Genomic DNA, 144,179 nt, shown 5'->3' on the forward strand with positions numbered 1-144,179 from the left:
ATCTTGTGTTCTTTGGTGTGACTGTCTATTTTCTTTATTCATGCTCATTGTTTTATGGTACTGATATGCAAGAATATTTCAAAAGATCAAATAAGGAAGATTTGGTAAATTGCTAGATAATACTGATTCACCCCCCCTCTCAGTATTATTTCCAACAAATTCTATGTGTTATATATGTAAATAAGGTGTCCATCTAATGCTATTAGAAAAAATACTCCTTATGAAATGTGGTATTGCCACATTCCTTCGATAAAGCATCTCAGGGTCTTTGGTTCCACCTATTACGCCTTCATATCAAAGGAACAAGGAAACAAACTTGGTGCAAGGAGTCGTAAGTGTATTTTCTTCGCCTATTCAAATACCTCCAAAGCATACTCTTCAGAAGTGAACAATTAAAGATACCTTTTACTATGTTGTCTCACATATTTATAATCATTTTGTACTTAGAGTTACATAAGCCTGAAATAGGCGTGAGATTACCCAAAGAATTTAGGATCACTTTAGTTAGGGATTAGATTGTTTTTCATTATATCATTAAAGCTTCAACAACGCGTAGTAGATATTTTTTTGGGTAGTTATAGAACCCTGAGTTGAATCGATTGGCCCATTCATCCTAATATTCACTCTTATTTCTTTCATCCACTCGGTCTTGGATAGACTAGACTATGGGGTGATCTATTAAGGCACTCCCTGATGTGAAGTCACCGGTTCAATTTCAAGCCTAGAATAGGGTGTTATATTAGACATGATGAAGATGTAGTCATGCCAAGCTTACAAAAAAAAAGAAAAAATTCACTCTTCTTTCTAAAAACCATCCAACATTGATTTTAACTTCTCCTGAGTTACCTCATCTTTAGGGTTCTCATTATTTTTAACATTAGTTAATCATGGAAAGAGATGGACAACATTTAGAGTCTCCAATAAGCTTGTTCTGAGATGTTATTGAAATCGGGGCTTGAAATTATTTATTGTTTTTGGAATTTACTAACCCTTGAGCCTTCACTTTTCCTCGCAGCATTGAATATTTCTTTGACATTCTTCAAGTTCTTAGCATAGTGTTGGAAAAGAATTTAAATTTTTTATTGATCTCCATTAGCACAACAATAGCCACACACTTCAACCTCCACCATATTTCCTCTTATTCAAAAAATCATATTTTTCTTGTCCTTCTTATTTTCAAATTTATCTTTACCTGTTATGTCAGAACTTACGTTTTATTATTATCACATTGAGATTTTAATTTATTCCTCTCACAATTCCAATTCCACTTTTGCGCTTTGAGACTTTTGCTTAGCTCATTATGACACCATATTTTGAATTGTATCAATATTTTTTGCATAATGGAACAATAACATACTCTAGATATGTTCCAAAATTAGTCTCTTTCAGATCCTCCATTTTTATACTTATCTATTTTGAACAACACATTTGGAAGGTTCACCTTCACTCAATTGCTCCCAAGTTATAAAATCCACAAGCTGATAATATGAAATAATTTTGAATTGGTCCTCCAACTTTCTTACCACGTCAAATATTTTACTAGAAACTCCATCATATCATTTAGTATTTGAACCTCCAATCTTAGATGCACCACTCAAACACCCATACAAATAATGACAACTACTTTCTATTAAACCTTTACCAAAACACTATACATGTAGTACAAATTGTATATTATTGCAATGCAAGCATGGAGAAGGGCCATGAGGGCCAAATTGAAGTGGAAGGAAGCACTCCGAAAGGTTTTGGTGATTATCTTTTTGTGGGTGGATTGGCTTAAGGTCGGATGGTAAATTCAACTTCCATTGTAATGTGGAACGCGTTGTATTTATTGAAATAGAAGGAGATATTCGGGTGGAAGAGATTTAAAATTATTATTATAACATTCTTGATGCTAATAATATCATTGGTACACTTCTCCTTCTTGCTCAGGATTCCATGAAATCTTTATTCTATTAAAATTAGTCAACATATTTCATGAAAGAGATTTCTTGATTTCATTTCTCACATGTTTATTTTAACTCTTAAACATAGTTTCTAGCCAATAATGTCTATCATAATTGTTTATCACTTCTAGATCATTTTATTATTTCTTTGAATTTGTTTCACCTTTATTATATTATGTGAAAATTATGAAATTCACTTTTAAATATTTTTGTGGCTTCAGTTCAATATAATTTAATTTTTCAGCTTCTCTCTCATATGGGTGAGGGTTAATCTAGTTAGTTTTTATTGAAGTAGAAGGAGATATTTCACTCAAGAAGATTGGAAATGTTATTATAGCATTATTGGTAACAATATCCTCAAAATACCTACCCTTCTTGCTTAGGTTTCCATAAAATCTTTATTCTAATAAAATTGGTCCACTTAATTCATACATTCAATTTCTTGTTTTCAGTTATGGATTGCTTGGTTTGAATCTAAGCATAGTTTTAGGCCAATACTGCCAATCATAAATATTTATCAATTCCACATAATTTTATCATTGTTTTGAATTCTTTTGAGATATACTATATTGTGGGTGGGAAGATTATGAAGGTCTCACATAAATATTGATGTGACTTTGAATTCTGTAATAATTTTATTTTTGATATTGTCTCTCATTTTGGTGAGGACTACTTAAGAATCCATAGAGTTCAGTGAGAGATTTCCGATGATGCATACGTCACTCAAATGTGAGTCTCTATGATCAACTTATTGTAGTTTAAAGTTGGACAATGCAGGGAAAAAGTGGGGCCCACATTGTGCCACATGGCATCCAAGTCAGTAGGTGAGACCCATGGATTATATGGCATTCAACTAATGGCCTATCAATAATTTACAATTGGTTCTCATTCATTGGTTCCATATCCCTGCAAAAAGACAAAAAAATATATAATATTAAAATTCTCATCTGAGACAAAATCCATGTAAAACAAAAGAAAATATATTACCAAAAAAATAATAGCAAAAAACAAAACCATATAAAATTCAAATATGGTTGTTTTCTATGATTTGAAACCATATATTAAATTTTATTTGAACCAAAAAAGGACAAACAAATATTTATAAACAAAAAGGGTTGGTTGTATAGTTATAAATCATATCATATGGTTATATGGTGAGTAATATATATGAGTATAAACTAATGTAACGGTGGATTAATAGAAATGCCACGATTATTGTTGAGCCTAGGTATTGCAACAAAAATGTTACAACTCCCAAAGCTACCAACTTTACTTATCAACTCGAGGTTTGTACAAACTTGGAGGTGATAGTGCTATATGAACAAGTAAAAGTGAAGGTCCTGCCTGTTGTCATTGCTCATCTGGAAAGAGACCCTAGGGGTTCCAAGCCAGACTTCTATATGGTCAGAAGAAGCTTAATTCTTTTATGGAAGAAGAGAAAATATAATCTAAGAGAGAGCTACTCTACTGCAGTAATGAATAAAACAACATGTAATGATAACTTACACCATAACCTAATTAACTAATTAAACAACTATGCTAAGCAGAATTGCTAAAGAAATCACTAATCTAATGTTGCTATCTTAGTTGCAAAAGTAAAGAGCATCAAACTATACTAAGGTGCAAGCAAAGAAATTAGACTAAATCTGTTTTCAAGCGAAAGAGTAGTTGGAGATCGAAATTGGTGAAAGGAGGACGTAAGGACGCAGTAGTGCATATGGATCGTTGGATCAATCAATGGATAGCAGATGAATGAAGAAGATCTTATCGTGGGGGCTTAGGTGAATAGCTGAATGAATAGGGTAACGAAGCAGATGAATGATGGAGATCTTATAGCGAGAAATTAAGTGAATGGATGGACGAATAAGGTAGTGAAGAAGATGAACAGCGGAAATCTTATCGCAAGCGGTTTAGTGAATAGATGAACAAATAGGGTAACAAAGCAGGTGAACGGCAGAGATCTTATCGTGAGGATTTAAGTGAATGGATGGACGAACAGGGTAATGAAGCAGATGAACGGCAGATATCATATCATGGGAAAAAAATGTGCGGAAATGATGGAGTGGGTTTTGAAGGCAGTAAGAGGTTTCTCACATGCCCTCAAGGTTGTAAGCTGTATTTCTGAATTTCACGCAATTAGCCTAACTGAGCGACACATAGCATGAGAAAGTCACTTTTCTCGCATGCTCTCAGGTGGATAACAGTCGTACAAGAATCCACACGATATTGTGAGATAACCATTGAATCAGGCTAGACAGATCAACGGTGGAGATCAGCCAAGCTAGCTGGCGATCAGGTGACGTGATAGCCGTTGGATCACGTGAGGCAGATTGACATATGGGATTTAAGGTGCATAAAGTGTTGAGGTGACACAATAGTCATCGGATCAGGTGAGGCAGATCGACGGTGGGGATTTAAAGTGCATAAAGTAGGTGGAAGACTTCACGTGAGGTGGCAGTTGGATAAACTAATGAATCGGACAGTGATTGGGTAGGTTTGTTGTGGATCGGACAGTGAGGAAGCAATGCATGAAGAACATGATGAAGGAGGTTTCAAATGAAAACGACAGAAAAACCAGTGAGGGTGAACAAGTAACTGCATCAAACAACAAACTCCATAGCTCATGCAAGAACCAGAAACCTATGTTTTTGGGGTTGCTGAAGGGTCTCTTCCTCAAGTCATGGTCCTAGAGGGAGGAGGTGAGGTCGAGACACCTACGGATAACCTTGTGTGATCTTTACCTCCTAGCTAACCTGTGAATTGAAAGAAGGCACAAATGGAAGTAAACTAAAGCACAACCGATCTACTATACACTACTATAAGTGGAATGTAGCTACTTAAGAAAATGAACAAAAAACTAGGAAGCTACTTAATAAAATGAATAGAACCAGAAATCTATGCTATACTACTGTAATGAAAATGTGGCTACTTAAGAAAATGAACAATGAAAACCAGGAATATATGCTAGCATACATGTACAGTAAAGAGGAGTTTTGGTTGCTCGGGTTGTGCCCTAACCCAAGAGCTTCAACCCTCTGAGTTAACTCAATGTTGGCTCAAAATAGAACTCATATTTATTATAAAAACCATGGATTACATAACAAATTTTCACAAGTCTTGCAGCATTGAAATAAAGCAGAGTTTTACAATAAGAATCTAAATCCTACTGAGGTCCTAAGCCTCTCTACTTATACATTTGAAGTGTCCAATGAATTCCTTCAAACTCGAGAGGCTTGGCTCCCCACTCAAGATAAAATTGTTTATGTCCCTTTCACTTGCTCGGTTGTCTTCTAGTCTTTAAAGTGATGGTTGTTTGCATTGTTGATGATGGAGGAATATTCGAATGGACGGGTAGTAAATCAGGAGGATTTACCTCCTATAATTACTCTCCCTTTTCCCATTCAAGTTTTTACCAAGGTCTTTGCCACGATTCTTTGCTTTTACCTTTTATTCTTGCATTTTTCCTTGCTTTCATTGTTTATTCTTGCATTACATACACATTAGACCACAAAGAAAAATGTCCAACTCTAACTCATATCATAAGCAACATATAATCAAAAGTGAAATAAGTTGTGAGAATAGTTGGTTTGACTAAGCTAGGAGGTGAATTAAGGCCAATTAAGGCCCATATAATCACCCAATGATGAGGCTCATCATCACCCCTACTGAAAGTGTTGCTCATCCTCTGAGAAACCTAGTCAATGTCCATGTCCTTCATGGCTCTGGTAGCCTCTCTGACATCCCATGCTTCTGTTGTGGTCTCTTCTTCTTGTTTATAGAAACTTGCTTTCCTTTTTACTTCTTCCCACTACCTCTTTTCCTCTTCTTCTTTTCTCCATTCTAGCATCCCTAGGAGTAGTGGTGGACTAAGTTTAAGGCCTATCCAAATGACCTTCAACCTTTGCATTGATTGCTTATACATAGGTTTCTTGTTGAGTGCCTGTCTCAACCTTTGAGGGGAGTGATATTCTCTGTCTCAAGTTGTGTGGCAGTGTGTTCCATCTCCTTTAGCAGGCATGTATATTATCATCTCTTAGTACCCTAAACATATCCTCAAAATGTGAAATTGCTTGCTCTTGGGAAGTAAGATATCTAGGTGCCAACTGAGGATCATTTGAAATTAGATTATTGGTGTTGATTAGGGCCAGGGGATTTGATTATTCAACTTTGATGAAAGGAGGTTCATTTTTCTCTCTGGCCAATATTATTTTCATCTCCGCAACCCTTGACTTCTCATGGTTCATCGATGATGCCAAATCCATTAATTGTAGATCTCCTAGCTCTATATTATGATCCCGAATATTCATGTATGTGAGGGCCATGTCGTGCAAGTAAAACTCAGCCATTTTGGCCTTAACCTCTAGTGCACCTTGATCATAAAGATCAATAAACTTCCTGCAGTCCTAAAATGGCATGGTGCCCCTTTGTGCTAGTGTTTTAATCTGATATTTCAGCCATTGTTCTCTAGGGTAAAGAGCATAGGATTTAGTTGGCATCCTACACTAGATGGCCTCCAAGGAGAGGCTAGCCATACATGCTAGTTGGTTTTCCTTTTCCTGCAGCTATCCTCTCAGGGGCCTCTGGAGACACCCTAGGTGACTCCTCCTTGTGTTCTCCCCTTCTATTTCAATGCCTTCTTCCTCTCTTACAGAAGGACTAACATCATAGATGAGGGTTTTGATGACAACCTCTGCTGGTAAGTCTTTGAAGACTGACCATTTTATAGGGATCTTGAGGTTTTGGAGGGCATCCTTAATGAGGATTCTGATAAAACCATGGTGAGCCAATTTTTGGGAATTCCCTTCCTCTACTTTATTGCTGGAGTCTATGAGTGATTACATCAAGAAATTGGGTATGCTGATTCTTTGGTGAACTAGTGTTTCTACCCCAAATATTAGTTCTTAAAGCATCCTAAAATGGTAGCCATAAATAACACTATATACCCTCATATTAGATATATTTGATGAGTTGGTACCCTACCTCACTCCATGTTTATGGTAGACTATCCCTCCTTACTCCATTTTTATCCTTTGTCGGTTCTTCACCTTCTAAAAATAATTTCCTTTTTGCCACCTGACTCTCTGCTTTGTCTTCTTTTCTCCATGCAATTCCTAGGGGAAGTGTGGTGATCCTTCTGATGAACTATGGGGTGAGATCTATAGTGAGCCCTCTAACTATAACAATGGCATGGATTCTGCTGTGTGGAGTGATCGAATGAGCAAATCCTTGAGAAAAGAGAGTTTCCAGTGTATGTAATCCACTATCTTTTTAGAGGACTTCTAGTTCATTTGCTTGTAAATGGGGATGGATTTTTAGATGCTACCTCTTTAGAATGGTGGTAGTGGACAATTCTCTTAATATTCCCTCTTGAACCCCTCTCTGCCTATCATGTAGACTACCTCTATGTATCTTGTAGACTGCTCCTATAGACTGTTCTTGTAGGAATTCTCTTGCAGAATGATGCATCCTTGCTTCCAATGGGTGGCCAGAGTTATGAGAGCTAATTAAGTGAGGGAGTTTCAAGGAGGTGGAATGTATGAATGCATGCAAATGGTCTTTTGTTTCTCTTTATACCACCTCATCATTCCCACCCCTTGTAATCAGCTCCCACAGTTGTTAAATCCATAGTTAACCACTTCTTATTCTACTCCTCCTCTGTTGTTTGAGTTGACTTCAGCCATGTGTGAGAGGACAACCTGCTTTGTATGTGATGACCGAATGAAGGTGGCTAAGTTAACTGACCACCTTTTCACTTACAAACCAACTACCTCGTAGCCTTTACAAATTTTGATCAAATGATGCATATGAGTGAGAGAGTGGGATACTTACCTGGGGTCTCGATGCCATGTTGTAGTTTGTCGAGGATCAAAGGTGTTACGTTGTTCATTTGTTGCATGGTCATTCTTCTTCTTCCTCTGCTGATTGCTGGTGATTTATTGGCTTTTGCAAGTGTCTGTGATTGAAGATCTGATTTTGTTGCTAATATGGAGCTCCTATATCATCTTATTGAAGACTTTGTAGCTGATGATTGATATTTTATGGGATAGGGTGATGGTAATGGTTGAGGTGATTGGTTAGATTATGTCTAATATGAATTTTTGGGACCTAACCAATCTACCATTAAGGGGATCCTGTAGAAAACACAATATTTACCTAAATTGAAGTAATGAAGGAATTGATGGAGGGGTGCATGGTAAGGAGTGAAGAAGATGAACATATGTGAGGTAGAGTTCCCTTTGGATCTTCTCTTTGCTCCCTGATTGTCTTTCTCACCCACCAACATATAATAATTATGTCTTTTTTCTTTTTGTGTTTTATTATTATATATTATTTTTTGAAAAACACCTAGGCTACCTCAGAGAGGTTTTCACCCTAGATATCTGCCCTGGGCTCCTCAAGAAAGGTTTTCACCCAGGGATATTATTACTATTTTTCATTTTTTCTCATCCTTGGGCTACCTCACGATGTTTTCAACCCAAATATGGGACTCAAGTGCCTCATGGAGGTTTTCACCTGAATTCTTATTCTTTTTTTCTCTTTTTCAGTGCCCTAATGAGGGAGGAGCTGGAACTTGCTCCACCATCATCACTGTCTTATTGATATTGTCAATGAACTCTTGTTTTGATAAAGGCCTCTTGTACATTTTCAATCGATTTCCATTAAAAAGCAATGGAATGGCTTCTTCATCTATAGTTCTGATTTGCATTGAACCATTACCATGGCATCTTTCCACCACATAAGGTTTGAGCCATCTTGTCCTTAGCTTGCCCCTGAAGTCTTTATACCTAGAATCATATAACAATGCCCAGTCTCCCTCTTGAAATTGCTTCTCCTTAATATGTTTGTCATGCCGGATCTTCCTCTGAAGCTGAACTATCTCTATATGTAGGAGGGCCTACATTATGAATTCATCCAAGCCATCCAATGAAACAATCTTTCTTTCTATGCATGACTGAGATCCAAATCTAGTTGGGCTGTCATCCTCAATGTGTTATATTCAAACTCAATGGACAACAAAGCCTTTTTCCCATAGACCAGCTCATAGGGTGTAAATCCAGTGGTGGTCTTCCATGTTGTATTATAGGTCTGGGTGGCCTCAACTAGTCTCTCTACCCAATCCTTCTTGCTACTACTCACTACCTTGGTTAAGAAGTTCTCCAGTGCCCCGTTGGTCACCTCCACTTGCCCATTAGTTTGTGGATGATAAGGAGTGGAGGTCCCATGCTTGATTTTGTGATGGTTGAGCAGTTATTCAATCATGTTGGCGGTAAAATGGCTTCCTTGGTCTATGACAAGCTCTCTAAGGTACCAAAATTTGTAGAATATATTCTCCCTTAGGAACTCAGCCACCTTCTCTTCTATTGCTTCCTTAATCGCCTTGGTTTTAGTCCACTTAGTCAAATAATCAGTGCACACAATAATGTACTACTTTTGCTCTGAAGGAGGATTGATAGGCCCAATGAAGTCCATGCCCAACTTGTCAAATGGCTTGAAAGTCACTTGAGGTTGTAGGGGAATTTCATCTCTTGGAGTAAGCTTTCCCATCCTTTGGCATGAATCACATTGACTAATGTACCTTTTCACATCCTCATGAAGAGTAGGCCAATAATAACCTACTTTTAACACTTTGAATGATGTCCTCTTTACTGTAAAGTGACCTCCACAAGGCCCATCATGACAGGTCAGAAGGATGTCAAAAACTTCCTCTTCCCTTACACACCTTCTCAAGGTTTGATCTGGGCCATGTTTGAACAGATTTCCCCCAATCCAGGTGAAGGGGGCGCTTTTCCTGATTATCTTACTCTTTTCTTTAGAGGAAAAGTTTGGTGGGAGCTATGCTGATACCAAATAGTTTGCTATATCATCCAACCATGGGGAGAGAACTACAATAGCAAACAAATGCTCATCTTGTAACTGGTCACCCACCATTCCTTCTTCACCTGCAAGCAGATTCATCCTATATAGAAAGTTTGCGACAACATTTTCCTTACTAGGCTTATCAACAATAGTTAGATCAAAATGTTATAATAAAATCAACCATCTTATAATTCTAGCATTCACATCTCATTTGTTCATTAAATATTTGATTGCATCATGATCAATATGCACAAATGTTTGATAACCTGTAATGTAATGCCTAAATTTGTTTAATGAATGCACAATAGCCAGGAGTTCCTTTTCAGTGATGGTATAATTTAGCTCAGCCTTTGACAGGTTCTTACTGGTAAAATAGATGGCATAGGGCAATTTCTCCTCTTCCTGACCTAAGGCTGCTCCTATAGCTTTGTGTGAGGCATCAACATGAATATGAAAAGGGAGGGGCCAGTTTGGGCCTCAAAGAATTCGTGCAGTGGTTAACTTAGCCTTTAGAATGTCTAAGCCCTCTTGACAACTCTTTGACCATATAAACTCAGAATCTTTGGCCAACAACCCAAACAAAGGAGAGGCCAACTTGCTGAAGTCCTTTATGAACCTTCGGTAGTATCCAACTAGCCCTAAGAAACTCCTGAAATATCTCTACTTTTGTGGAGGTGGGACCCTTTGGATGGTTGCTATTTTGTTTGGGTCCACCTGCAGTCCCTATTGAGATATTGAATGACCTAGCATGGTCCCTTCAGTCATTAAGAATTCACATTTTTCTGGACATAGAGATAGGTTCATTTCAATGCATTTATGCAATACATTTCCTAGGTTAGTCAGGGCTTCTTGAAAATCACAGCCATAAGGTGTAAAGTCATCCATATAGATTCCACTACATCATGTACTAATTCAGTAAAATACTCAAGACTTCTCTCTGGAAGGTGGCAAGAGCTTTGCATAAGCCAAAAGGAAGGACCCTGTAGGAAAAAGTACCCCAAGGACAGGTGAATGTGGTATTATCTTGGTCTTCTGGGAATATATGGATTTGGTTGTACCCACTGAATCCATCTAGGAATGAAAAAAAATTCTTCCATGCTAAGCCATCTAGCACTTGGTCAATGAAGGGTAGGGGAAAATGATCCTTCTTTGTGGCTTTGTTCAACTCCCTATAATCGTCACAAATCCTCCACTAACCATCTTTTTGGGGGACTAACACTAAATGAGAGACGCACTCAGTGTCTGAGATTGGATAGATGAATCCTGCATCTAGCCGTTTTTGCAGCTCTTCTTTGACTATGTCTCTAAGCGCTGGATTCATCCTCCTTTGTGGTTGCTTGACTGGCTTGCAACCTTCTTTGATGTATATGTGGTGAGTACGCACTGAGGGGTGTACTCGCTTCATTTCCTTATAACTCCAAGCGAAGGCTTCTAGGTTTTCTCTCAACATGTTGCATAGCTTTTCCTCTTCTAAAGCAGAAAGATATGGATTAATTTCCAAAGTTTTCTCTGGGCCAAATTCTATGGTTTTGACAAAAACTGGGTTGGAATTTGCCAAGCATAAGTCAATTGGATGATCTTTCTCGGTTTCCCTTACTTCTTCTTCTAATGGTAGTGAACTAGGAGTTGGAATTTGGAGCAAGTGTTCAATTAAGTCATCCTCATCTTGTTGTCCTTATCCTATGGTTGCTTCCAAAGCATGAAGTTGGGTAGAATAAACCTCATCTTCTTCCTCCTCCTCCAACCATAAAGATAAATCATGCTCTAGGGTAGGTTGAGCAGGAGGGTATAGGACTAACTGTTTGGACATATGCCCGTTCTTGATGGTCATATTCCTAGCTCTGCAGCTAATGTAAGCATCAGTTATGGACAACCATGGCCTCCCAAGGATGAGAGGGTAACCAGTAAGCTTACCCTTAGGCTATAGAACTAATAAATCTGTAGGGTATTGCGAGGAATCAATGGAGACCATCACATCCTCCACAATTCCCTCAGGGGTGACTATGGAATGGTCTACAAGTTGCAGAACTCTTGTGGTCTTCCTCAATGACCCTTGGAGGTTGAGCTTGAACATGATGTCCTTGGTCATCACATTAATGGTAGCCCCAAGATCAATCATAGTGTGTGGGACAATGGTGTCATTGATGTGTACATCTACTATAGGGATTCCATGGTCTAAATATTTTGGACATATTACTTGCCCCAACATTAAGTCAGACAACTGCCCAATGAAATTAATGGTAGGGGCATCTCTTTTTCTTCTTCCTGGATGCTTGAAGCACTTCTCCTTAATCAACTTATTGTAAATAGGAACATCTTTGATTGCCTAGAGAAGGGGAATCTTTACACATAGGTTTTTCAATTCTCCCAGAAGTTCAGTTTCTTCTGGGGTAGGCTGGAGTGGCTTGTTCATACAATATTCCCTGACATCCCTCAATGGGGAGTCTCTAGCCTCTATATAGGCCTCATACATACAATACCATGGGTCATTACCATGGTTCCCTCAATACCATCTATCTAATACCATGGGCCCATTACATTATTACTAACTACTTGTGGTCCCTTACATGATACGGGTTAACCACCTTATTTATTACTATGGACCATCCCATTATTACATTATTCCCTTGGGTACCTCCCTTTGTACCCCATATTATCCCCCCTAGGTATACTACATTCCACCCCCCTTAACATGTTTCGTCCCTGAAACATGGGAAGAACACAAATAATAAGATCTAAATATAGAAATGCTTCTCTTTATTGATCAAACCCTTAAGGTAGGGCAACACCATACATTCAATCCTTAAGGAAGGAGAACACTCCACAAGCCATGTGCCTGTTCATACAATATTCCTTGACATCCCTCAATGGGGAGTCTCTAGCCTCTATATAGGCCTCATACATACAATACCATGGGTCATTACCATGGTTCCCTCAATACTATTTATCTAATACCATGGGCACATTACATTATTACTAACTACTTGTGGTCCCTTACATGATACGGGTTAACCACCTTATTTATTACTATGGTCCATCCCATTATTACATTATTCCCTTGGGTACCTCCCTTTGTACCCCATATTATTTCCCCTAGGTATACTACATTCCACCCCCCTTAACATGTTTCATCCCCAAAACATGGGAAGAACACAAATAATAAGATCTACTCAAAAGAGTAGTCCACTGGTACCATGCACGTGCATCTAGCCATCCAAGAGAAAGTTGAACCCTCGATATCGTTGGTGCCTCACTCACTTGAGATGGAAGTTGACCTTGGTAGCTCTTTTGTGTTGATGTGTAGTAGGTGGATCTTTGCCCCTCTCTATCTGTCATGCAGGGGTTGTTGTCCTTGTGGCTAATTTTTTTCCATCTTGTTGGTTTTTTTTTGCGGGGTGATGTGGGTGGTGATATGCTGAAGTGTTAACCAACGATGTATCCTTTTTTAATTCACCACCTAATGGAGCCTGATTGGTATTTGGTACATGTTGTGGTGTTTGCTTTTGTTTCTTATCTTCCAATATTACTTCAGCCACTGAGTCCTCCTCTAATGTATCAGTACCTGTAACCTTTCCTGCTTCAACCTCTGTTTTTGTTTGATTATCAACCATCAAAGGCTCATCATCTGATGTGTAAGTGTCATTAGAGCTTTGTGCTTTTGCCTCCAGAGTCTCTACTTGGGTCTTAATGGAAATATCCTGCAATGTAATTTTCTTCTTTTTATACCAGAGCTTCAGGAATTTCTTCTGCACATTAATAGTGACAGTACCCATAGATTCCATCCAAGTATATCCCAAAACAACATCCATGTTATCCATATCTGAAGTATAAAAGTCACAATGCAACACATACTTATCCATAGAAAGCTTCAAAGATTTATAAACTTGAACATCCTCATTATCAGCCTATATGTTTTCAATGTATTTTGCTGGAACTTGCAATTTTTTTGCCAAATTAACATTGATAAAATTATGCTTGCAACTAGGATTTATAGACACAATGATCTTCTCCTTCTAAATAAATCCATGAACCTACAATAAGGAAATACTAGCAGAAAATAACCCTTTAGGTTTCTTGGTTTCCTTCTTTCCTGTACCAATAAAATCTTTGCTAGGTTGTGTGCCTATCCATTTGAGAGTAGTAAGAGGTCCCAAAAAATTAGATTTAGGGTTAAAGCAGTAACAAATGGATTTTGTGAGCATCTTCCAAGTAATTGTCCTTGGATAGCATTTAGAATGCCCCTACCACCATTGCCATGTTTCTTGGTTCAACTAAAGGTTTCCCAAACTTCTTTTAGTTCCATCATCTATGATGCATTCTAGAGAGAAATATTCTTCCATTAGTTCTACCCATATTTCTAGATTAGAGCCATCAAATTTGTATATCTTCTTCAAATTCTGATCGAGACCCACCATCACAAAAAAATTTGGTGAAAATTTGAGATTGTCACAATTGAGTCAATATTGCTCAGAATCCCTATTATGACTAGTTTTTGGAAATGGAACAACCATTCTGTATCTTCCCATGTGATAGAAATCCCAATCTAGACACCGGAATTTCAAATCCACGCTGCAACTATCCTACCGTCACAAAAAATTTCTGAAAAAAAGAGCTGATTTTAAATCAGCTATATCTCCCTCATCTGGACTTCGATTCGACTGATTGGGTATTTTTTCACAAAAAAACCAGATCTACAATTAGATTATGTAGATTTTTCACCAGAACATATATATTTGCGCCGCAAACTCACTGCCCCAAAAAATGCCAGCAACAACACTAATTTTTAAATTAGCGAGATCTTCTTCATCTGGACTCTGATTCGACTGAATTTTTTTTTTTTTTAAATGGAGTATTTTTTCATCAACAACCTAGATCTACAATTATATTTTGCAGATTTTGCCCCAAATCATACAAATCTGATCTGCAAATTCACCACCCCAAAAAATGTATGCAACAACACTGATTTTTAGATTAGTGATATCTCCTTCATCTGGACTCCGATTTGGCCGATTTATTTTTGAACTTGGGTATTTTTTCACAAAGAATGCATATATGCAATTATATTTTGCAGATTGTGCCCCAAAACATATAGATTTGATCTACAAACTCGCCACCCCAGAAAGTTCTTGCAAAAAATAAAAAAAAATTCTACACTTTTCCCCAAGAAAGTACTCTAATACCACTTGTTATAGCTCTGATACCACCTGTTATAGATCTGATATGAAAATATAAGATTATAGAAATAACCCAAGAATAATAAGATCTAAATATAGAAATGCTTCTCTTTACTGATCGAACCCTTAAGATAGGGCAACACCATACATTCACTCCTTAAGGAAGGAGAACGCTCCACAAGCCATATGCCTGTTCATACAATATTCCTTTACATCCCTCAATGGGGAGTCTCTAGCCTCTATATAGGCCTCATACATACAATACCATGGGTCATTACCATGGTTCCCTTAATACCATCTACCTAATACCATGGGCCCATTACATTATTACATTATTCCCTTGGGTACCTCCCTTTGTACCCCATATTATCCCCCATAGGTATACTATAGTGGTTGGGTTAATATCTCAGGAAAGGGTGGATTTACTTTAAGGTTACTTTCCTCTCTTTCTTCCTCAACCTCCCTATGTGGAGAGGGAGGTTGGTTGTCTAGGAGAATTATCTCATACCTTAGGGTGATCTCCTAGATATCTACTGCATAAGCTGGGTATAATGTTTCTCCACTGTATACTTGTTGAGCCTGCCTATTGTTTGGGTTCGGATTTGGCTAGGCAGGCATCTGGGGTTGCTTGGGTGGAGAAGAGTGCAGGAGTTGTGGTTGGGTAGGTGGTGGGGGCAATAGGGCTATAACATTGTTGAATTGGGGCCTCCACCCCTAGAGTGGGGCATTCCACTGATGTTGTGGCTGAACATAAGGTTGAAATGACTAATCGGCTGGCTAGGAATGATACTGAGATGCATAGGACAAAGGAGACAGTGTAGATTAGGAAGGATGAGCAGGGGTCCCCAAGAAGGTGTAGTTGTGGTTTGTTTTGGGTTGTAATATACATGGAATGAGCCTTGCATACCCTGCTGGTATGGTCTAGGCCCAGGAGGTCTCCTTTGGTTGATGTAGCAAAGCTACTCAGTGACCTTTTCATCTCCCTGATATACAACTTTGAGTCTAGGTAAAGAAGGGCACTTGTTTGTGGAGTGGTTTTCTTCACAGACTGAGAAAATCTTAGTATAGTTCAATGGAAATTCATTCCTAGGATGCCTCCTGGTGCATGTAGGACAAAAGATGGCCAAGGCTCTCTTTGCTTCCTCTTGCTTCCAACTAAAAGGCAAGGGTTTGCAGCATATCACTTTTGAAATATTCCAGCGTATTTCCAATTTCACCCTTGATGGATAAGTTGGAGGATGATGGACTGGCCATAGGTTGACTACCCCTACCCTTTTTCCTGGATACCCTAGAATTGTTTCTAAAGACAATCTTGATATCCTCATAGGGTAATTGGTAGACATCTCCTCTTGCTAACATGTGTAAGGTATCCATAAGATATTCCCTTACTCCTCTAAGCAGGACTAACTTTAGTGACTCAGTGTCAAGTGTGGACCTAGCCCTTTTGTAACTGAGCTGGAATATTCCTTCATAATCTTCTACGGATTCATCCTATCCTATGGTCATCCTGAAAATCTCTTCTTTAGTATCCTTTGACCTACATTAGTCCCTATATTTTTTGTTAAAAACCTGTTGCATCTGAGCCCAAGTTCTAATGCTTTCTCCAGGTAAACCCATGAACTAGCGCAATGTTGCATCCTTGAGGGTAGATGGAAATAGTTTTAAATTTTCCTCATCATCTGTATAGTAATAGGTTCGACATATAATAGAAAACTCAAATAGGAAAGTTTTAGGGTCCTCTGTGGTCAGGCCATGGAAATGAGGTAGAGCAGAGGGGCTTATATTGTTCATCTTAGTGTCCCCATTGGTTTCCCTGATGGGGAAGGCACCCTAAATTCTCTCTCTATTCTATTTGTCATTTTGGTTTTCAGCCATTGTTTTAGTAGGAATGGGTTCTTCCTCTTCTTCTTCCCCTGTAGGTTCTTCAAATATGTAATGTTTCTCACCTAAAGGTTCTTCCAAATCATAGTCACCGAAGAAGAGAGAAGGTTCACTATTGGATATAGTGGGGGTATTTGGCAAGAATTTTCCCTAATTGTCCCTATTCTTATGAGGCATGAAAGGAAATGTTTTGGGTTGATTTTTGGAATATCTTTTTTAGTAGGAAAGTACTTTGAAAAAATGAAATTACTGATTGAATGAAAACCACTAATAAAGAAACTACTTGCTGAATTGAAAGGAAAGCAGATAATGACATATGAAAGAAAGGAAGCTACTAGATTACTTTTGCAGAAACAAACTAATGGAAGAAAATTGAGGATAAGAAGTAGAAGAAAAGAAAGTTGGAGACTAGAAATAGAAGAAAGCAGTAATCACATTCTAATTAGACACCTCCTCGACAACGGCGTGAAAAAGTGTTGAGCCTAGGTATTGCAACAAGAATGTTGCAACTCCCAAGGCTACCAGCTTTACTTATCAACCTGGGGTTTGTACAAACTTGGAGGTGACAGTGCTATATGCACAAGTAAAAGTGAAGGTCCTGCCTGTTGTCACTACTCATCTGGTAAAAGACCCCAGGGGTTCCAAGCCAGACTTCTATAGGGTTAGAAGAAGCTTAATTCTTTGATGGAAGAAGAGAAAATATATTCTAAGAGAGAGATACTCTACTACAGTAATGAAGAAAACAACATGTAATGCTAACTCGCACCATAACCTAATTAACCAATTAAACAACTATGTTAAGCAGAATTGCTAAATCTGATATGAAAATGAGATCTTAAACAATTATTAAGGTATTACAGACTCATGTGCATGGATATGCCTATGTTACTTTATGCAATGGATCGATAATATTGCGAAATACATAGACAATGAAGTAGTAAAAGATCATAATAGACAAACACATATAAACACAACAAGTTCAATAAGGAGTTCACCCAATACTCCTGGACTACATCTCCTGGTCCAGCCTTCAGTGGTGACCTCTCTATTATGTCTTCAGAATAGAGTTTTACAAAAGTATGAGCTCAACTTGGGTCTCAACACACAACAGATACAACAACAAGAGTTTTGCTTGAATCTCTCAAGCCTCTCTGAGTACACAGACTCTCTCTATCACTCTCTGTCTCTGTCTTTGCTCTGTCTCAGCACTGCCTGCCTCTTTCTTCTTTTTTCTATGGCTTTAAAGCCAATCGGTGCTGCCTGTTCATTTCCTCTTCTTGGCTTTCTGTCTCCCGGCCTTTGTCTGCTCAAATCCCTCTTCTAGCATTAAATAATCATTGCATAATGCCTTTAGGGGAGGTGGCCACCTAATCTGAAATGGATGAGGGCATCAGGCCTTTGAAATCCCTGAAACAACCATTCTTTGTTTACACAGAGAAATGTGTTCAAACACAGGAAAAACCACCAAAACACTGTTCATCCGGAATTCAAATATTCGTAAATGCACCCTATTCTCCCATCGGGTCCCCCTATAAGTTGCTATCACATGTCGCAATGCCCTTCTCTGTGGCTTCCCTTTGTATTTTGAAAATACGTTAAAACACTAAATATCCTGTAAAAATGGCTTTGGGCGGATTTGAAATATTATATATTTTCATTCCCAAACCCTTTCGGGTCCAGTTTTCATCGCATCGGTGCTTCCCTTTGTATTTCATTTAATAAACGAAATGCGCAAAAATACATTAAAAATGCCATTTGATGGATCTCAAATCATCTGAAATAGCGTTTATATTTCCATCAGGTCGTGCTATCGCATCACACATATATATATGTATATGCCCGCTCCTCTATGTAGCTCCGATTGCAATATCGCGATGCGATTGATCGCACTTGCATATCGCGATAACCTTGGGACGTTGTAAGCACTCCTTCGTATTTGCTGACTGCGATTCAGCGATGCAACATGGGTTTTCGTTCTATGCACTTGATCAACGGTCCTCATTAACTCCATTGATCGCCATCGCAAGTTCCATATGGTCTCTGCCAATAACCTCTGATAGCCTTTCCTGATTGCAATTTACCGATCGAATCTGGGCCATTGATCAGCCAGATCCGACGGCTCCTATGCATCACTCCTTTAATTGCCGATAAGCCTGTTTTCATTGTTTTCTTGTGTTTTTCACCTCCCGATAGTGTTTTCCGATGTTTCTAAGGGTTCTTCCCATGCGATTGTTTTGATCTTTTAAATGATTTTTGAAGACTTAGAGCATATTTGGATGCATTTTGGATCATGCCTTCCCATGTAAAAAGGCTTTTGGACCACTCAAAGTTGGTTTTTAAGCATCAACCAAGTGAGGATACAACTTCCTCACTTGTCCAATCTCTATCCATTTTGCGCTGCTTGGTTTTGAACCTTTGAGTCCATTTCTAAGGTACTCAACATCCCCTCTGCACGTAGTTCTCACCTTCCTATCCAGAACTGTATCTTCCTGCAGCTCATTGAGATATTCAAGCAACATATCATCAATAGAAGGCAATTGACTTTTCTCTTCGGGATCTTCAATTAATGAAGGTTCAAACAGTCTTAAATTTTCTACATTTACCACTGAATAGATGTGCATGTAAGCTGGAAAATCAAGGCGGAAAGTGTTCTCACCAATTTTCTCAAGTATCTTGAAAGGCCCATACCTTATTGGCTTCAACTTTTTTCCTTCACCTTGCATTCTATCTTTGCTGATATACAACCAGACTTGATCACCAACTTGGAAGCTATGCTCCATCCGATGCTTATCATGCCTTGCCTTGTACTTGGCTTGGCTCTTTCCCAGCTGTTCCTGCACTGCCTGGGGAATTTCTTGGATCTGTTCAATGAACTTGGTTGCTTTGTCCACATCACTATGTCCATCAACTACTATGTCTTTTTCAAAGACAAAATCCAAAGGAGACCTTGGTATAAAACCAAAGCAAGTCTCAAAAGGAGATCTATGTGTAGAAGAATGCTTAGCACGATTGTAAGCATGTTGCACATAACATAAATGCTCATCCCAAAGCTTGGGATGCTTGCTGCAATAACCCCTGAGCAACTAGATCACTATCCTATTGACCACCTCTGTTTGGCCATTTGTTTGTGGATGAAAGGTTGTGCTCTTCTTTAGTCTGGTGTCCATCAATTCCCACAGACTTGACCAAAACTTCCCAACAAATCGGGAGTCTCGATTAGATACTATGGAAGTGGGTAACCCAAAATGCACCTAGACATGCTGAAAGAACAACTTCGTTGTTTGTTCAACTGTAATCTGCTTGTTACAAGGTATTAAAATACACATTTTGCTGAACCTATCCACAATAACATATAAATAGTCATGACCTTTTCTAGATTTTTGCAATCCCCCAACCAAGTCCATGGAAACACTTTCCCAAGGACGGGAAGGAACTGGAAGTGGAGTGTACAAGCCTAGTTTTCTATTGTTGGGCTTGCTTTTAGCACACATGGTACACCCTTTAATATATCTAGAAACTGTTTCATGCATTTTTGGCCAATAGCAGAATCTTTGCAGCTGTGCAACTATTTTACTTACACCAAAATGACCTGATATCAGAGAAGTATGTGCTTCCCGGATTATGTTAACTCTTTCAGTTTGTGGAATGCATAGCTTTCCCAAATGATACAAGAGTTGGTCCTTAACATAATAATCCAATTCTTCTACTTTTTTTCCATGACATAAAGTTGCATATATATCTTTAAAATCTATATCTTGAGCATACTGTTTAATGTAGATTTCATGCATTATTGTGTTATGCTCAAGTATAGTAGATGCATTTATGATCGTTCTAGACAACATATCTGCAACTTTATTGCATATGCCTTTCTTATATCTGATGACTAGATGAAACTGTTGTAGGAAACCCATCCACCTATAGTGTCTTGATTGTTGCAATTTAGTTTGTGAGTGAAAATACTGAAGTGGCTGAAGATCAATATGGATGATTGTTTCTTTTCCCATTAAGTAATGTTTCCACCTTTTTACACTTTGGACCAATGCATACAATTCTTTATCATATGTGGAATAATTAAATACTATAGAATTAAATGTCCCAGAATGGTAGCATATGGGTTTACCATGTTGAATCAACACTGCTCCCATCGCATAGTCATTGGCATCTATTTCAATCTCAAATTGCCTTTGAAGATCTGGCAATGCTAGTACTAGTGCTATACTATTTTTTTCTTTCAAGGTGTCGAAGGCTTTTTGTTGTTTGCCTCCCCACCGAAACACCTTGTTCAATCCTATTAAAGCATGTAAGGGAGATGCAATTAAGGAAAAGTTAGCAATAAAATTTCTCCAATATTGTGCTGCTCCTAGGAAGCTTCTAACTTCTGTAGTAGATTTGGGTTTAGGCCAATTTACAATGACTTCAACCTTAGAGGGATCTATCTTCAATTCACCACCCCCTACAACATGACCCAAATAATTTAAAGATGTTTTGCCAAATTCACATTTTGATAACTTAACATAGAGATTCTTTTTTTTTCAAAACATCTAAAGTCTGCTTTACATGCTTCAAATGTTCTTCCCATGTTTTACTGAAAACAAGAATTTCATCTAAATATACAATTACAAAATCATCAATAAAAGGTCAGAGTACATCATTCATAACTCTCATGAAAGTGGCAGGAGCATTAGTTAAGCCAAAAGGCATAACTAGCCATTCATACAGCCCTTGCTTTGTTTTGAAAGCAGTCTTCCATGCATCTTGCTCTGCTACTCTGACCTGATGGTAACCACTATGCAAGTCCAACTTGGAAAAGTAAACAACTTCTTTCAGCTGATCCAATAGATCATCAATGCAAGGAAGGGGATAACGATTCTTGATCGTTATTTTATTCAGTGCTCTATAATCAATGCACATCCTCCACGAACCATCTTTCTTTCTCACCAACACGATTGGAGATCCACATGGTGATGTGCTTGGTCTTATGAACCCTTTCTCGAGTAGCTCCTGTACCTGCTTTTTGATCTCTACATTCTCTAAAGCGGATAACCCATACATTCCGATGTTAGGTAATGGAGCATCTTGCTACAAATGAATATCATGTACAATTTCCCTTTTGGGTAGCAGACCTTTAGGTCCTTGAAATAGGATATCATATTCTAAAACAAATTTTTCTAAATCAGCTTTCTGTTTAGCATCACAACCTTCAAATACATTGGTTTTATCAAGTTTATTTTCCTTTACAACCATCAGTAAAAATTACTTGCAAGAATTTACAATTCTTTTCATCTTCCCTAAGTTTATGAGAGTATAATTATTCTTGAGTTTATGAGCTCTTACAATATATTCTATTCCATCTTTAATGAGTTGATACTTATTTTCAGCTCTATAGAAAATGGCTTTTCTGTCATACAAGTAAGGACTTTCTAAAACAATACCACATATATCCAAGGGAATTACATCTAACTCAACCTCATCTACAAATGCTGACCCAATAGCAAACCTAAGTTTACATTGTCTAGTCACTTGTGGCTTTGCTTTATCACATACCCAACCTAATGGATATGGCTTCTTGTGAGGTGTGGTTAGTAATCCCAGCTTCTTTACAATTGCTTCAAAAATTAAGTTTACTTATGAGCCACTATCAAATAAAGTATCAATATTTTGATGCTTGGAAATAACTCTAATATGAAAAAGCTCATGTCTTTTCCTCTCATTTTCTTCATTATCAATAGTTTGTGTAGAATTACTAGTAGATGCTTTAGAATTTTTACCTTTTATACCTGTAGATGTGATTGTTGTTTCATCACCTGAGTCTGACCCCAAATATTTCTGTATAGCAGCAACAATCTTCTTCTTCTTGCCATCGAAATTCTTGGGTTTCAGCTCTGGATGCAAATACCAACAATGTTCATCATCATGTCCATCCTTCTTGCAGTGAGTGCATGAAGGTTTGGCTTTTTGTACAGCATTTGCCTTCCTCTCTTTCCATTTTTGCTTCCTCTTTTCCTTGTTCTTGCTTGTAGTGGGTTTTGATAATCCCCCAATCTCTAGGTTCACATTCTTGCCTCTAGCCTCTAGATGTGTAGCCTAAACAGATACCTCATCTATGCTAGTAGGGTTAAACATGAGAATGGTGTGCCTCAAATAACTATGCAAACCACCTATATACTTCAGCAAAGTTTCAGGTGAGTCTACATAAATGCCTAGAATTAAAGCTCTTTTTCTAAATTCCTGGGTATAGCTTTGTACACTTTGCCCCTTTAATTGGCAAAGAGTTTTCCAATTCATCATACCTTGCTACATATAAGCTAGTGGATAGAATTGTTTTTTAATGGCAAAAAAAAATTCACTCCAGGCAGAAAGAATTTTACCATGCTTCTTCAAATTAGATTGTGTCCTGCCTTCCCACCATCCCAAGGCAGTTCCTCCAAGGTGTAGGTTGGCCAGCTGAATTTTACTCCTGTCTGAATCAATGTTCTGCACCCAACAATACACATCAATCTATCTAATCCAATTATCTAGCTTTTCTACATTTAATTCTCCATCATATATTGGCAAATCAAATTTTACATCTAATTTAATCAAAGATGTTTTCTTATTTTTATTTTCAAGGCTATTAGGAGGTGTTGATGTAGAAGGATTTTCTCCTTTCCGTTTTCCTTCTAGGGCATCTAAAGAAGGTTCTTCAGCGCCTTTGTCTTGTTTAGAGGTTGAAGTACTTTCATCTCAACCTTTCTTGAATTCTCGATACATCTCTTCTACCATGGCTCTCATGGTCATGAAAATGTCCATGAACTGAGATTCTGATTCTAAGGGAATCTCTTCTATCATTTTCCTCCTAGGATAGACACTTCCAATTTGTGGGTTAGCCCCAACCAGTTATCCTTCTCCTAACTTGAGCTTTGACCTAGTTAGCATTCAACAATTCAACACAAGCTTGTCTAACGTTAGAAAACCTAAAGCTCTGATACCACTTGATCTGAAAATGAGATCTTAAATAACTATTAAGGTATTACAGACTCGTGCATGGATATGCCTAAGTTACTTTATGCAATGGATCGATAAGATTTTGAAATACATAGACAATGAAGCAGTAAAAGATCATAATAGACAAACGCATATAAACACAACAAGTTTAATAAGGAGTTCACCCAATACTCCTGGGCTACATCTCTTGGTCCAACCATCAGTGGTGACCTCTCTATTATGTCTTTAGAATAGAGTTTTACAAAAGTATGAGCTCAACTTGAGTCTCAACACACAACAGATACAACAACAAGAGTTTTTCTTGAATCTATCAAGCTTCTCTGAGTACACAGACTCTCTCTATCAGTCTTTGTCTCTATCTTTGCTCTGTCTCAGCACTACCTACCTCTATCTTCTATTTTCTATGGCTTTAAAGCCAATCGGTGTTGCCTGTTCATTTCCTCTTCTCGACTTTCTGTCTCCCGGTCTTTGTCTACTCAAATCCCACTTCTAGCTTAAATAATCATTACATAACGCCTTTAGGGGAGGTGTCCATATAATCTGAAGCGGATGAGGCCATCGAGCCTTTGAAATCCCTGAAATGGCCACTCTCTACTTACACAAAGAAATGCATTCAAACACAGGAAAAACCGCCAAAACATTGTTCATCTGGACTTCAAATATTCGTAAATGCACCCTATTCTCCCATCAGGTCTGCCTATAAGTTGCTATCACATGTCGCAATGCCCTTCTCCGTGGCTTCCCTTTGTATTTTGAAAATACGTTAAAACACTAAAAATCCCGTAAAAATGGCTTTGGGTGGATTTGAAATATTATATATTTTCATTCCCGAACCCTTTTGGGTCCGATTTTCATCGCATTAGTGCTTCCCTTTGTATTTCGTTTAATAAATGAAATACGCAAAAATACATTAAAAATGCCATTTGACGGATCTCAAATCTTATGAAATAGCGTTTATATTTCCATCGGGTCCAGCTGTCGCATCGCGCACACACACACATATATATATATATATATATATATATATATATATATATATATATATATATATATATATATATATATATATATATATATATATATATATATATATATATATATATATATATATATATATATATATATATATATATATATATCTGTATGCATGTATGTATGTATGTATGTATATGCTTTCTCCTCTGTGTAGATGTGATTGCGATATCACGATGTGATTGATCGTAATCGTATATCATGATAACCCCTGGCCGTTGTAAGAGCTCCTTTGTATTTTCCAACTGCAATTCTGTGATGCAACATGGGTAGTCGATCTGTGCGCTTGATCAACAGTCCTCGTTGACTCTGACGATCGCCATCGCAAGTTCCATATCGTCTCTGTCGATAACCTCTAATAGCCTTTGCCGAATGCGATTTTCCGATCGGATATGGGTCGTTGATTGGCCAAATTCGATGACTCTTGTGCATCACTCCTTTGACCACCGATAAGCTTGTTTTCATTGTTTTCTTGTGCTTTTCACCTCTTGATAGTGTTTTCCGATGTTTCTAAGGGTTCTTCCCATGCAATTTTTTTAATCATTTGAATGATTTTTGAAGACTTAGAGGGTATTTGGATCCATTTTGGATCAAAATCAATCACTAACCTAATGCTGCTATATAAGTTGCAGAAGTAAAGAGCATCACGCTATACTAAGGTGCAAGCAAAGAAACTAGACTAGATCTGTTTTCAAGTGGAAGAGCAATTGGAGATAAAAATTGGTGAAAGGAGGACGTAAGGATGTAGTAGTGCATAGGGACCGTTCGTTCGATCAATGAAAAAAAGATGGACAACAGAGAACTTATCATGGGGGATTAAGTGAATAGGTGAATGAACAGGGTAATGAAGCAGATTAACGAAGGAGATCTTATCATGAGGAATTAAATGAATGGATGGTCGAACAAGGTAATGAAGCAGATGAATGACGAAGATCTTATCGCAAGCGGTTTAGTGAATAGATGAATGAACAGGGTAACGAAGTAGATGAATGGCGAAGATATTATTGCGAGGATTTAAGTGAATGGATGGACGACTAGGGTAACGAAGTATATGAATGGCAGAGATCGTATCGCGGGAAGAAAACATGTGGAAATGATGGAGCAGGTTTCGAAGGTGGTAAGCAGTTTCTCATGCACCCTCAAGGTTGTAAGATGTATTTTTGAATTTCATGTGACTATCCTAACTGAGTGACACATAGCATGAGAAAACCACTTTTCGCACATGCTCTAGGGTGGATAATGGTCATGCAAGAATCCATGCGAGATTGTGCAATAGTCGTTAGATCAAGCTAGACAGATCAACGGTGGAGATCGGCCAAGCTAGTTGGCAATCGAGTGATGTGATAGCCGTTAGATCAGGTGAGGAAGATCGATGGTGGGATTTAACACACATAAAGTGTTGAGGTGACGTGATAGCTGTCAGATTAGGTAAGGTAGATCAACAGTGGGGATTTAAAGTGCATAAAGTAGGTGGAAGAATTCACGCAAGGTGGCAGTTGGATAAGCTAATGAATTGAACAGTGATTGGGCAGGTTTGTCGTGGATCACACAGTGAAGAAATGATGCATGAAGATTGTATTGAAGGAGGTTTCAAATGAAAATGAAAAAAAAACCAGTGAGTGTGATGAAGTAACTACATCAACCAACAAACTCCACAGCTCATGCTAGAACAAGAAACCTGTGTTTTTGGGGTTGCTGAAGGGTCTCTTCCTCAAGTCATGGTGCCAGAGGGAGGAGGTGAGGCTGAGACACTTGCGGACAACCTTGTGGTGATGTTTTCCTCCTAGCTAACCCGTGAACTGAAAGAAGGCACAAGTGGAAGTAAAATAAACCACAATTGATCTACTTTACAATACTGTAAGCAAAATGCAGCTACTTAAGCAAATGAATAGAACCAGAAATCTATGTTATAATGTTGTAATGAAAATGCAACTACTTAAGCAAATGAACAATGAAAACCAAAAATTTATGCTAGCATACATGTATAGTAAAGAGGAGCTTTGGCTGCTCGGGTTGGGCCCTAACCCAATAGCTTCAGCCCTCTGAGTTAACTCAGTGCCGGCTCAAAACAAAACTCATCTTTATTATAAAAACCATGGATTACATAACAAACTCTCACAAGTCTTGCAACATAGAAATAAAGTAGCCTCTCTACTTATACATCTCAAGTCTCCAACTACTTCCTTCAAACTTGGGAGGCTTGGCTCCCCACTTAAGATAAACTGGTTTTTGTCCCTTTCACTTGCTGAATTGTCTTCTAGTCTTCAAAGTGATGGTTGTTTGCACTCCGAGCTGATGGAGGACTATTCAAATGGAGGGGTAGTAAATGGGGAGGGTTTGCCTCCTATAATTACTCTCCCTTGTCCCATTCAATTTTTTACCAATGTCTTTGCCACAGTTCCTTGCTTTTACCTTTTATTCCTGCATTTTTCCTTGCCTTCATCCTTTATTCCTACATTACATGCACATTAGACCACAAAGAAAAATATCCAACTCTAACTCATCTCATAAGCAAGATATAATCAAAAGTATGCAATAAGTTGTGAGAATAGTTGGTTTGACTAAGCTAAGAGGTGAATTAAGGACAATTAAGGCCCATATAATTACCCAATGATGAGGCTCATTAGTTATATTCTAGGTTGATCGACAACACTGTTACCAACAATATATTAAAACAAGTGTGATTTGTGATTTCTTAACAAAAATAAATAAGAACGTGGAGTGGTTTTGAACCTAGTCACCACCGACTCTAATTCCAAATATAACATATTCCAACCAATCATTCAATGGGAAAAACATTTATAATATTTGTCAACGGTAATACATTTTAGCCATGCTCATTGGACTATAAACGAACAAAGGCCAAACAAATTAATGAGTGCATCCGCAGAGGTGAGGAGCCTTGACCTGCTAGAAACATGACCATGGAGGTACCCTTCTGACATGAATTTCAAGAGAAATTCTTAGGGAATATTTGCAAGAAAATTTTTGATGCTTAAGAAATTTTTAGATTTTTTTGGGGCCAAATTTTGACAGTGACAAAATCATGCCAACTTTATACTCAAACGAACCAGAATTTTGCTAGGAATCTGATGGCGTGATCATTTTTTGGATTTGAGTAGCAGATATTCATTAAACATGCAAAGATGAATCTTTGTGGAATTATGAGGAATATAAAAGATTCTCTAAGGGTTGAATTTTGACATTTTCAGAACCAGACCAACTTTTACTCAAATTACTCAGTTTTTTGTAAGAAGCGCAGTGGTGAAGTTAGATTTATCACATGAGCAGCAAAATTCCTGTCCACCAGTGAGAAATAATCTTTGGAGAATCTTTGAGATTCTTGAGGACCCAAATTTTGATGGTGATAGAAATGCATTAAGTTTATAGTCATTTGACACGATTTCACATCACAAATTCAACAGTGTAGTCCATTTTTCAATAGAGATGTGCATTTCCAGGCCATCCCTAGAACTGGAGGTATATGATGTAGTGATGCCATGCCTTTCTTTTGATTTGATGAGATGATGTTTTTGATGTTGAGATCCTTGTTTACCATTCTATTAGAGGATAATTGTATGCCACTTCATGTGAGAATTAGATATCTTATCATACTAAAGGAGGACCCATATGAGCGAGAGTTCCTATAGGAGAATGTCTCGTGGAGAGACATGCAACTCTCGTTGCGGGATTTTATCCATGTAATAACAAATAATACAACACATAGTCATCATCATCTTGCAACATTTAATGAAGCAAACTCCCCACTCTTGACATCAGGCCAGAGACATAACCCACACTGGGTGAAATTCATTATCAACTTATGTGTATTCTTTGTTTTGATGGTTTTCATTATGTTTCCTCTTCTTTAAAGTATGTACATGTGGTTTTTCATACTCTTTCACATGCAATTCTGATAACATCACAGAAGTAATAGATCTTGGTTAATTTCGGTAGTGGAGAGAATCTAGATCAAGTTTATTATCAGAACGATCTTCTTGTTGATGTGAATTGTGAGTGTGGATGAAATCTAGAGATTGACTGTCAAACAAGAAGGAAAATGGAGAACAACAAATATCTCTACGAGCCCTTCTACAAGATGACCATGGTAGATTTAATGTATGTAGATTATGAGGAGAAAATGCAAAGAGAGGAACAGGAGAAAGAAAGAGCAGAGGATGATGCTCCATCTACCCCTTTTGAGTGAACATTCTTCTTCTTCATCATATTCTCATCATTTAAATGAGGATATCAATTAGAGCCTTCAAGCAGAGAATCCTGAACTGAGGAGACTTCTACAAAAAGAAAAGTAGGAGAAGTAGAGATTGCAACTTTAGTTACGAGCCACAAAAGATGGCTTGAAAGAGTTGAATTGAAACAAAGGCTTAGTGAAGCCACCATAACCTACCTCAGAATTGACAACTGAGGTGTAGGTTTTAACTCTGTATAGAAATTAGCTGCATACGAATTGTAAAAAACAAAAAATAAACAATAGTGAGAGCATAAAACATAAAACATATATACACAGAGATTTTCCCCTAGATTCTATTATTGGGGTTACCAGATTGATTTTTTCATTATTTTCCTTTCAATATTTCAATATATGTATATGTATATGTATATGTATATGTATATCTATATGTATATGTATATCTATATCTATATGTATATCTATATCTATATATATATATATATATATATATATATATACGTGGTGAAGCATCCATAAACACCAACCCATGAACCTTAGATTAGAACATAATCGTAGTTCCCTTGACCAGATCTATAAAATACCATGAGAAGAAAACCATCATGTCCAAAACCTTGTGTGAAAACCATGCACAAAACCATAGGTAGGTCCGCCCACCTAATATAGCATCCAAAAAAAACTTTCTCAGGGTGCTTCCCTGGAGCCCATGCAGGGGGTTAGTACCCCCCCTACAAACCCCCTATGCGTGGGGCTAGTCATGGAAACAATATAACATGCACCCAACATTCTCCTAGTTGTTGTTTTCTTTCCACCTGGTGCCGCAAGAGAGATTAGTCATTGGTTTAGTCCTGCAATGGCCATTACTTCTCTACACCAAAAAAACTTCTCAGTGCTCACAGACTTTAGCAATGCATTTGTAGTATTCTTCAAAGTGTCCACCTTTACTAGTAGCACAATTTTGTCCTCAATCATATCCCTTACAAAGTGATACTAAAAATCAATGCGCTTTGTCTTTAAATGATAAAAAAGTTTATTTGCCAAGAATATTTCACTTTGGTTGTCATAGTCTATCCTTATAACTCGATGTATTAACCCCATACTTGAACACAATCTCTGCAACTAAATTGTTTCCTTGCTTCCATGAGTGGATGCCATGTATTTTTCCTATGTAGTTGAAAGTTCCACTATTGATTGTCTCTTGCTCATCCAACTGACTACACCTCCAAATACGTTAAACACATACCCACTTGTACATGTTGTCTAATCCATATATCTAGTCTAGACTAGATCAACAAAGCCATGGATGTCCAAAAATTTGTACAATCCTGGCCTTAATTTGTAGGAAAGACCATTATTGCCATGCAAATACCTGAAAACCCACTTCATTTTTGTCCAGTTCTCCTTCCCCGGTTTTGACATAAACCTGATCAATACTCCCATTTCATGTTCAATGGATTGTCCAGTATAGGCCATTACATACATCAGGCTACTAACTGCACTTGCATGTGGAACATATGACCTGTCCTCTTTCTCTTCTTGTGTCTCGGGAACACTGTTCAACAGATAAATTTACACCTACAGGAATAGGAATCTTCATTGATTTACTATCTTGCATATTTAACCTATCCAGTATTGTCTCGACACAATTCCTTTGGTTTAACCAAGCTTCCTATTTGCCCGATATCGTTTAATTTCGATGCCCAAAATATAGTTTATAACACCAAGGTATTTCATGTCAAACTTGGAGGACAATTGGGTCTTCAATTCCTAGATAATTTCTTTGTTATTTCCAATCAGCAACATATCATCCACATATAAGACCAAATATATAACATGGTTGCCATTTAATTGAAAATACACACAATGATATGCTTTTCTTGTAATGAAGTAAAGTCCCTGTATAAATGCATCAAATGTCTGATACCACATCCTTGGTGACTATTTTAACCCATACAAGGACTTTTTTAACTTGCATATGTGTTCTTTCTTACCCTTCACCGCAAAGCCTTCAGGTTGCTTCATGTAGATCTCTTCTTCCAGATCCCTGTGAAGAAATGTTGTATTCACATCCATTCGTTCTACCTCAAGAGCACAAGTACCAACAATAGATAAAAGTAATCTAATAGAAGCTACCTTGGCAATAGGAGAAAAATATCACCAAAATTTATTCCCGATACCTGAGAATAAACTTTTTCTACCAACCAAGCTTTGTATTTCTCCACCTTGCCTTCTACATTCATCTTCTTTTTAAACACCCATTTGCTGCAAATGGGTTTCCTTCCAGCCAACAACTCCACCAGTTCCCAAGCCTCATTTTTGTACAAGGATGCCATTTCATCAACCATGTCCTCTTTTATAGTTTACCATCCTCTGAATACTGCCTCCCTGACAGTTTTGGAATCATCACCAGTAATAGATAAAGAAAAATTTGAATAGAAAGTCGATGGAATATACCTTTATGGCTACTATCTTTATTGAACTGATCTTCTCACAGCTGGAGTTTGTGGCTCTTCATCTTCTGATTCCTCTTCTACTCTAGAGTCTGATTCTTCCTCTTTTAGCTCAAGCTCTATCTTATCAGGTTCCTTTGGTAGGACTTCATGTTTAATAAAATATTTCACCTCTCTAAACACCACATCATGGATGTACACAACCTTCCTTATTTTTGGGTTCCAAAGCTTATAATCTTTAAAACCATCCTTATACCCAATAAAGATACACCTTTCAGATTTACTATCCAACTTTTTCCTTTTCTCCTTTGGAGCATGTACATATGAATCACATCCAAATACCCTCATATGTGAAAGAGAGCGTTTCTTACCATTCTATACCTCTTGTGGATTTGTATCCTCCAATGTTGATGAAGATGATCTATTGACCAAGTAACATGCAGTCTCCACCACCTTTGCCTAGAATTATTGTCCTAACCTGACACCACTGACCATGCTTCTTGCATTTTCCATCAACATCCTATTCATTCTTTCTACAACTCCATTTTGTTGATAACTCTTGGGACAATTAGAGCGTAGACAAGTATATGTTTGGTGGAAGGATGGATTCTTTCCCATAAACCAGGAAGTATGGTGAAGTATTCAGAGAGGGAGTCAGCCCATAAAGCATTCATCAAAGTGAAGTTCCAGTTCCACTGTTCAAAGTAAATGGTATTCATGATAATGTAGATAAGGTTTTTATTTATTGATTCTACGAGACCATTTCCATGCGGGTAGTAGTTAGATGAGTATTTAAGCACAATACCATATTGTAATGCGAAATCATAAATATTTAAAGATGAAAAGTAAATTGTATTGTTAAAAATAAGTGATACTTGAACGAGAAATGAGATAATGTTATGTTGAAGGAAGCTGATGACTTGTTGATCATTCACTTGCTTAAGCAGATATGCTTCTGTCCACCACGTGAAGTAATCTATAACTATCAGGATGTAGGAGTGTCATTTCGACAAATGTGGGAAGATTTCCCCAATGATGTCCAGGCCTCACTGTTGAAATGGTTTAGTCACTCCAACAGGGTGCAGTGGGGCTGTTGACCTTCATGTTCTATCGACGCATCGCTAACAAACTGGGCACTTGCAAGCATAACCATGTGCATCCTTGAATAATGTGGGCCAGTAGAAACCAGATTGCATGACTTTGTGTTCAGTGTTATTTCTTGTGAAGGGAGCCCTAGCTAATCCGTCATGCATATCACGTAAGACCTTCTCTAAATCATGTGCCTATAGGCACCTGAGCAAAATTTTGTTACTGTGATTTATGTAAAGCACTTCATGCACCAAATGATAAGGTAATGCTTTAAGGTGAAGAACCCTCTTCTGTCTCATGGATAAGTGTGAGGGTATGGTGTCATTGTGCACATATTCACACCAAGAGTTTCTACATGAAGGGGGTGGTGCTCACTCTACATCTTACATCTCGATTTCTTGCTCCCAACCAGCGAACTCTTATTCTTCCTCTCGTGCATGGACTGCTTCAGCTGCGAGTCTAGAAAGACCATTACGCTTGACAGTGTGAACTAGCTTGCTGTCAAGATCATATTCTTGCAATCCTTTCATCCAGTTTGCATGTATTTCACCTAGCTCTTGTTGTACAAGCAGTGATATGACTGCTGGGTGTGGCACAAAGACTATGCATTGGTTCTTTAGCATGTAGGGTCTAAAGTGTTTCACCACCTTTTATACTCTGTATGCTAGCTTGTCGATGGTAGGATATTTAGTTCGGGTCCCTGCATGATTTCACTCATGAAGGAGATGGGAAATTTGTCATTCAGCTTATCCTTCTGAGTGAGTACTGCAACAAGGGAATTGTTGGAGGTGAAGGCGTATAACAAGAAATCCTTGTTAAAATTTGGGTTTTCATGTGCATGCGCATCTGCTATAGCCTGCTTGATATGGGTGAATGCATTCTTTTCCTTCTTACCCCAACTGTAGATTTCATTCTTCTTGATCATGTGTTGCATATGTTTCACTAACTGCATACAATGAGAGATGAAATTCTGGAGTAAGTTTATATTTCCCAAGAAGGACTACATGGCTTTCTTGTTAGCTAGGTAAGGAATCTGTGTAATAAGCCAAACTCAGCCCAGATCAACCTTGATCCCACTTCTGGAAATTATGTGTTCGAGGAGGTTCCCCTCAGACATTACAAATATGGTCTTGTTGGGATTCAAGGATATCCCATATTTTCGGCATTGCTCAAATATCTTCTTCAGATGATGTATGTGCTCTGATCGTTTTCTAGAAAAGACAGTCATGTCATCAAGGTACACCACTATGCTCTGTTTGATAATTCCACATAAGGCGATGTCCATGGCATGCTAAAAGGTTGCGCCAACATTCACAAGCCCAAGTGTCCTTCTACTGTAGGTGAACGTATCCCACTTGGTACGGAAGGTAGTTTTCTGCCTGTCAGGTTCCACTAACAGAACCTAGTTGTATCCTAAAAAACCATTGAGAAAGGAAAACATTTCTACCCCAGATCTGTCTGTAAAATATGTCCCATTCACAGCACTGGGTAGTTCTCTTTGTCCGAGGCGCGGTTCAAGTTTCAGAAATCAACGCATAAGCGGATCTCCCCAAACTTTTGGCGTATAGGAACTAAGTTAGAAACCCATGTAGAATGACAAACTCTATAAATGATCCTTACATCCAACAACTTAGTAAGTTCTTTATGTGCGAGGGGTTAAATTGACGGATGTACTTTTCTTAGCTTCTGCTGAAATGGATTGACCCCTTCTCTGATCAAAATCACATGTTGGATTATTCACATGTCATATGTTTTCAGATCATCATATGTCCACATGAACATGTCATGATATTGATTGAACAAGTGGACAAAGACTTGCCACTCCTGTTGTGTGCAACATGTTCCAAGATTGATGAACTTCAGATATTGTGTTGTTCCCAGGTTGATCTGTTCATACATCATGGTGGAACTATGGGTTTTTCTATTCCTTGGCCTTTGGAAGCAATTCTCCAAGTCATAGAGAATTTGAGAGATACCACACCCTTGGGGATGACGTTTCCTTCCTTGTCATCAGTTGTGGCTTGCAAAGACTACTCATGCTCATCTTCATCAATTGTTATGTCCTTGAAGACATCAACATTGGCCATGAAGTGAAGTATCTATTGATCATCGTAAAAAACACATAAATTAGTTGTGTTATCAGGGGTAAAAGGGTTATACAAAATTTCAACAATAAACCTATCTATAAGTAGTGTCATCATAGCAGCTGCATTAGCTAAGGCATCGACAGTTTCATTACGCATTCTTGGCACAACAATGATATTGAAAGCATGGAAGTTAGAGATTAGTCACCATATCTCTTATTGATAAGTTTTGAGATGAGGTGACAAACTGCGTCTCGTGTTACGTACCTTTTGTACCACTATTTCTAAATCACCTACCACTTTGGGCACATCAACATTGAGGCTAATGGCTTTGTGCAAGACCAAAATGAGTTCTTCATATTCAGCAGTGTTGTTCATGCACTCGAACTCCAAGTAGCATGAGATAAAGTGTTTCCTATGCTTTGGGTCTATCAAGACACACTTGGCTCCAAAGCCATCCTATGTCTTTGATCCATCAAAATACATGGTCCAGAACTCGTCTATACATAGACTGCTTGATGTGCTAGTACTACTATTGTTACTGATACTAGTGTTACAATGTACTATACATGTTCCATTTCCATCAGTTGAGCAAGGAAGGAGACCAAACTGCGTGTCTAGTGGGGTTGGGGATGAATGTGTGAGATAACACCCCAACTATGTTTCCAAGAGGCAGTTTCTGAACATGAGTTCCGTGAAAGCCAACAATTCATTCTCACCATTGATGGGAGTGACATTATGTTTCATGTATCTCTCGGATAACACCCATATTTGATTTCCTTGTCATGGTATGGAAGCCATAAGTGTGACCAGTCTGTGGCGAAGCATCCATTCACCTTGGTGGACCAATATTTGCTAGGCAGTAAGCCATATGCTTCCAGTATGTCCACAATGACAATGTTTATGCGTTGGTGAAATCACCATCATGAGATAATCAAATGATCATATCCCGAAGTTCACCAATGGTTGGTACACATGTTTGATCTAGTTCGATGATCTATAGATATATCTTGCTCCATTTCGCATTGATCCTCTTGGAAATGAAGAGTGGCATGATGTTAGATGATGTGCGAGATTCAACCAAACAGTTGTGAACATTGCAGTTAAAATTTTTAAATGAGATCAAGAATGGAGGGAAAACAGAGTTTGCTTCTTCCATCTAGAGTGCGTTGAGCATAGTTGTGAGTGAACCAAGAGATGTGCCTACTCCCTTGCTGGTAGAGGCTCCAATGTCTGTGGATGTTTGCCCCAATGCATGCATCAGGATATCCCACTGGCCCTTGAGCTTAACTAAATCGAACAAAGAGATGTTTGCATGAGTTTTCTTCATATCTTCCACAATATTTTAATCAAGAGCGGGTAAACTCACTAAGGTATCCAGGGTTAGACTCATGTTTGTACTATCCGATGGAGTGTTCTGAAGTTTACTACTCATGGAAGTACTCTTTTTTGTAGCTATCTTCCTGGGCTTACATTGTGCTTTCTGCTTTAGGACGTCTAGTGGATCAACCTTCCTCAACAGTTCAAGATTCTCTTGCATCTCCCCAACAATAGGGGTAGCCCCTTGACTTCTGAGATTGTATCAACCACATTGCTTTGGGGGTTGCTTCTCAGTGCTTGTTTTCTATGTTACATGAGAGGATTAATACAATTTGATCACCTGCCTAGTACCTAGTACCACATCAGATGTAGCATATTCTTCGTCATCTTCATCTTTTGGTTGACACCGCACATTAGTTACCACGTTTGTCAAACTTTTTCACACTGATTCTACAACTCGTTTCCATTCTGGACAAGTCCCTTTCGAGTGGCAGTCTTCATGGAATGAGAAAAACTTGGAGTTTGTGCACATTTCCATCTTGAACACTGAGCTGGAGCTCTCCGCAGTTTTAGCTAGGAAGTTGTTGTTACTTGACGACAAGCTCTTCTTTTCTTGTCTTGGAGGCCAGCTGCTAGCAAATGTCTCGGCCATTCGTTTATTTAGCTCATTCACCTTTGTTGTTAATTTCTTGGCAAGATGAGTAAGGGTTTCAATGTCACTTGCTTCCTTGTCTTTCCCTTTGCTCACAGCAGCCTGGGGCTTCCTTCTCACACCTATGGAGTCTTTTGCTGGTTCATTATCCTTGATGACTCCAACTGTGCACAGGTCCTTTTCCACAATGATCTCCTCTTGGTAATTTTCAAGTAATGTTGGTTTCACAACCCGCTTAATGAACTACGCAATACTGGTTGGTAGAGCATACGTATAATAGTCGATAGTGATGGAGTCATGAAATTTAATGTCTACTGCAAACTTGTTCAATATGCATAAAATCCTCTGATTAAAGTTGTTTACCTTCTCTTTCGACTTCATCTTAAGACTTCCCAACTCTTTGAGTAACATGGCAGGGGTCTTGTCATCAACGAATTTTTCCAAAAACATGCTCTTGAGCATACCCTAGTTGTAGATGGAGTTGATAGGAAGGCTATGATACCATACCACTACTTGACTATCCAAGGTACATGGAAACAATCTACATGCAACATTGTCATACCGTACCTGAAGTGTCTACAGTTGTAGGTAGAAGTTGTCCAAGTGGTCTTCTTCCTTCACTATTCTGTTAGGGACATATTTTGTCAACATCCTCTCCAAATGCTTTGACATCTTGTGCAAAGCACCCGGGAGAGCCAATGGTCTCTGAGTCATCCATTCCAAGTGTTGATCAGCCATGTCTTCTTCTTCTTTGTCCTCCTCCTCTTCTTCAAAATATGATGGTTCCACCTCTGATTCTGTTGGTTTGTCTCTGCCTCCACCTCATATGTTTCCTTCCACTCCACCTCGTATACTGGATTTTGAGGCCAAGATCACGAGGGTGTACTATTTTCTCTATGAGAAGATTGGAGGTTCCTCTCTGTTCTCAACATCTTCTGACAGAACTTCGAGAGTGGCAAGAACTACTTCTTCCACTGATGAGACAACAACTCCTATGGGAGTGGTATTTGGCTTATTTGATGCGTATGGAAGATCTTGTATTCCTTGGATCAGTCTGACTACTTTCGAAAACTGATGGGTGATGGTAGGGACAGAGCGCAGGTGCTGATACAAAATTTTGTGTTCACGTCTGGGAGGTGAGGAGTAAACAATTTTAGAGTTGCACGTGGGTGATAGAGAGTGTGAGTTACTACCTTGACTAGATGATTGATGAGTGGGGGTGAGAAGACATTCAACCATAAACAACTGGCGACCCTCCTTCTAGCACCAAAAGTGTTGACGATGTTGGACCTGCCAAAATTCAAGGGATCTCCTCGGTATGAAGTCCCAAGTAGAGATCACACCGTTTGGTGTAGGAGTCCCATCCAGTATGATGTAGCGATTTCCATTATCTTAAAGATATGCCTTAGATCTTGCTTGTTAGCACATGAGAGTGGTATACTTAGTTTTCAAACAAAGAGGTTTGTGTGCCTGGTGAGTGCTTAGTGTAACTTGTGTCTAATTTCTTTCACTGCAGAGGGAGAGGGTGAGAGTGAGTTTCAAGTCGAGAGGGAATAGTCCCAACTATGTTAAAGACACACAACACAGCAAGACATGAGCAGCTTCTGGCAAAGTAGTCCACACGGATGCTGCAGTCACAAACACAAAGTGAATAGATAGTAGGTACAACACCCAGTGGAATAGTCCACACAAGTGCGATGGTCGTTATAACAAGTTTACAAGAATGGATATGTCGAGTGTTTGATGGAGTAGTCCACACAGGTGAGACAACGTTAACAACAAATGCAAAACATTTCCAATGGCATATAAACTAAAAAAACTGAAATAGTTGAACTATCTTAGTACAGGTTAAAGAAAGATGCATTACAAGTGTCCAAAGAATAGTTTTACAAACGAATACAATACATGTGTGAAAACGTGTTGGCTTGTTAATAGGCTTTTGAATTAAGAAAAAATTCCAAGACATATCCATAGACCATACATCACTAACCCTGATAGCAGGACATTGTATCCACTGCTCGCTCCTCAAAAAAAAGGCTACAGACTCTCAAGTCTATGTGGGAGGAGCCAAGGTGAACAGTCCTTTGCATGTACAAATGAGGGGTATATATAGCCAAGGTTGAACTTGACCCTTATGACTATTCGACTTCCCTCATGACTGTTTGACTTACATGACTCTTCAACTTCGTATGTGGGTCTCTTGGACTTCCATGTTACATTACATTGATTACAACAGTGTGGCCCATAGTAGTGATGTGGACGAGAAGAATCATGACGTGAATCAACACAACAATGTTGGTATGTTCATGCTCATGGTGGTGTCCATGTCGAGCTGTTGCACTGCTGAGTGATGAGTGTGCTCTTGGTGTATCATAGCTTGACCTTCACATGGCAAGGTGTGCAAAGTCTTCGATGGTCTTGGTGTTCTCTTGATGTTGCATGTGCATGTATCCACTTCGCTGGTACTTGACATGCTTCATGTATTCATCCATTCGCGAACAAGTCTCCTGGCATGTGCTCCTTGTTCATCTCGTTCGTCATCATGCCATGTCTCATCCATGTACCTATATCTGCAATCACTCATGATGAGACGAAATCAAATCCATAAATCCCCTATTCTACCATGATGAATCACCTTTCACTTTCAATGCAGATGACCGGGAGAGAGGAAAAGGTTCTGAAACTACACAAAGCACATTTTAGGCTAGGATGTGAGGATGTAAGGTTCCAGGGCATTGTCAAGAAAAACTGCGTAGAGGTCACTAAGAGGTTGGGTTGAGAAATCTAGGATAACAATGACATTTTGCGGGATCTGGCTCTGCTGGGAGGCATAACTGCGCATTTTTTCTTGGGAAGATAGTGCAGGAAGCAAGGGTTACTAGCAATGAAAATTGCAAAGATTTCTAGAGGAGGCTTGGAGCAGGCTATAGAACTTGCTTGAAAAAACTACACAGATCTAGGAGGCAGTCATGCAGGACATGTCTGTGAAATTTCTAGGTTGAGTGAGGTGTCGGGAATTTGGTGGGAAGTCCAAGAAAATTGCACAATTTTTAGGAGGAGCAGCAGGTCATCCGATAGGGTGACTAACTGACAAAACTATGCAATTTTCAGAGACAGTGTAGTGACAGGCAGTGGGTTCCAGTACCTCATGTCTGCGTAATTTATTCAGTCAACATAGGCAGGCAGGCTGATAGATTCTACACAATTTTTGGGAGGAGTGAAGCCCAAGGTGATTTCCCAGTCAAATTCTCTATTTGACTAGTGGGAGGCTTGAAGGATAGGCTTGCGGGTAGTGCATATTGAGATAGCTTCTTAAGCAACTTCTGCGTTGTTCTGGGTGAAAGTCAGCCAGGTTGATTCTAGGATTGCACAGTGTAAACTACATGGGAGGTAACCTGAAGATCTACACAATTTTGGGCAACAGTACTTGGTCACTAAGGGCTGAGATTGCGCAGTGCAACTCAGTGGAGGTCCAGCTAATGGAGGGTGGTCCAGTGAATAGATCTTTGACAAAATGGTTAAGTGTGTGAGCGAGTGAACTCATGTATGCATGACCTTGTGAACACACACTCATCATGACTTGACTACAAGACACCTCATACCAACAAGACAACATACTCAATGTGACTAACTAAAGGGTGCGAGCGATAAGTGCGACAATTGAGATAGATCGTCGAATGACTGTGACGACACCTGCATGACATTGCATACAACTCTGTGTTTGAGTGTGATAGATGCTTACATAGTGAACACAACTTGTACACATGAAGATATGCCTTGAATATAGCCAGAACAAGATGACGGGCATGATATTGCAACCAACATGCTAAAAGACAATCGGTGAACGATCAAGAAAAGAGGGTGTAAAGACTTGACACAAGCTCATGGGATGAGCCCGAGTGTTTGCAAACATCAAGGAGAAAACCAAGGAAGGCTTTGAAATTGGATGTAGGTCAGAATTTTGGAGGGTGTTGCAGCCGCTACTATAGACACGTGAAGAAGAGGAAGAAATGCAAAATGATATATCAAAATTTCAAGACCAAGTGCAACAAATTTCACTCTCGCAGAAAGTAACAAAAAATGAATTGGAAGATGTGATGAATGTTAAGATAAATGTTATAAAAAGGAACATGGATGTTTTAAATGATGATTTAAAAGTAAACATGGAAGCAATGATGAATGTCAAGATAGAAGGGTTGAAGCAAGGTTTGGAAAAGTTGTTAGAAGAAAGGCATCCCAGTGGTGATAGGGAAATCCATAAAAATCATGATGAAGATAAAAGGAATATCAATTACGATTTTAGAGACTCCAATGTGGGGTTTAATAACCACCCCATTCCAAAGATAGATATGAGGAATTTTGATGGAAAGGATCCAGTAACTTGGATACTACAGATGGAGCAATATTTTGATCTAGATGATGTGAAACCCTCACAAAAGGTACATATTGCATCTTTATATTTAGAACCCAATCAATTTGTGTGGTATACATGGCTTTGTTCTCATAAAGCACTTGTCACCTGGTCAATTTTTATGGAGTAAATGATAGCACATTATGAGGTTACAAAGAGAAACACCTTCTTTAGGCAATTGATAAATATCAAACAAAAGGGGTCAATGGTGGAGCACATTGAGGACTTCCAAAAATTGAATATAAGGGTAAATGATATTTCAAAGGAGCTTATGATTAATTTTTGCATAGGGACTTTAAAGGATAACATCCAACATGAGGTTCATCTTTGGGAACCTGATTAATTGGAGAAGGCATTCAAGTTGGACAGAAAAAATGAAAGAAAAATTATGGCAACAAGGAATCCTATCACTCACAACTATAAATATGGAAGTGTTGTTTTTTCTAGCCTTCCAAAGCCTACAAGGTTGACACCACAACAGTTGGAGGAAAAAAGATAAAAAGGGATTTGTAGCAATTGTGATATCAAATACACTAAAGGTCATAAGTGCGTTGAGATTATGAAGAGGAGGAAGAAAAGGATCAATAAACTTCAAAAGAAGAGGATATGCAATAGGAACCAACCCCAGAGAAAGAAGAAATGATTCTAAATGTATCTTGTAATGCAGTGGCACTTTATGGATGTCATCCACCATCCATGACATCATCTTCAAGAGAAAATTCTAAGGTTCAAGCAATGGAAGATCACATCGAGCAAGAACAATAAGTCCTCCAACTCTTAAATGATAACCTAACTCTGTTGCACAATCAAATGAAACAACATTCAGGTAAACATCTGTTATGAAACCAGCTCAAGAAAAGATAGAAAAGAAAGATCAACGCCTTAGAATTCAGCCTCTTCGAGGGGGCAACCTCCTTTACATTACATAAATGAACAATTCTTGGATGATACAAATGACAAAACCTCCTTTCTATATATAGGAGTCTAAGGAGTCACAATATAATCCAACCAACCTAACAATAATAATATAAAGCCACAAAAATAATAATAGAGGGATTCTATGGGGCACAGAAATAACAATATGTGGGTAATAGGGCACAACAATATAAATAAGGGGTATAACTACAATAGTAATGGGGTAATCACTAGTATTATAGGGACCCAACATGCCCCTCTCCTTCAAAAAAGTGTTGTCCTCAACGCTTGAGCAGTTCTGGATACTTTTGCATAAAATTCTCATCCTCCCATGTGGAATCTTCAGCGGATAAGTTCTTCCACTTGATAAGATACTCTGAAATTGATCGATTTCGTAGCTGTCGAGTTCTTGTTTCTGTGACTGTTCCGGTTCCAATATAATTTTTCCTTCCTCGTCAAGTTCTGGCAATATTGTTTGAACTGGGAGCTTGTCGCCTATAACCTTCTTTAAACATGAAACATGGAAAACTGGGTGCAATCGAGAAGCTGCAGGAAGCTCCAATTTGTATGCCATAGTACCAATCTTTTCCAACACCTTGTACGGACCATAATACTTTGGTGATAATTTATTATCCTTCTTAGCTTGCTTTAGGGACATTTTCTTATATGGTTGTAGCCGTAGGAATACCCAATCACCTACATCAAAACTTCTTTCACTGCGATGTTGATCTGCCTGTTGTTTCATTCTATTTTGTGCCAACACGAGGTTATCCTTTAAGAGTTGGAGGACTTGTTGTTGATGTTCGATGTGATGTTCCACTGCTTGAACCTTAGAATTTTCTCTTAAATATGATGTGATTGATGGTGGTTGATACCCATAAAGTGCCATAAATGGGGTCATTTTTGTTGTTGTATGGAAGGAAGTGTTATACCACCATTCAGCCAGAGGCAACCATTTGACCCATTGTGTCTGTTTATCAGATACAAAGCAACGAAGATATCCTTCCAAACATTTGTTTACTATCTCAGTTTGCCCATCAGATTGAGGATGATAAGATGAGCTATGAGCTAACTGAGTACCAAGACAAGAAAATAATTCTGTCCAAAAATTTCCAGTGAAAATGGGATCTCTGTCACTTACAATAATCTTTGGGTTTCCATGTAGCTTTTGAACTGTTTCCATAAATGCAGTAGAAACTGTACTGGCTTTAAATGGATGTGATAATGCACAAAAGTGTGCATACTTGGTAAGTCTGTCAACTACCACCATGATGACACTCTTTCCCTCAGACTTGGGTAAACCTGTGATAAAATCCATTGAAACCTCCTCCCAACGTTGGCTTGGAATGGATAAAGGTTGTAATAGACCCGGTGTCTTAATTGTTTCAACTTTATTTTGTTGGCAAACCAAACATTCCGCCACAAACTTTTGAATATCTGATTTAAGGCCATCCCAAAAAAATTCCTTCTTAACCCTGTGGTAAGTTTTTAAAAATCCTGAGTGCCCTCCTAAGGGAGAAGTGTGCAATTCCATAAGAATCTTTTGTTTTAGCTGGGAATTCTTACAGAGGTATAAGCGATCTTTGTACCATAACGAATCATTTTTCCAGCTAAATGTATCAGAAGTACTGGAATCTTGTTGTAGCTTTCGAATAAGTGCCCACACTTCTTCGTCATTCTTCCATTCCTCCTTTGCTTCGTTTATCCAATCTGGTTGGATAATAGAAATGGCACACAACAATGCTTCCACATCCTCATCCTTTCTTGAGAGTGCATCTGCCACCACATTTTGCTTCCCTTTTTTGTAGATGATTTCAAAGTCATAACCCAACATCTTTGTGACCCACTTTTGTTGCTCTTCAGAGGATAATCTTTGTTCTAAAAAGTATTTAAGGCTATCATGATCCGTTTTTACCTTGAAGTGTCTTCCCATTAGGTAGGGTCGCCATTTCTTAAGTGCATGGAGTATTGCCAACATTTCCTTCTCATAAATAGCTTTGCTTAAAAACTTTCCCTTGATTGGACGACTTTCAAAAGCAATGGGTCTTTCATCTTGCATTAGAACAGCACCAATTCCATTTCCTGAAGCATCACATTCCACAATAAAGGTTTTTGTGAAGTCTGGTGTAGCTAAGACCGGTGCTTGGCACATTGCCTCTTTAAGATGTTTAAAGGCCTTTGTTGCTTCCGGAGTCCATGAAAATGAATCTTTCTTCAATAATGTTGTTAGAGGTGCTGCTATTCTCCCATAATTCTTAACAAACTTGCGATAATACCCTGTCAACCCAAGAAATCCTCGCAGATGCTTTATGGATGTGGGGATTTTCCATTCCTTAATGGCTTTAATTTTGCTAGGGTCTACCTTAACTCCTTCATGAGATACAATATGACCCAAATATTCCACCTCCTGGACTCCAAAGAAACATTTGGATCTTTTTGCATATAATTGTTTCTCCTCCAATAGTTGTAGCACCTTGTCAACATGTTCAACATGATCCTTCCAAGACTTGTTGTAGATTAGTATATCATCAAAAAATACTAACACAAATTTTCTAAGGAATGGTTTGAAAATTGAATTCATCAAACCTTGAAATGTTGAAGGTGCATTGGTAAGGCCAAAAGGCATGACCAAAAATTCATAATGACCCTCATGAGTTCTAAATGCCGTTTTCGGAATGTCTTCAATCTTCATTCTGATTTGATGATATCCCGAACGAAGATCCAACTTGGTGAAGTAAATTGATCCATGCAATTCATCCAGTAATTCATCAATGACAGGAATGGGGAACTTATCTTTAATAGTGAGCTTGTTGAGCTCCCTATAATCTGGACACATGCGCCATGATCCATCCTTCTTGTGCACCAATACTACTGGAGCTGAGAAAGAACTTTGACTCGGTTGAATTATACCAGCCTCTAGCATTTCTGCAACCATACGTTCAATTTCACTTTTTTGGACATATGGATATCTGTACGGCCTGATGTTTGGAGGAACACTTCCTGGAATCAGATGAATAGCATGATCATGATCACGCATAGGTGGGAGACCTTTGGGAGTCTCAAATACCTTGGAATGATTGTCCAGGACTTTTTGGAGATCTGGAGAAATAGATGATTCCAATGTGGAAACATCTAGCGAACATAATTGTGCAATTACACCTCTTTGCTCCTTTTTTAGAAGCTTTGTCATGCCATTAGAGCTGATTATCTTTCCTGGTTTCCCTGCAATACCCCTTAATTCAACTTCCTTTCCTTCCACAGAAAATTTCATGAAAAGTTCTTGAAAATTAAAAGCTATTGTACCCAAGGATTGTAGCCATTGGACTCCTAGTACAACATCAGCACCTCCCATTGGAATGGAAAGCATTGGGCTAGTCAATACATATTCTCCCATGGATAGCTTGATATTATGGCACTTTCCAGAACAATTTATTGTTCCTCCATTTGCAATCATCACTTGACACTCTGGTGCTGGATATAGGAAGCAATTCAATTCTTTTGCTACCCTACAATGAATAAAATTGTGGGTGCTTCCTGAATCAATCAACACTATTACCTTTTTCTTCTTGATTTGTCCTTCTATCTTGATGGTTTGAGGAGTGGTAATTCCCGCCAATGCATTACAAGATATGGTCGGATTTATTTGTTCTTCATCTAGGCTTTGTTCCTGGAATATATCCTCTTCTTTTGACCTTTCTTGCTCCTTTTCTTCTTCCTCTTCACAATCTATGTAGAATAATTTCTTCTCAGCACACTTATGACCTTTTGTGTATTTGCTATCACAATTGTAACAAAGCCCTTTTGCTCTTTTTTCTTCCAATTGTTGTGGTGTCAACCTTGTAGGTTGTGGAAGACTATGGGCAACAACACTTCCGTCTTTATAGTTGTGAATGGTATGCTTCCTAGTTGCCATAATTTTTCTTTCCATTTTTCTTGCTAACCTGAATGCCTTCTCTAATGAATCAGGTTCCCAAAGGCGCACATCATGTTGGATATTATCCTTTAAAGACCCTATGAACACATCAATCCTATGCTCCTCTGGAATATCTTTTACCCTTATGTTCAATTTTTGGAACTCCTCAATGTGCTCCATTATTGAACCCTTTTGTTTGAGACTTATCAATTGGCTAAAAAAAGTGTTGTTTTTTGTATCCTCATAATGTGCTATCAATTCTTCTGTAAAAATTGCCCAAGTGATAAATTGTTTACGAGAACAAAGCCATTGATACCATACAAACTGATTTGGTTCCAAATATAAATTTTCCATACGTACCTTTTGTGTGTTTTGCACATTATTGAGATCGAAGAATTGCTCCATCTGTAATATCCATGTGGCGGGATCCTTGCAATCAAACTTCCTCATATCGATTTTTGGAACATGGTTAGTCTTTGATCCAACATTAGAGTCTATGGAATCATGATTAACATTTCTTTTGTTCTCATCATGAGTTTCCTTTAGTACTCTTTCACCCTTAGTGACCATTTCTTGTAGCAACTTATCCATCTTATCATCCATGCCATCAATTTTAGCGTCCATGCCATTCACCTTAGCTTCCATGCCATCCATCTTAGCTTCTACACCTTTCTTTAAACCGTCCATCTTAGCTTCTACATCTTTCCTTAAACCATCCATTTTAGATTCTGTTGCTTTTTGTGCAAGTGACACTCGTTGCACTTGTTCTTGTAATTTTGATATATCATATAGCATTTCTTCTTCTTCTTCATGAGTCATGCTAGAGCTTTCAGGATCCTTACTAGGTGTTTGCATTTTCTTTCCTCATGGCATCAGTTACCAATAATAATTCTCTAATATGCCCTTTGAATTCCTTCAAAATAAATTTCCAAACCAAGCTTAAGCAAAATTTAAAGAAAATCTACACACCTTTTTTCACTTTGTAGGAGCTCGATATTGCCTCCGATGTATCTCTGTACTTTCTGATTATCTAGTTCTGAATTTGTGACCTATAGTAGCCCTCTGTGTCATCTTTCCAATGCCACAAGTCTGACCCAAATTGGATTCTCCAAGGAAGAGTTATGCGAAATCGCCCACAGTGACTTGATTATAGACTAGTTCAGTAGAGCGAACTTGTACGACGTGCCACGTGTCACTGTTTCAACCTTTGACTCTGAAAAATATATAAAAGAAAACTACAGTCCGTCCTCTTTCTGCAACTTCTTACGAAATTTCAATCCGATGCTCAGAAAGCAAGTTATGACGATTTTCCCCCGGTCACCTGTTTTGAGTGTAATTCAGGAGTCTGCAAAAAGACCAACTTCCTCAGATCATATCTTCGAACATATCGCGCGAAAAACTCTGAAATTTGGACCCAAGGTTCAGCGAGATTTCTTCTCAAATGGGTTTTGTTTGCGACTTCTGAAACGTTACAGAAAAAAAGTTATAGCGAAAATGCCACTATGACCTATTTGGAGTAGCGAAACCCTAGAATCCAAAGCTCTGATACCAAATGTTATGAAACCAGCTCAAGAAAAGATAGAAAAGAAAGATCAACGCCTTAGAATTCAGCCTCTTCGAGGGGGAAACCTCCTTTACATTACATAAATGAACAATTCTTGGATGATACAAATGACAAAACCTCCTTTCTATATATAGGAGTCTAAGGAGTCACAATATAATCCACCCGACCTAACAATAATAATATAAAGCTACAAAAATAATAATAGAGGGATTCTATGGGGCATAGAAATAACAATATGTGGGTAATAGGGGCACAACAATATAAATAAGGGGTATAAATACAATAGTAATGGGGTAATCACTAGTATTATAGGGACCTAACAACATCGCAGTGAAAGAAGTTTTGATGTAGGTGACTGGGTATTTTTACAGCTACAACCATACAAAAAAATTTCCATGTTTCATGCTTAAATAAGGCTAAAGGTGACAAGCTCCTAGTTGAAACAATATTGCTGGAACTTGAAGAGGAAGGAAAAATCATATTGGAACCTAAAACAATTATAGAATCAAGAACCCAAAAGCTACGAAATCGATCAATTTCAAGGTATCTCATCAAGTTGAAGAACTTACTTGCTGAAGATTCCAAATGAGAGGATGAGACTTTATACAGAAGCATCTAAAACTACTAAAGCGTTGAGGAGAACACTCTTTTAGGTTAGAGTGACAGGTTAGGTCCCTATACTACTAGTGTAGCCCCTTATTGTTATTACTTCAACACCGTTATTGTATTTTTGTGCCTATCTAGTCCCCATATTATTATTATTGTGCCCCTTAGAAGCCCACTATTGTTATTGTTGTGCCCTTACAATATTATCATTGTGTAGGCTCTGATTATATTGTGACCCCTCATACTCCTATATATAGAAAGGAAGTGTTGTGATTTGTATCATCAAAGAATTATTCATTTATGTAATGTAAAGGTGGTTTCGCCCTCAAAGAGGCTAATTTTGAAGTTGTTTAAATATTTCTTCTTCTATTTTGTGAGTTGGTTTCATAAGAAAGTGAGTATCTAAGTGAGAGGAAATAGTACCACCTAGGAAGAGACATGCATGAACCAGAAGGCTTTGTCTAACATCTAGCAGAATAGTCCACAAAGGATGCAACAGTCATTAAAACCAACAAACAAGGAAAGATTTGTCTAGTATCCCGTGGAATAGTTCACAAGGATGGGTAATCAATAACAACAATTACAACACATTCTCAATAAGATAAGCACTAAAATAACTGAAATAGTTCAACTATCGTAGTACATGTGAAAGAAAAAATGAAATGAAAATGACTACAAAATAGTCTTACAAACATTCATAGTCCATGCATGAAGAACGTGTTGGTCTTAAAAGGCTTATGTTACTAAGCAAAAGTTCCAAGACACATGTTTATAATGTACATCACTAGCCCCAATAGTGGGAAGCTTGAGCCACTCCTTGCTCCTCAAAGAACTAGCTGATCTCTCTAATGCCTTGCGGGAGGATCCAATGTGAAAAGTCCTTTTCTCATAAAATGAGGGGTTATATATAACCAAGGGATGGTGATTCCCCTTAGTGACACTTTGACTACCCTCATGACTATTAAACTTCCAATGAATTTTCAACTTATATGGCTCTCCATATTCGTGTGTGTCCTTTGGAATTCCAATTTACAATACATTTGAATATAATATACAGGGTCAACAATAGTGATGTGGCATATGACCACTCACAACATGAAATGACACTTTTGACATGGACTGCTTGGTGATGTGGCAATGCCAACTCACTGTTGTTGCTGAGTGTTGAATTTTTTCTTGAGAATACTCTTGTCTTCCCCTCCTCATGGCTTGGTGACAAGAATATTCAATGATATCAAGTCTTAGGTTGTGGTCATGAGTTGGTGTCCATTTTCCTTGATAGATAAGCTTGCATGCTCAACTACAATAATGTCCTTTTCATGTCTTCCTCCTCCATCTCCTTCTTCATCATCTCTCCAGGTTCCTACATGTGCAATTCACTCATAACGAGACGACATTAGTTCGAAAACCTCCTATACTAAGATGGTTCATTCTGGTCCAGGGACTGAGATGGAACTGAGTTACAACTTGGGAAGGGAGGCTCAATGTCTACGCATTGTGTGGTCCTAATAACCAAGTTTGAGGCTTGAGGTCTGGAATTGCACAATGCGTAGTTCAGGCTCGGCTTAGACATTGTCTTTAGCGCACTTTTGGGGATGAGTGAGTCCGACAGAAGGAGGATCCACTGTGGAATATTTTTGTGCAATTATGAAGAGGAAGATTGACTAACTTCTGCATAGTTTTGGGAGATAGTGGGTCGGTAGGAGGGTAGGACCACTGAAGGTAGATTCTGCATAGTTCTAGAAATGAAAGGAGGTTTATCTCTGTACATTTCTGGGAAATAGTGGGTCAGACTAAGGGAGTGACCATTGTAAGAATATTATGTGCAGTTCTAAGACTGAAGGGAGACAATTCCCATGCAGGATTGCACAATTCAAGGGCACATGGAAGTACTTTTTTTCTTGTGTTTACACAATGTGAAGTTTGGGACAAGATGACTGAAAGGATTGTGCAATTCTATAAGGGAAGTTTGGGTATTGGTCTCAGGAATTGCCTAGTGCAGCAGTCCTTAGGGACATGAACTGAACATTACATAGTTCTAGGGGTCAAGGTCACAACCTGCTAACTAGAAGTGCACAATGCACAATCCAAGCAGGCTGGGTGAAGAAAAGTTGAAGGGTGAGGGAGCTTCTTTGGAAAAGGCTAAGTGTTGGATGAGTGAGACCGGAAGGTGAAATGATAAAGCTTAGACTGTGTCCTAACACTTACAATACTTGATGAATTAACAACATTTATCACATGTGACACATGAACAACAATTTTCTTTTTGTGACTGCTTCATGACCAACTACGATAAGTGCGACACCTAAGTTAGAATTTATGACTACCGTAATGACAGTTGTGAGATAGTGCTCAAAAATTTGTGAATGAATGTGAGAGGTGTTTATATGGTTAGGAAAACTCATAAAAATAAATTTGGGCCCTTGAGACCACCAAAATGATCTTATTCATAAAGTGTGACAACCAACATGTGAAAAGACGACATCTTGCTTATCTTGCGAAAGGAAGAAAAAAAGTTAGAGAAAACATAATGAATTTCAGTGTTTGTGACCATACATGTCATTGAAGCCATAATAATATGACAATGAAAAGATTTCCTTCATACTACACTAAGAGGCGCATCTCAATTTCATGAAAGATGTGCTCTGTTCTTTGTACCTACCCTCCAAAGCAATGTGAATTTGTTGGGTCCCTATAATACTAGTGATTACCCCATTACTATTGTAGTTGTATCCCTTATTAATATTGTTGTGCGCCTATCGCCCCCATATTGTTATTACTGTGCCCCATAGAATTCCTCTATTGTTATTTTTGTGGCTTTATATTATTATTGTTAGGTCGTGTGGGTTATATTGTGACTCCTTGGACTCCTATATATAGAAAGGAGGTTTTTTCATTTGAATCATCCAAGAATTGCTCATTTACGTAATGTAAAGGAGGTTGCCCCCTTGAAGAGGCTGAATTCTAAGGCGTGGATCTCGCTTTTCTATCTTTTGGTGAGCTGGTTTCATAACATTTGGTATCGGAGCTTTGGATTCTAGGGTTTCGCTACTCCAAACAGGTCATCGTGGCATTTTCGCTATAAAATTTTTTCTGCGACATTTCAGAAGCTAAAAAAAAAACCATTTGAGAAAAAATCACGTTGAATCTCGGATCTAAATTTTAGAGGATTTCGCATTATATTTGCGGAGATATGATTTGAGGAAGTTGGTCTTTTTGCAGACTCCTGAATTACATTCCAAACAGGTGACCTGGGGAAATCATCATAACTTTCTCTCTGAGCATCAGATTAAAATTTCGTAAGAAGGTACAAAAAGAGGATGGACTTTAGTTTCTTGTATATCTTTTTCAGATCCAGAGGTCGAAACAGTGACTTGTGGAACGTCGGACAAGTTCGCTCTACTGAACTAGTCTATAATCAGGTCATCTTGGGAGATTGTGCATAACTCTTCCTTGGAGAATCCAACTTGGATCAGACTGATGGCATTGGAAAGAGGACATATAGGACTACTATAGGTCACAATTTCATAATTGGATGATCTGAAATTGCAGAGATACATCAGATTCAATATCGAGCTTCTACAAAGTGAAAAAAGGTCTGTAGTTTTTTTTAATTTTTGCATAAGCTTGGTTTGAAAAATTAGTTTGAATCGGTAATTGATGCCCCGAGGAAAGAAAATGCAAACACCTAGTAAGCAACCTGAAAGCTCTAGCATGACTTATGAAGAAGAGGAAGAATGCAACATGATATATCAAATTTATGAGACCAAGTGCAACAAGTGTCACTTGCACAAAAGGCAACAGAATCTAGGATGGATGGTTTAAGGAAAGATGTATAAGCTAAGATGGATGGTTTAAGAAAAGTGTAGAAGCTAATATGGATGGCATAGAACCTAAGTTGAATGGCATGGACGCTAAAATTGATGGCATGGATGATAAGATGGAAGAATTGAAGATAAATATGAATAAGTTGCTACAAGAAATAGTCACTAATGGTGAAAGGTAGTAAAGGAAACTCATGATGAGAACAAAAGAAATGTTAATCATGATTCCATAGACTCTAATGTTGGATCGAAGACCCACCATATTCCGAAAATCGATATGAGGAAGTTTGATGGCAAGGATCCCACAACATGGATATTATAGATGGAGCAATTTTTCGATCTCAATAATGTGCAAAACACACAAAAGATACGTATTGCAACTTTATATTTGGAACCAAATTAGTTTGTATGGTATCAATGGCTTTGCTCTTGTAAACAAATTATCACTTGGGCAATTTTTATGGAAGAAATGACAACACATTATGAGGATACAAAACTTTTTTTAGCCAATTGATAAGTCTCAAACAAAAGGGTTCAATAATGGAGCACATTGAGGAGTTCCAAAAATTTAACATAAGGGTAAAAAATATTCCAAAGGAGCATAGGATTTATGTGTTCATAAGGACTTTAAAGGATAATATCCAACATGATGCTCGCCTTTGGGAACCTGATTCATTAGAGAAGGCATTCAAGCTAGCAAGAAAATGGAAAGCAAAATTATGGCAACCCGGAAGCATACCACTCACAACTATAAAGATGGAAGTGTTGTTGCCCCTAGTCTTCCACAACCTATAAGGTTGACACCACAAAAATTGGAAGAAAAAAGAGCAAAAGGGCTTTGTTACAGTTGTGATAGCAAATACACTAAAGGTCATAAGTATGCTGAGAAGAAATTATTCTACATAGATTGTGAAGAGGAAGAAGAAAAGGAGCAAGAAAGGTCAAAAGAAGAGGATATACTCCAGGAACCAAGCCTAGATAAAGAAGAAATGAATTCGACCATATCTTGTAATTCATTGGTAGGAATTACCACTCCTCAAACCATCAAGATAGACAGACAAATCAAGAAGAAAAAGGTAATAGTGTTGATTGATTCAGGAAGTACCCACAATTTTATTCATTGTAAGGTAGCAAAAGAATTGAATTGCTTCTTATATCCAGCACCAGAGTGTCAAGTGATGGTTGCAAATGAAAGAAAAATAAATTGCTCTGGAAAGTGCCATAATATCAAGCTATCCATGGGAGAATATGTATTGACTAGCCCAATGCTTTCCATTCCAATGGGAGGTGCTGATGTTGTACTAGGAGTCCAATGGATACAATCCTTGGGTACAATAGCTTTTATTTTCAGGAACGTTTCATGAAATTTTCTGTGGAAGGAAAGGAAGTTGAATTAAGGGGTATTGCAAGGAAACCAGAAAAGATAATCAACTCTAACAGTATGACAAAACTTCTAAAAAAGGAACAAAGAGGTGTAATTGCACAATTATGTTCGCTAGATGTTTCCACATTGGAATCATCTATTTCTCCAGATCTCCAAAAAGTCTTGGACAATCATTCCAAGGTATTTGAGACTCCCAAAGGTCTCCCACCTATTTGTGATCATGGTCATGCTATTCATCTGATTTCAGGAAGTGCTCCTCCAAACACCACGCCGTACAGATATCCCTATGCCCAAAAGAGTGAAATTGAACGTATGGTTGTAGAAATGCTAGAGGTTGGTATAATTCAATTGAGTCAAAGTTATTTCTATGCTCCAGTAGTATTGGTGCACAAGAAGGATGGATCATGGCGCATGTGTCTGTATTATAGGGAGCTCAACAAGCTCACTATTAAGGATAAGTTTCCCATTCTAGTCATTGAAGAATTACTGGATGAATTGCATGGATCAATTTACTTCACCAAGTTGGATCTTCATTCGAGATATCATCAAATTAGAATAAATACTAAAGACGTTCCGAAATTTAGAACTCATGAGGGTCAGTATGAATTTTTGGTCATGCCTTTCGGCCTTACCAATGCACCTTCAACATTTCAAGGTTTGATGAATTCCATTTTCAAACCATTCCTTAGAAAATTTGTGTTAGTATTTTTTCATGATATACTAATCTATAGAAAGTCTTGGAAGGATCATATTGAACATGTTGACAGGGTGCTACAATTATTGGGGGAGAAACAATTATATGCAAAAAGATCCAAATGTTTCTTTGGAGTACAGGAGGTGGAATATCTGGGTCATATTGTATCTCATGAAGGAGTTAAGGTAGACCCTAGCAAAATTAAAGCCATTAAGGAATGGAAAATCCCCACATCCATAAAGCATCTGCAAGGATTTCTCGAGTTGACAGGGTATTATTGCAAGTTTGTTAAGAATTATGGGAGAATAGTAGCACCTCTAACAACATTATTGAAGAAAGATGCATTTTCATGGACTCCAAAAGCAACAAAGACCTTCGAGCATCTTAAAGAGGCAATGTGCCAAGCACCAATTTTAGCTACACCAGACTTCACAAAAACCTTTATTGTGGAATGTGATGCTTCAGGAAATGGAATTGGTGCTATTTTAATGCAACATGAAAGACCGATTGCTTTTGAAAGTCGTCCAATCAAGGGAAAGTTATTACACAAAGCTATTTATGAGAAGGAAATGTTGGCAATACTCCATGCACTTAAGAAATGGCGACCCTACCTAATGGTAAGACACTTCAAGGTAAAAACGGATCATGATAGCCTTAAATACTTTTTAGAACAAAGATTATCCTCTGAAGAGCAGCAAAAGTGGGTCACAAAGATGTTGCGTTATGACTTTGAAATCATCTACAAAAAAGGGAAGCAAAATGTGGTGGCAGATGCACTCTCAAGAAAGGATGAGGATGTGGAAGCATTTTTGTGTGCCATTTCTATTATCCAACCAGACTGGATAAATGAAGCAAGGGAGGAATGGAAGAATGACGAAGAAGTGTGGGCACTTATTCGAAAGTTACAACAAGACTCCAGTACATCCGATACATTTAGCTGGCAAAATGATTCGTTATGGTACAAAGATCGCTTATACCTCTGTAAGAATTCCCATCTAGAACAAAAGATTCTTATGGAATTGCACACTTCTCCTTTAGGAGGGCACTCAGGATTTTAAAAAACTTACCACAGGGTTAAGAAGGAATTTTTTGGGGAGGGCCTTAAATTAGATATTCAAAAGTTTGTGGCGGAATGTTTGGTTTGCCAACAAAATAAAGTTGAAACAATTAAGACATCGGGTCTATTACAACCTTTATCCATTCCAAGCCAACGTTGGGAGGAGGTTGCAATGGATTTTATCACAGGTTTACCCAAGGCTGAGGGAAAGAGTGTCATCATAGTGGTAGTTGACAGAGTTACCAAGTACACACACTTTTGTGCATTATCACATCCATTTAAAGCCAGTACACTTTCTATTGCATTTATGGAAACAATTCAAAAGCTACATGGAAACCCAAAGATTATTGTAAGTGATAGAGATCCCATTTTCACTAGAAATTTTTGGACAGAATTATTTTCTTGTCTTGGTACTCAGTTAGCTCATGGCTCATCTTATCATCCTCAATCTGATGGGAAAACTGAGATAGTAAACAAATGTTTAGAAGGATATCTTCGTTGCTTTGTATCTGATAAACAGACACAATGGGTCAAATTGTTGCCTCTGGCTGAATGGTGGTATAACACTTCCATACAGCAACAAAAATGACCCCATTTATGGCACTTTATGGATATCAGCCACCATCCATCACATCATATTTAAGAGAAAATTATAAGTTTGAAGCTGTGGAACATCACATCGAACATCAACAACATGTCCTCCAACTCTTAAAGGATAACCTCGTGTTGGCACAAAATAGAATGAAACAACAGGCAGATCATCATCGCAGCGAAAGAAGTTTTGATGTAGGTGATTGGGTATTACTATGGCTACAACTATATAAGCAAATGTCCCTCAAGCAAGCTAAGAAGGATAATAAATTATCAATAAAGTATTATGGTCCGTACAAGGTGTTGCAAAAAATTGGTACTATGGCATACAAATTGGAGCTTCCTGCAGCTTCTCGATTGCACCCAGTTTTCCATGTTTCATGTTTAAAGAAGGTTATAGGCGACAAGCTCCCAGTTCAAACAATATTTCCAGAACTTGACGAGGAAGGAAAAATTATATTGGAACCAGAAGCAGTCACAGAAACAAGAACTCGAAAGTTACGAAATCAATCAATTTCAGAGTATCTTACCAAGTGGAAGAACTTATCCGCTAAATATTCCACATGGGAAGATGAGAATTTTTTGAAGGAGAGGGGCATGTTGGGTCCCTATAATACTAGTGTAGGTCAAGGGGGAAGGCTCAATGACTAGGTTGTACTGAGGTATAAGATTGCACAAAGCCCACTGAGGTAAAAATTTCGGAACTTCAAGCAGGAAGTGAACGCTACGAGATGGACCCCTAGGAGGAAAAATTTCATAGTTTTAGAGGAAAAGTGGGAGTGAGCAAATGATACTACACAATGCTCAGCTTAGGGAGGCTTGAAGGAAAGAACTATGCAGTTTCTAGATGTAGTGAAGTGCGGCTGAGGGAGAGGACACTGGGAGAAGCATCTACACAATTTTGGGTGCCAAGGGAGGTTTTGCTTCTGTGCATTGAGATGGTGAAATGCATAGTTCTGGCAGGAAGAGACTAAGCATTGTGTAGTGCCAAGCACCGATTGTTTCTTGAGTGTTGATACTATGGAGTGCATAGTTTAGGAAGTCTGGAAGAAGATAGGTTTCTAGGAATCCTCTGAAAATAAACTAAGTGTGGGATCAGTGGAACCAATGTGAACAGTGATAGAACTTGACTATGACCACACACTTGGACACTTGGTAACACAAGGTAGATCATCTAGAACATATGAGAACATAATTCCCTCAACACAACAACCTTTGTGTCAACTTACGACAAGTGCGGCACCGAGGATAGACTTTGTGATGATAGTGATGACACTTGTGTAATAGTGCATGAAAATTTGGAAATATTTGCGAAACATATCTATATGATGAGACCAACTCATTTTCACAAATATTTCCCCTTTAATCAAACTAGAACTCCCCTTTCCATGATAAGCGATAATTCCCATGCCTGAAAATAACACTTTCTATATAATGATAAAAGTGTGAACAACACTTGAGATCCAGGAAGGGAGCTTGAAATCATCAACCGATTAATAAGTGACTAAGGAACAAATGATTAAAGGATACACATTACACTCCAAAATTTTGAGTGTAGGCTAAAATTTTGGAGGGTCTTGCTTGGAATATGGCAGAGGGGTGATTAGATGAAGATAGATTTGGTTCAACCAATATATGGTTAGGTGGAATGTGGAATTCCCAAACTTGGTTGGCCTTTGTATTCATCAATAGGAGCTCTCTTTCCCCCTAGTATTTTATGGGGAAATATACTTGTTGATACGTGGCTAATATGGATGTTATATCCTTGATATTTCTGTTGGTTATATGATGGTTATGAATGAGTTATATGACAGCAATAAGGGTATGGATCTCATCATGTTTTTGTTAATTACCGAATGAAAAATGAATATATGACATTCTTACAGACCCCCTCCATAGACATAGATTTTTGTGAAATTATGGCATCCACTGTAGCTAAAACAATGGAATGTTTATATCCCTCCTTGATTCGTGCACAAGGAGTTACCATATCTTCACATTCTCCTATGTCAACATATTCAACAATAGGTGGAAGTCCTAAAGTAAATTAAAAATGTAGGGATACAGTGAATTTTTTATTGTGACTTAGTTGCAATGACCATTTTAGTGAAGACAAAACATGGGAAGGGGGGACGGATTTCAACCTGTACCTCTCAATTACAAGAGCAAAGAGGGAAATATAAAAGGATTGAACCTCTCACTTGCAAGTTTAGATTTTTGAAGTGATGCAATTAAAATGACTAGCATAAATGATTGATTTGTATTATTGTAGTACTTGTTAAGTAATCGTGTTTTTCTTCCTAACTAAATTAGTCATTCAAGTTAGCCATTTTTAATTGTAGTACTTATTAACTATTCTTATATTTTAACCCAGAACTAAATTAGTCATTTACATTAGTCATTTTTAATTGATCACTTAAGATTTCCCATTTTTGGTAGTATTTCACTATGAAAAGCTACAATGACTAACTTTTTTTGTCGCCTAGTCGCTAATTTCATCATTTTCTACTAGTGCAAGAGTCTCCTTTTTCCAAAAACATTAGGGAGCACTTCCTCTAGTAGAAGAATTCATATTCTAGCTAGATTTGGAACTTTTTGAGGAATTGCAAAACAAATTGTAGGTTGACACCTAAAGGGTCTACCTTTACACTAAACTAGAGAGCACTTCCTCTAGTATAATAGTTCAACTTATAGCCAAATTTGGAAATGTTCCAAGAAATACACCAAAAATGCTATTGTTGTTGTTCATACTTAAACCACCACCAATTGAGACCTGGATTTACCCACCTTATACCATCATTTCAAGGAGCACAATTAACAAATTGTTAGACATGATACTAGACATGATTATCAAACCCAAAATATATGTCAACATGATGATAGCAAGATGATTATATATGATCGTACAGATGTGGGAAAGATTGGACAACATAATATCAGTTTAGAGATAGAGGAATGATAAAAATGAAGTTTGAGGTATATTCGGGTTATGTGAAGAAAAGTCGTGTACACACATAGGTATGAAGAATAAAAGGTGTGTATAGTTTTCACACCATAGGATTCTAAATACCAATGGTCTTTACCATGGTATTTTCCAATAGTATTGAGCTAAGCAAGATATATTTGATCCCATTAAAGAATACCATTGACATTAGTGTTGTTTTGACCTATGGCATTGGATAAGGGCTAAGTTATGTAAGGAGATGAAGATCAAAGAAATTGGTGTGTGCAAGTGATGAATATTTCATGAATAATTAGATCTGAAACAAGTGTGCATGAATGGGCTATTAATGAATTGTTTGATCTAAAACTAAGTATGCACCCACGAATCTGATGATGGATCGGATCCAATATATTTGAAATGATTATATTGATAATGGATTGATAATTGATATGTAATATTTATGTCTGATGCATGTTTTATTATGTATTTTGAGATATGAGTTTGTTCTAAAGGTCCGACGTGCAACAAAGCTATAAGTCAACAATTGTAGATTTGTAGGTTGTATATTTGTACACGAGTTTGATAACCTGAAAGGTGCATACATATCCGGGTTTAATGCTCGTAAGTCACGTATCGATTCAGATCTATACACGGTTTGATTCTTGAAAAGTGTGTTTACACGCGAAAATGTTTTGTGGAAGGTGCATATATAAGTTAGGGTGTAACTCAGTTTTTGTTTCAGAAAGACAGTGATTCAGTTCCAGGGTTAATGTTTTGAGATTTGTACATTGGTATGCTTCAATGAAGTCACGTACACATGTGGATCTACTAAAGTAAAGTAGCATATATACTTTGAGATTTTATTGATCAGGATTTTTAGTTAGGTTAATGAGCTAATGCAATGTTTGGGTTCAATAATGATATTATGGTTACAATGATTTAACTTCTTTGGTTAATTAATAATAAGTTCTTTGATTTGGGTCTCACATGGTTCAGTGATTGGTTTGTTCAGCTAGTTCAATGATTGAACCTTCTTTCCATTAGTAGCTGGTAAATCAGATTAGGGGGTAGGAGCTCCCTTCTAGTGGGTGTGGGTAAACAAAATTAAGGGGTTGGAACTCCCTTCTAGTGCTGTAGGAGAACAAGAGAAGGTTGTTTCCTTCTGTTGATGGGTGTCTATGTGCTAGTATGAGTTAGTGCTTGTACAATATTGTAATATGTTTTCTTTATAATAAAAGATAAAGACAAAGACAACGACAAGATGGTTTTGTTTCCACATTGGGTTTCCACTTAAAAATCCTAGTGTTCATGTGCGATGATGTGTTTCTTATATGTGATGGTTTATTGTGTTCTTATTGCACATGGTTGTTTAATTAAATCCTAATGAAGTGCGTCTAAATTAGTTCAAGTTAAACAAAATATGGATTAATTGAAAAGTTAGTTAACTAGATATATGCTAGTTGTCTGCATAAGAAATGAAGTAATCATTTACATTGTGCACTGAGAGACACTCTACAACCAAATGTAAAGGGTACTTTATCACATAATATTACATTTCAAAATAATAGTAATTTTTACATTCACAAATTAAAAAATAAAGATAATATAAAACAAAAATATATATTGTTCACAATTTGGGTATTTAAATTTATATAAAAACTAGTTTTGGATAAGAAATATATTTGAGCTTTATATATATCTAAAAAAACCTTATAGCAACTCCCCAAGCTCAAAGCGTGATAATAATTATGAATGAATTTTACTTTTCTGTGTCATTGTCATCGTCCTTGGATATCAGTCGCTCAAGTTGAGAAACTCTAAAGCTTAAATCGTTGATTAATTTATCATTTGATTCAACTTTCCTGTAGAGATCTGTCAGCACCTTCTGGATTGTATCATTCTCCATTTTTTCTACTGCTGTACGACCCTTCCCTATCTCATCGCCATGGTCATCGCATGCTGCATCACACTGTATGCTTTCACGACCCTTCCCTATCTCATCGCCATGGTCATCACATGCTTCATCACACTGTATGCTTTCACCGCCCATATGTTGCACTGGTTCATTCGCTGGAGCTGGAGCTGGAACTGGAACTGGAACTATTTCTGAGGAGGAGAGCATGGTTTCACCACCTATATGCTGCTTTTAATTCACTGGAACTGGAACTGTTTCTGAGGAGGAGGAGATTTCCAAGCCCTTGAGTTCTTCGCACGTATCCCTTTCACAATCTGCAGCATGGATCATGCAATTCTCTTCCTTTTTCCTAACCTCTTCTGTCTGGGGTTGCGTTTCTGATAATTCAGGAGTACCACTGTTTTGGTCAGAAAGAGAATGAGAATCCATTTCAGGGGTATGCTCATGATCTATCTGTTGGCCGCGCCCCTCCATAGTCATAGATTTTCCTGCGATTATGGCATCGAGTCTCTCTTCCAGCTGAAGCAATAGACGGTATACAGCCTTCCTTGACTCCCGCACAAATGACTTCACACCTTGCACAGAAAGGAGAGCACATATTATTTGGTTAAACATAATGGTAAATGATGTCATCATGTAATAATTTAAGGTTTCATGCCCCATTAGTTATTAAAGACAATCAAAATAAATACCTCAATCGCATCGAGTCTGAGCAGCAGAGACAGGATCTGGTGGTCAAGTTTTCGGTACTTGTACTCATTTCCACGTATCAACTGAGTTTGTGTTGAAAGACGCCTCCCTATTTCATCAGCGTCTGACTTCACTGGTCCTATAATCCTCAACTTCTCCAGCGGCTTTGAATTTCGAACACAAAACCCTCTGAACGTGGACTGTATTTTCACAGCGGCAACACCCTGGTCCATCGTGGGAGTCGCCTGCATCATAAACGGGAACCGAAACCACTCTCCCCTTTCTACTTGTAGTTGCTTCTGCGTTCTTCTCCTTTGCTAGATAAGCGTTGTTTCTACTTGTAGTTGGCTTGGAAGCAGGAGGAGTTTGGCTGTTCGGAGGAAATGAGGGTTTTCTTCTGTTCTCATGATTGTTGGAACTACTACACACCTACATGCAGACTCTTAGTTAGAGCATGTGACTGCATGCAAGATTCCTTTTGCATGTTGGAACTACTACACATCTACATGCGGACTTTTAGTTAGAGCATGGGATTGCATGCAAAATTCCTTTTGCATGATTTACTCCTTGATTTACTCCTTGATTTGCTCCTTCTTTAACTCCGCAACTGACTAGTTATCTCCGGAACTTGTTGTAGGTGTTGAGTCTTCTCATTGATCACCACTATAGTCATTACCTTGGGATCTTCACCCAGTAATGCTATATCATGAGCATTGTAACATAATTTTCAATTGAATCATTCTTTTCTTCTTTCGATTTTCTTTTAGTGTTTTTGCTCTGCAAAGCTGTGTGTTCAACCTTTACTAGCTAGATTCATCTGTGCAGGTTTTCTAACACATTTACATGGTATCAGAGCCCACAGGTTGCTAGATAAAAGGCGCATCAGTACTTTATTTTGCAAGTATTACAGCTTGGAGATCGAAGATTGACAGAAAAATGGAGTTTCCCAAAGCATCGATCCTAACACCGTACAACTATCATGAATGGAAGGATCAAATGGCTCGATACCTTCGTCATAAAGGGTTGTATAGGATTACCATCGCTACAGAAGTGGAACCCACTTCAGCCATAGAGAAATCCAAGTACCTCAATCGTATGGATGAGGCCCACGAATCCATATGCATGTGCATCTCTCCAGAGTTGCAGTTTCATCTATCTGCCTGCAATACTCCCAATGAGATTTGGAAAAAGGTTGAAGAGATCTACGGGAAATAGGATGAGATGAAAGGACATCTGCTCGAAGTGGAACTGTTATCATTGGATCCACGAAACTATGACAAAATTCAAGATTTCTTCACCAAATATAATGATTTATTGCTGCAACTCAAGGGTTGTGGAATGGACAAATCCAAGGAGGAGAGTCGCCAAGTTCTCTCTATTATGTCAAAGCTCGGACCGGAATACTCCGTCTTTGTGTCTACATTTCATTCAGTAAGGCTCGCAACAGGTAAATCCTACACTATGCCTTCTCTCAAAGAATTTATGGAGTCTCTTATTTTTGAGCAAGATAAACTCATTGGCATGGGGAAAATCAAACCTCCAAAAGCACATGCACTTGCTGTGCATGATGGCAGCCACAATAAAAATCACAGATCTGATTCAAATCAGAAAAATCAGCAGCAAAAAGACAAAGGAAAAGCACATTCCCATCCAAAGAAGGAAGGGTACACCAAGCCCTTCAATGACTCCTCCGGCTCGAGAAATGAGAAAGGGAAGAAAGGAAACAGATGCACCTACTGTCAAAGAGGATTCCATCCAGAATCCTCTTGCATGAAGAAAGAAATTGACCAAATGGCAGAAATCCTTCAGAAGCACAACCTTGGGGACCACATCCCTCAGGGCGCCAAGAAGAAAACTGAGGATCCGCCACACGGGAAAGGTAACAATTTTCATGCTTTAGCTGCAATTAATTCTTCTCCTGATGCATGGATTATAGATTCTGGTGCATCACATCATATGGCTGCTGCAAAGGAAGTATATTCCTCTTTGGATGCATGCAAAGGACCTCCCATCCTCATGGGAGATGACTCACCTATTGAGGTCACCGGAAAAGGTAGAGTGGAACTTTTACACCGAAGCTTTGAAGATGTGCTTCATGTTCCAAAACTTTCGGTAAACCTGCTTTCAGTTTATCAGATCACTCATTCCGACATCGGAAAGAGAGTCGAATTCACTCCAGATGCAGTGAACATATATGATCTACATAGCAATGACAAAATTGCAACTAGTGAGGTAAACAATGGAGCCAGACTGTATACATTTTCTGAATTTATTGAATCTGAATCCTCCTTATTGCTTACACATGATGATGATAGTAGTAGGCTTTGGCACGAGAGGTTTGGTCACTTAAATTACAGGTATATGCAGCAGCTAAGCAAGAATGAGATGGTGGAAGGCTTGCCAAATATCAGTTTCTCCAAAGGAGTTTGTGAAGGGTGTGTTCTTGGCAAACATCCTAGAGAAAAGTTTGACACCGGCAAGACTCACAGAGCATCCTCTCCTCTAGATCTGATCCATAGTGATCTCATGGGGCCTTTTCCTCATCCTTCCATCAACAAAGAAAGGTATGTTCTTACATTTATTGATGATTTCTCACGATATACTTGGGTGTATCTTCTCAGGAACAAATCTGAAGTTTTTGAGCACTTTGAAGATTTCAAAGCACTAGTTGAGACACAGTCAGAGAGAAAGATCAAAGCCCTCCGTACAGAAAATGGGGGGGAATATGTTAACACAACACTTCAGAACCTTTGCCTTCAGTCTGGCATACAGTTGCAGTATACAGTTCCATACACTCCGCAGCAGAACGGAGTTGCTGAGAGAAAGAATCAATCTCTCAAAGAGATGGCTTCCTGCATGTTGCATGCCAAGTCACTGCCTCATAAGCTTTGGGCTGAAGCACTTAATTGTGCTAACTACATCCAGAACAGATCTCCTCATAGGTCTGTCAAGGATCAGACCCCCTTTGAGGCTTGGAGCGGCATTAAACCAGAGGTCACTCACCTCCGTGTTTTCGGCTCTCGAGCATGGGCCCGGATCCCCTCTGAAAAGAGGAAAGCTCTTGATCGACATAGCATTGAGTGCATCTTTGTTGGATACCTTGATGGTGTGAAGGGATATCGACTACTGATTCCCTCTATGGACAAGCTCATCATTGAGCGAAGTGTCGAATTTGAGGAAAGTCTCTCGCATGCACCTCAAGTGCCGCATGCAGACACTTTTTATCTACCTCATGTCCGAGATGATGACTCAGTGCATTCAGATGCAGATACAGATCATGCAGATGCCGAGGAAGAGCATGCAGATACAAAGACAGAGCCTTCAGATACAAATCTAGTGCATGCAAATGATGATCCACATCCAAGCCCAGATCGGGCTTCCAGCAGTGAATCATATTCCCCTGTCACAAATCAGAGAACAAGGAGCTTACGTGAGATATATGCACAAGACCAACCAGCTGCTAGAAATGGTCTTGTGGGGGATAATTCTGATCAGTAGAGGACTAGCTCAGAGTTTATTGATCCTCCTCTTGTCCTCACTGCCACTGAACCATCGCCCTCCTGGCATTGTCATTTGGTTCAGTCTTCTGATCCACAGTCTTATGCTGAGGCTGCTGGGCATCCATCTTGGGAGTCTGCCATGGAGGAGGAGTATAACTCCCTCCTCGAGAACCAGACTTGGGATCTGGTCCCCCTTCCTTCAGGAAGGAAACTTGTCCGATGCAAATGGGTCTACAGGACCAAGAGTGCTGCAGATGGGCAAATCACCAGACGGAAAGCAAGGCTAGTAGCAAAAGGCTTCCAACAAGTGCATGGCATTGATCATGACGAGACCTTTGCTCCAGTAGCAAAGATGGATTCCATACGCCTTACACTTGCCATTGCGGCTGCCCAGTGGTGGGAAGTACATCAGATGGATGTGAAGAATGCCTTTCTTCACGGAGACCTATCTGAGGAGATCTACATGGAGCAGCCACATGGTTTCATTCAGGATTCATCTTTGGTCTACAGACTGAAGAAATCTCTCTACGGCCTTAAGCAAGCCCCGAGAGCTTGGTACACGAAGATGGATTCTTTTCTCTTATCACAAAAATTTGAAAGATGTAAGTCTGATCCGAATGTTTACATGCTTAGGACACATGATTCTCTTCTTATCTTAGTTTTGTATGTAGATGATATCCTAATCACTGGCAGCTCGGCTTCAGCCATTGCTACAGTCAAGAGGGCCTTGCATGATAGGTTCTTGATGACGGACATGGGTCCATTACACTTCTTTCTTGGTCTTGAGATCAGCCAGAATGCCACAGGCATCAAACTCTCTCAGGCTAAGTATGCACGGGATCTCCTCGAGAGATTTCGCATGACTGACTGCAAGCCAGCACCGACTCCTTTTCTGTCTGGGGTCCGCCTTGAGGATGGAGGTGACACTCCATTAGTTGACAGCACTCTCTACCGATAGCTAGTGGGGAGCTTATTGTACCTCACCCACTCTAGACCAGATCTCTCATATGCAGTAGGGGCAGTTTCCAGATACATGCAGGAGCCGCATGAGCTACACTGGAATGCTGCCAAGCGCATCCTCCGATATGTGCAGGGCACCATCACCTTCGGGATTCACTATGCAGCAGGCACTTCATTGAATCTCCTTGGCTTCACAGATTCTGATTGGGCGGGAGACAGCATTGATCGCAAGTCCACCTCCGGATATTCACTCAGTCTAGGTTCTGGCCCTATCTGTTGGTCGAGCAAGAAGCAGGCTTCTATTGCTCTCTCTTCAGCTGAGGCTGAGTACCGAGGAGTAGTCAACATCACCATTCAGGCTCTGTGGCTACAACACTTCCTCAGTGAGTTTGGTGTCCAGTTCCACCAGCCCATTATCATCTGGTGTGACAACCAGAGCACTCTCAAATTTTGCAGGGATCCAGTACAGCGGCAGCGGATGAAGCACATAGAGATCCATATGCACTACATCAGAGACTTAGTACATGATCGGGTCATTGATTTGCAGTTCTGTCCTTCAGCAGAACAGACTACAGACATCTTCACCAAGACATTCACTGAGCAAAAGTTTCGCTCTTTGCGTGATCGTCTTGGAGTGAAGGATACGATTGCTTAGCAACTGTATTTTTCTTCCTCTTCTCTTTTGATTACATTGTATTTTGAGGGGGGGTTTTTTCCCACGAGGTTTTCCCTCTTTCCTCAATTTTAGTACAAGTTGCACTGTATTTTGGGTGACCTTTGGCCTTAGTTTCCAGGGCCCATTTTCTATTTTTCCCCATAGTGGTGTTCAGGGGGGGTGTTGGAACTACTACACACCTACATGCAGACTCTTAGTTAGAGCATGTGACTGCATGCAAGATTCCTTTTGCATGTTGGAACTACTACACATCTACATGCAGACTTTTAGTTAGAGCATGGGATTGCATGCAAAATTCCTTTTGCATGATTTACTCCTTGATTTGCTCCTTCTTTAACTCCGCAACTGACTAGTTATCTCCGGAACTTGTTGTAGGTGTTGAGTCTTCTCATTGATCACCACTATAGTCATTACCTTGGGATCTTCACCCAGTAATGCTATATCATGAGCATTGTAACATAATTTTCAATTGAATCATTCTTTTCTTCTTTCGATTTTCTTTTAGTGTTTTTGCTCTGCAAAGCTGTGTGTTCAACCTTTACTAGCTAGATTCATATGTGCAGGTTTTCTAACACATTTACAATGATGCTTGGAAGGAGGAGGAGCAGACTCGCGCCGATAATTTGCGTTTGGTCTGGGATCATTGGGAACCTCGAACGGCCAGCCCCATGAGCTGCCTTGGTTCTGCTTTCTTCTTTGTGGAAATGGATGCCTATCACCTCCAAACATACCACACGGGTTGAATTCCATCCTTTACTCACAGCAACAATAATGCCACCCAACCCAACTCAACAAACACCAAAGGCGAATTGTACTCTATCTCAAAGACAAAAGACCAAATTGGACTTTTGAACGTTGCGATGTGGATGGATGTTCGGAAATTGGGTTCTTGTGCGCCACGCCAAATCTTTGTCGTGATAGTACCCTAGCTCTCACAATGCAATGTAGAATTGACTTTGTCATGATAGTACCCTAGCTCTCACGATGCAATGTAGAATTGTAAAAATAACTCCGCTTAATCCAACCGTGGGGCACTACTTATTCATACCACAATGAATGCAACCTTCTCATGTCGACACGATGCCAATAATATGGATGGATTCCAATAAACCCTTCCAAATTCATTCGTGTTATGGTTATGGCCGTGCAAATTTTCCCTTGACCCTTCGTGTTATGGTTATGGCCGTGCAAATTTTCCCTTGACCCTTCGTGTTATGGTTATTGTCACTTAGATTTTCCCAATAACATCTTTATCCATTGCTTTGTTTTTGTGCATCACTACATTTTTTTTGAGTTGTTTTTAGTGAGATTTTTTTGAAAAATATAAAGGGAAGTTGGTCCCCTGTATAAAAGGAAGTTGAACAATGTAGATCATATTCTAAAAAAAAAATTCTCTGCTACCTTCAAACCCTTTCCTTCTCTTAATACCATTAGAAATTCTCTTAGATCAGTCAAAGACCGTGTAAACCCTAAAGAGGTGAAAGTCGTCTACTCCATCCCATGTTCTTATGTGATTCCCTACATTGGGTAAACTCGTTACTCCATTAACCATATAATCTAAGAACATGTAGCAGATATTATGCACAACCACTCTCATTCCTCAACTTTAGCTGAACATGTAGTGAAATCCCTAGTGTCTCTGTCCATCACTATATGTTTTTCGAGTTGTTTTTGTCCATCACTATATGTTTTTTTAGTTGTTTTTAATGGATTTTTTGAAAGTTTTTCTGGTGAGTTTTTCTAGTCTAATTTCTCTAAAATTTGATAGGAATTTATTGAAATCACAAGTTTGATGGTAACCAATGCACAATCAGAGTGCCATAGGGGTTTATTGTGCGGTAGGGGTTTTTGAGGGTGATGAATCCATATATAGAGTCAAAAAACCACCTTAAATAACAACTAGCCTAAAAGTTTGATCACATCCTTTTTATTTATTTACTTTATTCTTTGAAAAACAAACATGCATATTCCATATTTGAGGGGGATATCTAAATAAACCCATCAAGAAGTGTTATAGTTCTCGAGGATCAAATCACCTTCCTCCTTTTTCAACCAAAATATAAATCTATCCACTTACTCAAAAGGTGTTGTATATCTTGATAACATATGAAATTCATATTAAACCCACCACAATTGTCCATTAATGTCTTGGACTAATAGCCAAATTAAAAATATTATGACACAAAGAAAAACAAAAAGAATTATTTCTACTGATTTAAGCAAAGGAAAATACAAGTTTCCTTCATTCTCCCTCTTTTTAGGAAGGGAGCCCCTCTCATTTTGTTATAATAACACCAACATGCATTTTTCCATTCCCATGATCACTATAAGAAGTAAATTATCAAATTTGATAATGTTGTCTTCTCAATTTATTATTAGGGTTGGGTATCCCAAGATCTTTATATTGGTTATCTACCACTACTTTTAACAAAATAGCTCTCATTTGTTGTGTTTGAACATTGAATAAAATATATTTTACAAATGTTGTGTTTGAGAATTGGATAAAAGCTATTTTACAATTGTTGTGTAGGAGCATTGAATAAAAGCTATTTTTCAAAAGATGGAAAGAGTATTGATAAAAAGTAGGATTCATAACTAGATCCACGTTGACCTAGTGTGTGTTGGCTCTTGTCTTCAAAACACCTCTATGAGCCACAATCGTTAGTTTTCAAGATTTCAATATCTTGTAGAGGCGTGCATTTTTTGCACTTCTATAATTTGTATGATAAGTTCCCAATAATGGAATGAAATGTTCCATTGAAAATGATGCACAATCTCATATTGGCTCTATTTGCACTGATAATGGAAAAGAATACACTTCAAATGAATTTGAAAACTATTTTCGCTAGCATGGGATCAAACATCAAACAACTATGCCTTATAATCCCCAAAAGAATGCAGTAGCTGAAAGAATAAAGGGAAAATCTTAAATATGGTACGTTCCATGATGTTTTTCAAGAATGTAAAATTGATGTTTTGGGCTGATGCAATTCTATGTGTTATATATGTAAATAATAGGTGTCCATCTAATGCTATTAGAAAAAAGACTCCTTATGAAATGTGGTATGGCCACATTCCTTCGATAAAGCATCTCAGGGTCTTTGGTTCCACCTATTACGCCTTCATATCAAAGGAACAAGGAAACAAACTTGGTGCAAGGAGTCGTAAGTGTATTTTCTTCGCCTATTCAAATACCTCCAAAGCATACTCTTTAGAAGTGAACAATTAAAGATACCTTTTACTATGTTGTCTGACATATTTATAATCATTTTGTACTTAGAGTTACATAAGCCTGAAATAGGCCTGAGATTACCCAAAGAATTTAGGATCACTTTAGTTAGGGATTAGATTGCTTTTCATCATATCATTAAAGCTTCAACAACGCTTAGTAGATATTTTTTTGGGTAGTTATATAACCCTGAGTTGAATCGATTGGCCCATTCATCCTAATATTCACTCTTATTTCTTTCGTCCACTCGGTCTTGGATAGACTAGACTATGGGGTGATCTGTTAAGGCACTCCCTGATGTGAAGTCACCGGTTCAATTTCAAGCCTAGAATAGGGTGTTATATTAGACATGATGAATATGTAGTCGTGCCAAGCTTACAAAAAAAAAGAAAAAATTCACTCTTCTTTCTAAAAACCATCCAACATTGATTTTAACTTCTCCTAAGTTACCTCATCTTTAGGGTTCTCATTATTTTTAACATTAGTTAATCATGGAAAGAGATGGACAACCTTTAGAGTCTCCAATAAGCTTGTTCTGAGATGTTATTGAAATCGGGACTTGAAATTATTTATTGTTTTTGGAATTTACTAACCCTTGAGCCTTCACTTTTCCTCACAGCGTTTAATATTTCTTTGACAGTCTTCAAGTTCTTAGCATAGTGTTGGAAAAGAATTTCAATCTTTTATTGATCTCCATTAGCACAAAAATAGTCACACACTTCAACCTCCACCCTATTTCCTCTTATTGAAAAAATCATATTTTTCTTGTCCTTATTTTCAAATTTATCTTTACCTCTTATGTCGGAACTTATGTTTTATTATTATCACATTGAGATTTTAATTTATTCCTCTCACAATTCCAATTCCACTTTTGCACTTTGAGACTTTTCCTTAGCTCATTATGACACCATATTTTGACTTGTATCAATATTTTTTGCATAATGGAACAATAACATACTCTAGATATGTTCCAAAATTAGTCTCTTTCAGATCCTCCATTTTTATACTTATCTATTTTGAACAACACATTTGGAAGGTTCACCTTCACTCAATTGCTCCCAAGTTATAAAATCCACAAGTTGATAATATGAAATAATTTTGAATTGGTCCTCCAACTTTCTTACCATGTCAAATATTTTACTAGAAACTCCATCATATCATTTAGGTTTTGAACCTCCAATCTTAGATGCACCACTCAAACACCCATACAAATAATGACAACTACTTTCTATTAAACCTTTACCAAAACACTATACATGTAGTACAAATTGTATATTGTTGCAATGCAAGCATGGAGAAGGGCCATGAGGGCCAAATTGAAGTGGAAGGAAGCACTCCGAAAGGTTTTGGTGATTATCTTTTTGTGGGTGGATTGGCTTAAGGTCGGATGGTAAATTCAACATCCATTGTAATGTGGAAGGCATTGTATTTATTGAAATAGAAGGAGATATTCGGGTGGAAGAGATTGAAAATTATTATTATAACATTCTTGATGCTAATAATATCATTGGTACACTTCTCCTTCTTGCTCAGGATTCCATGAAATCTTTATTCTATTAAAATTAGTCAACATATTTCATGAAAGAGATTTCTTGATTTCATTTCTCACATGTTTATTTTAACTCTTAAACATAGTTTCTAGCCAATAATGTCTATCATAATTGTTTATCACTTCTAGATCATTTTATTATTTCTTTGAATTTGTTTCACCTTTATTATATTATGTGAAAATTATGAAATTCACTTTTAAATATTTTTGTGGCTTCAGTTCCATATAATTTAATTTTTCAACTTCTCTCTCATATGGGTGAGGGTTAATCTAGTTAGTTTTTATTGAAGTAGAAGGAGATATTTCACTCAAGAAGATTGGAAATGTTATTATAGCATTATTGGTAACAATATCCTCAAAATACCTCCCCTTCTTGCTTAGGTTTCCATAAAATCTTTATTCTAATAAAATTGGTCCACTTAATTCATACATTCAATTTCTTGTTTTCAATTATGGATTGCTTGGTTTAACTCTAAGCATAGTTTTAGGCCAATACTGCCAATCATAAATATTTATCGATTCTACATAATTTTATCATTGTTTTGAATTTTTTTGAGATCTACTATATTGTGGGTGGGAAGATTATGAAGGTCTCACATAAATATTGATGTGACTTTGAATTCTGTAATAATTTTATTTTTGATATTGTCTCTCATTTTGGTGAGGACTACTTAAGTCCATTTTTAATCATTCATGGTTTTATTGTCTTTATTTACAATAATTAGTAGGTATCGATAGTGAAATGTGGAGATTTGTATTAGACCTAGCCATTAACCACTACATTTTTTAGTAGATGGTAACAACACAATTTTTAAATTTGCAGTCAAAGTGTTTGCAAGTACAAGTGGCCCCTTACATTGAAAAATAAAAATCTAGATGTCACTCCCCTCACCATCTCAGGCCGACAAGATGGTCCCTCTAATTTTTCCAATAAAATTTTTATTGTTTTTTCCATCGCAATAGGTTTTTATGTCGTTTAAACTTGCCATTTTTATATTTCTATTTCACCATGCAATAAATACAATTTTATTGTTTCGTACATGAGTTTAGAGTGAATAGCTATAATAAATTTTTTTAAAGTAAATATGACACGTATGTAGGCATGATATTCATTACTTGCAATTTTATTTAAATTATGTAAAAACAACTATACTCTACTAAGGTTTCAAGCATGATGTTAAATATTCCTTTTAAATTTATTTATAGTAAAGATGACACTTATGTCTGCATGATATTCATTACATGCAATTTTATTTAAATTATATAAAAAGAATTATGTCTTACTAAGGTTTAAGAATGATGTTAAATATTCTTTTTACCATGTTGGTTGGTATATTTGTAATCATTTTGTGCTTAGAGTTACATAAGTTTGAAATAGGTTTTATATCACTCGAAGCATTTAGATCACTTTTATGGGGAATTATATACACTTTTATCATATAGTTAACTCTTCAAATAACTCTCAATAAATATTATTTTAGGAATTTATAGAACTCTGATTTGAATTTATTGGTCTATTCATCTAGACATTCACTCTTTTCTTTATGAAAGCCATCTTACACTTATTTTAAGTCCTCCTTCCTATTTGTGAAAACATTGCTTTTAACTCCTCCTCCATTAAGTCATATTTAGAGTCCTCATTATGTTCATCATTAGCCAATCATGGAAAGAGATAGACTACCTTTAGAGTCTATGATAAGCTTGTTCTCATATGTTCTTGAAACCCAAAATTGAAATGATTTATGATTGTTTGAATGTACTAACCCTGGAGCCTTCAATTTTCCCCATATTTAATATCATTTTACATTCTTGCTTTTCTTAGCATAGTGTTGGAACATTTTTCATATTTTCATTGATCTCCATTAGCACAAAAATAATCTAACTCTTCAATCTCCACCCTATTTCTTCTTATTTTGAAAAGCATACTATTGATGTCCTTAGTATTTTCAAATTTAACATTACCTCTTATGTGATAACTTATGTTTTATTCTTCTCAAACATTGATTTTAATTTGTTCCTCTCACTTTTCCATTTCCATTTTCTAAGGTTGAGACTTTTCCTTAGCTCATTTGGTAGGAGTGAAACCCCGCCCCCTCACAAACCACTAGCGAGGTGATGTTGTTTTACTTTTAATGATGATGGGTCAACCTACAAAGCCAAATACTATTATTATTATAATATTGCTAAAGTAACGTAAGGAACAATATTAAAACAGATTATAATAAAATATTATAATATATTATTATTTGAAGCTATAAATAGAAGGTAAATGAAGGGGAATGGAACATATTTAGTATTCCTTTCCCTTAGAGACTACTAATGGATGATTGTGGTCTAGGTTCTCGGAAGAAATATAGGATCCATGGTTATTGTACCCTGACAACCCTAGGTGGTTGGGGTACAAGTGCACTTTTTCGTGGTATATCTTAGGGAAGGTTGGAGCCTTTGAAGGAGAAGTGTAGCAATAGGTTTCCCTGTATGGGCTTAGAGGGTGCTTGGAGACTATTAAGGGGAAATCTTGGGATCCATAGGGCTCTAAGAAATCCCTAACTAGTCTGAGTTGGAAACCCTAGAAGGGTAGTGGCACAACTCGATGGACTATGAGTGTAGAGAAGTGGGTGCATTACCTTGGGTCGTGTAGGTTAATGGGGGGATGTGAGCTTTTTTGCTGGAAGTTGTTGGAGTTTGGTACCTTGGTCCTATTCATATTTGATATTGAACATGTCCCTAACCTGGGCAATTGTTTTCATTGTCAAGTCACGGTCCCATCTCAAGGGTGACTGATACTTAGAAAGCTAGAGTAACATGACCTATCGATGGGTGGAATGTGTGAGGTATTCATCCAGTCAACAAATTTTCTCATATGAGTACTCAAACTTGTTTACGTTGTTTATGGTTCTCATGCATGCTAGTTGTGTGTGGAGCATGATTGTTCAGAGGTCTTTGTTTCAGTCGGATGTATACCCCAGGAAGTTTTGTACACCCCTCCACGAGGGGGGGTGTGGGGGGGACTTGTCCCCCCCGCGGGGGTGCGGGGGGGCCCATCGCCCCCGGCTGGGGGGTCCAGGGGCCAGCGGTCCCCCGGCGGGGGCTCGGGAGCAGCGCCCCCGAAGCCAAAAATAAATGTAAAATTTCTTTGTAAAAGTATAGAAATTTCTAGTCAATCTGGGCCGTTCATTAGGCGGATGATCTGACGGTAGAACTTATATTTAGTTTAGGGTTTTTTGCCCTAGAAGGCAACCCCTCTCTTTGTATGAGGGCATTGTATTTGAGGCTATGTGATAGATGTGTATTTTGTGAGCGAGAAATAGAGAGATGAGACTGTTAGAGAAAACAGAGGATATTACAGCGGATTTGCTGTAGGTTGTATCTCTTCATTTTGCTGGATAATAGAAAGGAAGGACTGGCTGTTCAGGGTGGACGTAGCCCAAACTGGGTGAACCACGTATATCTGTGTCTCTCTTGTTTTGTGCATTTTCTGTGTTTATATTTCTGCAATATTTTATGTGTTCCATTGCTCCATAATATATAATTTTCTAACAACTGGTATCAGAGCCGAAGGTCTATTTGGGTGATAAACTCGCAGGAAAGAAGGGTTCCTGGTTCGAGTGGGAGCATTGGCAGAAGATGGTAAGTTTAGGGTCGATAAATTTAACGGCCAAAAATTCTCGCTGTGGAATATGCAGATGGAAGATTATCTGTATCAGAAAGATCTATACCTACCATTGGGTGGAAAAACAAAGATGTTGACGGGTATGAAAGACGAAGAATGGAACCTTCTCAATAGAAAGGCACTCGAAACAATACGGTTGTGCCTTGCTGCGTCAGTCGCCTTCAACATTTCGAAGGAAACCACGACAGAGGGTTTGATGAAGACGTTGTCGAAACTATATGAAAAACCCTCGGCCTCAAACAAGGTATTTCTTATGAAACGGTTATTTAATATGAATATGTCGGAAGGTGGATCTGTTGCAAACCATTTAAATGATTTTAATACAGTTACAAGTCAGTTAAGTTCTGTAGGGGTAAACTTTGACGATGAAGTTAGAGCTCTATTGTTCTTGTACTCATTACCAGAAAGTTGGAATGGTTTGGTAATGGCCATTAGTAACTCCGTTTCTGGATCTAGTACTTTAAAGTTTGATGATGTTGTCGGTGCTATCCTTAGTGAGGAAATGCAACGGAAAAGCTCCGGTGAGACATCGGGAAATGCTTTGAGTGTAGAGTCTAGAAGAAGAAAAATGGAAAGAGGAAAGAGCTCAGGATATCACAATGAATCAAGGAAAGGCAGATCCAAGTCCAGATCGGGGATAGTGTGCTGGAAATGTGTAAAGAAAGGACACCTAAAGAAAGACTGTAGATCTCGGAAGGGAAAAGAAGGAGATGCATAGCAAGAAAACAATCATGAAGCAAATGTGACAGGTGAGGTGTTACAATATGCTTTGATTCTTTCTTTCAAAAATATTACTGATTCCTGGATGGTAGATTCAGGGACTTCATTCCATGCCACACCTGATAAGAAATACTTTCATGACTATGTTCAAGGAGATTTTGGACAAGTTCGTCTGGGTGATGATAAACCCTGTAAAATCGTTGGAATGGGTAAGGTTCTTGTAAAACAGCAGAATGGAAACCAATGGCTATTAAAGGAGGTAAGGCATGTTCTAGATCTAAAGAAAAATCTGATTTCAACAAGGTAGTTAGGCGGTGAAGGTTGTGTGACAACTTTCACAGATAAAGCTTGGAAGGTCACCAAAGGAGCCCTGGTAATAGCCAAAGGCAAAAAGGTTGGTACATTGTATTTATGCAATGGTATTTCTAACTCTGTTAATGCTTTAACTTCCAAAGGAGCAGATGCAGCATTATGGCATCATAGGCTTGGACACATGAGTGAAAAGGGGATGAAGATTCTTCACTCAATGAATTTGTTGTCGGGTTTGAAGAATGTTGATTTGGACTTCTGTGAGAACTGCATTTATGGAAAACAGAAGAGAGTCAGATTTCTCAAAGTGGGGAAAGAAAAGAAGAACGAAAAATTAGAGCTTGTGCATACAGACGTATGGGGACCTGCTCAGGTATCATCTCTCGGTGGCTCTCGTTATTATGTTACTTTTATTGATGATGCAACTAGAAAAACTTGGATTTATTGTATCAAGAATAAATCTGATGTATTTGATACTTTCAAGAAATGGAAGGCTTTGGTTGAGATTGAGACAGGAAAGAAATTGAAGTGTCTTAGATCAGACAATGGAGGTGAATATTGCAGCAAAGAGTTTGATAGGTACTGTTCAGAGCATGGAATTCGCAGAGAGAAGACAGTTCCAATAACACCACAAGAAAATGGTGTGTCAGAAAGGATGAACAGAACAATCATGGAGCGTGCAAGGTGCATGAGATTTCATGCAGGATTGCCTTTACAATTTTGGGAAGATGCTGTAGATACTACTATTTATCTAATAAACAGAGGGCCTTCAAGTTCCTTGGATGGTGGTGTTCCGGAGGAAGCATGGACAGGTAAAAAGGTAAACTACTCTTTTCTAATGCCTTTTGGTTGTGAGGCCTTTGTCCATATTGATAAAGAAAATAGAACAAAGCTTGAAGCAAAGTCAAAGAAATGTACCTTTATTGGATATGGTGTTAATGATTTTGGTTATCGCTTATATGATTATGAAAATCACAAAATCATTAGGAGCAGAGATGTAATATTCAATGAAAAGGTCTTGTATAAGAATCAGTTGCAGGAAAATAAGCAAGAAAAAAAAAACAAGGAATACGCAGTTCTTGACGAAATCACTGAAAAAGTAAAGGTGCCTGAAAATAATAATAATCAACAACCACAACAACAGCAACCACCACAACAGCAACAGGCACCCCAAACACCCGAAAGTGGTGTTAAAAGATCTACCAGGATAAGTAGACCCCCTGAACGTTACTCTCCTTCATTATATTATTTATTGTTGACTTATTCTGGTGAACCCGAATGTTATGAAGAAGCAGTGCAGGTCGAAACCAGGAAGAAGTGGGAGCAAGCCATGAAAGAAGAGATGGACTCCTTAGCACATAACCAGACTTGGGACTTAGTCAGGTTGCCTGCAGGTAAAATAACATTGCAGAATAAATGGGTTTACAGGCTGAAGGAAGAAGATGGAGGAAAACAGAGGTATAAAGCTAGACTTGTGGTGAAGGGGTTTGCACAGAAGAAAGGTATTGATTTTGATGAAATATTTTCTCCTGTTGTTAAAATGACTTCAATCAGAACTATTTTAAGTCTTGTAACAGCTGAAGATTTTCATCTTGAGCAGTTAGATGTAAAGACAACCTTTCTCCATGGGGATTTGGCGGAAGAGATATATATGCAGCAGCCACAAGGATATGAGGTGAAAGGGAAGGAGAAACTAGTGTGCAGGTTGAAGAAGAGCTTGTATGGCTTAAAACAGGCTCCAAGGCAGTGGTATCTAAAATTTGACAAGTTTATGTCTGAACAAGGTTATACTAGATGTCACTCTGATCATTGTGTTTATTTGAAAAAGCAAAATGATGGTAGCTATATTATATTGTTATTGTATGTAGATGACATGCTTGTTGCAGGATCTAACATGCAGGAAATAAATGTGCTCAAAAGAAAATTGGCAAATTCATTTGCAATGAAGGATTTGGGAGCTGCAAAACAAATCCTTGGTATGAGAATAACTAGAGATAGGAAAAATCGTAAATTAACATTGTCTCAAAATGAGTACATACAAAAGGTGTTGAAAAGATTTAATATGCACAATGCAAAACTAGTTAGTACACCTTTTGCTAGCCATTTCAAACTTAGCAAGGAAATGTGCCCAAAGACCCAAGAAGACATGGATTATATGTCTAAAGTTCCATATGCATCAGCAGTTGGAAGCTTAATGTAAGCAATGGTTTGCACAAGGCCTGATATTGCACATGCAGTGGGAGTTGTAAGCAGATACATGAACAATCTAGGAAAGGAACATTTGATGGCAGTGAAATGGATTTTCAGATATTTGAAAGGTACCACAAATCAAGCATTATGCTTTGGTGGTTCAAACATCGTCCTACAAGGATATGTTGATGCAGATATGGCAGGTGACAGAGATAACAGGAGGAGCACTACAGGATATGTATTTACTGTTGGAGGAACAATTGTCAGTTGGGTTTCAAAAATCCAAAGTGTTGTTGCACTTTCAACAATAGAAGCAGAGTATGTTGCTGCTACAGAGGCTAGTAAAGAAATGATTTGGTTACAAAGGTTTATGGGTGAATTGGGTAAGGAGCATGATATGAGCATGTTATACAGTGATAGCCAAAGTGCCATTCATCTTGCAAAGAACTCAGCATTTCATTCCAGGACTAAACACATACAGCTCAAGTACCATTTCATACGATCAGTGTTGGAAGATGGAGAGTTGAAGCTGGAAAAGATACACACTAGCCAGAATCCTGCAGATATGCTAACAAAAATTGTAACCAGGGAGAAACTGAGAACATGCTCAGTTTCAATTGGTCTTCAAGGATGACGATGAAGATGAGAAACAGCCAGGTCCAAAGAGGAGTCATTGTCCAACAAATGAAGCAGTGGTGGAGTTGCTACAATCATTCTCCAAGTGGGAGATTGTTGTGTGTGGAGCATGATTGTTCAGAGGTCTTTTTTTCAGTTGGATGTATACCCCAGGAAGTTTTGTACACCCCTCCACGCGGGGGGGTGTGGGGGGGACTTGTCCCCCCCGGGGGGGTCCGGGGGCCAGCGGTCCCCCGGCGGGGGCTCGAGGGCAGCGCCCCCAAAGCCAAAAATAAATGTAAAATTCCCTTGTAAAAGTATAGAAATTTCTAGTCAATCTGGGCCGTTCATTAGGCAGATGATCTGACGGTAGAACTTATGTTTAGTTTAGGGTTTTTTGCCCTAGAAGGCAACCCCTCTCTTTGTATTAAGGCCTTGTATTTGAGGTTGTGTGATAGATGTGTATTCTGTGAGCGAGAAACAGAGAGCTGAGACTATGAGAGAAAACAGAGGATATTACAGCGGATTTGCTGTAGGTTGTATCTCTTCATTTTGCTGGATAATAAAAAGGAAGGACTGGCTGTTCGGGGTGGACGAAGCCCAAACTGGGTGAACCACGTATATCTGTGTCTCTCTTGTTTTGTGCATTTTTTGTGTTTATATTTCTGCAATATTTTATGTGTTCCATTGCTCCGTAATATATAGTTTTCTAACATTGGGATCCATAGGGCTCTAAGAAATCCCTAACTAGCCTGAGTTGGAAACCCTAGAAGGGTAGTGGCACAACTTGATGGAATGTGAGTATAGAGAAGTGGGTGCATTACCTTGGGTCGTGTAGGTTAATGGGGGGATGTGAGCTTGTTTGCTGGAAGTTGTTGGAGTTTGGTACCTTGGTCCTATTCATATTTGATATTGAACATGTCCCTAACCTGGGAAATTGTTTTCATTCTCAAGTCATGGTCCCATCTCAAGGGTGACCGATACTTAGAGAGCTATAGTAACATGACCTATCGATGGGTGGAATGTGTGAGGTCTTCAGCCAGTCAACAAATTTTCTCATATGAGTGCTCAAACTTGTTTACGTTGTTTATGGTTCTCATGCATGCTACTATGATGTTTTTGTTATATTATGTTGTGTTGTGTGTGTGTGTGTTATTATGGTATTGGTAGAAATGTGAGTGGCATCACCCCAACTAGGTAGTCTTAGGGTGTTACACCTCTCAACATCTTGAGATAATCTATGTTGTTGGTAATTCCCCCTTTCTTTGGTCCCTTACCTTGGTCTAAACATGTGAACATGTTCTCCCTTTTTATGTTCAACACTTAGATAACTTCCCCTTTCATTTAGTTAATGTTTTGTTCATTTTTCTTCTTTATTTCTTTGTGGGTTTCTTAGTTAGACATGCTCTGCCTCCCTTGAATTTACCTTGGCATTTAAACTAAGCGGAATGGAATAGCTACTATGTAACACTTGTTAAATTTAATTTATGAAGTAAAATATGTAGTGAATTAAAGGAAGAAAAGTCCCACTTTGGGCTCTCTGGCCATATTTTCCTTTTTAGTGGGTTGAAGGTTAATTTGTTGTCTGACTCCTAACGAGAATATTTTATGAGCATAAAATGTCTTGTAGCATTGGTAGGGTTGGGGGTGAAAAGGAGAGGAAATTGAGGTTGGTTCCTTTAAAGCCTCTATCTCTAGACCCCAACTCATTCCTCAAAAGTGGCAGGAGAATTTGATTTAGAGAAATTTTTGTATGGTTAATGCAATGCAATTGGAAAAAAAAATGGAGGAGGTAAAGAGAGTAATTAGATTCAAAAGACAAAGGATCACTGATACCCACCGTTTAATATATCTGTAGAAGATATTGTTTATCATCCCTTTGCTTGATTTCTGGTTAGGTTGTTGTTTTGTCGTAGGAATAATAAATAATGTCCCAGGCAGTAGGGATAAAAACTAGGAGAGTGAGTAGGTAAGCGAGAAGAATCCAAGGTGAGAGAGATGCAGAGCTTTGATGAAAGCTTACTCTCTATCCCTTCGACAAATCATTGAAATTAAATCATTTACGATTGTAACATCCAATATCCTTGTTAATTTACAATATATATAATTAAGAGAGTGATCCAGGTGGCTCCATACACACTTAGTGATCAAAGAAGGCTCAAAAATCAAAGTCTTCAAAATGTAGCGAAACTAGGACCGAGCCATAGAGTTCAGTGAGAGATTTCCGATGATGCATACGTCACTCAAATCTGAGTCTCTATGATCAACTTATTGTAGTTTAAAGTTGGACAATGTAGGGAAAAAGTGGGGCCCACATTGTGCCACGTGGCATCCAAGTCAGCAGGTGAGACCCATGGATTACATGGCATTCAACTAATGGCCTTTCAATAATTGACAATTGGTTCTCATTCATTGGTTCCATATCCCTGCAAAAAGACAAACAAATATATAATATTAAAATTCTCATCTAAGACAAAATCCATGTAAAACAAAAGAAAATATATTACCAAAAAAATAATAGCAAAAAACAAAACCATATAAAATTCAAATATGGTTGTTTGTTATGATTTGAAACCATATATTAAATTTTGTTTGAACCAAAAAAGGACAAACAAATATTTATAAACAAAAAGGGTTGGTTGTACAGTTATAAATCATATTATATGGTTATATGGTGAGTAATATATATGAGTATAAACTAATGTAACGGTGGGTTAATAGAAATGCCACGGTTATTGTCGAGCCTAGGTATTGCAACAAAAATGTTGCAACTCCGAAAGCTACCAGCTTTACTTATCAACTCAAGGTTCGTACAAACTTGGAGGTGATAGTGCTATATGAACAAGTAAAAGTGAAGGTCCTGCCTATTGTGATTGCTCATCTGGAAAGAGACCCTAGGGGTTCAAAGCCAGATTTCTATATGGTCAGAAGAAGCTTAATTCTTTGATGGAAGAAGAGAAAATATATTCTAAGAGAGAGCTACTCTACTGCAGTAATGAATAAAACAACATGCAATGATAACTTACACCATAACCTAATTAACTAATTAAACAACTATGCTAAGCAGAAGTTCTAAATCAATCACTAATCTAATGTTTCTATCTTAGTTACAGAAGTAAAGAGCATCAAACTATACTAAGGTGCAAGCAAATAAACTAGACTAAATCTGTTTTCAAGCGAAAGAGTAGTTGGAGATCGAAATTGGTGAAAGGAGGACGTAAGGACGTAGTAGTGCATATGGATCATTGGATCGATCAATGGACAGAAGATGAACGAAGAAGATCTTATCGTAGGGGCTTAGGTGAATAGTTGAATGAACAGGGTAATGAAGCAGATGAATGACGGAGATCTTATCGCGAGAAATTAAGTGAATGTATGGACGAATAAGGTAACGAAGAAGATGAATAGCGAAGATCTTTTCACAGGTGGTTTAGTGAATAGATGAACAAATAGGGTAACAAAGCAGGTGAACGACAGAGATCTTATCGTGAGGATTTAAGTGAATGGATGGACGAACAGGGTAATGAAGCAGATGAACGGCGGAGATCATATCATGGGAAAAAAATGTGCGGAAATGATGGAGTGGGTTTTGAAGGCAGTAAGAGGTTTCTCACATGCCCTCAAGGTTGTAAGCTGTATTTCTGAATTTCACGCAATTAGCCTAACTGAGTGACACATAGCATGAGAAAGTCACTTTTCTCGCATGCTCTCAGGTGGATAACAGTTGTACAAGAATCCACACGATATTGTGAGATAACCGTCGAATTAGGCTAGACAGATCAACGGTGGAGATCGGCCAAGCTAGCTGGCGATCAGGTGACGCGATAGCCGTCGGATCAGGTGAGGCAGATTGACAGTGGGGATTTAAGGTGCATAAAGTGTTGAGGTGACACAATATTCGTCGGATCAGGCAAGGCAGATCGACGGTGGGGATTTAAAGTGCATAAAGTAGGTGGAAGACTTCACGCGAGGTGGAAGTTGGATAAACTAATGAATAGGACGGTGATTGGGTAGGTTTTTTGTGGATTAGACAGTGAGGAAGCAATGCATGAAGAACGTGATGAAGGAGGTTTCAAATGAAAATGATAGAAAAACCAGTGAGGGTGAACAAGTAACTGCATCAAACAACAAACTCCATAGCTCATGCAAGAACCAGAAACCCGTGTTTTTGGGGTTGCTGAAGGGTCTCTTCCTCAAGTCATGGTCCTAGAGGGAGGAGGTGAGGTCGAGACACCTACGGACAACCTTGTGGTGATCTTTACCTCCTAGCTAACCTGTGAATTGAAAGAAGGCACAAATGGAAGTAAACTAAAGCACAACTAATCTACTCTACACTACTGTAAGTGGAATGTAGCTACTTAAGCAAATGAACAAAAAACTAGGAAGCTACTTAAGAAAATGAATAGAACCAAAAATCTATGCTATACTACTGTAATGAAAATGCGGCTACTTAAGAAAATGAACAATGAAAACCAGGAATCCATGCTAGCATACATGTACAGTAAAGAGGAGTTTTGGTTTCTCGGGTTGGGCCCTAACCCAAGAGCTTCAGCCCTCTGAGTTAACTCAATGTTGGCTCAAAATAGAACTCGTCTTTATTATAAAAACCATGGGTTACATAAAAAAATTTCACAAGTCATGCAACATTGAAATAAAGCATAGTTTTACAATAAGAATCTGAATCCTACTGAGGTCCTAAGCCTCTCTACTTATACATTTGAAGTGTCGAATGAATTCCTTAAAACTTGAGAGGCTTGGCTCCTCACTCAAGATAAACTTGTTTATGTCCCTTTCACTTTCTCGGTTGTCTTCTAGTCTTTAAAGTGATGGATGTTTGCACTCTGAGATGACGGAGGAATATTTGAATGGAGGGGTAGTAAATGAGGAGGATTTACCTCCTATAATTACTCTCCCTTGTCCCATTCAAGTTTTTACCAAGGTCTTTGCCACAGTTCCTTGCTTTTACCTTTTATTCTTGCATTTTTCCTTGCTTTCATTGTTTATTCCTGCATTACATACATATTAGACCACAAAGAAAAATATCAAACTCTAACTCATCTCATAAGCAAGATATAATCGAAAGTGAAATAAGTTGTGAGAATATTTGGTTTGACTAAGCTAGGAGGTGAATTAAGGCTAATTAAGGCCAAAATAATTACCCAATGATGAGGCTCATCATCACCCCTACTGAAATTGTTGCTCATCCTCTGAGAAACCTAGTCAATGTCCATGTCCTTCATGGCTCTGGTAGCCTCTCTGACATCCCATGCTTCTGTTGTGGTCTCTTCTTCTTGTTTATAGAAACCTGCTTTCCTTTCTACTTCTTCCCACTGTCTCTTTTCCTCTTCTTATTTTCTCCCTTCTAGCATCCCTAGGAGTAGTGGTGGACTGAGTTTTAGGCCTATCCAAATGACCTTCAACCTTTGCATTGATTTCTTATACATAGGTTTCTTGTTGAGTTCCTGTCTCAACCTTTGAGGGGAGTGATATTCTCTGTCTCAAGTTGTGTGGTAGTGTGTTCCATTTCCTTTAGCAGGCATGTATATTATCATCTCTTAGTAGCCTAAACATATCCTGAAAATGTGAAATTTCTTGCTCTTGGGTAGCAAGATATATAGGTGCCAGCTGAGGATCATTTGAAATTAGATTATCAGTGTTGATTAGGGCTAGGGGATTTGATTATTCAACTCTGATGAAAGGAGGTTCATTTTTCTCTCTGGCCAATATTATTTTCATCTCCGCAACCCTTGACTTCTCATGGTTCATCGATGATGCCAAAGCCATTAATTGTAGATCTCCTAGCTCTGTATTATGATCCCAAATATTCGTGTATGTGAGGGCCATGTTGTGCAAGTAAAACTCAGCTATTTTGGCCTTATCCTCTAGTGCACTTTGATCATAAAGATCAATAAACTTCCTGCAGTCCTAAAATGGCATGGTGCCCCTTTGTGTTAGTGCTTTAATCTGGTATTTCAGTCATTATTCTCTAGGGTAAAGAGCATAGGATTTAGTTGGCATCCTACACTAGATGGCCTACAAGGAGAGGATGGCCATACATGCTAGTTGGTTTTCCTTTTCCTGCAGCTATCCTCTCAGGGGCCTCTGGAGACACCCTAGGTGACTCCTCCTTGTGTTCTCCCCTTCTATTTCAATGCCTTCTTCCTCTCTTACAGAAGGACTAACATCATAGATGAGGGTTTTGATGACAACCTCTACTGGTAAGTCTTTGAAGACTGACCATTTTATAGGGATCTTGAGGTTTTGGAGGGCATCCTTAATGAGGATTCTGATCAAACCATGGTGAGCCAATTGTTGGGAATTCCCTTCCTTTACTTTGTTGTTGGAGTCTATGAGTGATTGCATCAAGAAATAGGGTATGCTGAGTCTTTGGTGAACTAGTGTTTCTACCCCAAATATTAGTTCTTCAAGCATCCTAAAATGGTAGCCATAAACAACACTATATACCCTCATATGAGATATATTTGATGAGTTGGTAGCCTACCTCACTCCATTTTTATGGTAGATTGTCCCTCCCTACTCCATTTTTATCCTCTATGGGTTCTTCACCTTCTAAAAATAATTTCCTTTTTGCCACCTGACTCTCTGCTTTGTCTTCTTTTCTCCATGCAATTCCTAGGGGAAGTGTGGTGACCCTTCTGATGAACTATGGGGTGAGATCTATAGTGAGCCCTCTAACTATAACAATGGCATGGATTATACCGTGTGGAGTGAGCGAATGAGAAAATTCTTAAGAAAACAGAGTTTCCAGTGTATGTAATCCACTATCTTTTTAGAGGACTTCTAGTTCATTTGCTTGTAAATGGGGATGGATTTTTAGATGCTACCTCTTTAGAATGGTGGCAGTGGAAAATTCTCTTAATATTCCCTCTTAAACCCCTCTCTGCCTATCATGTAGACTACCTCTATGTATCTTGTAGACTGCTCCTGTAGACTTTTCTTGTAGGAATTCTCTTACAGAATGATGGATCCTTGCTTCCAATGGGTGGCCAGAGTTATGAGAGCTAATTGAGTGAGGGAGTTTCAAGGAGGTGGAATGTATGAATGCATGCAAATGGTGTTTTTTTTCTCTTTATACCACCTCATCATTCCCACTCCTTGTAATCAGCTCCCACAGTTGTTAAATCCATAGTTAACCACTTCTTATTCTACTCCTCCTCTGTTGTTTGAGTTGACTTCAGCCATGTGTGAGAGGACACCCTGCTTTGTATGTGATGACCGAATGAAGGTGGCTAAGTTAACTGACCACCTTTTCACTTACAAACCAACTACCTCGTAACCTTTACAACTTTTGATCAAATGATGCATATGAGTGAGAGAGTGGGATACTTACCTAGGGTCTCGATGCCATGTTGTAGTTTGTCGAGGATCAAAGGTGTTGCGTTGTTCATTTGCTGCATGGTCATTCTTCTTCTTCCTCTGCTGATTGCTAATGATTTATTGGCTTTTGCAGGTGTCTGTGATTGAAGATCTGATGTTGCTGCTACTATGGAGCTCCTAGATCATCTTAGTGAAGACTTTGTAGTTGATGATTGATATTTTGTGGGATAGGGTGATGGTAATGGTTGAGGTGATTGGTTAGATTATGTCTAATATGAATTTTGGGGACCTAACCAATCTACCATTGAGGGGATCTTATAGAAAACACAATATTTACCTAAATTGAAGTAATGAAGTGAAACACAATGGAATTGATGGAGGGGTGCATGGTAAGGAGTGGAGGAGATGAATATATGTGAGGCAGGGTTCCCTTTGGATCTTCTCTTTGCTCCCTGATTGTCTTTCTCACCCACCTGCAAATAACAATTATGTATTTTTTCTTTTTGTCTTTTATTATTATATATTATTTTTTGAAAAACACCTAGGCTACCTCAGAGAGGTTTTCACCCTAGATATCTGCCCTAGGCTCCTCAAGAAAGGTTTTCACCCAGGGATCTTCTTACTATTTTTCATTTTTTCTCATCCTTGGGCTACCTCATGAGGTTTTCAACCCAAATATGGGACTCAGGTGCCTCATGGAGGTTTTCACCTGAATTCTTATTCTTTTTTTCTCTTTTTCAGTGCCCTAATGAGGGAGGAGCTGGAACTTGCTCCACCATCATCACTGTCTTATTGATATTGTCAATGAACTCTTGTTTTGATAAAGGCCTCTTGTACATTTTCAATCGGTGTCCATTAACAAGCAATGGAATGGCTTTTTCATCTATAGTTCTAATTTGCATTGAAACATTATCATGGCATCTTTCCACCACATAAGGTTCGAGCCATCTTGTCCTTAGCTTGCCCCTGAAGTCTTTATACCTAGAATCATATAACAATGCCCAGACTCCCTCTTGAAATTGCTTCTCCTTAATATGTTTTTCATGCCAGATCTTCCTGTGAAGCTGAACTATCTCTATATGTAGGAGGGCCTACATTATTAATTCATATAAGCCATCAAATGAAACAATCTTTCTTTCTGTGCATGACTGAGATCCAAATCTAGTTGGGCTGTAATCCTCAATGTGTCATATTCAAACTCAATGGGCAACAAAGCCTTTTTCCCATAGACCAGCTCATAGGGTGTAAATCCATTGGTGGTCTTCCATGTTTTATTATAGGCCTGGGTGGCCTCAACTAGTCTCTCTGCCCAATCCTTCCTGCTGCTGCTCACTACCTTGGTTAAGAAGTTCTCCAGTGCCCTGTTGGTCACCTCCACTTGCCCATTATTTTGTGGATGATAAGGAGTGGAGGTCCCATGCTTGATTTTGTGATGGTTGAGCGGTTATTCAATCATGTTGGAGGTAAAATGGCTTCCTTGGTCTATGAAAAGCTCTCTAGGGTACCCAAATTTGTAGAATATATTCTCCCTTAGGAACTCAGCCACCTTCTCTTCTATTGCTTCCTTAATCACCTTGGTTTTAGTCCACTTAGTCAAATAATCAGTGCACACAACAATGTACTACTTTTTCTCTGAAGGAGGGTTGATAGGCCCAATGAAGTCCACGCCCCACTTGTCAAATGGCTCGAAAGTCACTTGAGGTTGTAGGGGAATTTCATCTCTTGGAGTAAGCTTTCCCATCCTTTGGCATGAATCACACTAACTAATGTACTTTTTCACATCCTGATGAAGAGTAGGCCAATAATAACCTACTTTTAACACTTTGAATGTTGTCCTCTTTTCTGCAAAGTGAACTTCACAAGGCCCATCATGACAGGTCAGAAGGATGTCAAAAACTTCCTCTTCCCTCACACACCTTCTCAAGGTTTGATCTGGGCCATGTTTGAACAGATTTCCCCCAATCCAGGTGAAGGGGGCACTTTTCCTGACTATCTTACTCTTTTCTTTAGAGGGAAAGTTTGGTGGGAGATGTGCTGATACCAAATAGTTTGCTATATCAGCCAACCATGGGGAGAGAACTAAAATAGCAAACAAATGCTCATATGGTAACTGGTCATCCACCATTCCTTCTTCACCTGCAAGCAGATTCATCCTAGATAGAAAGTTTGCGACAACATTTTCCTTACTAGACTTATCAACAATAGTTAGTGTTGAGCCTCAAACCTGCATCTTCCTATACACCCTCTCAGCCTTCTTTTTCCAACTTACTTCATCCATCAAGTTGTTAAATCTTTGCATTATAGTCTAAAAAGAGTTTCTGACATGGTTTTCTAACTATGCTTATGACTGTTGTTTGGTTTAGATTTTTGTTTAGGAAGCTACGGAAACTTGTCAGTTTCCGCAGCCAGCACAGGATTCCGCAGCTATTTTGTTAAAAGCTATGCTACAAGTGTCCTATGATGAAACGAGCCACATGGGCAAGCTACAGGTGACGGGTACATGGAACATGTCCCTTCAAATCTGCCAAATCATCCATAGAAGGTCACGGTCAACAAGGGTCAAAGGCAAAGCCAACCAAGGTATTTAGGGGTGGCACGTCTCTGTTTGGAGCACGTGAAAGTTTATGTGGCCTAGTCCTCAGCCCACGGAGACATCGGCACACCTGGAGATCATCCCCGTAACCTGAATCCGACAACTACCACTCCAAAGATTTAATAGGCATGATGATAGTTACGCTAGATCTCGGCTGAGGAGATCTACGTGTATTTGGCAATGCAGTTAATAGCATAGGATTTAGTTAGTCAGTTTAGCACTTTTTCATTATAAATAACGCGTTGATGAACGTTGTAAAGAAGCTTTTGGAATGTAATTTTTTAACTGTTTTCTATTATCACCCCACTGTACTCTGTTTTATATATGTTGCTGTTGCTTTAATACATGAGAAGCCTACTTTCTTGAGCTCGTTCTTGTGACCGTTCGTTGACTGGCTGAGGTGGCAGAGGACCCCTGCGCACTAAAGCCCTGTATAGTTGTCATTTGATTTTATTATGTTTTTGTTTTTATAATTACTAGCTTGTATATAACATGTTGTTTTGATGTTTTTGATTCACTGCTATTTATATTTTCACTTTTGTTTTCTTATAGCTTTCAGCTGATCAACGTTTTTCTGCACGTTTTCTTAGGTAGCCCGGGCAAATTTTCATTTTTTTTTTTTTTAATTATTGACATATGAGATCATCTTGTCCTTCCTGCTAATTTCCATTTTCTGAAGTTTAATTCCAGCACTGTCCTTTTTCAAGTTGTGATTTGCTTATTTGTTTTTCTGCTACTTAGACATCATACTACTCATTTGTTTATGGTTTCTTTTTATATTCAAGTGACTCTATTAGTAAGGAATCAAAATATTACTTATTGTAGTGTGATTTAGTTATCATATTGCTTAAACTTGTTCATGATTGCTTCCCACAAGGTAGATTGAGCTAAAGGGTAAAGGATCTGAAGAGTTGAAGTAGTGTGATTAGTTTCCTTTATGCAATTTAATTTCTTGCCACTTAGTTATCATATTGCTTAGACTTATTCATGATTGCTTCCCATAAGGTAGATTGAGCTGAAGGGTAAAGGATCAGAAGAGTTGAAGTAGTGTGATTAGTTTCCTTTATGCAATTTAATTTCTTTCCATTTAGATATCATATTACTTGACTTGTTCATGATTGCTTCCCACAAGGTAGATTGAGCTGAAGGGTAAAGGATCTGAAGAGTTGAAGTAGTGTGAATTAGCTGCTTTGCTTTTAATTTGATTTGCTTTAAGTTCAGTTTTTACTTTCTTTTCATTCAGCAGCAAGGATACTTGGCCATTGTCATTAGTTCATTGTTTGATACATTTACTTCCTCTTAAGAATTGATTTCATTACAGTTGTTTTAAAGCTTTCTCTTTGATCACTTTTAAGTTTGAGGAAATCACTGTAGAAATCACCAGCACCATCCACACTTAACTTTCATTTTCGCCATCACACATTAGGAAAAGATAAATCCAAAAACAAACTAGAAAACTCAAAAACGACAAAAGACTAAGGAAATGGTTATCTAGTACATATAGTACACTTCACTTCGTCATTTTACGAATCCCAGATTGACATTTTAAATAGAAATTTAGAATACACTAAATTGACCAAAAAGTTAGATCAAAATGTTGTAATAAAATCAACCATATTATAATTCTAGCATTCACATCTCGTTTGTTCATTAAATATTTGATTGCATCATGATCAATATGCACAAATGTTTGATAACCTGTAATGTAATGCCTAAGTTTGTTTAATGAATGCACAATAGCCAGGAGTTCCTTTTCGGTGACGATATAATTTAGCTCAGCCTTTGACAGGTTCTTACTAGTAAAATAGATGGAATAGGGAAATTTCTCCTCTTCCTAACCTAAGGCTGCTCCTATAGCTTTGTGTGAGGCATCAACATGAATATGAAAAGGGAGGGACTAGTCTAGGCCTCAAAGAATTCTTGCAGTGGTTAACTTAGCCTTTAGAATGTCTAAGCCTTCTTGACAACTCTTTGACCATATAAACTCAAAAATTTTGGCCAACAACCCAAACAAAGGAGAGGCCAACTTGCTAAAGTCCTTTATGAACCTTCGGTAGTATCCAGCTAGCCCTAAGAAACTCCTGAAATATCTCTGCTTTTATTAAGGTGGGACCCTTTGGATGATTGCTATTTTGTTTGGGTCCACCTATAGTCCCTATTGATATATTGAATGACCTAGCATGGTCCCTTCAGTCATTAAGAATTCACATTTTTCTGGACATAGAGATAGGTTCATTTCAATGCATTTATGCAATACATTTCCTAGGTTAGTCAGGGCTTCTTGAAAATCACAACCATAAGGTGTAAAGTCATCCATATAGATTTCCACTGCATCATGTACTAATTCAGCAAAAATACTCAAGACTTCTCTCTGGAAGGTGGCAAGAGCATTGCATAAGCCAAAAGGAAGGACCCTGTAGGAAAAATTACCCCAAGGACAGGTGAATGTGGTCTTATCTTGGTCTTCTGGGAATATATGGATTTGGTTGTACCCACTGAATCCATCTAGGAATGAAAAAAACTTCTTCCATGCTAAGCCATCTAGCACTTGGTCAATGAAGGGTAGGGGAAAATGATCCTTCTTTGTGGCTTTGTTCAACTCCCTATAATCGACACAAATCCTCCACTTACCATTTTTGTTGGGGCTAACACTAAAGGAGAGACCCACTCAGTGTCTGAGATAGGGTAAATGAATCCTGCATCTAGCCATTTTTGCAGCTCTTCTTTGACTATGTCTTTAAGCGTTGGATTCATCCTCCTTTGTGGTTGCTTGACTGGCTTGCAACCTTCTTTGATGTATATGTGGTGAGTACACACTGAGGGGTGTACTCGCTTCATTTCCTTATAACTCCAAGTGAAGGCTTCTAGGTTTTCCCTCAACATGTTGCATAGCTTTTCCTCTTCTAAAGCAAAAAGATATGGACTAATTTTCAAAGTTTTCTCTGGGCCAAATTCTATGGTTTTGACAAAAAGTGGGTTGGAATTGGCCAAGCATAAGTCAGTTGGATGATTTTTCTCGGTTTCCCTTACTTCTTCTTCTAATGGTAGTGAACTAGGAGTTGGAATTTGGAGCAAGTGTTCAGTTAAGTCATCCTCATCTTATTGTCCTTATCCTATGGTTGCTTCCAAAGCATGAAGCTAGGTAGAATAAACCTCATCTTCTTCCTCCTCCTCCAAACATAAAGAAAAATCATGCTCTAGGGTAGGTTGAGTAGGAGGGTATAGGACTAACTGTTTGGACATATGCCCATTCTTGATGGTCATATTCCCAGCTCTGTAGCTAATGTAAGCATCAGTTGTGGCCAACCATGGCCTCCCAAGGATGAGAGGGTAACCAGTAAGCTTAGCCTTAGGCTAGAGAACTAGGAAATCTGTAGGGTATTGCGAGGAATCAATGGAGACCATCACATCCTCCACAATTCCCTCAGGGGTGACTATGGAATGGTCTACAAGTTGCAGAACTCTTGTGGTCTTCCTCAATGACCCTTGGAGGTTGAGCTTGAACATGATGTCCTTGGTCATCACATTAATGGTAGCCCCAAGATCAATCATAGTGTGTGGGACAATGGTGCCATTGATGTGTACATCTACTATAGGGCTTCCATGGTCTAAATATTTTGGACATATTACCTGCCCCAACATTAAGTTAGACAACTGCCCAATGAAATTAATGGTAGGGGCATCTCTTTTTCTTCTTCTTGGATGCTTGAAGCACTTCTCCTTAATCAACTTATTTTAAATAGGAACATCTTTGATTGCCTGGAGAAGGGGAATCTTTACACATAGGTTTTTCAATTCTCCCAGAAGTTCAGTTTCTTCTAGGGTAGGCTGGAGTGGCTTGTTCATACAATATTCCTTGACATCCCTCAATCGAGAGTCTCTAGCCTCTATATAGGCCTCATACATACAATACCATGGGTCATTACCATGGTTCCCTCAATACCATCTATCTGATACCATGGGCCCATTACATTATTACTAACTACTTGTGGTCCCTTACATGATACGGGTTAACCACCTTATTTATTAGTATGGATCATCCCATTATTACATTATTCCCTTCGGTACCTCCCTTTGTACCCCATATTATCCCCCTTAGGTATACTACATTCCACCCCCCTTAACATGTTTCGTCCCTGAAACATGGGAAGAACACAAATAATATGATCTAAATATAGAAATGATTCTCTTTATTGATCAAACCCTTAAGGTAGGGTAATACCATACATTCAATCCTTAAGGAAGGAGAACACTCCACAATCCATCTGCCTATTCATACAATAATCCTTGACATCCCTCAATGGGGAGTCTCTAACCTCTATATAGGCCTCATACATACAATACCATGGTTCCCTCATTTATTTATCTAATACCATGGGCCCATTACATTATTACTAACTACTTGTGGTCCCTTACATGATACGGGTTAACCACCTTATTTATTACTATGGTCCATCCCATTATTACATTATTCCCTTGGGTACCTCCCTTTGTACCACATATTGTTTCCCCTAGGTATACTACATTCCACCCCCCTTAACATGTTTCATCCCCAAAACATAGGAAGAACACAAATAATAAGATCTACTCAGAAGAGTAGTCCACTGGTACCATGCACGTGCATCTAGCCATCCAAGGGAAAGGTGAACCCTCAATCTTGCTAGTGCCTCACTTGCTTGAGATGGAAGTTGACCTTGGCAGCTCTTTTGTGTTGATGTGTAGTAGGTGGATCTTCGCTCCTCTCTATCTATCATGCGGGGGTTGTTGTCCTTGTGGCTAATTTTTTGCCATCTTGTTGGTTGTTTTTTTGCGGGGTGATGTGGGTGGTGATATGCTGAAGTGTTAACCAACGATGTATCTTTTTTTAATTCACCACCTAATGGAGCCTGATTGGTATCTGGTACATGTTGTGGTGTTTGCTGTTGTTTCTTATCTTCCAATATTACTTCAACCACTGAGTCCTCCTCTAATGTATCAGTACCTGTAACCTTTTCTGCTTCAACCTCTATTTTTGTTTGATTATCAACCATCAAAGGCTCATAATCTGATGTGTAAGTGTCATTAGAGCTTTGTGCTTTTGCCTCCATAGTCTCTACTTGGGTCTTAATGGAAATATCCTGCAATGTAATTTTCTTCTTTTTATACCAGAGCTTCAGGAATTTCTTCTGCACATTAATATTGACAGTACCCATAGATTCCATCCAAGGATATCCCAAAAAAACATCCATGTTATCCATATCTGAAGTATAAAAGTCACAATGCAACATATACTTATCCATAGAAAGCTTCAAAGCTTTATAAACTTGAACATCCTCATTATCAACCTATATGTTTTCAATGTATTTTGCTGGAACTTGCAATTTTTTTGCCAAATTAACATTGATAAAATTATGCTTGCAACTAGGATTTATAGACACAATGATCTTCTCCTTCTGAATCAATCCATGAACCTACAATAAGGAGATACTAGCAGAAAATAACCCTTTAGGTTTCTTGGTTTCCTTCTTTCCTGTACCAATAAAATCTTTGCTAGGTTGTGTGCCTATCCATCTGAGCTTAGTAAGAGGTCCCAAAAAATTAGATTTAGGGTTAAAGCAGTAACAAATGGATTTTGTGAACATCTGCCAAGTAATTGTCTTTGGATAGCATTTAGAATGCCCCTGCCACCATTGCCATGTTTCTTGGTTCAACTAAAGGTTTCCCAAACTTAGTTTAGTTCCATCATCTACGATGCGTTCTAGAGAGAAATATTCTTCCATTAGTGCTACCCATATTTCTGGATTAGAGCCATCAAATTTGTATATCTTCTTCAAATTCTGATCGAGACCCACCATCACAAAAAAATTTGGCGAAAATTTGAAATTGTCACAATTTAGTCAATATTGCTCAGAATCCCTATTATGACTAGTTTTTGGAAATGGAACAACCATTCTGCATCTTCCCATGTGATAGAAATCCCAATCTAGACATTGGAATTTCAAATCCACGCTGCAACTATCCTATTGTCACAAAAAATTTCTGAAAAAAAGATTTGATTTTAAATCAGCTATATCTCCCTCATCCAGACTTCGACTCGACTGATTGGGTATTTTTTCACAAACAATCCAGATCTACAATTAGATTATGTATATTTTGCACCAGAACATATAGATTTGCACCGCAAACTCACTGCCCCAAAAAATGCCTGCAACAACACTGATTTTTAAATCAGCGAGATCTCCTTCATCTAGACTCTGATTCGACTGATTTTTTTTTTTAATGGAGTATTTTTTCATCAACAACCTAGATCTACAATTATATTTTGCATATTTTTCCCCAAATCATACAGATCTGATCTGCAAATTCACCACCCCGAAAAATGTATGCAACACCACTGATTTTTAGATCAGTGATATCTCCTTCATCTGGACTCCGATTTGGCCGATTTATTTTTGAACTTGGGTATTTTTTCACAAAGAATCCATATCTACAATTATATTTTGCAGATTGTGCCCCAAAACATATATATTTGATCTACAAACTCACCACCCCAGAAAGTTCTTGCAAAAAATTAAAAAAAATTCTCCACTTTTTCCCAAGAAAGTACTCTGATACCACTTGTTATAGCTCTGATACCACTTGTTATAGATCTGATATGAAAATATAAGATTATAGAAATAACCCAAGAATAATAAGATCTAAATATAGAAATTCTTCTCTTTATTGATCAAACCATTAAGGTAGGGCAACACCATACATTCACTCCTTAAGGAAGGAGAACACTCCACAAGCCATATGCCTGTTCATACAATATTCCTTGACATCCCTCAATGGGGAGTCTCTAGCCTCTATATAGGTCTCATACATACAATACCATGGGTCATTACCATGGTTCCCTCAATACCATCTATCTAATACCATGGGCCCATTACATTAGTACTAACTACTTATGGTCCCTTACATGATACGGGTTAACCACCTTATTTATTACTATGGCCCATCCCATTATTACATTATTCCCTTGGGTACCTCCCTTTGTACCCCATATTATCCCCCCTAGGTATACTATAGTGGTTGGGTTAATATCTCAGGAAAGGGTGGATTTACTTTAAGGTTACTTTCCTCTCTTTCTTCCTCAACCTCCCTATGTGGAGAGGGAGGTTGGTTATCTAGGAGAATTCTCTCATATCTTAGGTTGATCTCCTAGATATCTACTGCATAAGCTGGGTATGATGTTTCTCCACTGTATACTTGTTGAGCCTGCCTATTGTTTGGGTTCAGATTTGGCTAGGCAGGCATCTGGGGTTGCTTGGGTGGAGAAGAGTGCAGGAGTTGTGGTTGGGTAGGTGGTGGGGGCAATAGGGCTGGAACATTGTTGAATTGGGGCCTCCACCCCTAGAGTGGGGCATTCCACTGATGTTGTGGCTGAACATAAGGTTGAAATGACTGGTCGGCTGGCTAGGAATGATACTGAGATGCATAGGACAAAGGAGACGGTGTAGACCAGGAAGGATGAGCAGGGGTCCCCAAGAAGGTGTAGTTGTGGTTTTTTTTGGGTTGTAATATGCATGGAATGAGCCTTGCATACCCTGCTGGTATGGTCTAGGCCCAGGAGGTCTCCTTTGGTTGATGTAGCAAAGCTACTCAGTGACCTTTTCATCTCCCTGATATACAACTTTGAGTCCAGGTAAAGAAGGGCACTTGTCTATGGAGTGGTTTTCTTCACAGACTGAGAAAATCTTAATATAGTTCAATGGACATTCGTTCCTAGGATGCCTCCTGGTGCATGTAGGACAAAAGATGGCCAAGGCTCTCTTTGCTTCCTCTTGCTTCCTTTTGATGTTCATGGTGTCCAACTAAAAGGCAAGGGTTTGCAGCATATCACTTTTGAAATCTTCCAGCGTATTTCCAGTGTCACCCTTGATGGATAAGTTGGAGGATGATGTACTCGCCATAGGTTGAATGCCCCTACCCTTTTTCTTGGATACCCTAGAATGGTTTCTAAAGACAATCTTGATATCCTCATAGGGTAATTGGTAGAAATCTCCTCTTGCTAACATGTATAAGGTATCCATAAGATATTCCCTTACTCCTCTAAGCAGGACTAACTTTAGTGACTCAGGGTCAAGTGTGGACCTAGCCCTTTTGTAACTGAGCTGGAATATTTCTTCATAATCTTCTAGGGATTCATCCTATCCTATGGTCATCAAGAAAATCTCTTCTTTAGTATCCTTTGACCTACATTAGTCCCTATATTTGTTGTTAAAAACCTATTGCATCTGATCCTAAGTTCTGATGCTTTCTCTAGGTGAACCCATGAACTAGCGCAATGTTGCATCCTTGAGGGTAGATGGAAATAGTTTTAAATTTTCCTCATCATATGTAGAGTAATAGGTTTGACATATAATAGAAAACTCAAATAGGAAAGTGTCAGAGTCCTCTATGGTCAGGCCATGGAAATGAGGTAGAGCAGAGGGGCTTATATTGTTCATCTTAGTGTCCCCATTGGTTTCCTGATGGGGAAGGCACCCTAAATTCTCTCTCTATTCTATTTGTCATTTTGGTTTTCAGCCATTGGTTTAGTAGGAATGGGTTCTTCCTCTTCTTCTTCCCCTATAGGTTCTTAAAATATGTAATGTTTCTCACCTAAAGTTTCTTCCAAATCACAGTCACCGAAGAAGAGAGAAGGTTCACTGTTGGATATAGTGGGGGTATTTGGCAAGATTTTTCCCTAACTGTCCCTATTCTTATGAGGCATGAAAGGAAATGTTTTGGGTTGATTTTTGGAATATCGTTTTTAGTAGGAAAGTACTTTGCAAAAATGAAATTACTGATTGAATGAAAACCACTAACAAAGAAACTACTTGCTGAATTGAAAGGAAAGCAGATAATGACAGATGAAAGAAAGGAAGCTACTAGATTACTTTTGCAGAAACAAACTAATGGAAGAAAATTGAGGATAAGAAGTAGAAGAAAAGAAAGTTGGAGACTAGAAATAGAAGAAAGCAGTAATCACATTATAATTAGACACCTCCTCAACAACGACGTGAAAAAGTGTTGAGCCTAGGTATTGCAACAAGAATGCTGCAACTCCCAAGGCTATCAACTTTACTTATCAACCTGGGGTTTGTACAAACTTGGAGGTAACAGTGTTATATGCACAAGTAAAAGTGAATCTCCTACCTGTTGTCACTACTCATCTGGTAAAAGACCCCAGGGGTTCCAAGCTAGACTTCTATAGAGTTAGAATAAGCTTAATTCTTTGATGGAAGAAGAGAAAATATATTCAAAGAGAGAGATACTCTACTACAATAATGAAGAAAACAACATGTAATGCTAACTTGCACCATAACCTAATTAACCAATTAAACAACTATGTTTAGCAGAATTGCTAAATCTGATATGAAAATGAGATCTTAAACAATTATTAAGGTATTACAGACTCATGTGCATGGATATGCCTATGTTACTTTATGCAATGGATCGATAATATTGTGAAATACATAGACAATGAAGTAGTAAAAGATCATAATAGAAAAACACATATAAACACAACAAGTTCAATAAGGAGTTCACCCAATACTCCTGGACCACATCTCCTGGTCTAGCCTTCAGTGGTGACCTCTCTATTATGTCTTCAGAATAGAGTTTTACAAAAGTATGAGCTCAACTTTGGTCTCAACGCACAACAGATACAACAACAAGAGTTTTGCTTGAATCTCTCAAGCCTCTCTGAGTACACAGACTCTCTCTATCACTCTTTGTCTCTGTCTTTGCTCTGTCTCAGCACTTCCTGCCTCTTTCTTCTTTTTTCTATGGCTTTAAGCCAATTGGTGCTGCCTGTTCATTTCCTCTTCTCAGCTTTCTGTCTTCGGGCCTTTGTCTGCTCAAATCCCTCTTCTAGCGTTAAATAATCATTGCATAATGCCTTTAGGGAAGGTGGCCACCTAATCTGAAACGAATGAGGGCATCGAGCCTTTTAAATCCCTAAAACAACCATTCTTTGTTTACACAGAGAAATGTGTTCGAACGCAGGAAAAACTAGCAAAACACTGTTCATCCAGAATTCAAATATTCGTAAATGCACCCTATTCTCCCATCGGGTCCGCCTATAAGTTGCTATCACATGTCGCAATGCCCTTCTCTGTGGCTTCCCTTTGTATTTTGAAAATATGTTAAAACACTAAAAATCCTATAAAAATGGCTTTGGGTGGATTTGAAATATTATATATTTTCATTCCCAAACCCTTTCGGGTCCGGTTTTCATCGCATCGGTGCTTCCATTTTTATTTCGTTTAATAAACGAAATGCGCAAAAATACATTAAAAATGCCATTTGACGGATCTCAAATCATCTGAAGTAGCATTTATATTTCCATCAGGTCGTTCTATCACATCACACACACACACACACACACACATATATATATATATGTATGTATGTATATGCCCGCTCCTATATGTAGCTCTGATTGCAATATCACGATGCGATTGATCACACTCGCATATCGCGATAACCCTGGGTCATTGTAAGAACTCCTTCGTATTTTCCGACTGCAATTCAGCGATGCAACATGGGTTTTCGATCTACGCACTTGATCAACGGTCCTCGTTGACTCCGCTGATCGCCATCGCAAGTTCCATATGGTCTCTGCCAATAACCTTTAATAGCCTTTGCTGATTGCAATTTACCGATCGAATCTGGGCCATTGATCAGCCAGATCTGATGGCTCCTATGCATCACTCCTTTAATTGTCGATAAGCCTATTTTCATTATTTTCTTATGTTTTTCACCTCCCAATAGTGTTTTCCGATGTTTCCAAGGGTTCTTCCCATGCGATTGTTTTGATCTTTTAAATGATTTTTGAAGACTTAGAGCATATTTGGATGCATTTTGGATCACGCCTTCCCACGTAAAAAGGATTTTGGACCACTCAAAGTTCGTTTTTAAGCATCAACCAAGTGAGGATACAACTTCCTCACTTGTCCAATCTCTATCCATTTTGCGTTGCTTGGTTTTGAACCTTTGAGTCCATTTCTAAGGTACTCAACATCCCCTCTGCACGTAGTTCTCACATTCCTATCCAGAAATGTATCTTCCTACAGCTCATTGAGATATTCAAGCAACAGATCATCAATAGAAGGAAATTGACTTTTCTCTTCGGGATCTTCAATTAATGAAGGTTCAAACAGTCTTAAATTTTCTGCATTTACCACTGAATAGATGTGCATGTAAGCTGGAAAATCAAGGCGGAAAGCGTTCTCACCAATTTTCTCAAGTATCTTGAAAGGTCCATACCTTATTGGATTCAACTTTTTTCCTTCACCTTGCATTCTATCTTTGCTTATATACAACCAGACTTGATCACCAACTTGGAAGCTATGCTCCATCCGATGCTTATCATGCCTTGCCTTGTACTTGGCTTGGCTCTTTCCCAGCTGTTCCTGCACTTCCTGGGGAATTTCTTGGATCTGTTCAATGAACCTGGTTGCTTTGTCCACATCACTATGTCCATCAACTGCTATGTCTTTTTCAAAGACAAAATCCAAAGGAGACCTTGGTATAAAACCAAAACAAGTCTCAAAAGGAGATCTTTGTGTAGAAGAATGCTTAGCACGATTGTAAGCATGTTGCACATAACATAAATGCTCATCCCAAAGCTTGGGATGCTTGCTGCAATAACCCCTGAGCAACTAGATCACTATCCTATTGACCACCTTTGTTTGGCCATTTGTTTGTGGATGAAAGGTTGTGCTCTTCTTTAGTCTGGTGTCCATCAATTCCCACAGACTTGACCAAAACTTCCCAACAAATCGGGAGTCTCAATTAGATACTATGGAAGTGGGTAACCCAAAATGCACCTAGACATGCTGAAAGAACAACTTCGTTGTTTGTTCAACTATAATCTACCTGTTACAAGGTCTTAAAATACACATTTTGTTGAACCTATCCACAATAACATATAAATAGTCATGACCTTTTCTAGATTTTTGTAATCCCCCAACCAAGTCCATGGAAACACATTCCCAAGGACGGGAAGCAACTGGAAGTGGAGTGTACAAGCCTAGTTTTCTATTGCTAGGCTTGCTTTTAGCACACATGGTACACCCTTTAATATATCTAGAAACTGTTTCATGCATTTTTGGCCAATAGCAGAATCCTTGCAGCTGTGCAACTATTTTACTTACACCAAAATGACCTGATATCAGAGAAGTATGTGTTTCCCGGATTATGTTAACTCTTTCAGTTTGTGGAATGCATAGCTTTCCCAAATGATACAAGAGTTGGTCCTTAACATAATAATCTAATTCTTCTACTTTTTTTCCATGACATAAAGTTGCATTTATATATTTAAAATCTATATCTTGAGCATACTGTTTAATGTAGCTTCCATGCATTATTGTGTTATGCTCAAGTATAGTAGATGCATTTATGATCAGTCTAGACAACATATCTGCAACTTTATTGCGTATGCCCTTCTTATATCTGATGACTAGATGAAACTGTTGTAGGAAACCCATCCACCTATAGTGTCTTGATTGTTGCAATTTAGTTTGTGAGTGAAAATACTGAAGTGGTTGAAGATCAATATGGATGATTGTTTCTTTTCCCATTAAGTAATGTTTCCACCTTTTTACACTTTGGACAAATGCATACAATTCTTTATCATATGTGGAATAATTAAATAATGCAGAATTAAATGTCACAGAATGGTAGCATATGGGTTTACCATGTTGAATCAACACTGCTCCCATCGCATAGTCACTGGCATCTATTTCAATCTCAAATGGTCTTTGAAGATCTGGTAATGCTAGTACTAGTGCTATACTATTTTTTTCTTTCAAGGTGTCGAAGGCTTTTTGTTGTTTTCCTCCCCACTGAAACACCTTGTTCAATCCTGTCAAAGCATGTAAGGGAGCTACAATTAAGGAAAAGTTAGCAATAAAATTTCTCCAATATTGTGCTGCTCCTAGGAAGCTTCTAACTTCTGTAGTAGATTTGGGTTTAGGCCAGTTTACAATGACTTCAACCTTAGAGGGATCTATCTTCAATTCACCACCCCCTACAACATGACCCAAATAATTTAAAGATGTTTTGCCAAATTCACATTTTGATAACTTAACATAGAGATTTTTTTTTTCAAAACATCTAGAGTCTACTTTACATGCTTCAAATGTTCTTCCCATGTTTTACTGAAAACAAGAATGTAATCTAAATATACAATTACAAAATCATCAATAAAAGGTCGAAGCACATCATTCATAACTCTCATGAAAGTGGCAGGAGCATTAGTTAAGCCAAAAGGCATAACTAGCCATTCATACAACCCTTGCTTTGTTTTGAAAGCAGTCTTCCATGCATCTTGCTCTGCTACTCTGACCTGATGGTAACCACTATGCAAGTCCAGCTTGGAAACGTAAACAGATTCTTTCAGTTGATCCAATAGATCATCAATGCAAGGAAGGGGATAACGATTCTTGATCGTTATTTTATTCAGTGCTCTGTAATCAATGCACATCCTCCACGAACCATCTTTCTTTCTCACCAACACGATTGGAGATCCACATGGTGATGTGCTTGGTCTTATGAACCCTTTCTCGAGCAGCTCCTGTACCTGCTTCTTGATCTCTACATTCTCTAAAGTGGATAACCCGTACACTTCGATGTTAGGCAATGGAGCATCTTGCTGCAAATGAATATCATGTACAATTTCACTTTTGGGTCGCAGACCTTTAGGTTCTTGAAATAGGATATCATATTCTGAAACAAATTTTTCTAAATCAGCTTTCTGTTTAGCATCACAGCCTTCAAATACATTGGTTTTATCAAGTTTATTTTCCTTTACAACCATCAATAAAAATTGCCTGCATGAATTTACAATTCTTTTCATCTTCCCTAAGTTTATGAGAGTATAATTATTCTTGAGTTTATGAGCTCTTACAATATATTCTATTCCATATTTAATGAGTTGATACTTATTTTCATCTCTATAGAAAATGGCTTTTCTGTCATACAAGTAAGGACTTCCTAAAACAATACCACATATATCCAAGGGAATTACATCTATCTCAACCTCATCTACAAATGTTGACCCAATAGCAAACCTAAGTTTACATTGTCTAGTCACTTGTGGCTTTGCTTTATCACATACCCAACCTAATGGATATGGCTTATTGTGAGGTGTGGTTAGCAATCCCAGCTTCTTTACAATTGCTTCAAAAATTAAGTTTACTTATGAGCCACTATCAAATAAAGTATCAATATTTTGATGCTTGGAAATAACTCTAATATGAAAAAGCGCATGTCTTTTCCTCTCATTTTCTTCATTATCAATAGTTTGTGTAGAATTACTAGTAGATGCTTTAGAATTTTTACCTCTTATACCTGTAGATGTGATTGTTGTTTCATCACCTGATTCTGACCCCAAATATTTCTATATAGCAGCAACAATAATTTTCTTCTTGCCATCGAAATTCTTGGGTTTTAGCTCTGGATGCAAATACCAACAATGTTCATCATCATTTCCATCCTTCTTGTAGTGAGTGCATGAAGGTTTGGCTTTCTGTACAACATTTGCCTTCCTCTCTTTCCATTTTTGCTTCCTCTTTTCCTTTTTCTTGCTTGCAGTGGGTTTTGATGATCCCCCAATCTCTAGGTTCACATTCTTGCCTCTAGCCTCTAGATGTGTATCCTAAATAGATACCTCATCTATGCTAGTAGGGTTAAACATGAGAATGGTGTGCCTCAAATAACTATGCAGACCACCTATATACTTCAGCAAAGTTTCAAGTGAGTCTACATAAATGCCTAGAATTAAAGCTCTTTTTCTAAATTCCTGGGTATAGCTTTGTACACTTTGCCCCTTTAATTGGCGAAGAGTTTTCCAACTCATCATAGCTTGCTACATATAAGCTAGTGGATAGAATTTTTTTTTAATGGCAAAAAAAATTCACTCCAGGCAGAAAGAATTTTACCATGCTTCTTCAAATTAGATTGTGTCCTGCCTTCCCACCATCCCAAGGCAGTTCCTCCAAGGTGTAGGTTGGCCAGCTGAATTTTACTCCTGTCTGAATCAATGTTCTGCACCCAGCAATACACATCAATCTGTCTAATCCAATTATCTAGCTTTTCTGCATTTAATTCTCCATCATATATTAGCAAATCAAATTTTACATCTAACTTAATCAAAGATGTTTTCTTCTTTTTATTTTCAAGGCTATTAGGAGGTGTTGATGTAGAAGGATTTTCTCCTTTCCGTTTGCCTTCTAGGGCATCTAGAGAAGGTTCTTCAGTGCCTTTGTCTTGTTTAGAGGTTGAAGTACTTTCATCTCGACCTTTCTTGAATTCTCGATACATCTCTTCTACCATGGCTCTCATGGTCATGAAACTGTCCATGAACTGAGATTCTGATTCCAAGGGAATCTATTCTATCATTTTCCTCCTAGGATAGACACTTCCAATTTTTGGGTTAGCCCCAACTAGTTATCCTTCTCCTAACTTGAGCTTTGACCTAGTTAGCATTCAACAATTCAACACAAGCTTGTCTAACGTTAGAAAACCTAAAGCTCTGATACCACTTGATCTGAAAATGAGATCTTAAATAATTATTAAGGTATTACAGACTCGTGCATGGATATGCCTAAGTTACTTTATGCAATGGATCGATAAGATTTTGAAATACATAGACAATGAAGCAGTAAAAGATCATAATAGACAAATGCATATAAACACAACAAGTTTAATAAGGAGTTCACCCAATACTCCTGGGCTACATCTCCTGGTCCAACCTTTAGTGGTGACCTCTCTATTATGTCTTCAGAATAGAGTTTTACAAAAGTATGAGCTCAACATGAGTCTCAACACACAACAGATACAACAACAAGAGTTTTTCTTGAATCTATCAAGCCTCTCTGAGTACACAGACTCTCTCTATCACTCTCTATCTCTATCTTTGCTCTGTCTCAGCACTGCCTACCTCTATCTTCTATTTTCTATGGCTTTAAAGCCAATCGATGCTGCTTGTTCATTTCCTCTTCTCGACTTTCTGTCTCCCAGTCTCTGTCTACTCAAATCCCTCTTCTAGCTTAAATAATCATTACATAACGCCTTTAGGGGAGGTGGCCATCTAATCTGAAACGGATGAGGGCATCGAGCCTTTGAAATTCCTGAAACGGCCACTCTCTATTTACACAAAGAAATGCATTCAAACACAGGAAAAACCGCCAAAACACTGTTCATCCGGACTTCAAATATTCGTAAATGCACCCTATTCTCCCATCAGGTCTACCAATAAGTTGCTATCGCATGTCGCAATACCCTTCTTCATGGCTTCCCTTTGTATTTTGAAAATACGTTAAAACACTAAAAATCCTGTAAAAATGGCTTTGGGTGGATTTGAAATATTATATATTTTCATTCCCGAACCCTTTTGGGTCCGATTTTCATCGCATTAGTGCTTACCTTTGTATTTCGTTTAATAAATGAAATACACAAAAATACATTAAAAATGACATTTGAAGGATCTCAAATCTTATGAAATAGCATTTATATTTCCATCGGGTCCGGTTGTCGCATTGCGCACACACACACACACAGATATATATATATATATATATATATATATATATATATATATATATATATATATATATATATATATATATATATATATATATATATATATCTATATATATGTATGTATGTATGTATGTATCTATGTATGTATGTATCTATGTATGTATCTATGTATGTATGTATGTATGTACGTACGTATGTACGTATGTATGTATGTATGTATGTATGTATGTATGTATGTATGTATGTGCTTTCTCCATTTTGTAGCTCTGATTGTGATATCACGATGTGATTGATCGTAATCGCATATCATGATAACCCCTGGCCGTTGTAAGCGCTCCTTTGTATTTGCCAACTATGATTCTGTGATGCAACATGGGCAGTCGATCTGTGCGCTTGATCGACAGTCCTCGTTGACACCGCCGATCGCCATTGCAAGTTCCATATCGTCTTTGCCGATAACCTCCAATAGCCTTTGCCGATTGTGATTTGCCGATCGGATCTGGGCCGTTGATCGGCCAGATCCGATGACTCCTGTGCATCACTCCTTTGACCACCGATAAGCTTGTTTTCATTGTTTTCTTGTGCTTTTCACCTCTTGATAGTGTTTTCTGATGTTTCTAAGGGTTCTTCCCATGAGTTGTTTTAATATTTTGAATGATTTTTGAAGACTTAGAGGGTATTTGGATCCATTTTGGATCAAAATCAATCACTAACCTAATGCTGCTATCTAAGTTGCAGAAGTAAAGAGCATCAAGCTATACTAAGGTGCAAGCAAAGAAACTAGACTAGATCTGTTTTCAAGTGGAAGAGCAATCGGAGATCAAAATTGGTGAAAGGAAGACGTAAGGATGCAGTAGTGCATAGGGACCGTTGGTTCGATCAACGAACAAAAGATGGACAGCGGAGATCTTATCGTGGGGGCTTAAGTGAATAGGTGAATGAACAGGGTAATGAAGTAGATTAACGGAGGAGATCTTATCATGAGGAATTAAATGAATGGATGGTCGAACAAGGTAATGAAGCAGATGAACGATGAAGATCTTATCGCGAGTGGTTTAGTGAATAGATGAACGAACAGGGTAACGAAGTAGATGAATGGCGAAGATCTTATTGCGAGGATTTAAGTGAATGGATGGATGACTAGGGTAACGAAGTATATGAATGGCGGAGATCGTATCGTGGGAAGAAAACATGTGGAAATGATGGAGTGGGTTTCGAAGGCGGTAAGCAGTTTCTCATGCACCCTCAAGGTTGTAAGATGTATTTCTTAATTTCACATGACTATCCTAACTAAGCGACACATAGCACGAGAAAACCACTTTTCTCACATGCTCTAGGGTGGATAATGGTCGTGCAAGAATCCGCGCGAGATTGCGCAATAGTCGTTAGATCAGGCTAGACAGATCAACGGTGGAGATCGGCCAAGCTAGTTGGCGATTGAGTGATGTGATAGCCGTTAGATCAGGCGAGGCAGATCGATGGGGGGATTTAAGATGCATAAAGTGTTGAGGTGACGTGATAGCTGTCAGATTAGGCAAGGTAGATCAACGGTGGGGATTTAAAGTGCATAAAGTAGGTGGAAGAATTCACGCAAGGTGGCAGTTGGATAAGCTAATGAATCGAATGATGATTGGGCAGGTTTGTTGTGGATCAGACGGTGAGGAAACGATGCATGAAGAATGTATTGAAGGAGGTTTCAAATGAAAATGACAGAAAAACCAGTGAGTGTGAACAAGTAACTACATCAAACAACAAACTCCATAGCTCATGCTAGAACAAGAAACCTGTGTTTTTGGGGTTGCTGAAGGGTCTCTTCCTCAAGTCATGGTGCCAGAGGGAGGAGGTGAGGCTGAGACACTTGCGGACAACCTTGTGGTGATGTTTTCCTCCTAGCTAACCCGTGAACTGAAAGAAGGCACAAATGGAAGTAAACTAAAGCACAATTGATCTACTTTACACTACTGTAAGCAGAATGCAGCTACTTAAGCAAATGAACAGAAAACCAGGAAGCTACTTAAGCAAATGAATAGAACCAAAAATCTATGTTATACTATTGTAATGAAAATGCAGCTACTTAAGCAAATGAACAATGAAAACCAAAAATCTATGCTAGCATACATGTATAGTAAAGAGGAGCTTTGGCTGCTCGCGTTGGGCCCTAACCCAAGAGCTTCAGCCCTCTGAGTTAACTCAGTGCTGGCTCAAAACAAAACTCATCTTTATTATAAAAACCATGGATTACATAACAAACTCTCACAAGTCTTACAACATAGAAATAAAGTAGCCTCTCTACTTATACATCTGAAGTCTCCAACTACTTCCTTCAAACTTGGGAGGCTTGGCTCCCCACTTAAGATAAACTGGTTTTTGTCCCTTTCACTTGCTCAATTGTCTTCTAGTCTTCAAAGTGATGGTTGTTTGCACTCCGAGCTGATGGAGGAATATTCGAATGGAGGGGTAGTAAATGGGGAGGGTTTGCCTCCTATAATTACTCTCCCTTGTCCCATTCAATTTTTTACCAATGTCTTTGCCACAGTTCCTTGATTTTACCTTTTATTCCTGCATTTTTCCTTGCCTTCATCCTTTATTCCTACATTACATGCACATTAGACCACAAAGTAAAATATCCAACTCTAACTCATCTCATAAGCAAGATATAATCAAAAGTATGCAATAAGTTGTGAGAATAGTTGGTTTGACTAAGCTAGGAGGTGAATTAAGGACAATTAAGGCCCATATAATTACCCAATGATGAGGCTCATTAGTTATATTCTAGGTTGATCGACAACACTGTTACCAACAATATATTAAAACAAGTGTGATTTGTGATTTGTTAACAAAAAGAAATAAGAACGTGGAGTGGTTTTGAACCCAGTCACCACCAACTCTAATTCCAAATATAACATATTCCAACCAATCATTCAATGGGAAAAACATTGTCAACGGTAATACATTTTAGCCATGCTCATTGAACTATAAACGAACAAAGGCCAAACAAATTAATGAGTGCATCTGCGGAGGCGAGGAGCCTTGACCTGCCAGAAACATGACCATGGAGGTACCCTTCTGACATGAATTTCAAGAGATATTCTTAGGGAATATTTGCAAGAATATTTTTGATGCTTAAGAAATTTTTAGATTTTTTTGGGGCCAAATTTTGACAGTGACAAAATCATGCCAAATTTATACTCAAACGAACCATAATTTCACTAGGAATCTTATGGTGTGATCCATTTTTGGATTTGAGTAGCAGATATTCATTAAACATGCAAAGATGAATCTTTGTGGAATTATGAGGAATATAAAAGATTCTCTAAGGGTTGAATTTTGACATTTTCAGAACCAGACCAACTTTTACTCAAATTACTCAGTTTTTTGTAAGAAGCGCAGTGGTGAAGTTAGATTTATCACATGAGTAGCAAAATTCCTATCCACTAGTGAGAAATAATCTTTGGAGAATCTTTGAGATTCTTGAGGACCCAAATTTTGACGGTGATAGAAATGCATTAAGTTTATAGTCATTTGACATGATTTCACATCACAAATTCAACAGTGTAGTCCATTTTTCAGTAGAGATGTGCATTTCCAGGCCATCCCTGGAAGTGGAGGTATATGATGTAGTGATGCCATGTCTTTCTTTTGATTTGATGAGATGATGTTTTTGATGTTGAGATCCTTGTTTACCATTCTATTAGAGGATAATTGTATGCCACTTCATGTGAGAATTAGATATCTTATCATACTAAAGGAGGACCCATATGAGCGAGAGTTCCTATAGGAGAATGTCTCGTGGAGAGACATGGAACTCTCGTTGAGGGATTTTATCCCTGTAATAACAAATAATACACCACGTAGTCATCATCATCTTGCAACATTTAATGAAGCAGACTCCCCACTCTTGACATCAGGCCAGAGACATAACCCACACTGGGTGAAATTCATTATCAACTTATGTGTATTCTTTGTTTTGATGGTTTTCATTATGTTTCCTCTTCTTTAAAGTATGTACATGTGGTTTTTCATACTCTTTCACATGCAATTCTGCTAACATCACAGAAGTAACAGATCTTGGTTAATTTCGGTAGCGGAGAGAATCTAGATCAAGTTTATTATCAGAACGATCTTCTTGTTGATGTGAATTGTGAGTGTGGATGAAATCTAGAGATTGACTGTGAAACAAGAAGGAAAATGGAGAACAACAAATATCTCTACGAGCCCTTCTACAAGATGACCAACGTGGTAGATTTAATGTATGTAGATTATGAGGAGAAAATGCAAAGAGAGGAACAAGAGAAAGAAAGAGCAGAGGATGATGCTCCATCTACCCCTTTTGAGTGAACATTCTTCTTCTTCATCATATTCTCATCATTTAAATGAGGAGATCAATCAGAGCCTTCAAGTAGAGAATCCTGAACTGAGGAGACTTCTACAAAAAGAAAAAGAGGAGAAGTAGAGATTGCAACTTTAGTTACGAGCCACAAAAGATGGCTTGAAAGAGTTGAATTGAAACAAAGGCTTAGTGAAGCCATCATAACCTACTTCAGAATCGACAACTGAGGTGTAGGTTTTAACCCTGTATAGAAATTACCTGCATACGAATTGTAAAAAACAGAAAATAAACAATGGTGAGAGCATAAAACATAAAACATATATACAAAGAGATTTTCCCCTAGATTCTAAAATTAGGGTTACCAGATTGATTTTTTCGTTATTTTCCTTTCAATGTTTCAATATATATATATATATATATGTGTGTATGTGTGTGTGTGTGCTGAAGCATCCATAAACACCAATCCATGAACCCTATATTAGAACATAATCGTAGTTCCCTTGACCAGATCTATAAAATACCATGAGAAGAAAACCATCATGTCCAAAACCTTATGCGAAAACCATGCACAAAACCATAGGTAGGTCCGCCCACCTAATATAGCATCCAAAAAAACTTTCTCGGGGTGCTTCCCTGGAGCCCATGCAGGGGGTTAGTACCCCCCCTACAAACCCCCTGTGTGTGGGGCTAGTCATGGAAACAATATAACATGCACCCAACATTCTCCTAGTTGTTGTTTTCTTTCCACCCGGTGCCACAAGAGAGATTAGTCATTGGTTTAGTCCTGCAATGGCCATTACTTCTCTACACCAAAAAAAATTCTCAGTGCTCACAGACTTTAGCAATGCATTTGTAGTATTCTTCAAAGTGTCCACCTTTACTAGCAGCACAGTTTTGTCCTCAATCATATCCCTTACAAAGTGATACTAAAAATCAATGTGCTTTGTCTTTAAATGATAAAAAAGTTTATTTGCCAAGAATATTTCACTTTGGCTATCACAGTCTATCCTTATAACTCGATGTATTAACCCCATACTTGAACACAATCTCTGCAACTAAATTGTTTCCTTGCTTCCATGAGTGGCTGCCATGTATTTTTCCTATGTAGTTGAAAGTTCCACTATTGATTGTCTCTTGCTCATCCAACTGACTACACCTCCAAATACGTTAAACACATACCCACTTGTAGATCTTCTCTAATCCATATATCTAGTCCAGACTACATCAACAAAGCCATGGATGTCCAAAACTTTGTACAATCCTGGCCTTCCTTTGTAGGACAGACCATAATCATTAGTGCCATGCAAATACCTGAAAACCCGCTTCATTTTTGTCCAGTTCTCCTTCCCCGGTTTTGACATAAACCTGATCAATACTCCCATTGCATGTTCAATGGATTGTCTAGTATAGGCCATTACATACATCAGGCTACTAACTGCACTTGCATGTGGAACATAGGACATGTCCTCTTTCTCTTCTTGTGTCTTGGGAACACTGTTCAACAGATAAATTTACACCTATAGGAATAGGAATCTTCATTGATTTACTATCTTGCATATTTAACCTATCCAGTATTGTCTCGACACAATTCCTTTGGTTTCATCAAGCTTCCTCTTTGCTCGATCTCGTTTAATTTCCATGCCCAAAATATATTTTATAACACCAAGGTATTTCATGTCAAACTTGGAGGACAATTGGGTCTTCAATTCCTGGATAATTTCTTTGTTATTTCCAATCAGCAACATATCATCCACATATAAGACCAAATATATAACATGGTTGCCAATTAATTTAAAATACACACAATGATATGCTTTTCTTGTAATGAAGTAAAGTCCCCGTATAAATGCATCAAATTTCTGATACCACATCCTTGGTGACTATTTTAACCCATACAAAGACTTTTTTAACTTGCATACTTGTTCTTTCTTACCCTTCACCACAAAGCCTTCAGGTTGCTTCATGTAGATCTCTTCTTCCAGATCCCTGTGAAGAAATTTTGTATTCACATCCATTCGTTCTACCTCAAGAGCACAAGTACCAACAATAGATAAAAGTAATCTAATAGAAGCTACCTTGGCAATAGGAGAAAAAATATCACCAAAATTTATTCCCGACACCTGAGAATAACCTTTTTCTACCAACCAAGCTTTGTATTTCTCCACCTTGCCTTCTACATTCATCTTCTTCTTAAACACCCATTTGCTGCCAATGGGTTTCCTTCCAGCCGACAACTCCACCAGATCCCAAGCCTCATTTTTGTACAAGGATGCCATTTCATCAACCATGGCCTCTTTTAGAGTTTACCATCCTCTGAATCTACTGCCTCCCTGACAGTTTTGGAATCATCACCAGCAATAGATAAAGAAAAATTTGAATAGAAAGTTGATGGAATATACCTTTATGGCTACCATCTTTATCGAACTGATCTTCTCACAGCTGGAGTTTGTGGCTCTTCATCTTCTGATTCCTCTTCTACTGTAGAGTCTTATTCTTCCTCTTTTAGCTCAAGCTCTATCTTATCAGGTTCCTTTGGTAGGACTTCATGTTTAATAAAATATTTCACCTCTCTAAACACCACATCATGGATGTACACAACCTTCCTTATTTTTGGGTTCCAAAGCTTATAACCTTTAAAACCATCCTTATACCCAATAAAGATACACCTTTCAGATTTACTATCCAACTTTTTCCTTTTCTCCTTTGGAGCATGTACATATGAATCACATCCAAATACCCTCATATGTGAAAGAGAGGGTTTCTTACCAGTCTATACCTCTTGTGGATTCGTATCCTCCAATGTTGATGAAGGTGATCTATTGACCAGGTAACATGCAGTCTCCACCACCTCTGCCTAGAATTATTGTCCTAACCTGACACCACTGAGCATGCTTCTTGCATTTTCCATCAACATCCTATTCATTCTTTCTACAACTCCATTTTGTTGAGAACTCTTGGGACAATTGGAGCGTAGACAAGTAGATGTTTGGTGGAAGGATGGCTTCTTTCCCATAAACCAGGAAGTATGGTGAAGTATTCAGAGAGGGTTTGGGTGTTACACAGTCAGCCCATAAAGCATTCATCAAAGTGCAGTTCCAGTTCCACTGTTCAAATTAAATGGTCTTCATGATAATGTAGATAAGGTTTTTATTTATAGATTCTACAAGACCATTTCCCGTGGGTAGTAGTTAGATGAGTATTTAAGCACAATACCATATTGTAATGCAAAATCATAAATATTTAAAGATGAAAAGTAAGTTGTATTGTTAAAAATAAGTGATACTGGAATGATAAATGAGATAATTTTATGTTGAAGGAAGCTGATGACTTGCTGATCATTCACTTGCTTAAGCGGATCTACTTCTGTCCACCACGTGAAGTAATCTATAACTGTCAGGATGTAGGAGTGTCATTTCGACAAATGTGGGAAGATTTCCCCAATGATGTCTAGGCCCCACTGTTGAAATGGTTTAGTCACTGCAACAGGGTGCAGTGGGGCTGCTGACCTTCATGTTCTATCGACGCATCGCTAACAAACTGGGCACTTGCAAGCATAACCATGTACATCCTTGAATAATGTGGGCCAGTAGAAACCAGATCGCATGACTTTGTGTTCAGTGTTATTTCTTGCGAAGGGAGCCCTAGCTAATCCGTCATGCATATCACACAAGACCTTCTCTAAATCATGTGCCTATAGGCACCTGAGAAAAATTTTGTTACTGTGATTTATGTAAAGCACTTCATGCACCAAATCATAAGGTAATGCTTTAAGGTGAAGAACCCTCTTCTGTCTCATGGATAAGTGTGAGGGTATGGTGTCATTATGCACATATTCACACCAAGAGTTTCTACATGAAGGGGGTGGTGCTCACTCTACATCGTACATCTCGATTTCTTGCTCCCAACCAGCGAACTCTTATTCTTCCTCTTGTGCATGGACTGCTTCAGCTGCGAGTCTAGAAAGACCATTACCCTTGACAGTGTGAACTAGCTTGCTGTCAAGATCATATTCTTGCAATCCTTTCATCCAGTTTGCATGTATTTCACCTAGCTCTTGTTGTACAAGCAGTGATATGACTGCTGGGTGTGGAACAAATACTATGCATTGGTTCTTTAGCATGTAGGGTCTAAAGTGTTTCACCACCTTTTATACTCCGTATGCTAGCTTTTCGATGGTGGGATAGTTTAGTTCGGGTCCCTGCATGATTTCACTCATGAAGGAGATGGGACATTTGTCATTCAGCTTATCCTTCTGAGTGAGTACTGCAACAAGGGAATTGTTGGAGGTGAAGGCGTATAACAAGAAATCCTTGTTAAAATCTGGGTTTTCATGTGCATGCACATCTGCTATAGCCTGCTTGATATGGGTGAATGCATTATTTTCCTTCTTACCCCAACTGTAGACTGCATCCTTCTTGATCATGTGTTGCATATGTTTCACTATCTGCATACAATCAGAGATGAACTTCCGGAGTAAGTTTATATTTCCCAAGAAGGACTACATGGCTTTCTTGTTAGCTGGGTAAGGAATCTATGTAATCATCCAAACTCAGCCCAGATCAACCTTGATCCCAATTCTGGAAATGATGTGTTCGAGGAGATTCACCTCAGACATTACAAATACGGTCTTGTTGGGATTCAAGGATATCCCGTATTTTCGGCATTGCTCAAACATCTTCTTCAGATGACGTATGTGCTCTGATCGTTTTCTAGAAAAGACAGTCACATCATCAAGGTACACCACTATGCTTTGTTTGATAATTCCACATAAGGCAATGTCCATGGCGTGCTAAAGGGTTGCGCTAACATTCACAAGCCCAAGTGTCATTCTACTATATGTGAAAGTATCCCACTTAGTACGGAAGGTAGTTTTCTGTCTGTTAGGTTCCACTACCAGAACCTAGTTGTATCCTAAGAAACCATTGAGCAAGGAAAACATTTCTACCCCAGATCTATCTGTAAAATATGTCCCATTCACGGCACAGGGTAGTTGTCTTTGTCCAAGGTGTGGTTCAACTTTCAGAAATCAATGCATAAGCGGATCTCCCCAAACTTTTGACGTATAGGAACTAAGTTAGAAACCCATGTAGAATGACAAACTCTATAAATGATCCTTACATCCAACAACTTAGTCAGTTCTTTATGTGCGAGGGGTTAAATTTATGAATGTACTTTTCTCAGCTTCTGCTGAAATGGATTGACCCCTTCTCTGATCAAAATCACATGTTGGATTATTCACATGTCGTATGTTTTCAGATCATCGTATGTCCACATGAACACGTCATGATATTGTTTGAACAAGTGGACAAAGGCTTGCCGCTCCTGCTGTGTGTAACATGTACCAAGATTGACGAACTTCAGATATTGTTTTGTTCCCAGGTTGATCTGTTCGTACATCATGGTGGAACTATGGGTTTTTCTATTCCTTGGCCTTTGGAAGAAATTCTCCAAGTCATAGAGAATTTTGAGAGATACCACACCCTTGGGGATGAGGTTTCCTTACTTGTCATCAGTTGTGGCTTGCAAAGACTGCTCATGCTCATATTCATCAATCGTTATGTCCTTGAAGACATCAACATTGGCCATGAAGTGAAGTATCTATTGATCATCATAAAAAACACATAAATTAGTTATGTTATCAGGGATAAAAGGGTTATACAAAATTTCAACAATAAACCTATCTATAAGTAGTGTCATCACAGCAGTTGCGTTAACTAAGGCATCAACAGTTGCATTACGCATTCTTGGCACAACAATGATATTGAAAGCATGGAAGTTAGAGATTAGTTGCCATATCTCTTATTGATAAGTTTTGAGATGAGGTGACAAACTGTGTATCGTGTTACGTACCTTTTGTACCACTATTTCTGAATCACCTACCACTTTGGGCACATCAACATTGAGGCTAATGGCTTTGTGCAAGCCCAAAATGAGTGCTTCATATTCAACAGTGTTGTTCGTGCACTCGAACTCCAAGTAGCATGAGATAAAGTGTTTCCTATGCTTTGGGTCTATCAAGACACACCTGGCTCCAAAGCCATCCTATGTCTTTGATCCATCAAAATACATGGTCCAGAACTCGTCTATACATAGACTGCTTGATGTGCTAGTACTACTATTGTTACTGCTACTAGTGTTACAATGTACTATACATGTTTCATTTCCATCAGTTGAGCAAGGAAGGAGACCTAATTGCGTGTCTAGTGGGGTTGGGGATGACTGTGTGAGATAACACCCCAACTATGTTTCCAAGAGGCAGTTTCTGAACATGAGTTCCGTGAAAGCCAACGGTTCGTTCTCACCATTGATGGGAGTGACATTATGTTTCATGTATCTCTCGGATAACACCCAGATCTGATTTCTTTTGTCGTGGTATGGAAGCCATAAGTGTGACCAGTCTATGGCAAAGTATCCATTCACCTTGGTGGACCAATCTCTACTAAGCAGTAAGCCATATGCTTCCAGTATGTCCACAATGACAATGTTTATGCATTGGTGAAATCGCCATCATGAGATAATCAGATGATCATATCCCGAAGTTCACCAATGGTTGGTACACATGTTTGATCTAGTTCGATGATCTACAGATATGTCTTGCTCCATTTCGCATTGATCCTCTTGGAAATGAAGAGTGGCATGACGTTAGATGATGCGCGAGATTCAACCAAACAGTTGCGAACATTGCAGTTAAAATTTTTAAATGAGATCAAGAATGGAGGGAAAATAGAGTTTGCTTCTTCCATCTAGAGTGCGTTGAGCATAGTTGTGAGTGAACCAAGAGATGTGCCTACTCCCTTGCTGGTAGAGGCTCCACTGTCTGTGGATGTTTTCCCCAATGCGCGCATCAGGATATTCCACTGGCCCTTGAGCTTAACTAAATCGAACAAAGAGATGTTTGCATGAGTTTTCTTCATATCTTCCACAATATTTTAATCAAGAGTGGGTAAACTCACTGAGGTATCCCGAGTTAGGCTCATGTTTGTACTGTCTGACAGAGTGTTCTGAAGTTTACTACTCATGGAAGTACTCTTTTCTGCAGTTGTCTTCCCGGGCTTACATTGTGCTTTCTGCTTTAGGACGTCTAGTGGATCAACCTTCCTCAACAGTTCAAGATTCTCTTGCATCTCCCCAACAATAGGGGGAGCCCCTTGACTTCTGAGATTGTATCAACCACATTGCTTTGGGGGTTGCTTCTCAGTGCTTGTTTTCTGTGTTACGTGAGAGGATTAATACAAGTTGATCACCTGCCTAGTACCTAGTACCACATCAAATGCAGCATATTCTTCATCATCTTCATCTTCTGGTTGACACCGCACATTAGTTACCATGTTTTTCAAACTTTTTCACACTGATTCTGCAACTCGTTTCCATAATGAGAAAAACTTGGAGTTTGTGCACATTTCCGTCTTGAACACTGAGCTCGACCTCTCCACAGTTTTAGCTAGGAAGTCGTTGTTACTTGACGACAAGCTCTTCTTTTGTTGTCTTGGAGGCCAGCTGCTAGCAAATGTCTCGACCATTGGTTTATTTAGCTCATCCACCTTTGTTGTTAAGTTCTTGGCAAGATGAGTAAGGGTTTCAATGTCACTTGCTTCCTTGTCTTTCCCTTTGCTCACAGCAGCCAGGGGCTTCCTTCTCACACCTATGGAGTCTTTTGCTGGTTCATTATCCTTGATGACTCCATTTGTGCACAGGTCCTTTTCCACAATGATCTCCTCTTGGTAAGTTTCGAAACCCGCTTAATGAACTGCGCAATACTGGTTGGTAGCGCATACGTATAATAGTCGATAGTGATGGAGTCATGAGATTTAATGTCTACTGCAAACTTGTTCAATATGCATAAAATCCTCTGATTAAAGTCGTTTACCTTCTCTTTCGACTCCATCTTGAGACTGCCCAACTCTTTGAGTAACATAGCAGGGGTCTTGTCATCAACGAATTTTTCCAAAAACATTCTCTTGAACATACCCCAGTTCTAGATGGAGTTGATAGGAAGGCTATGATACCATACCACTACTTGACTATCCAAGGTACATGGAAACAATCTACATGCAACGTTGTCATACCATACCTCAAGTGTCTACAGTTGTAGGTAGAAGTTGTCCAAGTGGTCTTCTTCCTTCACTATTCTGTTAGGGACATATTTTGTCAACATCCTCTCCAAATGCTTTGACATCTTGTGCAAAGCACCCGGGAGAGCCAATGGTCTCTGAGTCATCCATTCCAAGTGTTGATCAGCCATGTCTTCTTCTTCTTTGTCCTCCTCCTCTTCTTCAGAATATGATGGTTCCACCTCTGAGTCTGTTGGTTTGTCTCCACCTCCACCTCATCTGTTTCCTTCCACTCCACCTTGTATACTGGATTTTGAGGCCAATATCACGAGGGTGTACTATTTTCTCTGTGAGAAGATTGGAGGTTCCTCTCTGTTCTCAACATCTTCTGACAGAACTTTGAGAGTGGCAAGAACTACTTCTTCCATTTACGAGACAACAACTCCTATGGGAGTGGTATTTGGCTTTTTTGATGCGTATGGAAGATCTTGTATTCCTTGGATCAGTCTTACTACTTTCGAAAACTGATGGGTGATGGTAGGTATAAAGCACAGGTGCTGATACAAAATTTCGTGTTCACATCTGGGAGGTGAGGAGTAAATAATTTTAGAGTTGCACGTGGGTGATAGAGAGTGTGAGTTACTACCTTGACTAGATGATTGATGAGTGGGGGTGAGAAGACATTCAACCATAAACAACTGACCAAAAGTGTTGACGATGTTGGACCCGCCAAAATTCAAGGGATCTCCTTGGTATGAAGTCCCAAGTAGAGATCGCACCGTTTGGTGTAGGAGTCCCATCCATTATGATGTAGCGATTTCCATTGTCTTAAAGATATGCCTTAGATCTTGCTTGTTAGCACATGAGAGTGGTATACTTTGTTTTCAAACAAAGAGGTTTGTTTGCCTAGTGAGTGCTTAGTGTAACTTGTGTCTAATTTCTTTGTAGAGGGAGAGGGTGAGACTGAGTTTCAAGTCGAGAGGGAATAGTCCCAACTATGTTAAAGACACACAAAACAGCAAGACATGAGCAACTTCTAGCAGAGTAGTCCACATGGATGCGGCAGTCACAAACACAAAGTGAATAGATAGTAGGTACAACACCCAGTGGAATAGTCCACACAAGTGCGACGGTCGTTATAACAAGTTTACAAGAATGGATATGTCGAGTGTCTGATGGAGTAGTCCACATAGGTGAGACAATGTTAACAACAAATACAAAACATTTCCAATGGCATATGCACTAAAAAAACCGAAATAGTTGAACTATCTTAGTACAGGTTAAAGCAACATGCATTACAAGCGTCCAAAGAATAGTTTTACAAACGAATACAATACATGTGTGAAAACGTGTTGGCTTGTTAATAGGATTTTGAATTAAGAAAAAATTCCAAGACATATCCATAGACCATACATCACTAACCCTGATAGCAGGGCATTGTATCCACTGCTCGCTCCTTAAGAAAAAGGCTACAAACTCTCAAGTCTATGTGGGAGGAGCCAAGGTGAACAGTCCTTTGCATGTACAAATGAGGGGTATATATAGCCAAGGTTGAACTTGACCCTTATGACTATTCGACTTCCCTCATGACTGTTTGACTTACATGACTCTTCAACTAACATGACTCTTCAACTTCGTATGTGGGTCTCTTGGACTTCCATGTTACATTACATTGATTACAACAGTGTGGCACATAGTAGTGATGTGAACGAGATGAATCATGACGTGAATCAACACAACAGTGTTGGTATGTTCATGCTCATGGTGGTGTCCATGTCGAGCTATTGCACTGCTAAGTGATGAGTGTGCTCTTGGTGTATCATAGCTTGACCTTCACATGGCAAGGTGTGCAAAGTCTTTGATGGTCTTGGTATTTTCTTTATGTTGCATGTGCATGTATCCACTTCGCTGGTACTTGACATGCTTCATGTATTCATCCGTTCGTGAACAAGTCTCCTGGCATGTGCTCCTTGTTTATGTCGTTCGTCATCACGCCATGTCTCATCCATGTACCTATATCTGCAATCACTCATGATTAGATGAAATCAAATCCATAATCCCCTATTCTACCATGATGAATCACCTTTCACTTTCAATGCAGGTGACCAGGAGAGAGGAAAAGGTTCTGAAACTACACAAAGCACATTTTAGGCTAGGATGTGAGGAATTAAGGTTCTACGCCATTGTCGAGAAAAACTGTGTAGAGGTCACTAAGAGGTTGGGTTGAGAAATTTGGGATAACAATGACATTTTGCAAGATCTGGCTCTACTGGGAGGCATAACTGCGCATTTTTTCTTGGGAAGATAGTGCAGGCAGCAAGGGTTACTAGCAATGAAAATTGCAAATATTTCTAGAGGAGGCTCGGAGCAGGCTACGGAACTTGCTTGAAAAAACTACACAGATCTAGGAGGCAGTCATGCAGGACATGTCTGTGAAATTTCTAGGTTGAGTGAGGTGTCGGGAATTTGGTGGGAAGTCCAAGAAAATTGCACAATTTTTAGGAGGAGCAACAGGTCATCCGATAGGGGGACTGACTGACAAAACTGCGCAATTTTCAAAGACAGTGCAATGGGTTCCAGTACCTCATGTCTGCGTAATTTCTTCAGTCAACATAGGCAGGCAGGCTAATAGATTCTACACAATTTTTGGGACGAGTGAAGCCCAAGGTGATTTCCCAGTCAAATTCTCTATTTGACTAGTGGGAGGCTTGAAGGATAGGCTTGTGGGTAGTGCATATTGAGATAGCTTCTTAAGCAACTTCTACGTTGTTCTGGGTGAAAATCAGCCTGGTTGATTCTAGGATTACACAGTGTAAACTACATGTGAGGTAAGCTCAAGATATACACAATTTTGGGCAACAGTACTTGGTCACTAAGGGTTGAGACTGCGCAGTGCAGCTCAGTGGAGGTCCAGCTAATGGAGGGTGGTCCTGTCAATAGATCTTCGACAAAATGGTTAAGTGTGTGAGTGAGTGAACTCATGTATGCATGACCTTGTGAACACACACTCATCATGACTTGACTACAAGACACCTCATACCAACAAGACAACATACTCAATGTGACTAACTAAAGGGTGCGAGCGATAAGTGTGACAATTGAGATAGATCGTCGAATGACTGTGACGACACCTGCATGACCTTGCAAACAACTCTGTGTTTGAGTGTTATAGATGCTTACATAGTGAACACAACTTGTACACATGAAGATATGCCATGAATATAGCCAGAACAAGATGACGGACATGATATTGCAACCAACATGTTAAAAGACAAGCAGTGAACGATCAAGAAAAGAGGGTGTAAAGACTCGACACAAGCTCATGGGATGAGCTCGAGTGTTTGCAAACATCAAGGAGAAAACCAAGGAAGGCTTTGAAATTGGATGTAGGTCAGAATTTTGGAGGGTGTTGCAGCCGCTACTATAGACACGTGAAGAGGAGAAAGAAATGCAAAATGATATATCAAAATTTCAAGACCAAGTGCAACAAATTTCGCTCTCGTAGAAAGTAACAAAAAATGAATTGGAAGATGTGATGAATGTTAAGATAAATGTTATAAAAAGGAACATGGATGTTTTAAATGATGATTTAAAAGTAAACATGGAAACAATGATGAATGTCAAGATAGAGGGGTTGAAGCAAGGTTTGGAAAAGTCGTTAGAAGAGAGGCATCCCAGTGGTGATAGGGAAATCCATAAAAATCATGAAGAAGATAAAAGGAATATCAATTACGATTTTAGAGACTCCAATGTGGGGTTTAATAACAACCCCATTCCAAAGATAGATATGAGGAATTTTGATGGAAAGTATCCAGTAACTTGGATACTTCAAATGGAGCAATATTTTGATCTAGATGATGTGAAACCCTCACAAAAGGTACATATTGCATCTTTATATTGAGAACCCAATCAATTTGTGTGGTATACATGGCTTTGTTCTCATAAAGCACTTGTCACCTGGTCAATTTTTATGGAGTAAATGATAGCACATTATGAGGCTACAAAGAGAAACACCTTCTTTAGGCAATTGATAAATATCAAACAAAAGGGGTCAACGGTGGAGCACATTGAGGACTTCCAAAAGTTGAATATAAGGGTAAATGATATTTCAAAGGAGCTTATGATTAATTTTTTCATAGGGACTTTAAAGGATAACATCCAACATGAGGTTCATCTTTGGGAACCTGATTAATTGGAGAAGGCATTCAAGTTGGACAGAAAAAATGAAAGAAAAATTATGGCAACAAGGAATCCTATCACTCACAACTATAAATAGGGAAGTGTTGTTTTTTCTAGCCTTCCAAAGCCTACAAGGTTGACACCACAACAGTTGGAGGAAAAAAGTTAAAAATGGATTTGTAGCAGTTGTGATATCAAATACACTAAAGGTCATTAGTGCATTGAGATTATGAAGAGGAGGAAGAAAAGGATCAATAAACTTCAAAAGAAGAGGATATGCACCAGGAACCAACCCTAGAGAAAGAAGAAATGAATCTAAATGTATCTTGTAATGCACTGGCACTTTATGGATATCATCCACCATCCATCACATCATCTTCAAGAGAAAATTCTAAGGTTCAAGCAATGGAAGATCACATCGAGCATGAACAATAAGTCCTCCAACTCTTAAAGGATAACCTCACTCTGTTGCACAATCAAATGAAACAACATTCAGGTCAACATCACAGTGAAAGAAGTTTTGATGTAGGTGACTGGGTATTTTTACAGCTACAACCATACAAAAAAATTTCCATGTTTCATGCTTAAAGAAGGCTATAGGTGACAAGCTCCCAGTTTAAACAATATTGCTGGAACTTGAAGAGGAAGGAAAAATCATATTGGAACCTGAAGCAGTTACAGAATCAAGAACCCAAAAGCTACGAAATCAATCAATTTCAAGGTATCTCATCAAGTGGAAGAACTTACTTGCTGAAGATTCCAAATGAGAGGATGAGACTTTATACAGAAGCATCTAGAACTACTAAAGCGTTGAGGAGAACACTCTTTTGGAGTAGAGTGACAGGTTAGGTCCCTATACTACTAGTGTAGCCCCTTATTGTTATTACTTCAACCCCGTTATTGTATTTTTGTGCCTATGTAGTCCCCATATTGTTATTATTGTGCCCCTTAGAAGCCCACTATTGTTATTGTTGTGCCCTTACAATATTATCATTGTGTAGGCTCTGATTATATTGTGACCCCTCATACTCCTATATATAGAAAGGAGGTCTTGTGATTTGTATCATCGAAGAATTATTCATTTATGTAATGTAAAGGTGGTTTCCCCCTCAAAGAGGCTAATTTTGAAGTTGTTTAAATATTTCTTCTTCTATTTTGTGAGTTGGTTTCATAACAAAGTGAGTATCTAAGTGAGAGGAAATAGTACCACCCAGGAAGAGACATGCATGAACTAGAAGGCTTTGTCTAACATCTAGCAGAATAGTCCACAAAGGATGCAATAGTCATTAAAACCAACAAACAAGGAAATATTTATCTAGTATCCCGTGGAATAGTTCACAAGGATGGGTAATCAATAACAACAATTACAACACATTCTCAATAAGATAAGCACTAAAATAACCGAAATAGTTCAACTATCGTAGTACATGTGAAAGAAAAAATGAAATGAAAATGACTACAAAATAGTCTTACAAACATTCATAGTCCATGCATGAAGAACGTGTTGGTCTTAAGAGGCTTATGTTACTAAGCAAAAGTTCCAAGACAAATGTTTATAATGTACATCACTAGCCCCAATAGTGGGAAGCTTAAGCCACTCCTTGCTCCTCAAAGAACTAGTTGATCTCTCTAATTCCTTGCGAGAGGATCCAATGTGAAAAGTCCTTTTCTCATAAAATGAGGGGTTATATATAACCAAGGGATGGTGATTCCCCTTAGTGACACTTTGACTACCCTCATGACTATTAAACTTCCAATGAATTTTCAACTTATATGGCTCTCCATATTCATGTGTGTCCTTTGGAATTCCAATTTACAATACATTTGAATATAATATACAGGGTCAACAATAGTGATGTGGCATATGACCACTCACAACATGAAATGACACTTTTGACATGGGCTGCTTGGTGATGTGGCGATTCCAACTCACTGTTGTTGTTGAGTGTTGAATATTTTCTTGAGAATATTCTTGTCTTCCCCTCCTCATGGCTTGGTGACAAGAATATTCAATGATATCAAGTCTTAGGTTGTGGTTGTCAGTTGGTGTCCATTTTCCTTGATAGATAAGCTTGCATGCTCAACTACAATAATGTCCTTTTCATGTCTTCCTCCTCTGTCTCCTTCTTCATCATCTCTCCAGGTTCCTACATGTGCAATTCACTCATGAGGAGACGACATTAGTTCGAAAACCTCCTATACTAAGATGGTTCATTCTGGTCCAGGGACTGAGATGGAACCGAGTTACAACTTGGGAAGGGAGGCTCAATGACTACGCATTGTGTGGTCCCAATAGCCAAGTTTGAGGCTTGAGGTCTGGAATTGCACAATGCGTAGTTCAAGCTCGTCTTAGATGTTGTCTTTAGCGCACTTTTGGGGATGAGTGAGTCTGACAGAAGGAGGATCCACTATGGAATATTTTTGTGCAATTATGAAGAGAAAGATTGACTAACTTCTGCATAATTTTGGGAGATAGTGGGTCGGCAGGAGGGTAGGACCACTGAAGGTAGATTCTGCATAGTTCTAGAAATGAAAGGAGGTTTATCTCTGTAAATTTTTGGGAAATAGTGGGTCAGACTAAGGGAGTGACCATTGTAAGAATATTATGTGAAGTTCTAAGACTGAAGGGAGACAATTCCCATGCAGGATTGCACAATTCAAGGGCACAGGGAAGTACTTTGTTTCTTGTGTTTACACAATGTGAAGTTTGGGACAAGATGACTGAAAGTATTGTGCAATTATATATGGGAAGTTTGGGTATTGGTCTCAGGAATTTCCTAGTGCAACACTCCTTAGGGACATGAACTGAACATTACATAGTTCTAGGGGTCAAGGTCACAACCTGCTAACTAGAAGTGCACAATGCACAATGCAGGCAGGTTGGGTGAAGAAAAGTTGAAGGGTGAGGGAGCTTCTTTGGAAAAGGCTAAGTGTTGGGCGAGTGAGACCGGAAGGTGAAATGATAAAGATTAGACTGTGTCCTAACACTTACAATACTTGATGACTTAACAACATTTATCACATGTGACACATGAACAAAAATTTTCTTTTTGTGACTGCTTCATGACCAACTACGACAAGTGCGACACCTAAGTTTGAATTTATGACTACCGTAATGACAGTTGTGAGACAGTGCTCAAAAAAATTTGAATGAATGTGAGAGGTGTTTATATGGTTAGGAAAACTCATAAAAATAAATTTGGGCCCTTGAGACCACCAAAATGATCTTATTCATAAAGTGTGACAACCAACATGTGAAAATACGACATCTTGCTTATCTTGCGAAAGGAAGAAAAAAAATTAGAGAAAACATAATGAATTTCAGTGTTTGTGACCATACATGTCATTGAAGCCATAATAATATGACAATGAAAAGATTTCCTTCATACTACACTAAGAGGCGCATCTCAATTTCATGAAAGATGTGCTTTATTCTTCATACCCACCCTCCAAAGCAATGTGAATTTGTTGGGTCCCTATAATACTAGTGATTACCCCATTACTATTGTAGTTCTATCCCTTACTAATATTATTGTGCCCCTATCACCCCCATATTGTTATTACTGTGCCCCATAAAATTCCTATATTGTTATTTTTGTGGCTTTATATTATTATTGTTAGGTCGGCTGGGTTATATTGTGACTCCTTAGACTCCTATATATAGAAAGGAGGTTTTGTCATTTGAATCATCCAAGAATTGCTCATTTATGTAATGTAAAGGAGTTTTCCCCCTCGAAGAGGCTGAATTCTAAGGCATGGATCTCTCTTTTCTATCTTTTGATGAGTTGGTTTCATAACATTTGGTATTGGAGCTTTAGATTCTAGGGTTTCGCTGCTCCAAACAGGTCATCATGGCATTTTCACTATAATTTTTTTTCTACGACATTTCAAAAGCTAAAAAAAAAAATCCATTTGAGAAGAAATCGTTCTGAATCTCGGATCCAAATTTCAGAGCTTGTCGCGATATATTTACGGAGATATGATCTGAGGAAGTTGGTCTTTTTGCAGACTCCTGAATTACATTCCCAACAAGTGACCTCGGGAAAATCATCATAACATTCTCTCTGAGCATCGGATTTAAATTTCGTAAGAAGTTAAAGAAAGAGGACGGAGTGTAGTTTCTTGTATATATTTTTCAGATCCATAGGTTGAAACAGTGACTCGTGGCACGTCATACAAGTTTGCTCTACTCAACTAGTCTATAATCAGGTCATCTTGCGAGATTGTGCATAACTCTTCCTTGGAGAGTCCAACTTGGATCAGACTGGTGGAATTGGAAAGAGGACACAAAGGGCTACTACATATCACAATTTCAGAACTGGATGATCCGAAATTGGAGAGTTACATCAGATTCAATATCAAGCTTCTACAAAGTGAAAAAAGGTGTGTAGTTTTTTTTTAATTTTGGCATAAGCTTGGTTTGAAAAATTAGTTTGAATCAGTAATTGATGCCCCGAGGAAAGAAAATGCAAACACCTAGTAAGCAACCTGAAAGCTCTAGCATGACTTATGAAATAGAGGAAGAAATGCAACATGATATATCAAAATTACGAGACCAAGTGCAACAAGTGTCACTTGCACAAAAGGCAACAAAATCTAAGATGGATGGTTTAAGGAAAGATGTAGAAGCTAAGATGGATGGTTTAAAGAAAGGTGTAGAAGCTAAGATGGATTGTTTAAAGAAAGGTGTAGAATCTAAGATGGATGGCATGGATGATAAAATTGATGGCATGGATGATAAGATGGAAGAATTGAAGATAAATATGAATAAGTTGCTACAAGAAATGGTCACTAATGGTGAAAGGGTAGTAAAGGAAACCCATGATGAGAAAAAAAAGAAATTTTAATCATGATTTCATAGATTCTAATGTTGGATCGAAGGCCTACCATATTCCAAAAATTGATATGAGGAAGTTTGATGGCAAGGATCCCGCAACATGGATATTACAGATGGAGCAATTTTTTGATCTCAATAATGTGAAAAACACACAAAAGGTACATATTGAAACTTTATATTTGGAACCAAATCAGTTTGTATGGTATCAATGGCTTTGCTCTCTTAAACAAATTATCACTTGGGCAATTTTTACGGAAGAATTGACAGCACATTATGAGGATACAAAAAGCAACACTTTTTTTAGCCAATTGATAAGTCTCAAACAAAAGGGTTCAATAATGGAGCACATTGAGGAGTTCCAAAAATTGAACATAAGGGTAAAAAATATTCCAGAGGAGCATAGGATTGATGTGTTCATAGGGACTTTAAAGGATAATATCCAACATGATGTTCGCCTTTGGGAACCTGATTCATTAGAGAAGGCATTCAGGTTAGCAAGAAAAATGGAAAGCAAAATTATGGCAACCAGGAAGCATACCACTCACAACTATAAAGATGGAAGTGTTGTTGCCCTTAGTCTTCCACAACCTATAAGGTTGACACCACAAAAATTGGAAGAAAAAAGAGCAAAAGGGCTTTGTTACAGTTGTGATAGAAAATACACTAAAGGTCATAAGTGTGTTGAGAAGAAATTATTCTACATAGATTGTGAAGAGGAAGAAGAAAAGGAGCAAGAAAGGTCAAAAGAAGAGGATATACTCCAAGAACAAAGCCTAGATAAAGAAGAAATGAATCCGACCATATCTTGTAATGCATTGGTAGGAATTACCACTCCTCAAACCATCAAGATAGAAGGACAAATCAAGAAGAAAAAGGTAATAGTGTTGATTGATTCAGGAAGTACCCACAATTTTATTCATTGTAAGGTAGAAAAAGAATTGAATTGCTTCTTATATCCAGCACCAGAGTGTCAAGTGATGGTTGCAAATGGAGGAACAATAAATTGCTCTGGAAAGTGCCATAATATCAAGCTATCCATGGGAGAATATGTATTGACTAGCCCAATGCTTTCCATTCCAATGGGAGGTGTTGATGTTGTACTAGGAGTCCAATGGCTACAATCCTTGGGTACAATAGCTTTTAATTTTCAAGAACTTTTCATGAAATTTTCTGTGGAAGGAAAGGAAGTTGAATTAAGGGGTATTGCAGGGAAACCAAGAAAGATAATCAGCTCTAACGGTATGACAAAGCTTCTAAAAAAGGAACAAAGAGGTGTAATTGCACAATTATGTTCGCTAGATGTTTCCACATTGGAATCATCTATTTCTCCAGATCTCCAAAAAGTCTTGGACAATCATTCCAAGGTATTTGAGACTCCCAAAGGTCTCCCACCTATTCGTGATCATGATCATGCTATTCATCTGATTCCAGGAAGTGTTCCTCCAAACATCAGGCCGTACAGATATCCCTATGCCCAAAAGAGTGAAATTGAACGTATGGTTGCAGAAATGCTAGAGGCTGGTATAATTCAACGAAGTCAAAGTTCTTTCTCTACTCCAGTAGTATTGGTGCACAAGAAGGATGGATCATGGCGCATGTGTCAAGATTATAGGGAGTTCAACAAGCTCACTATTAAAGATAATTTTCCCATTCCAGTCATTGATGAATTACTGGATGAATTGCATGGATCAATTTACTTCACCAAGTTGGATCTTCATTCAGGATATCATCAAATCAGAATGAAGACTGAAGACATTCTGAAAACAACATTTAGAACTCATGAGGGTCATTATGAATTTTTGGTCATGCCTTTTGGCCTTACCAATGCACCTTCAACATTTCAAGGTTTGATGAATTCCATTTTCAAACCATTCCTTAGAAAATTTGTGTTAGTATTTTTTGATGATATACTAATCTATAGCAAGTCTTGGAAAGATCATGTTGAACATGTTGACAGGGTACTACAATTATTGGAGGAGAAACAATTATATGCAAAAAGATCCAAATGTTTCTTTGGAGTACAAGAGGTGGAATATCTAGGTCATATTGTATCTCATGAAGGAGTTAAGGTAGACCCTAGCAAAATTAAAGCCATTAAGGAATGGAAAATCCCCACATCCATAAAGCATCTGCGAGGATTTCTTAGGTTGACAGGGTATTATTGCAAGTTTGTTAAGAATTATGGGAGAATAGCAGCACCTCTAACAACATTATTGAAGAAAGATGCATTTTCATGGACTCCAGAAGCAACAAAGGCCTTCGAGAATCTTAAAGAGGCAATGTGCCAAGCACCAGTCTTAGCTACACTAGACTTCACAAAAACCTTTATTGTGGAATGTGATGCTTCAGGAAATGGAATTGGTGTTGTTTTAATGCAAGATGAAAGAAACATTGCTTTCGAAATTTGTCCAATCAAGGGAAATTTTTTACACAAAGCTATTTATGAGAAGGAAATGTTGGCAATACTCCATTCACTTAAGAAATGGTGACCCTACCTAATGGGAAGACACTTCAAGGTAAAAACGGATCATGATAGCCTTAAATACTTTTTAGAACAAAGATTATCCTCTAAAGAGCAACAAAAGTGGGTCACAAAGATGTTGGGTTACGACTTTGAAATCATCTACAAAAAAGGAAGAAAAATGTGGTGGCAGATGCATTCTCTAGAAAGGATTAGGATGTGGAAGCATTGTTGTGCGCCATTTCTATTATCCAACCAGATTGGATAAACGAATCAAGGGAGGAATGGAAGAAGGACGAAGAAGTGCGGGCACTTATTCGAAAGTTACAACAAGACTCCAGTATGTCTGATACATTTAGCTGGAAAAATGATTCGTTATGGTACAAAGATCACTTATACCTCTGTAAGAATTCCCAGCTAAAACAAAAGATTCTTATGGAATTGCACACTTCTCCCTTAGGAGGGCACTCAGGATTTTTAAAAACTTACCACAAGGTTAAGAAGGAACTTTCTTGGGAGGGCCTTAAATCAGATATTCAAAAGTTTGTGGCGGAATGTTTGGTTTGCCAACAAAATAAATTTGAAACAATTAAGACACTGGGTCTATTACAACCTTTATCCATTGCAAGGCAATGTTGGGAGGAGGTTTCAATGGATTTTATCACAGGTTTACCCAAGTCTGAGGGAAAGAGTGTCATCATGGTGGTAGTTGACAGACTTACCAAGTATGCACACTTTTTTGCATTATCACATCCATTTAATGCCAGTACAGTTTCTACTACATTTATGGAAACAATTCAAAAGCTACATGGAAACCCAAAGATTATTGTAAGTGACAGAGATCCTATTTTCACTCGAAATTTTTGGACAGAATTATTTTCTTGTCTTGGTACTCAGTTAGCTCATAGCTCATTTTATCATCCTCAATCTGATGGGAAAACTGAGATAGTAAACAAATGTTTGGAAGGATCTTCGTTGCTTTGTATATGATAAATAGACACAATGGATCAAATGGTTGCCTCTAGCTGAACGGTGGTATAACACTTCCTTCCATATAGCAACAAAAATGACCCCATTTATGGCACTTTATGGATATCAGCCACCATCCATCACATCATATTTAAGAGAAAATTCTAAGGTTCAATCAGTGGAACATCTCATCAAACATCAACAACATGTCCTCCAACTCTTAAAGGATAACCTCGTGTTGGCACATAATATAATGAAACAACAGGCATATCAACATTACAATGAAAGAAGTTTTGATGTAGGTGATTGGGTATCCCTACAACTACAACCATATAAGCAAATGTCCCTCAAGCAAGCTAAGAAGGATAATAAATTATCACCAAAGTATTATGGTCCATACAAGGTGTTGCAAAAAATTGGTACTATGGCATACAAATTGGAGCTTCCTGCAGCTTCTCGATTCCACCCATTTTTCCATGTTTCATGTTTAAAGAAGGTTATAAGCAACAAGCTCCTAGTTCAAACAATATTTCCAGAAATTGATGAGGAAGGAAAAATTATATTGGAACCAGAAGTAGTCACAGAAAAAAGAACTCGACAGTTACGAAATCGATCAATTTCATAGTATCTTATCAAGTGGAAGAACTTATCCGCTGAAGATTCCACATGGGAGGATGAGAATTTTATACAGAAGCATCCAGAACTACTGAAGCGTTGAGGACAACACTTTTTTGAAGGAGAGGGGCATGTTGGGTCCTTATAATACTAGTGATTACCCCATTACTATTTTAGTTGTATCCCTTATTAATATTTTTGTGCCCCTATCGCCCCCATATTTTTATTACTGTGCCCCATAGAATTCCTCTATTGTTATTTTTGTGGCTTTATATTATTATTGTTAGGTCGGCTGGGTTATATTGTGACTCCTTAGACTCCTATATATAGAAAGGAGGTTTTGTCATTTGAATCATCCAAGAATTGCTCATTTATGTAATGTAAAGGAGGTTGCCCCCTCGAAGAGGCTGAATTCTAAGGCGTGGATCTCTCTTTTCTATCTTTTGGTGAGCTAGTTTCATAACAGAATTAGATGGAGTCTCAATGTGGTCCTGATCTATGATCTTATATCATACCCTAGGGTTATTTAGTCTTCTTATCTGATGATTATCTTTTCTCCTCATCTCCTTAAGTATCATCTAGCATGTCCTCCTTTTTCATATCCTTCTTCATCATCTTGCCATAGCATTGTAGAATTTTTGTTAGCACCTAAATGTGCCTTAGGCTGAAGGAAGGAAAAATTCAGGGTAACCACAAACCACGCTCAGTCTGGTAGCTAGCCCTACCAGAACAGGAGATGGCTCTCTCCTGGTCACACTGAGGAAAATAAACAATAGGGTCTGAGATGACTAAAAAATGGATACTGATTTTAGGCTAGGTAAATAAATATGATGGAGATGTTTGAAGAATAACTGAGTTTTCTGGGATGTGTGGGGCCAAGGAATAGCATGAGGAGAGAATTTAACTCAAAGACGCAGGTTATTTCGTGAGGCAATACAGGCGGAAAGTCTAGCAATTAGAGTTGAAAAAAAGTGAGGTGGAGAGGTTGCTTGACAATGTAAAAAGGGCATAAATACATGAATCCTTTTCAACAGAAGAAAACATAGAACATGAAAACTATCCCAAGGTAGAGCAGTGCACTGAATTCTACCTTTTTAACTTAGAAATATTTCACTAGAAATGAATGTGAATGAAAATATGAAACATAAAGAAATACATATGAAACATAAAGAAGATACATTTACTAAACTCACGCCACAGGAATCTCATGAACCAGAGCTGCAACCTTTCATTAATTCTTTGTCAAAATGTACAGTGACTGACTGAGTTTCTCTCCAACAGTTCCCAGAAATTCCAACCAACCCTTTGCAAATGGTTTGCATACAATAAATAGACTATGCCATGAGGAAATAGAATGACTAAGAGTTGGGGAGTTTTTTGAATCATTACAAGGTGGAAGTGGAAAGCCAACCATTAGTTACAGGTGCAGTGTTACAAAAATGACAAATGGCTTGGGTGACTGCTCGCCTTCCTTTGCCACTTGGATAGAAGCCAACCTTTAGTGGAAATACTTTAAATTTTGCCTTATGTGCTGAAAAAAGTGTAGTGTAGATGAGCAGGCCCACTTGGAGAAATTCGCGAATCGAAATGTTGCGAAACGGAAGTGACTTTGGCCTTTTTCTCTATAAGCGCCGCGCTCAAATCTATACGCGCCGTGCCACTTTGGAGGCGATTTTGAGGTACCTGCGGGAGTCAAAATCGTGCCGAAGTGTGCTTGTTGGAAAGTCTGGCCTGTCTACTTTCCAACCCAAGTGGAATTTCTAAATTTGGTGCTCATTTTCCCCTCCAAAACTTCATTCTCCCAAGACTACTTCCTGTGTGTCAAAATAGGGGCAGAGAGGTCATTTTTTGAGTGTTTTTGACCTCCTGGGGACTCAAAACTTCACCAAACTTCTTGTCCATGCACTAGTAGTCATGATTTTTCATGATGAATCCAAAAATTAAAACCATTTGTGAATTGGAGTTCCCAATCCTAGGCGCCGCGCCGCACAGGGAGAAAAAACCTGTGTTATGACCAAAAATTTGCCATGTGACCAAAATTGCCCCAAATTTCTTGAAATTTGGGTTGGAGCTTCCTTATCAAGTGTTATGCTGGGCCAAAGAGGCTTCGGCCAATATCTGAAGTTGATCGATCTCCCTTTGCCTCTTTTGCTTCTTGATTGCCTTCCTCAATTTCGACTTCAAATTCCTGATTCGGGCCTTGCATACTTTGTTTTGCGCCATGTAGTGGAAATCCATGTGTCTCAGAAATGCATGGTCCTTTTTGGCCTTTTCCAGCAGCCTCTCCAAGTGCATGTTAACTCTCTCGAGATTGGCCTCCCGATCCTCATTGATCTCTTGCTCCAATGACGTGAGCTCAACCCTTCTCCTTTGTGCAGCTTGGCGATGCTCATGAATGTTTTGTAGCTCCATGATTGTTTGTTGATCCTCCAGCTATTTGTTCCTCTGCTCAAGATATTTCATGCTCCATTTGGCTCTTTCCAAATCAAGGGACAAGGCTTGAATTTCTGCTTGCTGCTCCTGGATGATCTCTTTAAGCTATTCACTTGTCAGTTCTGTATCTGTATCATCATCATGAAGGAGAACGAATTTGGTCTCTCGTTCACCTGATGGCTCACCTGAAGGCCCCTCATCCTGCATTGGCTCCTTGCCTTTGTCCTGTTCCTGTGATGTTGATGGAGGAAGCGAGGCCTGTTAAGTTATGGTATGTTATATGCTTATAACAATTTACTTCTTTTTCTTATTATATTCCACCGATTAGAAATCACATGTACATAAAGTAAACTGCAGATAGAACATTAAACGATTGATAGAAAACAAGCCAAGACAAGAGACACAAGATGTGGCGACTAGCCAGGGACAAACCCCACAATGTGTGGGGAAACCCTTTGATCAAATATTCTTTTATCTTCAATAATTCAGTAGAGAGAAATAGTACAATAAATCTGATTCATATCAGCAGTAGCAAACCCTAGATCAGTAGCATCAGCATTAGCGGCTTCATTATCAAACTAGGGCAGACCATATCTCACAAACCGACAATCGGATTGACTTCATTCCACCACCAAAAGTTTTGGCTTCCAGAGGAGGTTCAGATGAACCTACAATGTAGTTCAGATGGAAATATCTTCTAGGCCACGCAAGTCAATCTTTGCTTCTGCAGTTGCAGCTTCAGTTTCAGCAGTTTCCGGCTTCAAACTAGGGCAGTCGATATCTTGCAAACCGTTCGTCGGATTGACTTCATTCCACCACCAAAAGTTGCGGCTTTCAAAGGAGGTTCAGATGAACCTATAGTGCAGTTCCAAAGAGGAGATCTTCTAGGCCACGCAAGTCAATCTTTACTTCTGTAGTTGCAGCTTCAAATTCAACAGCTTCCGGCTTCACATGTGTGAGAGAGAGAGACCCATTTCAGCGCAGTAGAGAAGAGACTCATATCTGCGCAGTAGAGAGAGAGAGAGATGTGATGAGATGAGTGAGTCTAAATGAGGAAAAGTCCTCTTATATTTATACACAACATTGGTGGGTGAATAGATGTGACTTTTGGGCTTCTGAGCCTACATGAGTTGTAGGTTGGCTTGATAATAATTCCATAATCAAAATAAATTCATATCTCCATGAATACTTATTGGAATTGGATGATCTTTATATCAATCCTACACCTCTCAATGAGAGGAATCTAATAAAAATATTATTAGCCATGAATAAGATGACCCACATGAAGTTTTTCCCTGGTTGAAAATTTTAACACTCCCTCTCAACCATGGAGAACTTCATCTACAATATGTCTATCGGTCGTTACTATTCATCCATCAAATGCACTACCTTGTACAGCCTGACCCTTACCCTGCTCTGCTCTATTTTTCCTGTTCTGCTTTGTCTTGTTCTGCCCTGCACTGATCTGTACTGTTTTGTTCTGTTCTGCTCTGCTCTTGCATTGTTCTGTTCTACTCTGCTTTTGTCTGAATTATGAAGAAGAAGAAATGATCGAGGATGTATCATACTGACTCAAAGTCAATCTCAGAGTATGTACCACTGGTCCCAGACCAGTCTCAACCAACCCAAAGTCAGCGTCATAGTGAGTACAACTCCAATGGTCCCAGACCAATATCATCCTCCACTGACTCAAGGTCAGTCTCAGAGTATGTACCACTGATCCCAGACCAGTCTCAACCGACCCGAAGTCAGCGTCATAGTATGGTACAACTCCTACCACTGGTCCCAGACCAGTATCATTGATCCCAGATCAATGGAGGTCATCCTAGTGTAGGGAGTACGGTAGATACAACGATGCGTCCATCGGTACTACTATGGTCCCCAACTTCATTTCCCTGCTCATTGATCAGATGAGAGGTACTTCCCATGAGTCCCAGACTGCATGGGTAGGATGCCTCGACAGGAGAACTAATCAATCCTATCCTCACAGGAGAAAACATCAATCCTGCTACAATTTCCATGGAGAACACATCAATCCAGGCCTCACAGGAGAACACATCAATCCTGCTACAATTTCCATGGAGAACACATCAATCCAGGCTGCCATGGAGAACACATCAATCCAGGCCTCACAAGAGAACAAATCATCCTGCTACACAGGAGAGTGAATCATCCTGTTCCACAAGAGAGTGAATCATCTTGTCCCACAAGAGAGCGAATCATCTTGTTCCAGTGTGCACCACCAGGGGAGGGTGAGTCACCCTGTGGTCATATGTTGCTCCAGTAGGAACCGCAAGCCCTCAGAGCTCCCAGAGCTCAATGTATGCAACATGCAGGACCCTGGTACAAGGGTTTCTTACCGACTCCAAGTCGTTTGGGAAAATCACAGATTAGATATTTCCTCGGGGCTTTGACAAGGTGTATCAACATGTACATCTTAATGTGATGGAGCTTCCTTGCTCATCGACTTACCATATCCCAGATGATGTCTATCTGCTGGAGCAATTGATGAATATGGGATTCCTGAATAATCAAATCCCACCTTTGGTTGTTACAGAGAATCACAGTGGTATCCAATGTCAATCCAAACAGCTCACTGAAGAGCTTTCGCAACCAGACTTCCTCACACGAGGTTATGCTAGCAATAAGGTATCTTGCTTCGGTGGTGCTCAAAGCCACCGACTTCTGCTTCCTTCTCATCCAGGATATCAAAGCAGATCCCAAGGTGAAACAGTACCCGGAAGTGCTCTTACGGTCCACCACACTTCCTACCCAATCAACATCAGTATATCCAAGTAGTCTCACATCTTCGGCAGTGTATCTTAATCCATGAGAGATTGTGTCCTGAAGACATCTCAGAAGATTCCTGGCATCAATCCAGTGAGGCTCAACCAAATATGAGCTCACAATGCTAACTGCAAAACATATGTTCGGACGGAGGTTCACCAAGAACATCAATGCGAATGAGTTTTTGAAACTCAGAGGCATTTCCCAAGTCTAGTCCGGCATCACTACCATATAACTTCTAAAAGTTAAGATCCTCGAGGTAGTCACAGGCTTGCAGTCCATCATACCGAATCTTTCTGATATATTTACCACATATTTTCCTTGAGATAGGAAAATTTCCCTTGGCTTTTGCCACACTTCAAGTCCTTGGTCCTTCATTTCAAATTCAGAAGCCATCTCCCTCTTACATTTGTGAATGAGAGGGTTTGCACCTGTTAGAAAGAGGTCATCCACATACGACACTAGTATGAGAGGCTTGTCATCTTCAACCTTAAAGTAAAGGTTAGGATCGGCTTCACTCCTAGTGAATCCCAGCTTCATCAAGTAGCTATCGATCCTCTCATACCATGCTCAGGGTGCTTGCTTCAACCCATAGAGAGCTTTCTTCAACCTGCATACATGAGATTTTCGATCATAAATCTCAAATCCTTTGGGTTGCTCCATGTAGACCTCTTCTTTGATCGAGCCATGCAAGAACGCAGTCTTGACATCCATCTGATGTAAGTTCCATCCTTGTGAAGCGGCAAGGGCTATGATCGAGCGGATGGTCGTATATCTGGCAACAGGTGCAAATATCTCATCATAGTCTATAACTTCCTTTTAGGAGAAACCTCGAGCAACAAAATGAGCCTTATACTTTTCCGTGCTTCCATCTGCTGCATGCTTTATCTTGTAAAGCCATTTGGAAGTAACAACAGTCGTGTCCTGGGGTCTGGGAACTACTTACCAAACATCATTCTTTATGACAGACTCATATTCTTCGGTCATAGCATCCTTCCATACTTGATGCTTGACGACATCTGAGGATGACGAAGGCTCATTTTGTATGATCGTGCTCATGATGGTCAGGTATCCTTGATACCTATTAGATTTCTTACTTTCACGAAAGGTTCCTCGGGGTGCAGCATGTCCTTTAGCATCATCAAGTAACCCCTTAAGCCATGAAGGCCTCTTCCTAGAAGAGGAAGGCTCATATGGAGGAGGATCAATCGGATCCATGGGTTCTTCTACATCAGGCATTGATTCATCATCCTTTTCTTTCGGTTCCCTGGTGTCGGCTTCTTGAGAGCTCCTCAAAGTCGGAAGATTGATCACCTTGCTGAGAGCCATATCTTCGTCAAAGGTGACATCATGACTAATTATGACTTCCCTTTGACCGGCTACATAGATTCTATAAACTTTAGTATTTTCACCATAGCCCACGAAAATTCCCTTCCTTCCACATGCTCCCAATTTATTTCTTTTCTCTTTCGGCACATGAAAGTATACAAGGCTTCCAAAAATTTTAAAATGAGAAACATCAGGTTTCTTACCGGTGAATTTTTCTTCAGGAGTCTTGGAACCCAATGCTTGATGAGGGCATCGATTTTGTACATATCCGGCAGTGTTTGCAGCTTCAGCCCATAGAATCTTTGGAAGTCTTTGATCATGTAGCATGGCCCGGATAGCTTCCATCATCGTGTGGTTCTTCCTTTCCACCACACCATTCTACTCAGGTGTATGTGGTGTAGAGGTCTCCCTCTTAATGCCAATCTCAAGTATGCCTCAGTAAACCAATTGTAATATATCGGAGGTCTTGCTTTGTCTTGAGGGGAATGGTCCCCTTTTGAGCTTTCCTTTGGCACATCCAGGACATACAGCTACTTTCTCTACTTGGAATTCGGGCATCCCTATTACCATCTGTCTTACATTGGGTAGAGCTTTGTAATGAAGGTGGGCAAACATCCGATGCCAAAGTTCAGACTAAAGAGTTGTGTCACAAGACATGACACCTAGCGGACTTCCATCGACCTGATATAATGAATCAACACTAAACCCAAGAGTAAAGTCATCTTTAACATTATTTTTCCATATACATACCTTGCCATTGTTGAAGGTTACCTTGTAGCCTCTATCTTCCATTGCCAAGATGGACACTAGGTTCCTTTTGAGGTCAGGTGCATTTAATACATCCTAAAATTTCTAGCCTTCTTGAATGCTTGTCCTCTTCCTTGATTCCCAGCTCTCCTCTTACCTTTGCTGTTGAATTTTTCATTCGTTTGATTTCCATCAGAGGGATTTCGAGTTGCACCACTGCATATTGTACCATGCTTCTCTAATCATGATTATCATCATGCTGCCCATGTCCATGATTTTATCCATCATAATGCTGCGCAAACTAGTGTGCATCATCATCATGCTATCCTATATGTCCATGATCTCATGTTTCCCTTTATGTCCATGATCTCATTCATCATGATGTTCATGATCTCATACATAGTGACTTGCTTTATCACAAATGTAACATCGTCATTTTCTTCTAGCCTTAGGTCCAACCTTTCCTTTTGATTTAGTCCCGGAATTATTTCTTTTCTTTGCATGAGAAGAAAAGGCAGCAGGAGGACCTTTAGGCATGGGCATTTCTTTCACTTCTTCCCTTGTTTCTTCTTGAATGCATCTAGCCATTAATTCCTCGAAACTAGGAATTACATTATTGTTCAGAAGCGTAGTCCTGAACACATACCATTCAGATGGTAATCCTCCGAGAGTTGTGAGTGCCATTTCTCTGTCAGTAATGGTTTCCCCAATAGATAGGAGATCGTTCTTGATCTCAATGATTCTTAAGAAGTATGCTTGCATACTTTCATCTTTACCCTTCTTGATTTCCCTCAGCTTATTTCTAAGAGACAAAACTTGATTTGCATCATTAACTTTAAATAAACTCACCAGTCTATCGTAGATTTCCTTGGAGGTGTCCAGTTCAGAGATGCAGGCCACCAAGTTCTTGTCGATAGAGTCCCAGATGATCTTCTATTGTTTTGACTTTTCCATTTTTTCATTTGTTCCAGGCAGCAGTGGATGCATTTGATGGAGGCTCAACAATATTGCCTCTCACATGATCCAACACTGCTTGATTCTCAAGGGTTAGATCGATAGACATCTTCCATCTGTGATATTCAGCTTTCTCACGGAGCTTGTCTTCACCAGGAAAGAGTGTTGAGGACCCCATAGTTCTTTTAGGATAGCCTTGCCAATATTCTCTTCGATGATTGCTCTTGCTCTTGCTCGGGCTTTGTCTTCACCTCAGCTTTGATACCATGTTAAGTTATGGTATGTTCTATGCTTATAACAGTTTACTTCTTTTTCTTATTATATTCCACCGATTAGCAATCACATGTACATAAAGTAAAGTGCAAATAGAACATTAAACGATCGACAGAAAACAAGCCAAGACAAGAGACACAAGATGTGGCAGCTAGCCAGGGACAAACCCCACAATGTGTGGGGAACCCTTTGATCAAATCTTCTTTTATCTTCAATAATTCAGCAGAGAGAAATAGTACAATAAATCTGATTCATATCAGCAGTAGCAAACCCTAGATCAGTAGCATCAACATTAGCGGCTTCATTATCAAACTAGGGCAGACCATATCTCACAAACCGACAATCGAATTGACTTCATTCCACCACCAAAAGTTTCGGCTTCTAGAGGAGGTTCAGATGAACCTACAGTGCAGTTCAGATGAGGAGATCTTCTAGGCCACGCAAGTCAATCTTTGCTTCTGCAGTTGCAGCTTCAGTTTCAGCAGTTTCTGGCTTCAAACTAGGGCAGGCGATATCTTGCAAACCATTCGTCAGGTTGACTTCATTCCACCACCAAAAGTTGTGGCTTTGAAAGGAGGTTCAGATGAAACTACAGCGCAGTTCCAAAAAGGAGATCTTCTAGGCCACACAAGTCAATCTTTACTTCTGTAGTTGCAGCTTCAAATTCAACAGCTTCCGGCTTCACATGTGTGAGAGAGAGAGACCCATTTCAGCGCAGTAGAGAAGAGACTCATATCTGCACAGTAGAGAGAGAGAGAGAGATGTGATGAGATGAGTGAGTCTAAATGAGGAAAAGTCCTCTTATATTTATACACAACGTTGGTGGGTGAATAGATGCGACTGTTGGGCTTTTGAGCCTACATGAGTTGTAGGTCGGCTTGATAATAATTCCATAATCAAAATAAATTCATATCTCCATGAATACTTATCGGAATTGGATCATGTTTATATCAATCCTACACCTCTCGAAGAGAGGAATCTAATAAAAATATTATTAGCCATGAATAAGATGACCCACATGAATTTTTTCCCTGGTTGCCAATTTTAACAAGGCCCCTTCCACCCCGGGTGGAGATAACACTCGCTTTGCCGCTGCAAACAAACGTCTGGTGCCTTTCTGATATGTGATGAAAACCGGCACACTAGCAGTCTCATGGCGCTCATACCGACGAGAAGGTTCACCCTCATGCTTAACCTCTGATAATACCTGTGAAGTGCTGAAGAGGTCACGGGAGATGAAATCATCCCAAGTAATGCCCTGCAATCCCAGCTGATGAACCACCAAAATCTTAATAAGAGCAAAGTGATAAACACTGTTAAGTTGTTGCTGAGGGGTATTGTGCTGCATGAAGGTGTTCATACTCTTTGTGTTACTGCAAATGAAATATGGGATGTTCATCATCCATACCCTGGTAAAGTGCATGAGCAACCTGATGTGATAGGCATATAAACGAGAGAACCTCCCCTCACAGATGAAGTACTTCATGATCAACTTCATGAGTGGAGCATATTCATCTTTCAAATATTGGAACGGAAAGACTCTTGTGAGCTGCCTCAATTAACTGGTCTTAATGTAAGGCTCATAATGTTACAAATCAACCTTCTGTTTCTTGTGCCATGGTTCTCCAACGTTTGGTATGCCGGTTGCTAATGAGACAGTTTCAGGTGTCAGTGTGAAGGTGACACCGGCAAAGATAGAGTGATCTCCATGTAGGTGAAGCAAAAAAAGACAGGCCAACTCATGATGAACTCGAACATTATCCACTCTTTGACAAAACTAAAAACATGATAGATGCTAGAAACATGACATAGCAAGAGGGCAGGCCTGCAATTCTGTGAGGGTGGTTGGCTCATCCCTAACATGTTTGCCACTTTTGTGATGTCCCCGCGGAGCTTGTTCTTCCGAGGATGAATCACTTTGTGTTTCCATCTCATACTGCGATGAATGCTCAGATGCCATGACTATTATATGTGTACTGTGCTTGAACTTCCCTTTGATGATGGTATGAAACTAGGTGTTGTTGTGAGATCTACAACCAAGGGGAACAATGCAAAAAGGGTGTGTTAGGAAGGGGAATAATATGATGGGAATAGGGGTTATGGGGGGAAATGTTGTTTAGGGATATGTAGGAGGGTTTGGGGATTTTATAGGGTAGGGTTTTGGGGTTTTACATTGACAAATGAGTGGAGGGATAGGGAATATACGTTTAGTAATGTTTTAGGGTAGGGAAAATAGGGGGAAATGGGATGGGGGGAAGGGAACAATGGAAAGGAGTGAAAAAATGAGAGGTGAAAGAGGAGCCTTGGCATCAATACCACAAGTTTTCAACCCTAGAGCAATGGCTTTGATGTTTTCAAGAGGTAGGGTTTAGGCATTTTTTATTGCAATTATACATAGCCATGAACCACCATATGTTCACAAAATTTGATGAGCAAGCCAAGATATAGACCCTACTTGTCGATTTGAAGGGTTTCAAAGAGATTTGTTGCAAGTTTGGCACAAATCGGGGCCTTTGTGGGTGTGCACCATGCAACAAACCCAGTGCGTCGTGCTAGATATATGCGTCGCACCCATGTTAACTTTGCACTGCGGGGTTGCGCTCTGTGCGTCACGCTCCCTATGTGCATCACTCCCCTATGTGTGCCTCACTCCTGAAAACGAATCCAAACTCACTCCAAACGCGTGCTTTGCACTCTCAATCACTTTGCTATGTTTCTCTATGACCTTGGTGTGCACAATGATTTGGTTTCTTGTGGAAACTTGTATATAAAGACCTTGGAGTCATGGGTTTAATTTTTGCTTCTTCAAAACCCACTTTAATAATGTTTCATTTTGGCACTTTTCACTTATTTAATGCAACACTGAATTTCACTTTTCCCTTTGAATTTTTAGCTAAAATGATGAAAAAAATTTGGCACTTTTGCAGGGATCGCACGACATGGCATTTGGCCAAGGAAACCATGAATGCACCTGAACAAATCAACTGGAGACTTTTTTGAAAATTATCACAAATGACACACTGTTTGACTTTCCTTCAAAACAGAGTTTTGAAGAACAGTCGTAATCTGTCAACATGGCGATGAAAATCTCTGAATCATAACTTTGTAAGAGCCTCCCTCTGGCCTGCATGGCTTTATTGGACATGCTTGAAGACCAATTTATCTGATCCCTAGACCTAATGACTGAAAATGACTCTGTCCATTAAAAGATCGAACACTGATTGTCATGGACTTTAGTGAACCTTGACAAAAGACTTGAGCTAGCAGGTGCCAGACATGAGGGGAACTGACTAACAAGACCTTTTCCGTCATATTATGGCATGCCCCTAGTGGAATGCATCTGAGTGAATGGAGCGAGACACCTAAAAATGAAATGCAGAAAGAGTTTTGATCTCTGATGGAGGACTAACAAGACCGACTCTAATAGAGGACAACACTTTTTTGAAGGAGAGGGGCATGTTGGGTCCCTATAATACTAGTGATTACCCCATTACTATTGTAGTTGTATCCCTTATTAATATTTTTGTGCCCCTATCGCCCCCATATTTTTATTATTGTTCCCCATAGAATTCCTCTATTGTTATTTTTGTGGCTTTATATTATTATTGTTAGGTCAGATGGGTTTTATTGTGACTCCTTAGACTCCTATATATAGAAAGGATGTTTTTTCATTTGAATCATCCAAGAATTTCTCATTTATGTAATGTAAAGGAGGTTGCCCCCTCGAAGAGGCTGAATTCTAAGGCGTGGATCTCTCTTTTCTATCTTTTGGTGAGCTGGTTTCATAACATAATTAGATGGAGTCTCAATGTGGTCCTGGTCTATGATCTTATATAATACCCTAGGGTTATTTAATCTTCTTGTCCGATGATTATCTTTTCTCCTCATCTCGTTAAGTGACATCTAGCATGTCCTCCTTTTTCATATCCTTCTTCGTCATCTTGCCATAGCATTGTAGAATTTGTATATCCACAATCCACTCATGACAAGATGACATCACCATGATAAACCCCTAGTCTAATATGTTGCAATATAATCCATTGAATGAACTAGAACTGGTAGTAGGTCAAGGGGGAAGGCTCAATGACTAGGTTGTACTAAGGTATAAGATTGCACAAAGCCCACTGAGGGAAAAATTTTGGAACTTCAAGCAGGAAGTGAACGCTACGAGATGGGCCCCTAGGAGGAAAAATTTCATAGTTTTAGAGGGAAAAGGGGAGTGAGCAAATGAGACTGCACAATGCTCAGCTCAGGGAGGCTTGAAGGAAAGAACTATGCAGTTTCTGGAGGTAGTGAAGTGCGGCTGAGGGAGAGGACACTGGGAGAAGCATCTACACAATTTTGGGTGCCAAGGGAGGTTTTTCTTTTGTGCATTGAGATGGTGAAATGCATAGTTCTGGCAGGAAGAGACTGAGCATTGTGCAGTGCCAAGCACTGATTGTTTCTTGAGTGTTGATATTATGGAGTGCATAGTTTAGGAAGTTTGGAAGAAGATAGGTTTCTAGGAATCCTCTGAAAATAAACTAAGTGTGGGATCAGTGGAACCAATGTGAACAGTGATAGAACTTGACTGTGACCACACACTTGGACACTTGGTGACACAAGGTAGATCATCTAGAACATATGAGAACATACTTCCCTCAATGCAACAACATTTGTGGCAACTTACGACAAGTGCAGCACCGAGCATAGACTTTGTGATGATAATGACGACACTTGTGTAATAGTGCATGAAAATTTGGAAATATGTGCGAAACATATCTATATGATGAGACCAACTCATTTTCACAAATATTTCCCCTTTAATGAAACTAGAACTCCCCTTTCCATGATAAGCGATAATTCCCATGCCTGAAAATGACACTTTCTATATAATGATAAAAGTGTGAACAACACTTGAGATCTAGGAAGGGAGATTGAAATCATAAACCGATTAATAAGTGACTAAGGAACAAATGATTAAAGGATACACATTACACTCCAAAATTTGAGTGTAGGCTAAAATTTTGGAGGGTCTTGCAGCCGCTACAATGTGTGGCAACACACTGGTAGAATCCAACTTCTATTTTTTGGTTAACTCCTTTGTGCAGAACCTTGGTTCTTCGGGGAGTATTAATT

Source organism: Pinus tabuliformis, chromosome 2_1 (genome assembly GCF_031772625.1).
Source record: "Pinus tabuliformis cultivar Carrire ecotype Pingquan chromosome 2_1, CPIR1, whole genome shotgun sequence".
Lineage (NCBI taxonomy): Eukaryota > Viridiplantae > Streptophyta > Pinopsida > Pinales > Pinaceae > Pinus > Pinus tabuliformis.